This window comes from Adiantum capillus-veneris, chromosome 6 (genome assembly GCF_014529385.1).
Source record: "Adiantum capillus-veneris isolate H3 chromosome 6, ASM1452938v2, whole genome shotgun sequence".
NCBI lineage: Eukaryota > Viridiplantae > Streptophyta > Polypodiopsida > Polypodiales > Pteridaceae > Adiantum > Adiantum capillus-veneris.
Genome location: NC_140936.1, coordinates 131272108 through 131416286, shown reverse-complemented (window position 1 = coordinate 131416286; position 144179 = coordinate 131272108). Strand labels below are relative to the sequence as shown.

General features: G+C 45.0%; 4 protein-coding genes across 9 annotated transcripts; 1 reads left to right on the top strand and 3 right to left on the bottom strand.

The window, feature by feature from the left end:
* Positions 1 to 50796: 50796 nt before the first annotated feature.
* LOC147456293 (uncharacterized) lies at positions 50797 to 51413 on the bottom strand. The gene has a single exon (XM_086513833.1). It carries the CDS (start codon positions 51328 to 51330, stop codon positions 50797 to 50799), a length of 534 nt encoding a protein of 177 aa, XP_086369959.1. The 5' UTR covers positions 51331 to 51413.
* Positions 51414 to 53471: 2058 nt separating this feature from the next.
* LOC147456292 (uncharacterized) lies at positions 53472 to 59991 on the top strand. 6 transcript variants are annotated; one of them, XM_086514809.1, is made up of 11 exons: positions 53472 to 53834; positions 54024 to 54161; positions 54966 to 54998; positions 55116 to 55167; positions 55750 to 55861; positions 56007 to 56076; positions 58256 to 58621; positions 58695 to 58937; positions 59010 to 59102; positions 59178 to 59378; positions 59543 to 59991. In XM_086514809.1, exons 1-11 carry the CDS (start codon positions 53514 to 53516, stop codon positions 59756 to 59758), a joined length of 1845 nt encoding a protein of 614 aa, XP_086370935.1. In that variant the 5' UTR covers positions 53472 to 53513; the 3' UTR covers positions 59759 to 59991. The 6 variants fall into 6 exon arrangements, with proteins under 6 accessions (XP_086370935.1, XP_086370930.1, XP_086370933.1 ...); XM_086514804.1 differs by lacking the exons at positions 54966 to 54998; positions 55116 to 55167; positions 55750 to 55861; positions 56007 to 56076 and having other exon boundaries at positions 53474 to 53834; XM_086514807.1 differs by lacking the exons at positions 54966 to 54998; positions 55116 to 55167; positions 55750 to 55861; positions 56007 to 56076 and having other exon boundaries at positions 53792 to 53931.
* A 5524-nt stretch (positions 59992 to 65515) lies between these two features.
* SPPL1 (SIGNAL PEPTIDE PEPTIDASE-LIKE 1) lies at positions 65516 to 118506 on the bottom strand. The gene is made up of 3 exons (XM_086514803.1): positions 117294 to 118506; positions 116902 to 117099; positions 65516 to 65855 (listed from the first exon to the last, which is right to left on the bottom strand). The coding sequence occupies exons 1-3, from the start codon at positions 118089 to 118091 to the stop codon at positions 65739 to 65741; spliced, it is 1113 nt and encodes a 370-aa protein (XP_086370929.1). The 5' UTR covers positions 118092 to 118506; the 3' UTR covers positions 65516 to 65738.
* LOC147456291 (uncharacterized) lies at positions 65862 to 71790 on the bottom strand. The gene has a single exon (XM_086514802.1). The coding sequence runs from the start codon at positions 70887 to 70889 to the stop codon at positions 69669 to 69671; it is 1221 nt and encodes a 406-aa protein (XP_086370928.1). The 5' UTR covers positions 70890 to 71790; the 3' UTR covers positions 65862 to 69668.
* Positions 118507 to 144179: the final 25673 nt, after the last annotated feature.

Here is a 144179-nt window from a genome sequence, read left to right as displayed (position 1 = left end):
AATTTTTTTTGTTTGTTGCGATCGCATGAACCCAAGTTCGCTTGGGCGTGTCAATTCCTAATCGTGTTTTGTTGAAGAGTGACAGGAATCCCAAGAAAGAAGGGCTTGTCCACCCTCCCCTTGTGTCTCTTTTCACTCATTGAGAGCGGACCGTGCACTTAACAGCCGGCCAATCGACGTGAGGTGGGAAAAAGCAACCTTGGTGTGAGCGCAAGGCCGCCAAGGGGTACGCCCGTAGAAAAGGGTGCGCCAGTAGGAAAGGGTAGAACTCGGGTGAAGAGAATATCCTTCTCCAACACGATTTGCAAGTGAAAGAAAACCTCAAGAACCTCAAGATTCTCAAGAACCCAAGAACCAAGACCGTCAAGAACCCAAGTTCCTCGTGAGCTTAAGAACCCAAGATCATAGTGCATGGTCGTCACCCGAAGCGGAATGGATACTTCGCATACAGGTGATGAGCATAATAGAGGCAACGAAGACTCTTCCCCACCCAGAGATGATTTCTTCAATCCTCCCCCTTCGCCATCTACGCCACCAAGTGCACCAAACCCTATGGAGGCAATGGTCAAGCAGATGATGGAAATGATGGATAGACAAGAAGCAAATCGCCTTGCTCAGGACCGTGAGCGCGATGAAAGAGCCCGTGAGCGCGACGACAGAATTGCAAGAATGGCCGCAAACCAAGCAGCCAAGGACCGCGAGCGCGACGACAGAAATGCAAGATTTGCCACACAACAAGAATAAAATCGCATTGCTTTAGAACGTGAATGCGACGCAAGAAAAGAAAGAAAAGAACTACGAAAGGAGGAAGCGGCAGCACGAGCTGCGGCCCGTGACGCTCGACGAGAGCTACGCACTCAAGAATTGCTTGCCCAAGTCCTAGCCTCGAAGACTGAACCACCCAAAGATCGTGGGAGTTCGTCAAGTGACGCAAGCCACAATGCGGATTCCAACCATCCAGTCATAGAGAAGTTGACTTTCAGTAAGTATGATGGTAAGATGGATGCTACGGTTATTCATTCTTGGTTGCATAAATCTAATGCTTATTTTGCGACAACTAAGAAGACAGGAAATAGCAAAGTTTTGACAAAATCTATGTACCTTACCGGTGATGCCATTAATTGGTACCACGCATGGCAAGAGGCACAGCTAGCCGCACATCTAGAGGCAGCCGACAATTTCACGCCCCTCTCTTTTAGTTGGGCCGATTTCCAAGACAAGCTCAAGGCGCCGTTTATGCCACCTCAGTGCCTCGCACGATTGAAGGACGATTGGCGCGCTCTCAAGCAAAACAGTATGCCGGTTATGTCTTTTTCTAATCGTGTTTTGCAGCTAGGTACCCAACTACACATGTCGGATGATGAGCGCAAAGAGGCTTTTCTCTTTGGATTGGATGAGTATATCAAGTACGATGTCGAGGTACTCGATCCAATAGATCTCAACAAGTCGGTAGCGATTGCTCTCGCATAGGAGATTAAGCACAACAAGGGAAAGCCTAAGGAGAACAAGACTTCCACAAGTACCTCGCAGACTTCTCAGAACCCTCAGAAGGGTAAGAACGGTAAGAATGATAACTCTTCTAACCAATCTTCCAACAGTCTGTTAACAAATAATTCTTCCAATGAATCTAAGGGTAAGGCTAACACAATTGTTAAACCTAAGCTTACTCCAGATGAAAAGGTAGCGCAAGGGAATTGTAGGAGGATACATCACTTCGGAAGAACAAAGCACTTATTCTAAGGAAGGTCATTGTTTTCACTGTCACATTAAGAGTCACATAAAAAGAACATGTCCTAAGCTTGAATCGAATGAATCTAAAGAACCCACAGCACCCACTACATTTGTCAATGCTATCAATGATAACACGAGTGTGCTCCAAGTTTCTCAGGACCCTCCCATTGATGATTCTCTCATTAAATGTTATGGTCGTACGTTGGGGCACCATTTTGTCATATTGTTTGACCCAGGTAGTATGCATGCTGTGATCAGTTCCTCTCTTGTTGAGAGAGCCCGCCTCAAAGCTAGTTCGAGATCTCCTATCGAGGTCTCTGGCTTTCGTCCCAATGATAGCCGACTTTCGGAAATCAAAGAAAAAAAAAACTCATTTCACCCCCCCACTCTCAGTACCCCCCACCGTAGCTTATTTTTCCTCCCTCCCCCGCCGGATAAAACCGTCTCACTCTCTCTCACCCATTTTTTCCCTACATACCCCCTTCCCTAATATCTCTCTCTCCCAATTTACCCTCCCCGGCCATGCAGAAGCTCTGAAAAGAAACTCCCGACCCCTCTCTCGTGCTCCCTCTGTGTGAGCCGCATGAAACCCCCCCCCCCCCCCCCCCCCCTTTCCCGCTCTCCGTATTCTTACACTCACCCTACATTTCCCCTCACATTACCCTCTACCCTTATTCCCCACCTCCCTTTGGCCCGCTAATATTCCTTCCCCGACCCCTCCTCCCTCTTCCCCACCCGCTCACCTCACCCTCCCTCGGCCTCATTCCCCCTCTTTGGCCCGCGGATATATTCCTTCACTCCCCCCACCCATTGACTAATCCCCCGCCCTTGTCCTCAAGGTCCCATGCAAGACAATCACCCCCCCCTCCCCCCCCCCTCTCCCTCTCACCCACACATCTCCCATACCCCACAACCCCCCCCCCCCCCCCCCCCCCCTCCCTCTCCCTCACACACTCTTTCTCTCTCTTTTCCCAAATCCTCACCCCTCCCATTCCCTCACACTCTCCCTCTCACAGCTCCGCGCGGACTCTCTCTCTCTCTCTCTCTCTCTCTCTCTCTCTCTCATCCGGGCGCTTAGGCCACGCAAGCATAGGAGGTCCACTCTCTCTCTCTCTCACGCCCTTCCGGGCAGCACCGCATATGCACACACTCACACACCATACACACACACCCACAATCACCCCCCCCCCTCTCTCCAATCGCGCTGTGGCAGCAAGCCCGCCATCAAACACACACACCCCACCCATTCACTGGCGCAGCCGTCCGTAGTCCACGCACACACCCACACACACGCCCTCACGGGCAACGCAGTCCGCAATACGCCAATACACACACAAACACACACCCCACCCACACACACACACACACTCACACACCACCCACACCCCCTATTCTACCGCCCCATCCGCCTTGCGCAGAAGAGCACACCGCTGGCCATCCGCCAGAAAAAAGAAAAAAAAAACTATATATACAATATATATAATATAGCCCCCCCTTCCCACACACGTTTTCACACGCACATTCCTATACAAAACACACACACCCACCCTCATGCACGAATATATACACACACGCATATATGCACCGCACCGCAAATATGAAGAAAACGGCTACAACATAAACAAACAAAAAGAAGAAGGATCCAAAGCATGCGCCGCCAACAACAAAAAGAGAAAATGCGCCGAAGGCATGCCCCGGTCGACTCCGAAAAGAAGTACGCTCGACACCGACGCACCGGCAGCACACCATTTGCCGGCAACACGCAACCACGACGCCATCCTAGTAATTTTTAGGTTATTTTTATCATTATCTTCAGTTTTCACCCGAGCCATTGTAAATTTCCATTTTGTAAATATCCTCTCTCTAGGTGATGGTCACAAAGGCCCACCTAGAGATTCCCATCTTTTAATAACCTCCCGAAAACAAAGCAAGGGTCAACCACACCGGGCCCACCACTTGCTTTGTCTCCCCGATTAAGATTACCCTAACCCCACTGGGATTACCATAATCAAAGCAGCCAACACCTATAAATTGGCATTGAGAGGTCACTATCGGGGGGGGGGGGGGCAATTCACGAGGAACCAAGCATTTGGTAGAGTGGAGTAGGAGGGATTGACACCATCACTATCATGGGGAGGGGGCTTGTGAGTTGGGTTTGCCTTGGGAATTGCACCATGCGAAGGGAACCACATCCATATCTCGACTCCAATGGTTGATGCACACACGTATGCACGCTCTTGGTGGTGAGTATTCACAATCATTGAGTCGTCTTAGAGAACGCACCAAGTAGGTTGCACCACCTCCTCCCCCTACCTCTCTACCACCATGGCATGCCACCTTGTAAATATTGCAAAAATAATTCACCCTCACACCCCCGAGGGTTTTCATCATTTGCAAGTATTCTCTCTCTCTCTCTGTCTCTCTCTCTCTCTCTCTCTCTCTCTCTCTCTCTCTCTCTCTCTCTCTCTCTCTGTGTGTGTGTGTGTGTGTGTGTGTGTGTAGGCTTGCGGTGTTCATATCATCATGGGTTTTGCGTCCTAGCCGCTCAAAGCCAGGTGGTGCCCCCTGTTTGCTTTACCGTGGCAGGCTCAAGGCGCGCCATTCGGCCCCCGGCGTTTTAGAGGCCGTCGGGGTTCGGGGTCCGCTTTGCGTCCGTCATTTGGTGCCCCCAATGAGGAGGGCTTTCTAAGACCCTTTGGTTTACAATGCTGAAAGTGACACCCACTATCAATCATGGACGAGTGGCTGAAGGAATTTTCTATCTGGAGGACAGAAGAGGAGGAGACGAAGGAGGCACTAGCCGCCTTCATTGAGGTGCTACTGCCAGGCTGCAGTGTCATCAGCGTTCAAGAGGTAAATTCTCCATCTCGTGTCGCTCATTCTAAGTATAAATCGAAAGCATCAGGTGGGAGATTGGTGAAGTGACATCACTGTTGTCAACCAAGGCACACGGTCGCTGAGTACCAGCAACGAAGGCAACGGAAGGGCTGAAGTCATCTACATCAACATTCATCGCAAGGAGGTCATTCACGTCAAGGAAGGGAAGCAAACGGTGAGGCCTCTTTTCCCTAAAGAAACTGCAGTCAAAGATATAACCCCAAAGTGGCCTAAAGGGGCTCCTCGAGCCAAAGGCAAGGAGAAGATAGGCTAGCCTGGAAACACATGACCCCGAAGGGAGAGGCATCTGGCCAAGAAAGTGCTTCAAGCTCAGAGAGCCGGATTGTACCCACTTTGTCAAAGAAGAAGTCATCCGAAGCTAAGCGGCAGAAGGTCGCCTACCGATTTGCACGACGCATGCGAGTGCTACCAATCCACTTCGACAATCCAGAAGAAGAAGTGGTGAGAAGATTCCCATGTTCTAGAGAAGAGTGGTTCGGCTACTGCTCTCGCTGTTTTGGGAAGCGAGTGGAGGACCTTCCTCCTCTCCCTATACAACTTATCCTGAAGAAGCTCTCTACCACGGGAGAGACCCAGTGGACTGGAGATGAGCTGCCTGAATGGAGTAGAATTCATGCAACACGCCGATTACGGAATTACCTACAATTGCTGTTAGCCAAAAGGCTGGGAGTGGTCATACGCATCGCCATCACCCCGTACGTGCTAAGCAACGAAGGGAAGGTAGAGCCCATGAAAGGCGACGACCTCTTGTGGATGTGCCGACTCATCAACACTGGCACGGTAAGAGTATAAGTAAGTATTCCACCCTCTGTGCATAATGAAAAACGTGCCGACGGCATTCCCGTTCAAATTCCGGCAGTATATGCATGTGAATATCTATGTAGATAGGAAAGTCTTCTACCAACAGAAGATCGTTTACCTATTCGGTGCGGCGGTACTAGGAGAAATCCTCAATTCCCCGAACCCTATCATTCTCCCCATACTAGATTACCATCATTCCTTTAATGTCTCTATTTTTATCCTGTTTTAACCTATCCATCCACCCCTGTAAAAGCCGCTATGAGCCGCTGTTGTTGATGTAAAAAAAAAAAAGGTTTATAATCTCCCGAGTCACCACCATGGCAAGTGTTTCTTTCCCCACGTTCAGTGGAAAGAAGGGTGAGGATCTCACCATCGACTTTTTGGACGATTTCGATATTGCTTGTGTCGTCTCCAACAAAGATGACAACGCTTCACGACTTAGAATTTTTCCTCTACTGATGAAAGTAGAGGCCAAGTCCTGGTATAATGCATTGCCCCAGGCTACCAAGAATGCATGGGATGTGTTAAGGGCTGCTTTTGTAAAGAGGTTTGGTGGAGGCACAACCTCGGAGAAGCTATGGCAGCTTACTGACAGATTTAAAGCAGGGAGGCTTGCTGGAGTATGCCACCTATGAGTCAAAGTTTGTGGACTTATGGGAGAGATGGGTTGCCACACTGGAGGAAGGCGAAGGAGTGCCTAATTTCCTAAAGAAGGATCGTTTCATTACTGGTGTATGGTCGCCGCTTAGAGAGAAGGTGAAGGGAAGGTTTCCTTCAACATATGAGTTGGCAGTCGAAGTAGCCCGCCTTATAGACAAGAAGCTGTGCATGCAAGCAAGAGTAAACGAGTCAGAGGAAACAAGCTCGGCCCGACCAACCCCAGTGGGCTGCAACAGCCAATCATAGAGTCCAACCACAGGAGGCATCAGAGGAACAGCAAGACCTGCTGAGTCGCATCACCACCCAACTAGAGAGTTTATCTGTGCATCTGGTGCAACAAGGGCATGCATCTGACAAAAACCCAGAACAAGGAAGGAGACAACGAAGGCAGAACCCAGAGTACCACTGTTACAACTGCGGGGAAGACGACCATGGAATGTACTATTGTCCACACCCGAGGAGGCAGAATTTCAATAGAGGGGGGAGACAGAATCTGATCTCTCCGCCAAGAGCAAGACCACCACCGAGGCAGCCAGGACCAATCCCACCGGTCCAAATCCTGCGACCACCCATTCAACAGCAACCACCACCCCAACCTCTCATTCCGCCACTACCCCCACCACCTGCGGTGAACCAAGCGGTGAGTGTTATTAGCTTAGAGGCTAAAGAGAAGGCAAAGGTAGAGGAGTCAGCTCGAGAGAAGCACAAAGGAAAAGCGAAGGTAGAAGAAGTGGATGCTATGGGAGTGAAGCGTGCGAGGCACGAGGAGGCATCTCAAAAAGAAGAGAAGGTGAAAGGGAAGGCCGAGTCTAGCAAGCAAGCAGCTAAACCGCGGCAGAAGATAGACATCGTGGACTTCTCACTAGGTGAGGAAGCACAACCCTATGACTTAGTTCAGGATGTGTTAATGCAGGGCCCGAAGATAACTTGACCCCAATTACTCCACCTTGCACCCAGAATGAGGAGGCAATGGACGAAAATAGTAAGTACCATGAAATCAAGACCACGGATAGCTAGGGCTATCTCTGGGAGGGATCTCGACGACATCCTGCCAATCATGGACGCTCACATCAAAGGGCAGCGGATTTCAAACGTCTACATAGATGGTGGCGTGCAAATATGCGCCATGAGTGAAAAGATGATGCACCATCTAGGTCTAGAGGTAAGTAGGCCGGCACCCTGCCGAGCCAAGATGGCAAACAATGTAAGAGTAAAATGAGTAGGCATTGTAAATGCGGTCAAAGTAAAAGCATTCAATACAAAAGTGGAGGTAGACATCTTCGTCATGCCACACAAAGGGGAGGGCTATCCCATCATTCTTGGAAGGCCTTGGCTTATGGCTATGGAAGCTAAACAAGACTGGAGCATCGGGATGATCCAGATGAAGGATGCTAAAGAGAAGTCCATATTCTACGACATGAGGACTGGAAAGCAGCGCAATATGATCTTGGAGGCTTCAGAAGACGAGTCCACCAGCGACTCCTCGTCTACCTCAGGAGAAGACACAACCACCACCGACGGGAGTGACAGTAGCATCGAAGTAATGGGAGTCATTCTTAAAGACCAAAACAGATTAACACAATCTGAAGCAACGTCGGCAAACCAAGAGGGATCGTCAGGTAAGCAGTCATCGGAGGATGCAAGTAAGCTACAAAAAATGCTCTCAAATGAGTTAACCAATGAGGAAAGGAAAGAGTACGTCTCCATGTTAGGTAACTTCACTACTTTGTTAATTGATGGCTATGATAAGATTACAGGAATTACAGTAGTGCAACACCACATAAAGCTCAAGGAAGGCATTAAACCCGTAGTACAAAAGCTCAGAAGACTTGGAGTAATCCAACAAGAGGCATTGCTTAAAGAAGTAAGGAGTTTGCTACAAGCAAGTTTCATCTACCCTGTCGAAGACTCAGAATGGGTCTCCCCAGTAGTAGTCACACCAAAAAAAAATGGTAAGTGGAGAGTCTGTGTGGATTATAAACCTCTCAATGCAGCCACGAAGAGGGACCACTTTCCCCTCCCATTCCAGGATGAAATACTCAATGAAGTGGCAGGTCCCGAACGCTACACCGTATGCAATGGCTACTCAGGATACTTCCAGATTAGCATTGCGGAGGAGGATCAGAAGAAGACAACCTTCATCACACCTTGGGGATGTTTTGCCTACAGAGTAATGCCGTTTGGCCTCACTAACGCCCCAGCCACATTTCAATGCTATGTGACTTTTGTTTTCCAACCCTACTTTGGAACATCAATACGGGTTTTCATAGATGATTTTTGCATCTATAGCTCACGAGCCCTTCATCTAAGCAAAGTCTATGATGGCTTAACCAGGCTACAAACCCTGGGTGGCCAACTCAACGTGGACAAGTGTCACATTGGTGAGAGCAAAGTCACTCTCCTTGGTCATGTAATTTCAGCAAAAGGAATCAAGGCTGACCCTAGCAAGATTCAGGCTCTGGTATCTTTATCATCACCCACCACCGCCAAGCAGCTAGTTTCTTTCTTTCAGAAGGTAAGATACTTAAGCAGGTTCATTCACCTGCTATCTCAAGTGGTCCTTCCTCTACAACAACTCACCCAAAGGGATGTTTTCTCATGGAGTGAAGAGAATGAGCAGCAGTTTACTGAGGTAAAGCAAGTCCTAGCTAAGCTTCCCACTATTTCACCTCCTAAGTGGGACGAGCCATTTTATGTGAACGCTAGTGTGGGAAATGATACACTGGGAGCAGTGCTAATGCAAAAGGATCCCAAAACTTCTTTCATGCGCCCTATTTACTTCTCTAGTCGAGTCATGACCCCATCAGAAAAAGGATTCACCGAAGTAGAACACATGGTTCTGGCACTAATGTTTGCTACCACAAAATTCCGCTCCTATCTCCTGCCTAGCCCATTTGTAATCCTGACTATGGAAGAGGTTTTCCCATATGTAATGCGACACATGGATGTCTCATCTAGGATCTCAAAGTGGTTAATTAGACTACAAGAGTTTAACTACACCATGCAAGTTGAAAACTCCACCAGGGCTAGTTTAGTAGGAATTCTTACTCATCGCCATTACGAGAAGAAGCTGAAGGTCAACACGGAAGCAAAGGAAGGAACACCAGATAAAGAAAGTCCTAAGCTAGAGAGAGCTCACTCTCTTTTCTTTGACGGAGCATACAAGAGAACAATGGATCAGTCTGCAGCAGGCATGGTCATTTTCAATGAACAGCAAGAAAGAGTATTCTCCATGGGGCAGTTATTACACTCCCACTCCAACAATGAGGCAGAATATGCATCCCTAATCCTTGGGTTGGAACAATGTATTTCACAAAGAATTCAGTGCTTGAATGTGTTCGGCGACGCTTTGCTTTTGATAAGGCAGATAAATGGCACCTGGGAGTGCAAAAATCAGGTTTTACTTGGTCAACTTCGCCAAGTTAAGGACCTTCTGAAGAAGTTTGAAGCAGTAAAGCTCTTCCATGTCCCCAGAGCAGAAAATCAAGAGGCAGATGCACTAGCTAAAGAAAGAATACAAGATGTTGCCGTAGGAGCAATCAAATTAAAACTACCCCTCTTCCAAGGCAGTGATGCTATGCCTGATATCATCAACTTTCTAAATACAGGAGAATGTCCAGCAGGACACACTAAAGGCCTAAAACAATGGCTAGTAAGGAAGGCTACTAGGTACCGCCTTATAGATGACCACTTGTATTGTAAGGGCAAAGATCAAATTCTCAATCGGGTGCCAACCTCCAGTGAAATCACAGAGGTAATTTCAAGCTACCATGACGGCGTCTACGGTGGTCATTTTGTTGTAGATATCACCAGTAGAAAGATTCTATAGGCAGGATGTTTTTGGCCTAGTTTGAACAGAGATGTACACCATTGGTGTAAAACATGTAAGGCTTGTCAAGTGGCCAGTGATCGCACATTAATCTATGAGTCACAAACCCCTATCATTTCATATGGTCCTTTTGAGAAATGGGGAATAGATGCAATCGGTCCCTTACCAAGGGCCCAATCAGGTAAACTGTACATCATAGTGGGTGTAGACTACATGACGCGATGGGCAGAAGCAACGGCCACCACCCGCATTACAGCCCAAGAGGTGGCAAAGTTCATTTTTGAGCATATCGTTTGCCGTTTTGGCACTCCTCTTGAGATAATATCAGATAGAGGACCAGGATTCAGAGGTGATTTGGTGGGAGAACTAATGAAGAAGTTAGCCATCACACGTCGGCATTCCACACCATACTACCCACAATGCAATGCTCTGGTAGAGAAGGTAAATGGAATGATTTGCAAAATCATCACAAAACAGGTGAACAACCATACAGGAGACTGGGATAAACATCTCATGGCAGCTCTTTGGGCCTACAGAACAACGTTCCAAACATCACTAGGTTTCACTCCTTTCCATCTAGTTTATGGGAAGGAGGCAATTCTACCCATTGAGGTACAAATAGCCAGCTTACGAGTCTTGGCTAGCCAGACCCACCATCCAATCGTAAATCTCCGAAACCACATCCTGGATCTAGAGAGACTCCAATTGGATAGAGAAGAAGCAATCAATCACTATGCAGCACAGGTAGAACGACGCCGACTCACTTTCAATCAAGGGCTTAAAGAGAAAGGACTGGAAAAAGGCATGTTAGTACTCCGATACGACAACAGATTTGACACTAGGAAGGATAAGAAATTTCAACCCAGATGGGAAGGGCCGTTCATCATCAAGAAGCGCTACGACAACGGTAGCTATAAGCTGATGGAAGCAGATGGGAGAATTCACAAGACTAGAGTCAATGGATGGAGATTGAAGAGGTATTTTCTTAGGTTTGACCCACAATTCGTGCTAGACATTCCAGAAGAGGGAGAACCCTCTAACTCTACAGCTGAAGAAGCAGAAAAAGGGCTAGAAGCATGAATGCCTCTAGCCAAAAGAGAGAGGGCTCATGATAGCCGACTTTTGGAAATCAAAGAAAAAAAAGAAAAAAAAACTCATTTCACCCCCCCACTCTTAGTACCCCCCACTGTAGCTTATTTTTCCTCCCTCCCCCGCCCTACGGGCATCGGATAAAACCCTCTCACTCTATCTCCCATTTTTTCCCTACATACCCCCTTCCCTAATATCTCTCTCTCCCAATTTACCCTCCCCGGCCAGGCAGAAGCTCTGAAAAGAAACTCCCGACCCCTCTCTCATGCTCCCTCTGTGTGAGCCGCATGAAAACCCCCCCCCCCTTCCCGCTCTCCGTATTCTTACACTCACTCTTACACTCACCCTACATTTCCCCTCACATTACCCTCTACCCTTATTCCCCACCTCCCTTTGGCCCGCTAATATTCCTTCCCCGACCCCTCCTCCCTCTTCCCCACCCGCTCGCCTCACCCTCCCTCAGCCTCATTCCCCCTCTTTGGCCCACGGATATATTCCTTCACTCCCTCCACCCATTGACTAATCCCCCCCGCCCTTGTCCTCAAGGTCCCATGCAAGACAATCACCCCCCCCCCCCCCCCCCCCCCCCCCCCTCTCCCTCTCACCCACACATCTCCCATACCCCACAACCCCCCCCCCCCCCCCCTCCCTCTCCCTCACACACTCTCTCTCTCTCTCTTATCCCAAATCCTCACCCCTCCCATTCCCTCACACTCTCCCTCTCACAGCTCCGCGCGGACTCTCTCTCTCTCTCTCTCTCTCTCTCTCTCTCTCTCTCTCTCTCTCTCTCTCTCTCTCTCTCTCTCTCTCTCTCTCATCCGGGCGCTCAAGCCGCGCAAGCATAGGAGGTCCACTCTCTCTCTCTCTCTCTCTCTCTCTCTCTCTCTCTCTAGCCCTTCCGGGCAGCACCGCATACGCACACACTCACACACCATACACACACACCCACAATCACCCCCCCCCCCCCCCCCCCTTCTCCCCTTTCTCCCATCGCGCTGTGGCAACAAGCCCGCCATCAAACACACACACCCCACCCATTCTCTGGCGCAGCCGTCCGCAGTCCACGCACACACCCACACACACGCCCTCACGGGCAACGCAGTCCGCAATACGCCAATACACACACAAACACACACCCCACCCACACACACACACACACACACCCCCTATTCTACCCCCCCATCCGCCTTGCGCAGAAGAGCACGCCGCCGGCCATCCGCCAGAAAAAAGAAAAAAAAACTATATATACAATATATATAATATAGCCCCCCCTTCCCACACACGTTTTCACACGCACATTCCTATACAAAACACACACACCCACCCTCATGCACGAATATATACATACACGCATATATGCACCGCACCGCAAATACGAAGAAAACGGCTACAACATAAACAAACAAAAAGAAGAAGGATCCAAAGCATGCGCCGCCAACAACAAAAAGAGAAAATGCGCCGAAGGCATGCCCCGGTCGACTCCGAAAAGAAGTACGCTCGACACCGGCGCACCGGCAGCACACCATTTGCCGGCAACACGCAACCACGACGCCATCCTAGTAATTTTTAGGTTATTTTTATCATTATCTTCAGTTTTCACCCGAGCCATTGTAAATTTCCATTTTGTAAATATCCTCTCTCTAGGTGATGGTCACAAAGGCCCACCTAGAGATTCCCATCTTTTAATAACCTCCCGAAAACAAAGCAAGGGTCAACCACACCGGGCCCACCACTTGCTTTGTCTCCCCGATTAAGATTACCCTAACCCCACTGGGATTACCATAATCCAAGCAGCCAACACCTATAAATTGGCACTGAGAGGTCACTATCGGGGGGGGGGGGGGGGGGGGGCAATTCATGAGGAACCAAGCATTTGGTAGAGTGGAGTAGCAGGGATTGACACCATCACTATCACGGGGAGGGGGCTTGTGTGTTGGGTTTGCCTTGGGAATTGCACCATGCGAAGCGAACCACATCCATCTCTCGACTCCAATGGTCGATGCACACACGTATGCACGCTCTTGGTGGTGATTATTCACAATCATTGAGTCGCCTTAGAGAACGCACCAAGTAGGTTGCACCACCTCCTCCCCCTACCTCTCTACGACCACGGCATACCGCCTTGTAAATATTGCAAAAAAAATTCACCCTCACACCCCCGAGGGTTTTCATCATTTGCAAGTATTCTCTCTCTCTCTCTCTCTCTCTCTCTCTCTCTCTCTCTCTCTCTCTCTCTCTCTCTCGGTGTGTAGGCTTGCGGTGTTCATATCATCGTGGGTTTTGCGTCCTAGCCGTTCAAAGCTAGGTGGTGCCCCCTATTCGCTTTACCGTGGCAGGCTCGAGGCGCACCATTCGGCCCCCGGCGTTTTGGAGGCGGTCAGGGTTCGGGGTCCGCTTTACGTCCGTCACCGGTATGGGCGCTCTCATCACGGAGGAATGCCTTGATGCGTTGTTTGCAATTCAACAGACTGCCTTCACTAGAAGATTTGTTGTTCTCCTCTCTCAGGATGTCATATGATTTTGGGCATTCGATGGTTTCGTGAGACTAACGCCCTCATTGATTTTGAGGCTAACACTTTAACTCTCAATGCCAAGAGTGATTCTCCTACTGTCTTTCATGGAGTGAACATTACTCCTTCTCCATCTCTCATTGCTAATACACAAGACAAGGTTGAAAGGATTCAGGAGAAGGAGACTCTCTCAGTCTCTTCTTCTCCAAAGCATGATACACAGGATTTGCATGATTATGAGAAGCATGATGATTTGAAGGATAATGATTTGCATGATGATTTGATTGACAATGACAAGCATGATGATTTGCATGATCAAGATGTGATTTCTCACAAGCATGATGAGCTGCATGAAGATGATGTGATTGTTCACAAGGATGATGTGTTAGTGGATGCTTTTTCTAGCGAAGCTAACCTCGTAGATTCGAGCAGTCACACGAAGATCTGATCTTGGCTTTCGAGTCGAAGTCCAAAGAACCCCCACAGGACGATTCGGTCATTCAGGACGCACCGCTCTTGGCTCTCGAGCCTTGGTCCACAGAACCCTCATAGGAAGTATTATGTGCTCGCATGATTGATACACACGCATTGTTCGACTGTTTCATTTGTGAAGGTTTCCTATATTTAAGTCAATATCGTTATGTGATCCCTTTTCCTAGGCGTGACATATTGTACGTTGAGCACGTTTCTATCATGGATGAGCACGAATGTATGCGGATTGGTCATGAAAAGCTGAAAATTTTGTATGTAAGGGAGTCACATTCCATGTCTCCTCCTTGGCATGACACAATTTCATAAAGAGCACATGATAATATGAGCACCAAGCATGGGCATTTCCATTGTGATTTGCCACAGTTGATTGATTTCGATCAAACAGAAAAGATTCGACCTCATTGTTTGCATGTGGTTGATGAACGGTCGTCTGTATGTTCATCTACATTGCATACACAGTCTTTAGAGATGACACGATTTTTTTCCCTTCACTTTACATGGAATGGGTATGTTCATGGTTTTGTGTTGGAGGAAATTTCAGCCATGAAGATTCTTGAAGACAAAGGAAGCAGGTCTCTAGACGAAGTTGAAGCATCAAAGGAGCCACAGAAGACTTTGAGTCGCTTTCGGCGCGGCCCAAAGAAGCAAGCGTTGCAGACCTTTACAAAGTTCAAGTACTGCACGACCCACACATCACAGTGGGCCGGCGAAGAGTCCCTTCCAGGATTTCGGATGTTGTTGGCGATCTCCCTCGACCCCATACAGTTCGGTACCAGTACCTCACTTTGAAAAGGAGAGGATGTCACGTGACACATCCCAACCCTATGTGTCCGTGGACAAGCTACACCACAATAGGGTTCAGTCAGTTCAGTCAAGTCTAGATTAGCAGTGATCTGGCACTTTTGTGAGTCTATTCGTAGACCGCGCATGCCCAGTCACTTAGCATAGATGCATATCCTCCGGTTACACACAGCATGATCATCAATATTCCCTTCAAAATCCATCAGATTCAGTCAGGGAAATTTTCCAGTGCATTTTGTCTATTTTCCTATTTTTGGTTATTTTCACTTATTATTTTTAAGTGACTTTGCAACAAAAGTAGGTAAGGCAATTTTGCTAAGTTAATATATAAGCAAACCCAAGTTAGCACTTTCTGGCAGAAGAGGCAGCAGGAGCTTGCCGCTCAACAGGCAACTTCTCAGCAGTACCCCCCCCCTCAGTACCCCTAGTGTTTCCCAGCCCTAGGCCAACCGCCCCCTTCCCTTGGCGTTTTCCCAGATCCATCCATCGCCATCCAAGTCCTCCATTGCCTGGCGTTTTTACCATCTAGTGGCAGCAGTCGTAGCCTTTCACTAACGCTAGCCTTACCAACAAATCTTCAGTGATTTCAGCCCTAAGGCCCAGCGTTTTGGGATCGCAGAACCTCAACATTTTAGCGTTTTTCTAGCATGGAAATCACTGTCATTCCAGCGCTTTTTCAGCATTGATAGACCTGAAATATCAGCATTTTTAGCAGTGCAACTATTCAGCGTTTTCATCTGCAGCATGAACCCCCACAAAGCCGTTCATTTTCAGCCATAAGGACAACAATGAAACAGTCAATTTCAGCCCCGAAACAGCCATGAAATTCAGCCGATAGAAGATCACAGATTTCCGCCTAAGTCGTCGTCGTCATCGGCATAGTCCCATTGCATCAGTCCATTGCATACGCATTGTACACCTTTGTGCAATCAAAGTAGACCACTCTCGCCGACAAGAGTGGGGCCTTCGGAGGAGGGTTTTACAATCTCTCGGGTGTCGTATCTCTTTTCTCTCCTTCTCTCAGTCTCATTCACTTGTACGCACAATATCCACTCACTTTGTTCGTCATCATAGCACTCTCCATAAGACGGAAGGCTCTCTCCTTCCCTAAGAACTAAAAGAAACCTTGAGCAAATAAAGATCACTAATCTTGAGAAAATACAACATTCATTCCGCTGCACCTTACATCAACTCATGTCTAACATGCACAAAAGCTTCGCGACCAAAAATGCGTAAGTGATCATATGAAGCAGGCTTGCCAGACCAAACCTCTTCATGGCATGTCACCTTTCAAAGACATAAGAGGGGATTGATTGCATATATGCACTCAATTGGAGTTATTCGACAATGAAACCACCAATGTTTCCCATGAATCAGGTAAGGTCATAAGCAAGAAGATAGCTTTCAGCTTAGCATCAAAAGGAGGTAAACCTGAATCCTGTAACTGCGACAAAGCACCTGTAAACAATGACAAATGCTTTGCAGCGCTCTTGGACTCATGTAGTTGCATGCCAACAAGTTTTCGCATCAAATGCACTTGGTATACAGGTGTTGTATTCTCATACATCGCCTTTAACTTCTCCTACACATCAAAAGCATTTGTGAGACCTTTCAAATCAATGATTGTTTCATCGGTCATGGCCATTTTAATGTATGTAACTGCCCTCTTGTTCAGGCTAACCCATGCTTCATCCGACATATTCTGTGGCTTTACCTGTTTAAGTGCCCCTTCACAATCCGTAAGAAATAGGATTCCGTGGATCCTGTCTTTCCAAAGGTCGAAACCTGTTCCATCGAGCCTCCTAATCTCGAAGAGATTATTCACATCCGAAGAAGATGAAGCCATAGTTGCACGAATAAGAGGGCTAATACATTGGATTTTTGGGCAAAATGCACCAAAACCGCAGTATAACCTCACAGAAGTATGCACTACAGCTCTAAATGGTCACAGGAGCAATTTGGGGCAAAATGGGTCGATTTAGGCACAAAAAACAATTTCCAAAATTTATGCGCAGGAAATTTCAGCGAGTGAATTTGTGCTCAAAAACAACAATTTTAGTTGTTTTTAGCCTCACTGAACATATATAAGGCTAATGCACAGCCTTTAAAAGCATGTATGAGCAAAAGCCCCAATTTATAGCATCAAATCGCAAAAATTGAGCCACAAATAGTCATACATAGCCAAAACTTGTCAAATGTGCATAAACTGCATCGGTTTGCACTTTCCTCAATGTAGATGCATCAAAAATACACTTGCAAAAACCTGCGTAAATCTGAAATTTGCCGAAAAAACCTGTTTTAGGACCTCTTTTTCGGTAATTTCTTTGCTTTCGGGTAGCGGGGACCTAGTAAAGACGTTCCCACACCTTAATACATGATTTGCAAAACCTATATTTTTCTGTCATAACCTGTAATTTGCTGATTTTGACCTAATTTCAAGCTGTTTTAGGTCAATTTGACTTGCCGGGAGCCCTCTCGTGTCCGGGGACGAGTCCTTTGGCGATAAAATTACAAAATCTCGTGTGAAAGTTGACCTCCTTGGCTGAAAATCAGCGTTTGCAGGTTTGGAAGAAAACCCTAATTTGGCTCTGATACTAGTTGATGAGTGCGCAGCAATGTGTGCAAGTGATAGAGCACGAGGAGATGTGCAGGGCTTGTGCCTTGGAGAGGAGCGACTACCTGCAGAGAAGGGGGCGCTAGGGAACGAAGAAGGAGAGAGAGAGAATGCTACACGATTATTGAGGGGAATAAGTGAGTGAGCAAAAAAATGGGCTCACATTCCCTTTATTTAAAGTATATGACCATTTTTAAGTTAGTGGCCAAGTTCAATGTGAACTTGGCCAAAGGTTAGTAACCTTTAAAAATATACATTAAAGGGGTCATTTGGACCTTTACCCCAACATGTCAAAAGCAGAGCCCCAAAAGCAGTTAAACTCAAAAGCGAATAGTCCCTAAAGCAATTTTTTTTATAAAAAGTAACTGATCCTAAATGCCTAGAAAAAACATCAACGCAATTTTTGAAAATCTGTACATCAACCACGTAAGCATGTCAGCGCGATACACGCAGATCCGTACTGCTGTTCTTATAGTTTTTGCGAGTCAACAGCTGTCCGTACTGCCACATTAGCATTTCTACTCGTACAGTTTCTGCCCGCCGGTGATCATGCCACATCACCATTTTGTGACATACCCTCCCCTTGAAAGAATTGTAATCGTCTTCGATTACGCCTGCAAAACAGATAGAGGCCATAAACTATCTTAGTAAACACTGACTGTTAGTACTGACGCACTAGACATGACACATCTAGCACATGTACAAAGAGGACAGTCACATCACTGCACATGATATCACAAGACATCAGATGACAATCAATCATAGAAACATTCATTCCAAATCTCAGACAATGATTGCCAGCAATGTATTTAGTAACCACATCTAGATCCATTCCGGACTTTTTTGATGTCGGGTTAACTAATCCCATATTGCGATCATGTCTATATAGAGATTTTTCGGACTCAAGCATTGTCGTGTTCAAGTAGTCATTCGCCTTAAGCACTGTCGTGTGCGAGAAATCTTTCATCTCAAGCACTATCGTGTGTGAGAATTATTTCCGAGGATCCCAATCCATCACTAAGTTCATACTGAACAATTCTTAATCCTGTTATCTGTTCACAAATAGCAGGTTCCTTTACTTTCATTCAAAATTCATGATACTTATCATTGTTAGGTTCATTATGGAGCTGTCATTGCTCCGAATTCGTCATCCATTATCATCGATTTCACTTGTACCTATACACATCACATCATGTAGTCCTCTCATTCATATGGGAATCTTGATACACTGGAAATCATTCAACATGCATCATCGTTCGTTCATTCAAATTCATCATTCTTATCTCGAATCGAAAGGATATCCGATTCATTCCTGAGCTATCGTCGTTCTCGATCTTACCATCTCATCCTTGATTTCACCTGCAAAGTACACAAGGAGATGGCTCACCTTGTTGCAAAAGAGTGGATGTTCCACCCCATGCTTCCCAATCCATACAAAAGCGAGTTCCTCGCTCCTATTTCCGGTTATCTGTTACAAACAACCAGATTGTCAGTTCATCAGTATCCCTTTCAATGTCCTTTCCAGTATTTGGTTCATCTTCTGTTCAACGGTTCTATTCCAAGTCTTCCTGCGAGTAAAGCTTTCGCTTCTCTGCACTCCTCTGTCCTTTCAGCTTTCATCTCGTCCTGAAAGAGAAATCGATGGCCTCATGCCATCTTAAGTGAATCTCATCAATCGGGTAATCTTCAAGTGTTTCGCAAATCTTGGGTCTCTACAGTACTTCATCAATCTTTTCACACATGTGTCAACCTGCAGTTGACACTTGTATTCTACTCTGGCAAACTTGTCCACCAAAAAAAAAATCACCCAATTCTTTATTGTTTTCTGCAGTTGTCGTGCCGGATTTCAACTTTTCTTTTGCCTTCCCGTTGAGAGGTGTTATCTCCATCAGATTATTCACGAGAACCCATCTATAATCTAGGATTCATAATGGCTTTATGTCGTGTAAGACAGAGCGATGAAGATGGAGCATGCCCGATGCGCGATGTATGAAGGGTGCGAGTGGCTAATAGGTTAGCGCGATATACGCAGATTTGTACTACTGTCCGTACAGTTTCTGCAACATCAACACATGTTCGTATAGCCACGTCAGCATTTCTGCTCGTACAGTTCTTGTCATAATAATCAATATCTAATTCTCCTAAATGATTTTCTCATATTAAACTGATCATTTAATGTGGGGAAGTGCCAGGGGAGAAAAGGTTAGAATATTGGTTAAGCTAGCAGACTGGCCACAGTAGGGATCCAAAGGAGGGAAAATAGGGATCCAAAGGGGGGGCCATCTGCAAAAGAGCCATGTGCAACAATGGGCTAAAAAGACCCTAAGGTTCATCCCATTAAGACTTCCAAAATGCTAAGGTTCCAAAATTCAAAGGTTGTGTCCAAAGGGTTAAAGCTTAGGGGGAATTGGATGCTTTGTGTGCTCTCCAAAGTCAATGCATATCCCTACATGGGAGGGGGCGAGCCCTTCTTCTAGGGGATGAGAGAGAAAGTCACACACACACACACACACACACACACACACACACACACACACACACACACACACAGGCTCCCTTTACACAAAGGGAATGAGGGACACATGTCAGCTCCCTAGGCCAGATGCCCACAAGGTGTGCCCAGTTTCTATTGGATGACCCTTGAAGTGGACCAATGAGAATTAAGCTAGAGTAAATCTAGTTTAATTAGTTTAAAAACATTTAATAAAAGAAACCAATGAGAATTAAGTCTCCTAGAAGACTATTGGGCAGTCTCCCAAGGGGTCCAATGAGCATTCAGGAGCCCAATGGCTTGCCTGATTCCTATTGGCCAGGAGGCAAAGGGGTCCAATGAGAATTTAGTTTAATTATTTAATTACCTAAAGCTCTCACAAAAGGGGAAAGGGGGACACATGTCAAAAGGCTATCACGTATGCTGCTTAATTGTAATTGGCTTGACTTGGGGAGGGCCAATGAGGCTGGAGCAAGAGCAAATAGCAAGGGGGCTCGCCCAAGAGAGAGAGGGGGCTGATTTTTGCAAGGCATTATCACACACACACTCACACAACCTCATGTGTGAAGAAAGAGAAGACTATCTCTTCCCAAGCTTTAATGGAGAACTCATCACCTACTCCAAGCTTGTGAGATAGAAGCCTACATCAACACTCTCTTGGCATGTGGATGCAAATCCAACCAAGAGCCAAGCTTCAATGCATGCTCATCTCCTCTACCAAGCTAATTACTAATCTAAGCTATGCTAATATGAGTGATTATGTGAGGAGATGTACATCTTTCTCCTAAGATACTCCTTCTTCCTCTCAATCTACTCTCATACCCTGCTAGCTCTCACCATCTTCGAAGGTGTGTGAGGTCTTGGGTCTGAAAACGGGGATAATTCAAGTTTTGTTTGCTAAGTGTTTGCTTAGTGCATGAAGCTTTCATCTTCATTGCACTAGCTAGTCTTGAAGGAACACAAAGAATTGTATTGTACAATGTCTCTCTTGATGGGAGAAACCATAATACAAAGCCTTTTGGAGGGGGGACCGGCTCCATGCAAATCCGGTCCTCAATTGTTGTCATTAGCTTAATTTCTCTCTCTTTTGAAAGTATTGTCGATGCTATCTAACTAGGTGTTATGCTTTTTGTTGCTCTCTCCACCCAAGCACTCTTGTAATTCTCATTAGGAATCTATTCTAATGAAATGCCCACTATGTTCATGCTCATTTCCGCTACACACAAGTTATTAGGCCATTAAATGTTACAGTTCCTGCCCTTGGATGGTCATGCCACGTTACCATTTTGTGACAAAGTAGGCTGACAGTCTCATTGACACATTCAGTAAGCAGACCCACTTCATTCCGGTAAACAAAACAGTTAAGCACGATCATTTGATGAAACTCTTTGTCTCACAGATTTTCCGACTATATGGCATGCTTGAGTCCATTGCTTTGGACATAGATCCCCTTACTAGTTTGTTTTGGAGGACAATCTAGGAGAACATTGACATGCAACTGCAGTTCTCATTCCACCCGCAGACAGATCGAAAATTTGAGATAGCCAATTCAATGGTTTTGGATTTGTTGAAGTCGTATAGTTCGGATCAAAAGACTTAATGGGAAAAGTATTTGCCCTTGGTGGAGTTTTCCTACAACCACACGAGGAAGGCCATTTGAAGTATTTGAGGGTGCTAAGAAGGTTCCTCAATTTCTACGCATCAAAGACAAGATTTGTTTGAAGCAGATTTTTTAAAAAGTCTAGAAGGCATGGAAGGCCATCTAGCAATTCAGAGGAGGAGAGCTGGTCCTCTTTTGAGAGTCACTAGATCAACAAGAAAACCAAGAAGTTCAAGGAAGGGAGTCAAGCCGTCAGGTTCAAGACGTTTTCAGGCTACAAGGACACCCATCGAGCCCTTGAGTTTGTACAACAGTTTAACATCACCTTCTCGGGAGGACGGTTCACCGAACACTCCACGATGTGAAAGGAGGCATCTTATTTAAAGGGAACTAAACAGACATGGTGGTCTACTCTGCCGTTACGCAGAGAACCACCTACAAGGTGATTAAAGTTCAAGACAATTTTCACGTCAACTTGGATATCAGATGAATATGCAAGAGATGTCATCATGGCTTGGTACCACTTGAAAATGAATGAGAAAGATACATTGGATGACTATACTGCGAGAGGTTTTGGGGTACTTATTTTCCAGTGTCTTCGTTTCGGAAGATTACTTTGAAAGACCATATTGAGCGGTTTGCTAAAGGAGATTCAAGACTATTGTCTAAACCAAAAGTCTGACTTTATTCAGAGACTTATGTAACATTCTAAGGCATGATTTGGAGCGCATGCTGGCTCATTGAATTATCCTACGGACATAATAGTAATCTCCTTAACAGGGCAAGAGTCTACCAGTGAAAAGAATGAATCAGGGGAACCAAATTACAGTTCATCAAAGGATTTTGGAGAATCAAATGAGAGTCCCAACGAACTAAGGGGACTAGATGCAACTCCATCAGAAGATTCTGGAGAAAAAGGAGATATGATGATAGTGCATCTTAGGGTTCCGATGATTAAGACTGACGTGCCAATGGACAAGGGAAGCTAGCAAAGCTACTTACGGGTCCGAGGGCACAAGGAAAGAAAGGAAAAAGGGAATCAGTTGGTAGATCAGAGAATGCCCCAAATCGAGGATAAGATTTTTGAAGCAGATCAGTATGATCTAGATCTAGATACTGCTTTTGACAAATCGACAAGAATCAACGCGACTTGCAGCTGAAGGAAGATGATTGGGTGCTCTTACGGTTTGGAAAGGCACGCCTAATGAAACGAAAAGAAAAGGAGCACCATTTTCTAAGGCTAAGATTGCGATACTATGGCCCTTTCCATATTTAAGAGAGGATAAATGATATATCCTTCTGACTGAAGTTGCTAGAAACTTGAGAAGATTCACAATGCTTTTCATGTGAGTCTCTTGAAACATTTCAAGGGTGAGGTGCCCGTCGACACGGAGCCTGAGGCGTAACTTGAAATGGAAGAGAGCGAGGAGATTCTTGTTTTGGAACAGATACTGGCTGACAAGGAAAGGAAAGAAAAAGGTAAAGTGAACGGCGGAACTTAGTTAGAAACTATTTGGCATTGAATGCGAAGTGGACGGAGGAGAACCTAGTAGATACTCCTCAGAGATTTGGAACTTTACCTTGAAATTTCAGTCTAGCTTTGACTATTCCAAGAGATCCTGGAGATCAGTAGGGTTGACAGATGGGACCGCACAAGAGGCCTCCCTTCTTACAGATTACCCAGATGGAGTAAAGTTACTGATTTTCCTTTGGATTTCAAGGATTCTAATGCGCTGACAGTATTTTGTTGGATGACTTGATGAAAGATGTGCTTTGATATGGGAATTCCTAAACTTGAATTTGATTGATGTGTACTCTCTCATGTGATTCTGTTTGAGTGCAGGAATGAAAGACGAAATGATTGCAACATTTTGATCTTGAGAATCTATAAACATGATTGCAATAAAAATTAGCTAATCCGACATTAGTGAGGTCCAGGATGGATCTATATGCGATTGCTAAATACGTTGCAATGAATCATGGTCTTAGATCTGGAATCAATTTTTATGTGATTGATATGATGTGAATGTGCACTGACTGAGTCGTCTTTGTGCAAGTGCTAGATTTGTGTTTGTCTAGTGCATTGGTACTTAGAGTTAGTGTCTACTGAACTAGTTATGGTCTCTGTCTGTTTTGCATGTGTAATCGAGGACGATTATAGTTCTTTCAAGAGGGAGGTATGTCACAAAGTTATGACATGGCATGCTATTAGTTGTCCCAACTTATGGGCACTCGCCGACAGGGCCCTGAGGACAACTAGGAAAATCAAAAAAAGAGCGAAAGACTTGTTGGCTGTACAGAAATCCGTTGAAGTGTTGACATGACTGGCCATACGGATTTTTGCAAAACGCGTTGGTTGTGCCACGTGGCAGACTGTACAGAATTTTGCGATTTGCACTGTAGCATTTGGCGTCAATTTTTGGACGAGATGCTTTTGAAAATTGTAGCTTTTCGTGTGAATACTATTGGGGTTCTGCTTTTGGGAATGCTTTGTAAGAGTAAAAGAGCCCTTGGGGCCTCACTCTGCAGAGCATTTGGACGCAGAGTCTGAGAGAAGAGGTCCCTCGGGAGTTGTACTTTGCAATGATTAATGATAAAGAAATACCGAAAGGGACGCTAAACTTTGGGGCCAATCCCTTTGGGCATGGAACTACGTCGGATCTTGTCTACTCTTACTCTCTCTCTCTCTCTCTCTCTCTCTCTCTCTCTCTCTCTCTCTCTCTCTCTCTCTCTAGTAAAGTTCAATGGTTTGGAAGTTTCTATGCATGTGTTACTATTGATTTCTCGCTTGGAGTGTCCAAGCCTATTGCATAGGGGACACTACAAAATTAAAAGGCAAGGTTGCGTGGACTGCTCACATGGCCGCGTGGTACAAACCCTCATAATTTGCGGATTGCTGATGACATGGCAAAGCGTACGTATTTTTGCTAGTGGCGCCCAAAATCACGCTGACAGCTTTTGGTGTAAGAGAGAGGACTCAGATGCTTTTGGGATCCATTGCTTTTAGGACGTGAAGTTTTTCATGTACTGCTTTTGGGCCCCAGGCCTTTATAAAGATTGCCAGGGCCTCATTCTCAGATTGGCTTTGGAGCACATAGCAGAGAGAGGACCCTCGAACATTGTACTTTGCCGAGAATTAATATAAAAAGGAAATATCGAAAGGGGTGCTAGACTTTGGGACCAATACCTATGGGTACGGATGTAATGAAATTGGCCTATTTAACTTGAGAGTAGCGGAAATTAATGAGAGTACTTTTGAGAAATAACTTTGTGAGCATAATGGGTGAACATAATTGAAGATAGCAACATAATCATAGCAATTAGTTAACTTGGCATGAACAATACTTTTGCAAGAGAGAGAATTTAGAGAACATGACAACAGTTGAGGACCGGATTTATGTGGAGCCGGTCCCCCCTCCAATAGGCATTTGTATTATGATTTCTCCCATTAAGGGAGACTTGTTACAATACAGTCTTTGTGTTCCTTGTGACCTAGGTGATGCAATGAAGATGGAAAGCTTCATGCATCACAAACATAACATAAACTTGAAGAAAGCTTTAGCTATCCCAAGCCTCAGTCCCAAGACCTCAAACACCTTCGAGGTGGAGAGAGCTAGCAGGGAATGAGGGTAGGGAAGAGGAAGAAGAAACATTTCGTAGGAGAAAGAATTAGTTCCTCACTTATCATAACTCTTGTTGCTAGCATACATAATAGCATAGTAATGAAGAAGAAGGAGATGGAAAGCTTAAGCATTGAAGCATGGCTCTTGGTTGGATTTGCACTCCATAGCCAAGAGTGTTGGTGTAGGCTCTCAACCTCTACTTTCTTGGAGAGGGAGTTCTTGCACTTTGCATAGCACACAATGAGAGTGTTTGTGAGTGTGTGTGGGTGAGTATACCCCCTAAGCATCCCCCTAGCTTGCTTGGGTCGACCCCCCCTTGTAGCTCATGCTTGAAGCTCATTGGACCCCTCCAGGCCTAGCCAATCATGAGCAGGAGGCATTACAAGCAGTAGGGGTAGCCTTGAGACAAGTGTCCCCCTTTCCCCTTTGAGAGAGAGGGCTAGATAAATGCTAAATCAATTAATTAAATCTCCTAAATTACTATTGGACCCCTTGGGTGGCCAACCAATAGGCTTCAGGCATCTCATGAAGGTAACATAGGTAGGGGCCTGACATGTGTCCCTGTTGCCTCTTCAAGCTTGGGCCTTCCTTGTGTGTGTGAGTGTGTGTTCTCTCTCAATCCCCTAGGAAAAGGGCTCGCCCCCCCTCTTGTAGGGATACTTTTGACTTTTGGTGCTCAAGCACCTTAGTCATCAAGCATGACAATGCACTTGAACTAGGGGTGTTCCCACAAGCATCTCAGGCAAGCATGTCAAAGCACCTCGAGCACCTTAATCAAGTAGCAAGTCAAGCACCTCAAGCATGTAGCAGGTCAAGCACCTCAAGCACCTTAATCAAGCACCTTAAGCATGACAAGCACCTCAAGCACGACAAGCACCTCGAGCTTGGGCCGGGTTCCCACCTCAAGCTCAGCCCTAGCTTACCTAAGGTCAAAGGACTTTTACACACATTATTGGAGGTCGTCAATGAAGCTAACCCTAAGGTCTTATGCTCCATTGGTTAGCCTTGCTCTTTGATAGACCATCTCTCATTTGGGCCCCTTTACCATTGGCCCTGTGTTGAGATAGATCTATAAGCACATATCTATATCTTAACACTTGTTCCCGTTTATTCTCCCACATTAAGTGATCAATTTAATATGAGAAAATCAGTTGGGTTGGTTAGATATTAGATTTTATGACACGGAACTACGCCGGGCCGTGTTGTCTCTCTTAGTTGTGATTAAAAGTATGAAGTTGCTTTCAACTTCTCTCACGTGTTTCGTGCCAGATTCTCGACTTTGGAAGTCCAAGTCTGTTATAGTGGTATCGGAGCTCATTCAACTTTCTTTCTACGAAGAATCCGATCCCTTCTATCGTGGCACACATGGATTCAATTGACGAATCCCGCAAAGAGCAAACTAATACACCTAACAATTTAGAGGTTTGGGTGAAAATACTAAAGACTCGAATGGACGACGACCACCTTTTGTCGACTCGGAAGGGGAGTACGGACCACCTGCGCCCACAGAGTATGAACGATGGGAGATGCAACACCACCAACAGGTTGATGCCTTTGCTCGACAGATGCTCCAATATTCAAAAGATCCTCAGTATGTCACAAGATAGGTACCACGTGCCAATAGAAAAGAGCAGATTGAACAGACTTTTAGCACTTCAATAACAACTGAACTGGAAGAGAGAGACGACATGCGACACGGAGTGGCGAAATTCCACCCCAGAGAATATTGGCCTGAGACCTTGGCACCCCTTTCGGTATTTCTTTATATTGCATCATCAAAGTACAAGCCGGTACTCCAGACTCTGCACCTTCTCTAGGAAGCATGCTAGAGAATGAGCCCTAGCCTCATATTTAAAGGCCCTTGGCCTGAAAAGCAGTTACAATAAAAAGCCTTAAAAACTCAAAAGCTTTTGGTCCAAAAGCAAAGCCAAAAAGCTGTCAGCTTTTCGTAAATCACGTTCGTGTCCGTACAGCAGGCCACATGTCAGCCCGCCACATCAGCAAATCAGGGTTAGTTAGGGTTTTTGATTTTAGGGTTAGGGTTTTGGGCATAATTAGGGTTTTTGATTTTAGGTAAGGATTTCAGCAAAATTAGGGTTTTGGGCAGAATTAGGGTTTCTGATTTTAGGGCTAGGCTTTTAGTAGAATTAGGTTTCGGGCAAAATTAGGGTTTTTGATTTTAAGGTTAGGGTTTCAGCAGAATTAGGGTTTTAGGCAAAATTAGGGTTTTTGATTTTAGGGTTAGGGTTTCGACACATCAGCAGTTTGTTACATCTCCCCTTCTTGAAAGAGAGTAATCCTCCGCGATTACAGTATATTTGCAAAACAACTCAAGTTAGCTCAAAAATTTCTGAGGGACATTCCGAGGGACAATCAGTTTGCTCTTTTTATTAAGGAGTTAGCTTCTCCTTTCTGCTCTCTTGATCAAGGAGTTAGCTCCTCCTTTCGGCTGTTTTGATCAAGGAGTTAGCTTCTCCTTTCTACTCTTTTGATCGAGGAGTTAGCTTCTCCTTTCGTCCAGATCGGAACTCTTGATATTGCGGCGTAGTAAAATTAGCCATCACACCCAGACCGTACTGACCTTCCATGGGTGTCTTGATGCGCTAAAATTACATACCCATGCAATCTCATTTAATTAGGAATATTCAGTAATTTACACATCACAATGCAACATGAATGCTTACATATGCATGTTACAAGACACAACAAACAGCGCCGCTGAGCACTCCCCCGAGACAAACGGTCTGCGGTATGAAGCTACTCAATGACTACCTTGTCACTCCCCCCGCAAATAACCTAAAAAGGTCCCGGCCATGAGCTCAGAAGACTGTACAACCAAACGCTCCCCAGACCACAGTCTGCGTCGCTTGGAGGTTCAAGCATACAACCAAACGCTCCCCAGGCATCGGCCTGCGTCATTCGGAGGTTTTCTAGCATACAACAGAATGCTCCCCAGGCATCGGCCTACGTCGTTCTAAGGTTTTCAAACATACAATGAAACGCTCCCCAAGCATCGGCCTGCGTCGTTCCGAGGTTCAAACGATACCAAAACAATATTTCTCACTTCTCCACCCGGGAGTAAAATCACCAATCATTGAAACCAGTGTCAAACTAGAGTCAAACTAGAGTCAAACAATTCAAATCGGCACCAAAATAGGTTCAAAACAGATACCATCCATTTCAAACAAATTCCAAACAGGATCACCAAACAAGATCAAATAGAACTCAAACTTAAAAAGCAATCTCGACATCAATCGAGCTCGAAAAGTCGACTGACTTTCCATCCTGAAACTTGCACCAAAAATTAGGATTAGGTTTCTTCCATAAGGTCGTAGCCGAGCACAACATGGTCCATGATCTCTTGGACAAACAGTGTTTCTTTGGCGACGATGGTAGTCTCAAGAGATAGCAATCACACCAAACCTCCAAGGTCATCTGCTCAAGAAGAAACATCTACTGAAAGATGTCGAGAAATTTCAAGTTATAATCTACTAGGGTTTCCATGATGGCAAGCATTTCAGGATACCCCTTTGCCAGAAGTTGCCCTCCAAAGGAAGATGTCAGAAACCATATAACTTTGGGGAAAAATTTTCTTGAAAGCTTGCCAAGTCCTTGGAACTGTGCGGCCTGGTAGCTATAGACATCAACATCTGCATGGCACTGCTTCTGAGAAAAACATTGACTCGAAACAAATGTGGGATCCTTCTTTTGCAAGTGATCTTAATGGCTTATGCCCTATAAGACATGAGCGGTGAAGACGGGAGCACGCCCAATGCGCGATGAAGTAAGGGTGGGAGTGGCTGATGAGTCCAATAGCTTTGTCTGCTCTTTTGTAGGACCGGTATGCTTTCAGAAAATCACACGCCTGATGCTCTGATACCACTGTCACAAGACGGCCACCACGTGCCAATAGAAAAGAACAGACTGAACAGACTTTTAGCACTTCAATAACAACTGAACTGGAAGAGAGAGACGACATGCGACACGGAGTGGCAAAATTCCACCCCAGAGAGTATTGGCCCCAGACCTTGGCGCCCCTTTTGGTATTTCTTTATATTGCATCATCAAAGTACAAGCCGGTACTCCACACTCTACACCCTATCCAAGAAGCATGCCAGAGAATGAACCCTAGCCTCATATTTAAAGGCCCTTGGCCTGAAAAGAAGTTACAATAAAAAGCCTTAAAAACTCAAAATCTTTTGGTCAAAAAGCGAAGCCAAAAAGCTGTCAGCTTTTCGTAAATCGCGTTGGTGTCCGTACAGCAGGCCATGTGTCAGTCCACCATGTCAGCAAATCAGGGTTAGGGTTAGGGTTAGGGTTTTTGATTTTAGGGTTAGGCTTTTGGGCAGAATTAGGGTTTCTGATTTTAGGGTTAGGATTTCAGCAGAATTAGGGTTTTGGGTAGAATTAGGGCTTCTAATTTTAGGGTAAGGGTTTCAACAGAATTAGGGTTTTGGGCAGAATTAGGGTTTTTTATTTTAGGGTTAGGGTTTCAACAGAATTAGGGTTTCAGGCAAAATTAGGGTTTTTGATTTTAGGGTTAGGGTTTCGACACGTCAGCAGTTTGTTACATCTCCCCTTCTTGAAAGAGAGCAATCGTCCGCGATTATAGCATATCTGCAAAACAACTCAAGTTAGCTCAAAAATTTCTGAGGGTCATTTCGAGGGACATTCTGAGGGACAATCAGTTTGCTCTTTTTATTAAGGAGTTAGCTTCTCCTTTCTGCTCTTTTGATCAAGGAGTTAGCTTCTCCTTTCACCTGTTTTGATCAAGGAGTTAGCTTCTCCTTTCTGCTCTTTTGATCAAGGAGTTCGCTTCTCCTGTCGTCGAGATCGAAACTCTTGATAGTGCGGCACTGTAAAATTAGCTATCACACCCAGACCGTATTGATCTTCCATGGGTGTCTTGATACACTAAAATTACATACCTAGGCAATCTCATCGAATTAGGAATATTCAGTAATTTGCACATGACAATGCAACACGAATGCTTACATATGCATGTTACAAGACACAACAAACAGCGCCGTTGAGCACTCCCTCGAGACATCCTCAACCTCTTTTGATAGTTTCGACAGTTCTCCCTCCTCTAACTCTAGTGATGAGGACAAAAAGAATAGGAAACGAAGAAAGACTCAAAGACACAACAAGAACAAGAAGGTGGCTAAGAAGAGCACATCCCACCGAAGATCTCTGAAGTACTCAGACAGTTCGGAGGAGGACTAACTCTCTTCTGAGAGTTCGAACTCTGATTAGAAGAAATTTTACTCTAAGAGGTAGTATTTTTACAGAGCCAACCAATATGATTTTCTCGAGGATAAGGGCAAGAAGACCAAAGATTTCAAGGTGGGTGGAAAAGCCCTAAAGTTTGATACTTTTTTTGGTTTTCGGTATACTTATAAGGCCCTCTCTTTCATCCAACAGTTCAACCTAGCTTGCTCTGGAGGACGCTATTCAGAGCACTCCAAGGTGAGGAGGGCAACATCTTATCTGAAGGGAACGTGCAAACATGGTGGTCCACCCTACTGTTACAAAAGGAAGCACCAACGAAGTGTCTATAGTTCAAGCGACTTTTTACCTCTTCCTAGCTCACTCAAGAGTATGAATGAGATGTAATCACCACTAGGAATCATCTTCAGATGACCAAGGAAGATACTTTAGACATTTACTGCTAGAGATTTTGGAATACTTTTCTACCAGCCTCTTCTTTCAAAAAGATCACCTTTAAGCAACAAATTAGGCAATTTTGTTGTGGTTTATCTAAAGAGATACGGGATTAATGTTTATTGCAAAAGTCCAAGTCCATACAACAACTGATGGGACATACAAAGCAAGGGTTTGCAATGCATGCGCGTACTCTTACGTATCCCACTGATCACTTCTTAACAGCAAGGACCGGACAAAATTCGAACAACGGTAACAGAAGAAGAGGAAAACTTCAAGAAAAGAGAGACTCATGCCCTCGATTGTCAGCAGAAGAACGAGTTGAGTATCTCAAAGAGAGGAAGTATTTTGGATGTGGAGAACACTGGCATGTGTCAGCTCAGTGCCCAAATAAGGCGCCCAAAGGACAACCAAAAGACAAGCCAGAGAGCTCAAGAGCAGCTGTCACAAAGTGATGACGTGGCGGACAGCAGAAACCCTAATTTTTGCCAGAAACCCTAAAATTCCTACAAGCCCTAATTTCTGCCAAAAACCCTAATTTTCGGAAATCGTGGAAGGCTATTCAAAAAAAGATTTTTTTTTTTTTTTTTAAATGAGTGACGCGAATTTTGCTTTTTTTTTATAAAACAAAAGAGAAAAAGACTCTCTAAGAGAGAGAGAGAACTGATGCTTTTGATTTTAAAAGCTTTTGGGGCTCTGCTTTTGGGCATCCCTTGTAACTTTTAAATTAGTGGTGAGGGCCTCACTTCTCAGAGCATCTGGACGCAGAGTCTGAGAGTGAAACCCTAACCGCTCTCTTGTACTTTGATGATTGATTAATATAAAAAGAAATACCGAAAGGGGCGCCAGTCTTTGGGGCCAATATCTCTAAGCACGGAACTCCGCCGGGCCAGTGCAAATCTATTGTGATCTGTGAATTGTTTTGAAGTGGTTATTTGGTGCTGTCGCGGTTGATTCTTGACTTGGAGTGTCCAAGTCTGTTACAGTGGTATTAGAGCACGGCCAATTTCTCTTCTACGGGAAATCCGATCCCCGAAATTTTTTTCTGCGGCACCTATGGCTTCAGGCAATGATCAGTCGACTCCCTTTGCATCTGGAGATGCGGGTTGGGATCGCAACGAAGATTCAGACAGAGAGTATGGCCTGCCTCGGCCTACTCAGGCGGAGCAAAGAGAGATGGAGCGTCGTCAATTGAATGGCGATGCAACAAAGATGATGCTCAATTTTGCCAAGGACCCGAAGATGGCAAAATATATGAACCATACCTCTTTGGAAGAGGTACAGATGGAGTGGAAAAGAACCACAACACCACTCCCGAAACCCGCTCTCAAGAAACCTTCTGCCTCCAAGAAAATATACGGAGAAGGAACTGGAGAACGTGGTTGATGCACGGATTGCTCAGCTTTTTGACGCGCAAAAGAAAGCCAAAAAGCACTGCAAAAAAAGCAGAAGAAAAGCGCTGACTTCCCGGGATATTTGGGTCGTCAATCGACATCTGACAAGGCAAAGAAACAGAAGAAGCGTGTTCGATTTGAAGCAGTACCCAGTTCTTCTTCTTCTTCTTCTTCTTCTTCTGACAGTTCTTCTAGCTCTTTAGATTGGAGCGAAGAAGACAGAAAAGGTAAAAAGCGAAGCAAGAAACAAAGCTTCGGAAAGGGCAAGAAGAAGGCTACATCTCGCCCAGAGACTGACAGTTCTACTGAGGACTCGTCTACAGATAGCTCAGATTCCGATGACAGAAAGTTTTATGCGAACAAGAAGAATTTTTACAAAGCCAACCAGTATGACTTTCTCGAAGATAAAAGCTAGAACGTCCGAGAGTTTAAGGAAGGTGGCCACTCGATCAAGTTTGATACTTTCTCAGGATACTCAGATGCTTCAAAGGCTTTGTCTTTTATACAACAGTTTGACATCGCTTTCGCGGGAGGACGCTAATCAGAGCACTCCAAGATTCGGAGAGCTGCCTCTTATTTTAAGTGGAATGCTCGCACTTGGTGGTCCACGCTTCTATTAAGCAAGACTGTGCCAGTTACATGGCTGAAATTCAAGAGGCTTTTTATTTCTTCTTGGTTGACTCAAGAGTTTGAGCGAGATATACGAGCTGCTTGGAACCATCTCCGGATGACCAAGAGCGATACAGTGAATTCTTACTGTGAAAGATTCTGGAACTCTTTTCTACCCACCTCTTCATTCAAGAAGATCTCGTTCAGAGAACAGATTGACCGGTTTACCTTGGGTCTACCTACAAAGATCCGAGATCACTGCTTGGAACAGAAGTCAGCTTCTATTCAGAAGTTGATGAGTCATGCGAAGCAGGGCTTTGCCATTCACTCTGGCAGTCTGACCTACCCCACAAATGAGGCCATGACACAACGAGCCGAACAGACTTATGGGAATGAAAGTAGAAAGAAAAAGAGCAACCCAGAGAAAAAAAGATGCACGACCCAAGCTTACTCCTGAGGAGAAATCTCGCTTCATCAGAGAGGGGAAGTGCTTTGGATGCGGGGAACATGGACATATCTCCGCGAAGTGTCCTAAAAAGGCATAGAAAGAACAGAGTGATAAAGACGACGACAGGTCTGAGAGTTCGAGAGCATCTGAGGAATGTGGCAAAAAAGGCAGATAGAAAAGCAGAACTGGTACCACATGGCGTGGGACTTGCACCGAATCTAATGAATGAAAGTACAAACTTTGCCGCTTTTGGGGCAAAGTGAAGGATCGGGAAGCTCTTTTGAAGGAGCCAAGGCCAACTTCTTTTCACTTGGAATTGGCGGCTCGATTTGGAATTACGCTCGACAGACTGACGCCATAGGCAGAGGTAGTTCGACTTGCACCCGGATGGGATGTTGCCATTACACCGAGCATTGGCAAACTTTGTTTGCAATGATAGGGGTGTTCAGGGCACGCAAGTGACGTTCTACTCAGGATCCCTTGGTACCACAAGAACTACGCCGTGGTTGACTACTGGGCCGAGAAAGAGACTTTGATAAATGAAGGGCTTAGAGATTGTACTTGATGAACTTCAGTTTCTTACTCATTCTTTTGGAAGAGAACTGAACGATGGATAAAGGTTGAATATGTCTTAACCTAATCAAAAGAACGCCAAGATTTTTCTCCACACTCATGCCGATTGCTTTTCAGAGGGCCTGAAGATCAAACCATTGATCTGATACTTGGAAGCACGCCACCGAATCGGCCACCTTACCGTGTGAGCAGAGTACAGAATGAAAAGATTATGAGCCCAGTGAAAGACCTCTTGGAAAAGGGTCTTGTCCAGCCTAGTACTTCACCGTATTGCTCTCCAGTGTTGTTGGTTTTGAAGAAAGACGGATCTTGGAGAATGTGCATCGATTATAGCGCTCTCAACAAAATCACCATCAAGAACAGATTTCCAATTCCTAGGATCGATGATATACTTGACAGGTTACAGGGATCCTCGTGCTTTAGCAGGATTGACTTGAAGAGTGGATATCACCAGATCAGGATAGCGCGAAGAGATGTCTACAAGACAGCTTTTCGGACGACTTTTGGGTTATTTGAGTTTTTGGTGATGCCTTTTGGCTTAACCAATGCTCCTGCGACATTTAACCGGATAATGGACAGGATTTTTCGAGAGTACAGGCTATTTGCTGGCACTTTCTTTGACGACATCATTGTTTTCTCCAAGAATGAGGCAGAACACAGAGATCATCTGCTTCAAGTCTTTCAGGCATTACGAGATCACACGCTAGTGATTAATGCAAAGAAAAGTGAATTTTTCAGAGATACACTTTTTGGGACACATTGTGTCAGCAGCAGCAGGAGTGCAAATGGACCCGGCCAAGATAGAGACTATCCGTCATTGGCCCGATTTGAGGAATGTCCATGAAGTTAGAAGCTTCTTGGGACTGTGTTCGTACTACAGGCGGTTCATACGAAAGTTTACAAAGGTTGCTTCCCCTTTGCATACCTTGACACAAAAAGGAGTACCTTTTTCGTGGGGACCCACATAGGTGACTGCCTTTTGGACATTGAAAGAGAAATTGACTACGCGACCTATTTTGACTTTGCCGAACTTGCAGAAGTCATTTGAAGCATATTGTGATGCTTGTGGTTGTAGTCTGGGTGCGGTCTTGATGCAAGAAGGCCATGTCATAGCTTACGAGAGCCGTTTGTTCTCTAGGCCGGAGATGACAACACAGATCTATGAGAAAGAGCTTTTGGTGGTTATCCATGCTCTTGCTCAGTGGAGGCATTACCTACTCGGAGTGGATTTCAATGTCTTTACAGACCATCAGAGTTTGCGCTACTTCTTGTCACAAAAGCAACTTTCGGTAAAGCAGATGCGGTAGGCGAACATCTTGTCACAGTTCCACTTCCAGATTGTCCATGTGCAGGGACAGAAGAATGTGGTGGCAGATGCTTTGTCTCGAAAACTGTTGGTTCTGGCTATTTCCGCGATACATCATAGGAGCTTCGAGGATATGGTCGATCAGTATGCCATAGATACAGATTTTGCAGATATTTTCACACGGCTACGGGATGGGGAGACAGTAGCTGGATACTCCCTTCGGGAAGGGTACTTGATGAAAAAGACTATGTTGTGCGTTACACAACCGTTGAGGGATAAGGTTATGACTGAATGCCATTGTCCACCTTTTATGGGTCACCGTGGCATTGCTACCACCATGAAGGGGGTAAAGAGATACTTCTTTGGGCCGAGACTCAAAAAGGATGTGGAAGAGTTTGTCCGCAGTTGCTTGGTATGCCAGAAGGTCAAGTTTGACAGGCATAAGGCACAGGGATTGTTACAGCCTTTACCCATACCCACCCACCCCTAGGAAAGTATTGCAATGGATTTCATTTTTGATCTCTCGAGAACACAGAATGATCCCGATTACATGGCACGTCTGAGACGATTGTCTCCGACAGAGACCCCAGATTTATGAGTTTGTTTTGGAGGGCAATTTGGGAGAACATTGGCACGCAGTTGCAGTTCTCGTCATCGTTCCACTTGCAGACTGACGGGCAATTTGAGATTGCCAATTCAGTGATTTTAGATTTATTGAAGTCTTGTATCTCGGATCAGAAGACTCAATGGGAAAAGAACCTATCTTTGGTGGAATTTGCCTACAGTAACACGATACACTCTTCGACGGGGAAGACGCCATGTGAGATTGTTGAAAGTGCTGCGAAGGTTCCATCCTTCCTGAGCACGAAAGATTAGATATTGGAAGCAGATGAATATTCACGAGATTTGGATACGGTTTTTGCCAAGGTTCGCGAGACTTTGCAGAAGTCTCAAGAATGACAGAAAAAGGCAGCAAATCGCCATCGTCGCGACTTTAAATTGAAGGAGGATGATTGGGTGCTCTTACTTTTGAGAAGGCACGCCTACGAAAGAAAAAGGGAAAGGAGAGGCTTTTTCCAAAGCTTAGTATGCGATACTACGGACCTTTCCAAATCACTGACAAGATACATGATGTCTCCTTCTGATTGAAACTGCCGGATACTTGGAGGATTCATAATGCATTCCATGTGATTCTCTTGAACCCTGTTAAGGGTGATGTGCCTGATGATGGGGAGCCTGATGAGCAACCCGAAGTGGAAGAAACGAGGAGATCCTTGTTCCTGAACAGATTTTGGCACATAACAATACGAAGAAAGGTAAAGTCCGAAGGCGATTCTTGGTTTAGTTCAAGAACTTTCCTGCATTTGATGCGAAGTGGATGGAGGAGGACCTAGCAGATACTCCTCGGATTGTGAAACTTTACCTCGATGTTTTGGTTTAGCATAGTCTACTCCAAACGGAACCCAAAAACTCAGCTTGGCCGAAGATCTGGTGCAGTGGGATGCACAAGAGGGGAGTTACTCTGCTCCTTTGTCAACAGATGCCTCGATTTTGATACTAAAGTCACTGATGTCTCTTTGAGCTTTAGGGATACTGAGAGCTGACAGTATTCTTATGGATGACTTTATGAAATGGAATTCCTGATTATGATACTGATTTGTTCTTGACTTCTTGTGAGTGCAGGAACTGATAGATGAAATGACTGCAGCATTTTGGTCTACTTGATCTTGAATAGACATGGTTGTAATAGGGGTTAGTCAATCGGACATCGATGAGGTCCCGATTGGACCTAGATGTGATTGCTAGCTACATTGCCGATAAATCATGGTCTAAGATCCGAATGAATGTTGAATGTCATGTGATGTCCTGTGATGTCCTGTGATGTCGTGTGATGTGACTGTCGATTTTGTACATGTGCTAGATGTGTGTTCCTAGTACGTAGGTACTAACAGTCAGTGTCTGCTAAGACGGTTTATGGCTTTTGTCGGTTTTGCAGGGTCGATTACAATGCTTTCAAGAGGGGGGTATGTCACAAAGTGATGACGTGGCGGACAGCAGAAACCCTAATTTCTACCAAAAACCCTAAAATTCTTGCAAACCCTAATTTCCGAAAATCGTAGAAGGCTATAAAAAATTAAATTTAAAAAAAATGGAAAACAATGAGCGACGTGAATTTTGCTTTTTTTTTATAAAAAAGAGAAAAAGACTCTCTAAGAGAGAGAGAGAGAGAACTGATGCTTTTGATTTTAAAAGCTTTTGGGGCTCTACTTTTGGGCATCCCTTGTAACCTTTAAATTAGTGGTGAGGGCCTCACTTCTCAGAGCATCTGGACGCAGAGTCTGAGAGTGAAACCCTAACCGCTCTCTTGTACTTTGATGATTGATTAATATAAAAAGAAATACCGAAAGGGGCGCCAGTCTTTGGGGCCAATATCTCTAGGCACGGAACTCCGCCGGGCCAGTCCTTGTGATCTGTGAATTGTTTTGAAGTGGTTATTTGGTGCTGTCGCGGTTGATTCTTGACTTGGAGTGTCCAAGTCTGTTACAGCAGCCAAAGAACACGGAAGAAAAGGAAAGACAAAAGCAGGGCTGGTACCAGACTTTGTGGGGACCGACCTTGATCAGATGGACGAAAGTACTAAACTTTGCAGAGTATGGGGCAAAGCCAAGGCCAACTTTATTTCAACCAAATTGGCAGCTCGACTTCGAATTATGCCCGAGGAAATGGGGCCATCGTCCGAGGCAGTTCTAGCGGCGTCCGGACGAGATTTTGCCATTACACGTGTCATTGGCTGCAACAGACTTGGACACCCTAAGTCAAGAATCTGGCAGGATGCACGAGAAATCACTTAAATTTACTTCACACTTCAATAGATTCTACACGGCCTGGTGTAGTTCGGTGCCCAGAGGTATTGGCCCAAAAGTCTGACGTCCCTTTTGGTATTTATTTTTATATTAAGAATTGAGCAAAGTACAAATTCTGCAGGTCCTCTCTGCTCAGTGCTACCTGGAAAATCTGAGGAAGAAGAGAGACCCTAGTTACAATTTATAGGCCCATGGCCTTCTAAAATCCGTACATGAAAAGCTTCACGTCCTAAAATCATCTCAAGCCCAAAGGCTAGCGCTCTAGGCAGGAAACATAAATTATGGAAATCTATACACAATGCCACGTCACCAACCAACACGTTTTGGATGTCCACAAAGCCTTCCATGTCAGCACTCCTCCGCATTTTTTGGGCCGTCTATACAGCTATGCCACATCAACACTCTTCACGCATTTAAAAATAATGCCTTATGTCCCTAGGGCCCCATCAAACGGGAGCCCCATAAGTTGGAATAACTTATATCTGTGAGTTTCCATGTAATCTCGTCTCGATGGACATGCCACATCATCATTTTGTGATATACTCCCCTCTTGAAAGAATTATAATTGCCCTCAATTACGCCTGCAAAATTCAAGCCACATACTAGTTTAGTAGACATTGATTGACGCACTAGACGACACAAACCCAACACTTGCACAAAGAAGACAGTCACTAAACATCCACATCACATAAAGTCCATCGAGATCTTGGACCACGATCTCTCAGCAACGTGTTTAGCAATCGCATCTAAATCCACAACGGATCTCACTGATGTCGAATTCACTAATTCTCATTGCTATCATGTCCATCTCATATGGAACCTCAAGACAGAAATGCTGCAGTCATTCCGTCTTTCAAACATGCACTCAGACACGACTCACATGAGAGAGTATACGTGTCACGAGGGACGCGGCACCGCTAACCTTAGTTGTTGGTTTCTTTCGAATGATTTTTGTTGAATTTTTGAGACCCTCTTTTTGAAGTTTCAAATGGTCGGACATTGTATGGCCAATGTGAACGGTAGTTTCACCCGCAGACGGGAAGTTGGTCGGCACTGGAACTCATACAGTAAAAGGATGTCTAGGCTTAGTTCAAGATCATGTAGGTACCCCCGTCGCACTTAGCAAGTTGGTAGATACTAGGAAATGAACTCAATAAAGGCATAAAGTCAAGGTGGGATCACCAATAGAAAGTATCCGACAATTAGGCCACATTGCACTTTTGGATGTGGTCCCAATGAGGATAGATGGTCAGATTACCAGTGAGAGCCCAACGAAAGCATCTCTTAAAAATTAGGGAACTGCTATTTGGGCCGTGAAATCTGTTCACGTCATTAGCTTCAGAATGACAAGGAGAGCATTTTATTGCTCTACTGCCAAGTCAACTGACGCACCAGTTGAGGTATTTTTAGCAAAGTCGGCCAAAGTCGACTCGAGCACTTCTGCCACTTTGGGAGAGTTGGGCGAGCTGGTTATCAGCAAAGGGGGCGTCATTTTCAGATTTTCATGTGGATTGTCACAGCTTAAGAGCTATGGAATGCTTGCTTACCCTCTTATGTACAATCCGGTGCCAGGAGTGATGTCGTGCACACTACGCACTGTTCTCTCTCTCTCTCCCCTACGAGCAGTTATGTTATGCCCTCAAGTGGGTTTCTCATTGGACTAATGTACAATTGTCTGGGTTCATGCGCGATTGCTTCACATGAGAAATCTCGCTGATTCAAAGGGCAAGTCATAGAGCTAGCACATCATATGTACATATGAATTCAGTGTAATAGGTGGAAATGACAAAAGTATGAAGGTCTCATTATGTCATTTGTATCTATGTGTTACGACCTTTCTTGCGGATACATGCGATGATAAAAAAAGTGCTAACAACACAAGATCATCAGTGGCATGTATTTATGGTATGCAATCGAGGACGTTTGCGATTTCAAGAGAGGGGTATGTCACGAGGATGTGGCAACTGCTAACCTTAGTTGTTGGTTTCTTTCCAATGATTTTTGTTTAATTTTTGAAACCCTCTTCATGAAGTTGCAAATGGTCGGACATTCTATGGCCAATGTGAACGGTTTTTTTTTCCGAGAAAAAGATCCTTCTATTAGTTAATGAAAACTGCCCATAGGGCTACAACCACCTCTGCAAGAGAGGGCTACAACAAGCATGATGGGGAGACTCTCCCAATGAAAAAACAGCATATATACAATGAGGCTAGATTAAGAGATGGGAGGAGGGAAGAGCCACACAGGTGGACATTAGTGCCATCTGAGCACCCCTTGGACTATGGTGTAGAAAGGCCCAGGGCGCCAGAGTCGAAGGAAAGCCTCGCGGCACTCCCGCATGCGGTCGGAGCTGCCCTGTAGTCCCTCAAGCTGTCCTCTGAGAGTATGGATCAGCTCTAGCCAAAAGTCACGAACAGTCTCTGCTGGTGGCACACGCCGAGCCTCAAAGATGCGGAAACAGCGGGCCCGCCTGATGAACCAAAGTGTCAGGCCACTGATGAGCTCCCAACACTCCTCTCTCTCACTGCACCACTCCTGCTGGTGGAAGATAGCTCAAACTGGAGTGCCAGGCCCGTGAGGGTGGACCAAGCCGCTGCCCCCCAAGTGTACTGTCGAGCCGTGGAGAGAGCAGGCATCAGCCCAAGAACTCGTAGCCACACCTGCTGGGCCAAGGGAGAGTCCCAAAGACAGTGACGCTGACTCTCCACCAAATGGTCACAAGCTGCACATGTGGCCGAGAGACCACTATGCACTAGCCAGCTCCTTAATGCTGTGGCTCTATGTGCGACCAGCCACTGAAACAAGGTGACTCCCCTCGGCTGTATGGAGTCCCACAACCTCTCCCAAAAGTCTGCCAAGAACTCGACTGTGAGACCCTCCTCCTGCCAATGACGTGCTGCAGCGGGGAGGGCCTCTCTCTGTGCTGCTAGTATATGACGTCCCAGTCGAACAGTGTACTGAAAGAACAGGACTCCTGGGTGGTCCCTCCATAGCCACTCACCAGGATCCCACTGTACTCATGCCAATGGACAACACTCCCAAGCCCATAGCCTCCATTTTCCTGTCTCAAGAACAGCTGGGTCAGGGTCTATGACGCAGGTCCACCCACAGATGCCCACTACTCGGATCCTCTAAAAACAAAACTCTCCTACCTGTGGGGCCTCAACTGCAACTCGCCGTAGTCGTCCCCCACCCTGAAGCTCCAAGAACAGGGCTAAGATAGACTCTGAGCAGGCCCTGACTGAAATGAGAACCTCCGGTCGTGTGAAGGCTCCCATCCACTGGGGTGCTACTGGCTCGAGAGGCGTGAGCCACTCAGCTGGAACTGACTCTGAGATGTCCTGACACATGCTCTGCACCCCTCTCATGCCCTATAGCTGGAAACCCTACACCTCCTCTGACAAACCTGTGAACTCTAGCCAGTCACCTAGAGAGCACGCATGACCTGCTGCCATGGGACCCCAAGAAACATGAGGCCGACTACCAACCAAGTGGCCTCTCTGAGAGCTAACCATGGGGTTCCAGACGAGGGGCTACCGTAGGTGCTCCTCTGTGCACGTAGGCTGTCTCTGCTCTAGGCCACGCCGTAAGAGCTCCCAAGATTGAAGCAAACTCACTGCGAAGCGGTCCTCCAGTCTCCTACTCAAACCAACTCGGTGCAACTCTGTAAAGATCCATCTGATCGAAGGTTGCCAGAGGCCTCCTGACTGAGGCACCCTGGCACGAAGCCTCTACAGCAAGAACTCCTTCCAGGGCTCCTCTCCAGGAAGAAGTCCTCTGACTACGAACTTCCCAAGAAGGGCTCTGCTCTGCTGTGCTAGATCAATGATCCCAAGCCCTCCCTGAGAACAAGGAAGTGTGATGATGACCGACTAAGCCACCTTGGCTCGGGCAATCTGAGTGTCACGACCTGACTAAAGGAAGTTCCTGATCAGCCTCTCTACCTGGCTGATATAAGAACTCGAGAAGATCCAGCAAGAAGTGATGTACCACATAGTCGCCAACAACACGTGGTTGGCAAATACTACTCTACCAGCCAACGAAAGTCGTGTGGAGCTCCAATGTAGCAGCTTTCTCCTGATGGACAAGAGAAGAGGAGAAATCTGCTGCTTGGGGGACAAGTCCAAACCAACCTGACAACCCAAGTACCGAGCTGCAGTCCCTGGGGGAATCCACCTGAAACCCTGTCCTAGCATCCAATCTGGCACAGGAGCACTGCCAAACGAGAAAGCCACTGTCTTTCTCTAGTTGATCAGTGCGCTTGATGCACAAGAGAAGGTCTCCAAAGCCTGCTCACATCTGTGCAGATTGGCCTCCTGGCCCTCTAAGTACAAGGCCGAGTCATCGACAAACTTAGCGTCCAGTAGCTCATCTCCCCGAATAGGGAGTGCTAAGCCCCTCAGACCAACCTGCTGTGACACCAAAAATCTGCTCATCGCCTCCGCATAGAACAGAAAGAGAAAGGGGGCAAGAGGACAACCCTGTCTGACCGAGCGTGTGAGCATGAAGCGCTCACCTCTACCTCTTGCCAAAAGCACCTCACTGTGAGCCTGTATGTACAAAGTTGCCACCCCTCTGATCCAAGCATCTGAGAAACCCATCCTGCGTAGAGTGCCCTCTAGAAAGTCCCAGTCAACTCTATCGTATGCCTTCTCAAAATCGAGAAGAAGAATCACAAGGTCCTCCCCACGGAGCCGTGCCAGGGCAGAAGCCTCCCAGAAAGTGAAGATGTTGTCAAGGATACTGCGTTCCTTGACAAAACATGTCTGAGTCCCATGTATAAGGCTCTCCAAAAGTGGCTGAATCCTCAAACTCAGAGCCTTGGCAAGAATTTTGTAGGCTGAGTTGAGGATGATGATGGGGCGCCACTGTCGAATCTCATCCAAGGAGCCACCCTCCTTAGGAATGAGGTAAATCACGCCCTCACTCATGCTATCAGGCATCACTCCTGTGTGCAAAATGTACTGAAAGGCACTACAAATATCTAGGCCAAGCAGGTCCCAGCACTCCAAGAAAAAGCTGGGAGTCAACCCATCCTCACCTAGACAGCTACCACGAGGGAGGGCCCTAAGAGCCGTGTGCAGCTCCTCAAGCTGAAGTGGCATCTCTAGCCTCTGGCGCATCTCCTGAGTCACAAGACAAGGCATCTGTGCCCAAACCTGCTCCCTGCATGCATCCTGCCGCTCTGGCTGGGGCTCAGCCGACAGTAACTCACGGTAAAATTCAGTAGCAACTGCACGCATATCCTCGAGCTCACAAACAACTGACCCATCGGGTCTCCTCAACTGATTGACCTTGGCATGCGAGTGCCGAGGTCCCACAGTCTCAAAAAAAGCACCTGTCACTCTGTCACCCTCCTGAGTCTACTAAGATGCCTGTCGGTGAAAGGCAAACTCATGATACCTCTCCTCTGTGCTAGCAAGCTCCTGTCGAGCCTGCTGTAACTGCTCCTCCAACCATGGACTGTCTGGATGCTGCTCCTGCATCCTCTGTAGTGAAGCAATGCCTCATCTGAGACGGTTCTCCTCCTCTCGCGTTGCAGCCCGGCGAGCCAGAGACTCCTGGAAAAAAAAGTGGCTAAGCTGAGCTAGGACTAAGGCCACTCTGTCTGCAGGTAGAACCTGGCTGTCCATGCCCTCTGTCCAGAGAGCCTCTACCCTCTCTCTAAGTGCTGAGTCCAACAAGACCCGCTTTGGGATGCGAAGCATCGTGCTCCCACTCCTCTGCCTGTCTGCCACTGTGAGGATCACTGGTGCATGGTCCGAGAAGGATGTCCCTGCGAGGATGCCCACGGATCCCCCTAAGTCACTGAAGTGGTCACTAGTGTAGAAGCGATCTATCCGCGATAGATTCACTCCTCCCACTCTGCGGTCCGGCCGATCTAGAGAAGGCAAGACTGGCTAGAGGCCTCACAAAGCCAAAGTGTTGCCATGTATCCGAGACCCTCAAAGTCATACACAACCTCTCCCATCTGCTAACTCGACTCCATGCACAGTAGCATGGCTGCCTCCAATCCTGCCAGAAGGGTCCTCCAACATGTTGAAGTCCCCTCCTACACACCAATGGTCAGCCTGCGGCAAAGACTCAACAATCTGTGACCAAAACTCTGCACGAGAACTCGCCACATTGGGCGCATAGATGTTCAGGAAGCCCACAAGGCCACCATGAACCTGCATAGTAATCCACTGAGCCCTGCCTGGCACAATAATCCCTCTGCCCACAATGGCCTGCTGCAATGAATCCGCAATAGTCATACATACCCCACCCTGGATGCCTCCAGGTCCAAAAGCAGCTGACCAAAAGGTATCATATCGTCCACGCAAAATCTGACCACATCGCCGAATGCGGCTCTCACACAGATGGTGCTCCTAAAGCATAAGGAGATCAATCTCTCCTCCCACAAGGAAAGGCTGAAGCTCCTGACACAATCGGCCCCGCTGTCGCTGAAACTGGGGCCCACCTAGTCCCTGCACGTTCCACGAGACAATCCTCATGGGGAGCGAGAGAGAACAGATGCTGCTGCAGCAGCAAGACGAGCTATCTTTCGAGGCTGGCTTGGATGGGGAGTAATCCGCATCCGAGCATCCTCTAGATAAGCGAGACTCCCGGGGCGGTCACTTTTTAGAATGTGTATGCTATCACATGAGTTAACCGGAGAGGATTATTAAAAGATCAAAATGTATCAAAATGTATACATACAGAGGGGGGTGGGGGTTTTTTAAATAGGCATGTAGTGTAAAGATAGTATGTATATTGAGGTATTATTAATAACCTCTTGAACGCACGTGATATAGGAAGCTTTTGATAAGTGACCGCCCCGGGGCGAGACTACAGTGAGTGCGCAGTGAGTGCCTAGCCCAAGCCCAAGCAGAGCGAGCCATGCGTAAAGCAACCTCCTCTGTCCAGGAGTCCTCATGAATGTATAAATAGCAAGGCAAACACTACGTATCAGCAAAGAAGTACACCACAATATGCCTACATCCTGCTGAGTCTGGGGGTGTCACCGCAAACTTGGCCAGTGGCCACAAAGTCTGCAGCAAATCTGTAACTCCAAGTTCTCCCATGATGAGAGAACTCGAGAACCTGTGTATGCAACCATCCCAACACTGAGTCGAGGGACTACTCTGTCTTGGCCCTACCACATAGGGGGAAGGAGAAACCAACTGTTGAGTCCAAGGCCTCTGTCCCCCTAGCGGCGAGGAACAAAGCATGGACCCTGAAGCAGGCTGCCTCGTGGTCTGCTGCAGAATCGCCGAGAAAGCGAGTGAACCGGTAGTCGAAGAAGTCCCAACGACGTCGGAGTTCAATGATCGTCAAACCACGAGAGATAGCTGCAAGGGAGGATGTCTGAATCTGCAGAGGGGGCTCCAAGAAGGGCTGACCCTCTCTTGCTAGGCGACTCGTGGCAAAGGCGCTGCCAAGAGATCTCCTAGCCGCCGGCGAGGGACCAGTCTCCTAAGTCGACTGTGGAAATGGAGCAGGAGGGGGGGGAGAAGGAGCTGGGGGGAGCGGAGGAGAAGAGAAGCGGGATGGGGCGACAGATGTAGAGGGGCGAGGTGGAGAGGCGACGGGAGCAGAGGGCAGGGGGGAGAATGAGGAGGAGGAGGGGAACTCTGAAAGGGGAGCGGCTGTCGAGGGTGAAGCAGAGTGGAGGCTGGCGTAGGGGACTACTCCTGCTCAAGAGGACCAAAGCGGTTCCCTGTGGGAACCCACTGCTGCTGAGTAGGCACCTGAGGGCCACTCTGAGTGCCAGGCTATCGCTGTGGGCCCTGGCGTCGACGGCCACGGGCCTACTGCCACCCCTCCTCCGCTCGAGCCCCAGGCTCGGAGGGTGGCTCTAAATCTGTGCGCTGTGCCGCTGACTGTGGCTGTGGCCCAGCCTTGACAGGCTAGGGCGGAGGCTGAGGTGCAGGTCGTGGCCTCCTCCGTGGACAGGCCTTCGCTAGGTGGCCCATCTGTCGGCAAATGAAGCACTGGTTCGGGAGGCCCGAGTACTCCACACTCTGTCTAAACCAACCCCCACTCACCCGAGGTAGAAGGATGACCTTCGAGAGTGTGTGGGTATCTCTGACCAAAACTCCAACTGAGGGGATGCCAACCACCTTGGCAGCTACTGATGCTGCCGTACGAGGTGTCTCCAGGACAGTCCCGATGGCGGAGCCAATCCTGGAAAGAAGTGGTAGGTACTCCCTCCGTAAACCCGGAAAGCAGACTGAGATGGGGATGTCTGCCTCCTCTACTAGCACATCCGAAGTCGGGTCAAAACCATGTCGCTACTGTCAAAAGTGGGCGCGTGATGCTCGGATGGCCAGTGGACTCATAGCTATGACCTTGGAAGCCATCTCGGAGGTCTCGAACTCGATCTAATAGTACCCCCGTCCGAGAATCTGAACATCCAAGATCTTGCCCACCTCTGCGAGAAGGCGGGCTTGGAGAAGGTCTCGCAGCTCTCCTCTGCTAGGTCGGGTGCCGAGAATTTTGCAGATGACCGAAGTCGCCTGCAATCGTTCTACCTCAGCGGCTAGGCTCGCTTGCTCTGTCGGCGAGAGAGCAAGTCGAATGGTGCGCTCAGGGGGTCAGGCAAGGGGGCTTCATTGGAGTCCCTCTGCAGTGGAGCATGAGCCGCCATTTGTGTCTGCTCTACTGGTAAAGAAAAGGCGGAAGATCGTACGAAAAAAAGGGGGGAAGACCTGTTGGATCGAGCACGTCAACGGTGCTGGCGACGCCCGTCAAGCAAGAATGGAGAGGGAGAAGGCTAACGGTAAAAAGCAGGCGAGGGGGGCGGACAGTGGGAGGGGACGTGCTAGCGTGGTTGACTGCAGGAACAGCTTCGGGCTAGCTGGGCAGCGGGCAGCAAAGGGGGGCAGCGTGAGGGGGGGGGGGGGGGGGAGCGGCAAGGGGAGCTGACTGAGCTGGGCAGCGGGCAGCAGCAGGGGTAGCGCGAGGTGGACAAGCTAGAGAGCAGCGCGAGGGTGTGAGGGAGGGCGATGGCGCAGGGGGGGGGAGGGGGCAGGGGCGAGCAGCAGCAAGCCAAGGTAGCGAGCCGCAAATTGATCTGTATTTGTTAGGAAAATCTAATCATTACAATGGTTATACAGAACCTTACAATTAAATCCTTACAAAATCCAGCAAACACATCAATTTGTATGTGAACGGTACTTTCACGCGCAGACGGGACGTTGGTCGGCACTAGAACTTGTAAAGTAAAAGGATGTCTAGGCTCAGTTTAAGATCATGTAGGTACCCCCGTCGCACTTAGCAAGTTGGTGGATACTAGGAAGTGAATTCAATAAAGGCATAAAGTCAAGGTGGGATCACCAACAGACAGTATCCGACAGTTGGGCCAGTTTGCACTTTTGGATGAGGTCTCAATGAGGATAGATGGTCAGATGACCAGTGGGAGCCCAACGGAAGCATCTGCTAAAAATTAGGGAACTAATGTTTTCGGCCGTAAAATCTGTTCGTGTCATTAGCTTCAGAATGACAAGGGCAACATTTTATTGCTCTGCTTCCAAGTCAACTGACGCACCAGTTGAGATATTTTTAGCCAAGTCGGCCAGAGTCGGAAACTAGGCGAGGTGTCCCTCTATGAGCAATTCTGCCACTTTGGGAGAGCTGGGCGATCTGGTTATCAGCAAAGGGGGCGCCATTTTCACATTTTCCTGTGGATTGTCACGGGTTAAGAGCTATGGAATGCTTGCTTACCCTCTTATGTAGAGTGCGGTGCCAGGAGTGATGCCCTGTGCACGCTACGCATTTCTTTCTCTCTCCCCCTACGAGCAGTTATGTTATGCCCCTCAAGTGGCTTTCTCATTTGACTAATGTACAGTTGTGTGGGTTCATACGCGATTGCCGAGGCAAGAGCCTCTTGCACAGGTATTGGATTAGCTGATTGGTCGATGTGAGCTAAGCAAAAATGGGCGGCTTATCACAAAAAATCTAGCATCGGTCGTTGGCGAATCTCATCAATTCCTCCATGGTTAGTAGTCTGACTGGGCATCGTGCATGCCTGGCCAGCGTGCTCTGAATCTTTTGACGTAGCCTCCGTCGGTGCTATGTAGTCCTTCGCAGTCATGGGCACCTGGATTTCCCCAGTTCAATCGCTCGGTCGATCAATGTGCCTCTGGTGTGAGACAAGGGGGAGCTCTGTTGTGGGAGTGGCTCTTGCGCCTGTCCGTGTCTGCTCTGAAGAAGTCTATGATCCATCTTTGAGACTGGCTAGCCCTGCCATTCATCAGGCTCTCTTTGTGTCTGCGCAGCTCGAGCAAGAACAAACCTAGGCATCTCTGATCTTCGTATCCCATTACTCTTGAGAGCGGTCCAAAACCCTCTCTGAACAAGCAATGGAAGCGGCCTCGTATCTCGTAGTAGATAGGGCAACGGCATGTGTAATGCAGCTCTGTCTCAGGTTCCATGTCACAAAAGGGGCATGTCCTGGCCTCTGCTGGTACTCTGTTGTATCTCCCAGTTTCAATCCGCAGCTGGTGAGACGATGTGCGTAGTTGGCCAATAGCACATCGTATCCCATGAGACAAGTGGGTATCCGTGTATCTTGGTCTTGTCACAAAACCATCTTCCGTAAGTTGGAGAAGGTGGTCTCTGTAGAAAGCCATCTTCGTGCCCAATTCTTGTGCTGGTTGTATCCATGTCCTCCTGGTGTCTAGCTGGTCAGGTCTTGGCGGATGAGCTTGGTGATCTCCAACTGTGTAAGAATGAGAGATGGTGCATTCAATGAGTACTGGAATGGTGGCAGCCTGTCTATGTCGAACCCATGCGCCTGAAACCATGATTTCATCTCCCCATACCAGCATGTCGTATCTCCTTGTATGGCTAATTGTCGAGAGGACTTAAGTGCTATGCGAGCATATCTGTCTCTGGGAAGTTCCCATGTGCGGTTTATGAAGGAGATCAATCTGGTGAGCGCTTCCACCACTAGTGGGGGAGCCACTAGCTCTCCGTGGATAATGGCCCGTGGTACTGATGCCTTGGCTCTAATGAACCGCGAGATCATAGAGACAAGAGGTTTTTCCATGTTCCCCCATCCGTCTGTGCGACCCGGCCTCCTGTGGTGATCCAAAGAAGGTCCCCATATCTCGGCCCCATAGAGCAATGCTGAAGCCACCAAGGTGTCAAAGAGCCAGAGCTTCGTCCGGGGCTCCTGAAACTGAACCTGCGAACACATCCTCTCCAATCTACCCAGTGCTGCGTGGGCTCTAGTCAGTCTGGTCTCTGCTGCTCTTCTGAGTGAGAATGTAGGTCCGCTGAAAACCACTCCAAGGTAAGTGTAAGCGTCTGTGTACTCCACAGTCTCCTGGCTGTATGTGAATGTAGGTGTTGACCTCCTGATCCACTGTGGGGTGGTATTAAACACCATAACCTTGGTTTTACCAAGGTTGACAGACAAACCACTTTCGCAGGCAAACGTATGCAAAGTATCCAGTTGACGTTGCATTCCCTCTGGGGATTCGGAGATCAACACAATATCATCAGCATATAACAGAAGTAGAATCCATGTCCCTGCCAGCTGTGCACCTTTATCCCCATCGCTATCAATGTAGTCAGAAACCTCATCCACATACATACCGAAAAGAGTAGGAGAGAGCGAGCAGCCTTGCTTCACCCCAATAGTGGAGTGAACCGGTGTAGAAAGTCCCTCCGGGGTGCGTACATGCCCTACTACTGATCTGTACAATGCCATGATCCCCCAAATGAGCTTTGTGGTGGGTACTCCCATTTCCTGTAATCTGCGCATCAATCTAGCTTTGGGTACTGTGTCAAAAGCTTTGCGGAAGTCCACAAAGCTACAATAGATCCGTCTCCCATGAGATCTGCCTTCCTCGATGATGGCCCTGAGTGTGAAGATATGGTCAAGAGTAGAGAAGCCTCTCGTGAACCCTGCCTGCCCAGTTGCACGCATTCCTTCCCTCTCTGCCCATCTACTCAGTTGTTGCTCAAGAATGGATGCATACAATCGTGCTAGTGTGTGCCCAATCATAATAGTGCGATAATTCCCAGGCTCCATGGGGTCTCCTGCCTTGAAGATAGGTACAATCGTAGATAGGCTCCAAGTGTCCGGTAGGCCTTCACACATGGCACGGTTAAACATAACTACTAGAAGCTCTGCTAGTAGGTCTTTGGCATGCATGAAATGCTCAACAACTAAGCCATCATGATCATATGCTCTCCCAGTCCTCATCCTGTCTCAATGGCTTTCTTCACCATCTCAGCAGTGAAAAAAGCACATGTGTGTGGGCATGGGTCGGGGGGGTTGGGGAGGGGCGGTTGTCCAGGTACTGTGTACAAGGATGATGCGTACTGACCCAAGGTCTCTGTGGAGGAAATAGCAGGGGGGGGATTGCTCATGAAAGAGCCGCCATGCCTCCCGCGAGTCCTGACTCAAGAATAGCTACTATAGATCCTACTCGAGTTGAGCCAGGAAAGCTCTCTTCTTCCGCCGTACCAGGCATCGAAAGTCAATTTGTGACTGTTTGTGAGTGACATCCCCCAAAAGCACCTCCCTCTGAAGTTTGGCTCTAGTCCGGCGGCACTCTTCATCGTACCAGTTGTTCTGGGGCATGCTTCCTAATCGGCGGCTCTGCTTAGGCTGGGTGTGTGGGTATGCTTGTGCTGCTGCCTCATGCAATGTCTGTGTCAGTATAGTAGTTAGCTCCTCCAAAGGTCGCCCCGGGTCCTCAGTGCATAGGCGTCTGTAGATCCCGTCCATATATACATAATCCGTCTCCCGTGTGAATGTGTAGCGAGTAGGGGTTGCTACCCGTGGCCTGTGTGCTACACTGTACTAGAAAGAGATGGTCATCGACACCAGAGCATGATCTACTGCTACCCCGACCGGTCTAGACCCAACTGTGAGATCCTGGATACTAGAGATGAGATTCGGTTGTGCCATGACATAGTCCATTGTGCTGGCTCCATGCCTGTGTGGGAAGCATGTAAAACCTCCCGCAGCAGGAAATCTCTGTAGGCCGTTCAAGATGGCCAATCCATGTGCAGTGCCCATGTCTATCAGATGTCGCCCATACTCAGTATATTCCACATCATGTGATAATCTGGACAGGCCCGTCTCCATGACATCTAACTCTCTTAGCATCTCCTCTGAAGTATCATAAAACACTGCCTGGTGATGGGCAATCTTAGCATTGAAGTCCCCTAGTATGATAATGTCACCATCTCTAGCGAACTCCCATATGTCATCATCTAGAATAGAGAAAGGGGACTGTTCTCTGGGTGATGCATAAACTGATGTACTCGGGGGAAAGTAGCAAATAGCTAGGTAGAGATATCTGCCTGTCTCTGCTTTCAATCTCACCCACATGTACCTAGCCTGTTCATCCCTGCGGGCTATATGTATCAGTGGCTGCAGATCCTCTCTAAATAACACTGCCACTCCCCCCGAGCCCCGCCCTCTGTGCTCTGAGCGTGACTCCTGTCTGTAAGCTGTCTCCCACCTGTATCCACTGATGTGAGGCATGGTTTGCCCAAGGGCCTGGTGTGTCTCAGACTAAAAGATGATGTCTCTTCCAGTAAAGCTATCCTCAAAAGCACCTACATCAAGACGCATAGATCCATTACAGTTCTAGGCAGCCACTTTGAGTGTGGTCCCATAAGTCTCGCACCGTCATGTGGAGCGTCGTTCTAGTATTACCACTTTTCCATCTCGGTAAAAGGCAATCTTGCCTTTTCCCCTTGCCGCTCTAATTTCCGGCATTACTTCGTGCATATGGGCGATCTGTGAGAGGGTGAGATCATCCCGGAGAAAGATGCTAGTCTCTTTAAGAGTTGGTCTTTTCTTCAAGAAGGACTTCTTCGCTTCCATGGAGGGAAAACGAAGGATGAGTGCTCTTTCTTTTGAGGTTTCTCCACTGCTTCCATTTTTCTTTATGTTGCCCACTCTCCATGCCCTTGTGTGCGTCGGCTCATGCACCCCCATCAAGGCTGTGAGTTCTTTTACTTCTTCGTCCACATTGCCTTTGTCTTTAAGACCGCAAATTCTCACATGTAAAGCACGCATCCGTCTCTTTTGTTCCTCCTCTAGTGTTTGATTAATGATAGTAGGTGTGGACGTGGGCGTTATCTCCTTGCCTTTTCCTTTCTTGGCCACCTTGATCCATTTCTCGGCTTCATCCACCTTCTGTTGAGTTTTGGTAAGAACGTCCACCCAGGAAGTCGTCATTTCTTTGTGTTGTTCTTCTCCCTCTTTGATGGCCCGTACTTGCTCCTTGATTGTGTTGATTTCTTCGATTACTGAGGGTTGCAGTTCGCCCTCTTCCAGTGTGTTTCTTGATCGGGCTTCGGCGAGATCTTTCTTGAGCGACGCAATCTCTGCCTCTTGATTCGTCACTCGGTCTTCCAACGTACTTATCTTGCTCTCTTGGATCAGCACGTGTCCTTCGAGCATATTTATTGTGCCCCAGTGCTTGCGGTTCGTAGTGACCTCCGTCATTTCCTCTTTGCACTTTTGTATGGCATCCTCTAGGGGGTCGGCTTTATCTTTCAGCTTCCTCATGCTTGATCGCCGTCTGCCAAGGGGTCCCTAAGCGTACGTGTGCACCCACACTAGAAGCTGGTGCGGTAGCTGGGCGAGTGGGGTAGCGTGGAGCTGCGAGAGAGTGCAAACGAGAGATAGAGAGAGGGGGGAGGGGGGGTATCAAAAAGAAGTAAGATAAAATAAAATGAAATGATATATTAGAGTGCAGACAAGAGATAGAGAGAGGGAGGGGGGTATCAAAAATGAAATGAAATGATATATTAACGCCTTCGAAAGCCCAAATTGACCTATGAGAGCAAGCTTATACAACAATGGGAAACTGATATCGTATCCCACAAAAAAAAAAAAACGACTTCCTACGCGTAGAAGAAGGGGGGAGATATGCTACGCGTAAAAAAAGGGGGGGGGGGGGGGGGGGGGGGGGGGGGGGTACTTTACGCGGGGGAGGGGGGAGCGGGGGAGCAGCGCATGGCAGGGCTGCAGGCGGAGCGATGGGGGGGCGGGGTTGCAAATGCAACGCGAGGGGAGGCGCCGCAGAGGAAAGGGGGGCAGGGCGCGGCAGCGTGCAGAGGGCAGGACGGGGCAGACGGGGGGGGGGGGGGGGGCAGGTCGCGGGAGGGGAGCAGGGAGGGCAGAGAGAGAAGAAGAAGAAGAAGAGAGAGAGATTCTCATGCATGTCATGCAAAACTCAAGTTGTGTGTGTGTGTGTGTGTGTGTGTGTGTGTGTGTGTGAGAGAGAGAGAGAGAGAGAGAGAGAGAGAGAGAGAGAGGACTAGCCGTTCTCTCCCCTTGTGTTTTCCTATCAAATAGAAGAGAGAGAGAGAGAGAGAGAGAATCTGAGTGGATTCTACTCTCAGTTTCTTTTTCAAAATGTGTAGCACATATTTAATCAAAAGGGTAAAAAATTCTTATTTTTGTTAGCCAAAAAGGGTCCCCGTATTAAGGCTAACCAGTTTCAACCATAGATAGATGAGAATAAGTTCCACGACTTCATTGTAAAGCAGAGCTGTATGGAGCCTTCGTCAGCACACGGTCTTCGGGGTCGCCTCCCTCTGTCTGCGCGTGTCTTGGTTCTGCTTGTAACCCTAGTTGTTTCTGCTGGCGGTGCATCGGGAACGGCTCTTTTTCATCCAAGGGACATATTACCAGCTCTCCCACACCAGATTGCTTGGCCGATTCTCAACACCTTCAGCAACTCGACAGTTCTTCTTCCCCAATTCGTGGGCACCGTAAACCTTTCCTCTCCATCTGTTTCCTGGGAAGGTTCCTGCTTCGCTAATAATGAAGCTTACTTGGAGGTCTCAGAAGATGGGGGGATTCTTCATATTGAGGTCAGCCACTATGGAATGTCTCATGCTGGCAAGATAAAACGATCTTCATTGCATGTTTGGGAATGATGCTTCTTTTGTATGAGTGCCTTTTCTCAGGGTAAATTTCTTTGAATGTTTGCCGACCCTGCAAATATGTGTTTTGGACTTCTTTGTAGTTTTGATTAGTTCTCTTGTTTTAATTTTGGACAGACAAGTAATCCCCATACCTGGACATGTATGGACCTGTATATCTTTGTAACTGCATACAGTGTGACCTGGGATTATTATTTTACAGCTCGAAAACACTCACTTGACATCAACAAATGGGAAGATGGAGAGGTGGAATATGTATGTTTACTTATGCCCTTCTTTTGAGTGAGCTTGAGATCTGTAATGAATAATTCGAGAATTTCTGTTGTATTATTCTTACTTTTTGGCCAATTTACGGATATGCTCTATCAACGTAGACTAGAGTAACTGTGGTTATTTGTGTTATTCTGGCTTGACTTTTCAGATATAATATTAAATTTGGATTGTATTCTTATTTTGAATTTTTAAATTGTCACAAAGCCTATGAATGCAGTCTTTATAACTGTGTATTTCAATATTTGAGATTTTTTTGTGACATATTTCTTGAGTTTTTTTCAACACTTGAGGAACAATTCCTAGTTTTGCATCACCCATGAGAGTTTTGAAACTGCACCAAGTTCACTTTGCTAGTGCTTTGCCATCAAGAGGTGACTGAACTTTGTTGAAGTTATTTCTTTGACGTTTCACATTTTTATTCATGACGAATTGCTAGATATAGAGGCAAATTTCAGATCTTGTTTTGCTATGTCAATTAGGCAATAATTTGAGTCGTAGATCTAAGCTTCTTAGACGGTATGTGTAAGATAGCATCTCAAAAGAAAATCTTGTTAAAGCTACCTTGCGACTTTGGTTAGATCTTGAAACAGTCTAAAGAAACCATGTTCAATTTATGTGACGCGCAAAGAATTTTTTGTCAAGAGGATCTAATTTCACCATCCATTGTGTATGTGTATGGATAGAGATATGCATGGTAGCTGTAACAATAATTTAAACAAGAAATTCATAGCTTTACAGTCACCACCCACTTGGATACAGCCTCATAGTTGGTTCCTTTGTCTATAGTTTGCAGTTACTCAAAAGTGCACTCGAGGTTGCGTTTGAGGTTGCGAGAGAAGTGTATCGGCACCAAATCGTCGAGAAGTTGCGAAGGGAATTATATGTTCACTCTTAGCAAGGTCTCCTTGGTCGGATGATTGGATGTTCTTAATCTAGGGGAGTGGGCAGAATAATGTGGTTCCGTTTGCATCCAAAAGTAGACCCAAAAGTAAGTGGTCAATCTTCCTCAGCGTTTTCCTCATCACCTTCCTCTTCTGAATTCCATAGTGCTGTCTATACGTGCACGATTCAGATCATCTATGCTTTCTCTTCCGAGACCATTTCTGTTCTTCGTCATCCATAGAATCTTGGCCCTCATCCTCGAAGTGAACGGCATGTCAACAATGTTTTCTTCTAGAAACATGTGTTGCACGTCTAGAGCCATTTTCTGCCAAGTCGGAAAAAGTAGGCTTCTTGCCCAGGTAGCCTGGATATCTCCCTTGCGATTCAATGAATGCCTTAAGCTCTTGATATGTCTGCTCATTTGGTGCTATCCTCTCTAGATCTCCTCTGTTGAGATGGGAGAATGCTTGACGAGGAAAGACGTTTTTGGTTTGGTTTTCACCTTCATTGCCAACTTCAACTAAAAGTTTGCTAATTTTTGTCATTTCTCATATACCACCTACGAGACTCCTAAATATTAGATTTCTTATATCCCTTAGAAATATGTGTGTTTTATATTATATTTCGTCTGAGCATTTTCGATATGAAACATCGAAAGACTAAAGGTTTCTTGTTACACTGGTTCAAGTGTTAACAGGTTTTCAAGTTCAATTGTGTGTTTGCTATGGATTCACCACCTCCGCCAGTGGCTTGCCGGCTACAATGATGTTAGAGATTCAGCCGACTCGATATGACTTTCTGTAGCCCTCTCCATCAATTCTGACAAAGTACACAACAGAGATACGAAATCTGAAGCGAGATTCCTAGCAAGAATGAGAGGATAAAGCTTAGTAATTTGACAAAGAAGCAATTGAGTTCGACACTCGACTGATAGAACTGGTGAAGGAGGTGCTCTAGTGGTGGATCCAACTTCAGAATTAACCTGGCTGCTGCAGATTTCAAGCGCCAGTTGGAGGTACAAGTATTCATGGATTGCAACTTCTTGGTTTCACCAAAGATCCACTTTATATCCAAAATTGGCTGGTAACGGATGTACATGTATACATGGTCTTACAAGTGGTAAAATACGTTGCACATTATACACTATATGACTAATTTTGAATGTTGAAAATTAGACCCCTTTTTTTTGAACCTACACGTTTCGGCTCTGTGTTTGGAGTTTGTTTCGAAACATTTTGAGCGTTTCGTGTTTTAGTCAACAGTGTCTTATGCTGACGCATAGAGTACTTGCCCCATGCATACCAATTTTTGTTCGCTTCATTTTAGGATAGAAATTCCTTAACACACTTTCGAAGGCTGCCCAATGACGCTCTTCTCCTTGAGCGACATCCACCATTTCTAGGCCTTACCCTCTAGTGTAAGATTTGTTTTCAATGCCTTGATCTATCTGGAGTGCGTTTAAGATCGTGAATACCATCCCATTTGCTCAAGATTATATTCAGTAATCTTTGTTGCGCTCCTTTTCCTCTCCTCTAAAAATCGTATTATTTAAGAAGTCATCCACCTCTTTTAAAGAGAGAAGGTACAACCATCAGGCACGAGTGGATTGCACAAGCATATTAGACATCTTAGTGACATTCGCATTCAGTTGTGCAAAGTTAAACTCTAAAACAGTCATATATGTTTACAATGCTCTAAACTCTTGAATGTCAAGCAATTCGATGCTATTATCCGGCCTCGTTGCAGCACGGGTACCTTCCGTGAGAGTGGTCGATCGCGGGGCAGCAGCAAGCGGAATTGGGGTAGGGTTCTCAAAATCAAAGGTATACTATATGTCAATATTTGAATCCATGGTGTAACGTGTTGTGCTCACTGCTAGCAAGAGAAAAGATATACCTTGTGGTAAAAGTTACCTGGCAAAATCAAGCGATAACCGGCTCAGAGTAACCGCAAACAAAATCGATTAGCCTTGCTAAAACGAAACTGTCAATTTGTATTAATTGCCGATGTCGACCACAAATGCCAGACGTCACTGACCAATCAAATACTTTGAAGCCCGTCGGAAAAGACTTTGTCAACACTGGTGAAGAAAAAGCCTTGCTATGAATCGCCGACTTTGATTTACTTATCACGTGACTTCGTTGAGAATGAGAGGAACAAAGGCGGAAAATTTTCTTCAAATTTTTTTGAGATGGCAAAGATTTCTGCAGCGATTCTGTTGGTATCAATTACCATCCTTCACAGATCTTCGCCGGAAATTCTCCACTCCATCGTATTCACAGGCTTGCTCCCCTCAGCTGTGCACAGCCACCAAGCCCGAAAGCGCCCAATTTTGTGATGGATGCCCTCGGCTCTCCTTCCCCTCCAAGCGGCTGTTCTCGCGTTGTGTCTCGACCGAGAGAGAGCTTCTTCCCCTCCACGGCTTCACATGCAAGCTTCCTAAAATAGGACCACACCCTTGCTTTACCGAGAATAGCTCTGATACCAATGTGAGGCCAGGGAGTCTATAATCTGTCTCACCTCCAGCCTCTTGCCCCTTATATTAGGCAAACCCCCGAACTCGGTTCAGATTGGCCCGTGGCCTTTGGCCCTTGGCCTGACATTACTCCCTTACGGCACTTGTTTTTACATTGGTAAAGTCAAAGGTACATTGCCTGGGAATCACTTTGCAATTGTGCGACCATGCACTATTCTCTTGAGACTGGCCCAAAAGCAAAACACCTAAAAATATGGTGGCCCCAAAAGCTCTATAAATTAAAAATCAGCGCCCTAAAGCTCATAAAGTCAACTGCTTTCATATCTGGGCCAAAGCTGCAACGTCAGCCCGTGTTTGTAGCAGGATTCCCGTGCTGATTCTGGGCCATATAGTCTATCTCCGCTTTTCCGACCGGTTAGGGTGTTGCCACATCATTACTTTGTCAAAGTTCTTTCCCCTGGTGTATTTTCAGCTTATATGTTTTTGGCCATTGGCCCTTGTGATTGCCTAAGGACGTCTCTTGTAACAGTTTTTACTCCCCCTTGGGGTAGGCGCCGATTTGGGTGCTCCAAGGGGGGTAAAGTAAAAGAATGCCAGCTATGCTTTGATATATATATATATATATATATATATATATAGAGAGAGAGAGAGAGAGAGAGAGAGAGAGAGAGAGAGAGAGAGAGAGAGAGTTGACACTGATGCGTGATTTGCAACGCAGGTGAAAAAGCATGGAATATCTGTGTTCTTAATGCCTTCTGGAATGCTTGGGACAGTGCAGGCACTGTGGGATGTGTTGCCTTTGTTTTCGAACACAGGCTGGGGAGAAAGCTCCAACATCGCCTTTTTAGAGAAGCATATGGGTGCTAAGTTAATGAAGAGGGCAGGGCCGTCAATTTCAAATTTTTCTGTTGATGACATTCAATCGGGTGATTTCCTGGCTCTCTCAAAAATTAGGGGGCGCTGGGGAGGCTTTGAAACTCTAGAGAAGTGGGTGACAGGTGCGTATGCAGGGCATACAGCCGTATGCTTAAGGGATGATGAAAACAAGCTGTGGGTGGCTGAATCAGGCCACGAGAATGAACAGGTAAATTTTAGCTATTTCAAAATTTTCTCTTTATGGTGATGTTTCTTATGCTAATGGCTCGGGGTGTGTGAAGGGGGAGGAAATAATTGCTGTTCTTTCATGGGAAGAGTGGTGGCAGCTACAGCTGACTGATGAGGCACATTCACATGTGGCTCTCTTGCCACTACATCCTGATGTGCGTGCAAAGTTTAATAACACTGCAGCCTGGGAACATGCACGGAGGATGGATGGAAAACCTTATGGATACCATAATATGATTTTCAGCTGGATTGACACAGAAATCGACAATTTTCCGCCTCTGATCGATACGCATCTGGTATGGCTTCGAACTTTTTCAATTCACTTGCAGCTTGTTTCTCTGCTGATTCTTGTCTTAATGTCAATCCAGGTTATGTCTGTTATGACGATATGGACCCGAGTGCAGCCTGCGTATGCAACGAACATGTGGAATGAGGCATTGAACAAAAGACTGGGCACAGAGGCATGGTTCTTTTGTATTCTTCTGTTTTGCTGTGGATTATATTTTTTCCCTTGCTCATTGCTATTTTTGCTGCAGGGCTTGGACCTTCCAAGCATATTGGTAGAAAGCGACAAGAGAAACATTCCTTTTGAGCAATTGTTGGCAAGGCCGGAGAGTGATGAGTGGGTGTACAGTGACGGAAAATCCACTTCTTGTGTTGCTTTTATCCTTGCCATGTATAAAGCTGCTGGTCTGTTTGGATCACTCGCAGATTCCATACAAATTACAGAATTTACTGTAAGGAATCTCTCTCTCTCTCTCTCTCTCTCTCTCTCTCTCTCATATCTTAATGTGTGATCGCAGTAGAAGCTTCAACAGAGAATTGGGACTCTTCTTAATTGGAGTTATGGATACTCATGCACCTATGCCCATATCTTATGATTACTGTTTTGGGTTTGCAGATCAAAGATGCATACATGCTGAATTTCTTTGAAAACGACATGTCCCGGCTACCAGCATGGTGCAATGCCCAGAACACGAGTCCTCTCCCTTACTGTCAGCTCCTTGGAGAATATTTGATGGAGCTGCCTGAATACAATACAATTGCTCCTTATGCACATATGAATGAAAGGTGTCCAACGATGCCACCTGATTATGAGAGACCTGCTCAATGTTAATAGAACTGCATGTGGCTGCTATTACTTATACAGGGTGTAGCGGCTCACGATATCGCAACTTCTCGTGAGTAGCATGCCAAAAACAGCTCGACTTTATCGTAGTAGTGACAAGTGTACAGATACAAGATTCATGTTAGGGTCCTTGTAGAGAACAAAGAGGCAATTGTCTCGTCACATGAAGTTGTTGATGTACATTAATAAGACCCACAAAATTTCATATTACGTTTTCAGTATCTTGATTTTTAAGGTTCTTGTTGATAAGTAATAGCCAACAATGGCTGTGATAATGCGCGTTTTTAGGAGCGAGGTGTGCAAAGAGCGACTCCTACCTCAACACGCATTATATACAGAGTGGGGAGTACAGAAGGGGATTAAGCCCAAAGCATTGCAAAGAACTTCAAACTTGTCACAAGGCAAAGCCTTTGTGAAAAGGTTAGCAGGGTTGTCCTATGTAGGCACACAAGAGCCAAGCTGATCTCTCTTGTAAAAAGAACCAGTATTTCTGGTGCTAAGTTATCTGCTGTTTTGGCACCTAGGGGCAGTGTTTAGATATAACCTCCGTTTAATGTAATCCCACCTATGACTTTTGGAGTTAGCTTAAAATTTTCAAAGATTATGAGCGGAGTGCAAAATTGGACTGTCAATCTCTTGAACATTGATTAACTTGGAAGTTCCAAGGTTTCGGTGGAATCAAAAACCTCAAGAGAATGGCAGTTGTCACCGGTAAGTGACGTAATGTAAGAAAATGGCATATAGTGGGGACACATGGCAGAATGTCACCCTATTATGTCAAGATGAATAGGCAAAGACATGACAGGGTGGGCAATTAGATTAGGGCACGTCAATAGGATGCCACATCAATACGGCCGGCCAGTTTTTGAAGCACTAGCTTTTCTTCCTTTTGCTTGTAAGCTCTGGACACTTTTGAGAGTTCCTTCTTAGCAACTTACTGGTGTAAAGCAAAGCCAAGTGCAGGTGATTGTGTACCTATTTGAAGAAGTTTTTTATCACCATCTCCCATGGAGCAAAGAACTTTGTGCAGTTGATCATTAACTGGCAATTGCATCTGCCATACATGTTAACCCTGTCATGCCAATCAAAATAGAAAGTAGAGCCAATAGCAATGTTAAGGTTTGGTTTTCCAACAAGAAGTTTAGTGGACAAGAAATGAAAACTTCATCCCATTCAAACATTTTTTATTCACCTCAAAAGTAGCGAGAAAATTGTTGCACAATAACCCATCAAATATGTCATCAAATAGTTGTGGATTCCATAAGTTTGCAAAGACGTTGCTCGTCTAGCAATCATGTCAGTAGTAAGGTCCAAAATGCCAAGACCACCTTGAATTTTAGGTAGTGAAAGTTTATCCCAAGAAATGCTAGCAAAGTATAGGGGCAAACAATCACGAGATGACCAAAATAACTAATTTGTGGCCATTTCCGTGAGTCTAGTAAGGGTAGGTAGTAAAAAGATATGGAATATGATGGCTTGTAAATTCCAGAAGTGAACATAAGGAGGATATCTTTGTAGTCCCCCCCCCCCCCCACCACACACACACACCACCAAAACCAAAGGCATTGATGTCAACAAGAGCTGATTTATCAAGGTTGAAATGCCCGCTAGTAGAAAGAGCATACAATTGAAACACATGCACACAGTATTGAATGCTCACATTTGTTTCTTGAGAAATGTGAGTGTCATCAACAAATCCAGTCTTTGTAAGCTTGCAAGGTGCTCTAAATAGCAAAAGAGACGGTGTGTAGCAATGGCAAAATAAGGGCCTTAAAGGACATCCTTGCCTAGTGGATTGGGTAAATAGACTGTTGGAGGAAGTCAAGATTTGATAAAAATATGAATGGCTTGAGATGTAATGAAAATCAAAGGAGGATTAATATAATAACATGATATGTGTTGTTGTTCGGTAGATCAATGAGTGGCTAGTTGCAGGATGCGTTGGCAATGGCTTCAAGTATCTATCCAGATGGTGTGCACCAATTACTATCACACCACCACATTTCTATTGTAAATATAGTCGAAGGATAATTTCTAGTTGTTCTACCCAAAGCGGAATGGATCTATTTTGAACTGGAATTTTTAGGTGAACTCAAAAAGATGTTGAAAAAAGAGGTTAAATTCTGTAGAGGGACATTGTACGTAGTGCTCACATCTCTCTTCTTCTTCTTCTTCTTCTCTCTCTCTCTCTCTCTCTCTCTCTCACTCACTCACTCACACACACACACACACACACACACACACAGCACTCCATTTGCGGGATAAACCCACACCACTAAGCAATGTCGATTTGGAATGCAATCAACTCATTAAAAAATTTATTGTCTAGCTTCTACAACACCTCCTAATGGACCCCTTTTCCAATAGAAAGTGGGTTATACAAAAGTGTATGTTTAAGGTGAGACTTCTTAAGTTGCTTTTGTAAAGAACTTGCAAAAGGTAATAGAAAACAATTAGAGAAAAAGCATTAGTTTATAAAGAGACTTCGTCATTGCTTGATGATGTACACCTCTTTAGAATGAACATGTATTCCGTCTCTTCCAAAATTGATTGAATGTTATTTGCATGCAGTTGGTTCTCTCTCATGAACCCACGAGTTTTCTTGGGAACATCCGTTTATTGCTTGCTATCCCAACCACGTCCTTTTGGTTCAAAAGGTGACTATAATGAGCAAACAATGAAGATGCTAAACATTGAGTTCTTAGCTAGGTTGAAGCAAGGATCTAACACAAGATTGGAGACAAATGAGAACAAATATACCACAAAAAAAAAAAACTCAAAAATTAAACAAAAAATATCAAGTGAGCAATCCTACTTGATGGCCTATATAGCTTCTTGATACCTTTAAATCGACCTTTAGCCACGATATCGTACGCAAGATCCTCGATCTTTGCTTGACTATAAGTGAAGTTGTCTTCTTTTTAAGCTCTTGGATTGTCTCTTGATTTCCTTGAGATTTTGCACCATAGAGGTATACACTCCATAATTTTCAATACAAGCTAAATATGTCTCAAGTTGCATGATATTGTTTCGCAACGCGGCATAATATCTCTAAAGGGCTGTGGATTTTTTTTGATAGGGTGCTTGAAGTAGATGTGTTCTTAGACCCAAAGATCAGTTCTTTTCTTGCCTTGTAACCTAAGCATCTCCCTAGGGGGCTCTGCAAGTAAGGAGTCTCTTTGCTTATGTACAAGTTGCCTTTAAGGCTCCATGGAAGTTACAAATAGGATAAATTCCATCCAAATGCAAAATGAATTTGCAATATATTCACTTGGAAGAATCTTAAAAGTAGTCACATCATGCTTCCTCTTGAAGAAACAAGAGAAAGCATTCAACTCACATTAAAAAGTCATCATTAATTTAAATTTAGCTAAAATAAATATACCCTCCACATAGCCCTTCCTTAGTAAGCAAAGGAGCTCACAAAGGTCCTGTTTCAATCAATTTGCGTTGACATGACTTTCTAGAATTAAGGGAGTAAGCACTACATGTATCCCAAGATGAATCGAGGAAAAGTCAAGATTATAATGCAAGGTGCATGAAATAACCATGATCTCCATCCTGCAATGTCTCTTCTAACACACTCGGTGCCCAATAGATGTACGCTCCTACATGCGTGCACATGTGCACACACAATCAGTAGACAAATTTGCCTTTGTCGGAGTTTTTTCATGGTGCAAAGCAAGCTCAACCGTAATAAAACCTCATCAAATAAGAATTAAATAGGAAAAACCCCCCAAAAAAGAAATCACTATGAAACTGAAGATTGACTCTATCAAGTATATATTATAGTATCTTCACTAAGGAAAGCTCATCAATGCCCAATATTGGCTTTAGAACCCGCATGCTCCCCTGCCCCCACCCAACCCCCATCTTCAAAAACCAATTTTGCAATAAGCCATGAATGGGTTACTAGGGACCATTTATCATCTGCTCAAGTTTATCAAAGTACCTTTTAATAGTGGCATGATGTTTTAAAATTGGACAATTAATCTTTACAGAAATCTTCCACTTCGTTCAAGAAAATCTCATGTACAAAAACAACCATGCTATTTTCCTCTATTAACATTGTACAAGGAAACTTATATTGGGTTGAACAAACTCCTAAGATGCAAATGTTCACCATTGAGAACCGCAAACTTGATCGAAGTGCACAACCATACCAAGGATGCCGATGTTTTTCTGTTTGGACAAGCACAGTATCCACGGCTCATCAAAGGGAGATTTCAACTAGTAGAATGCTACTTTGTTAACAAAGTAAGCAGAAATTACCAACTATTCCTAAGTTTTTGTCTACCCCATACATAATCAATTTACCACCATAACTTGCACTGATGACGAAGGCAGTTCCTAGCATAAACTGAAATCCAAGCTATTCCTAATGTCCTGGCCACATGTAATGCATAAATGGAAATGCTACCATATGATGTACAATGGCAAAAAGGATCAAAGATTACAAGTAAGCTGACGTTTATAACTATCGTATATTGTCTAACCCTAACTTTGAGACATTGACAGGGGACTCTATACAATTTTAGTACATCATAAGCATGTTAAGAGATGCTATTACCTAATCCTAAGCACTTTTTACTGTAAAACATTGAAAAACAGTGCAAGTAAACTTTAGTGGTATCCGTACGCAGAAAAATCTATTATTGAGATGTGGCAAATAGGCAATGTTTGGGATTTAAATCATAACAAAACTTGCTCCATTTTCGATAGTATGGAGCAGAGAGAATCCGAAGACAATAAGCTTAATGTTTGTGATTACTGTACACAATATTCTCTCCCCTTCACCCCACTACTTTGACACAAGGCTAAGGAGCACATTGCACAGAGGCTGGTATTACACGCGTTGGCACACAAACCATCTTGAGAAGCCCATATACACATCATGTTTCCTTGACCATAATTTTCCTCACTTTCACGCTACCATAAACAAGCGTTCACATGCGTCATGATTCGATATTTTCTAGATGCCAAATTTACCGAGTACTCTCTAAGCATTTTTGGGAGAGGGGGGGGGGGGGCGAAAACTCTTTAAAAAAAAGTAATTCCAGAAAAAAAGCTCCCTAGCAAAAATTAAAGAATTATACGTTAAAAGTGCTTCAACAAAATGACTGGTTAGCTTAAACACGCAAGCTCGTTTCTATCCAACTCAGAACACCACTCACAAAGATTTAGAGTAAACAAGCCAGCCAAAATATGGATTGCTTGCTCATCGTTTCCTCGGGAACAGATGAGAATAGCAATTTCTTTCATTTTCAGGCTTGCTCATCGTTTCCTCGGGAACAGATGAGAATAGCAATTTCTTTCATTTTCAGGCTTTTCATGAAATCAATTGTATATCTCTGGTAATTGACAACCACCATTAGTTACAAAGCAGAGACATAAAAGTACATGAAGAATATTGCTACACAGACTTTGGAAAACCGAAAGAGGATGAAATGAAGAAAGTAGGTTACAATTCTGCTCCTAAGGACCATAAAAAACGACGGCACTCACCCCTTGATGGAGTAACATTAAGGGAGTAACACTTAGGTGGTCCTCACACAAGATGCAACACATAACGGACCAGAAAAAAATAATGTACATACATCAGACTACGGCATAGCTTCAATGAAGAACTTAAGTCGTGACAATACAATCAGACCTTTGTAATAAAGCAAAGTGTCATGATTAACTACAAATTCAATATCACATGCTTTGAAACCACCTCCCCACAAGAAATAGGAACACCTGACATATGGGGAAAGGAATATACACATTTGTATCAAAGTAACAAGGGTCGTCGCGTTGTCATCGTCAAAATACATTCCTGTGGCCAAGTCCAATAGTTTCGAATTTTGCAAAAATGGGGCCCCCATAATGTTCTTTTTTTGCCTGTATATGTGTTTTGCGCAGCTTCGCGCAAAGCAGCCACTTATATAATGATTCTGAATATCAAGATGACATAACATGGTGCTGGCTACACCTCCATCATTCGATTCTTCTCGTTTATAACAGGCCTTGGTCCATTCCACAATTCTTGCAGCTCATTCCGGACCCAGGCAGAGAACACAACTGGCCCCAATGTGGAGGGAACCTGTATAGCAGGGCATAGAGCATCCACATTCTTAGCAACTTCTGTTTTGTACTTATTTTCCTCTTTTTTTTGAGCCTAAATTCTTTGTTTTTTATATACAAGACCAAAATAGCCTGATGGCCTCTTAAAAAATAAGATATACTAATTTTGCCCAAGATAATTTTGGAATTATTCCCTCAAATCTATGACCACAGAAAGGTAAAATGCAAAGAACACTTAGAAAAGGAACTAGAACACAAGAAGAAAAGAAGAGAATGGAGCACTGGCATTCCTTCATGCCATATCATTTGCCTTCACAGGGACATGTCCATATCCTTTGCCTTCATAGGGCACATGTCCCTTAACTTTCTGGGTACCACAAACTCTTGGCCTTTCAGAACCTTCACGTTTTATACTTCCTATTACTTCACACACATTCAATTTCCATTGTTTAAACTGTTGAAAAGGTATTTCATTTTTCTAGAATCAGGGACACTATTTGTTTTTACATGCATGATAGTTACATACATCTACATAAACACATCCGGATGGATCTTCATATATACATATACATGTGTCTGTGTTCGAATGCACATACACCCACGAATATACTTTCATGTGCATGTGTTCTCTCTCCTGGTGCGGTGGAAGAAGAGGGATTTTTGGCTCGACTAGAGCAGGATCTATACCAGCTATTCCTGAGTCAGGACTCGAGTGAGACATAGTGACTCTTTCGTGAGCCCCAACCCCCTCCCCCCCCCGGGGGGCCATTACTTCTACAGAGGCCTAGGGCCAGTATGCATCATCTTTGTACACAATTCCTGGACAGCCGCCCCTTCCCGACCCCCCCAAACCGTGCCCACATACATGTGACGTTTTTCACCGTTGAGATGGTGAAGAAGGCCATTGATAGGATGAGGACAAGGAGAGCATATGATCATGATGGCCTAGTGGCTGAACACTTTATACATGCCACATCCTTGCTCGTAGAGCTTCTAGCAGTGATGTTCAACCCTACCATGTGTGAGGGCCTGCTTGATACTTGGAGCTTGTCTACTATTGTACCTATCTTCAAGTTGGGAGACCCTATAGAGCTTGGTGTCAAGTGCAGCGGAAGTGTTTATAGATTTAGCTCGAATCTAGTACTCCGCACAAACACAAGGGACACTTCACTTCACTTGAAAGAACTGAACTGAACTGAAAGGAAGAGAGAGACAAGAGAGAGAAAAGAGACGACAAAGGGGTTGTCGAATCCCAACCCTCAAGGCCCCCTTGCTCTGTTGCTAGAACAAGTACTTTCTTTATTCTTGCACAATGCTCATACAATGACTCGATGTAGAGATGCTGATGCTAATGGGTATTGATGTTGTGGAACTTGATGACGACGATGAGACGATGTCGTCGACAACGACGACGACGATGTCAAGGCTGAAATCTGGAAACGCTAGGTACTTCTGCTAGAGATCTGCAACTGCGGTGGTACTGTGGCGAGGATCTGCAACCGCCACTGCATGCAAAGCTGAAATGCAAAAACGCTAGCTGATTTGGCTGAATCTGCAAAGAGCTGGCTGCTTTGGGCTGAAACCAAAAATGCTAGGTTGATCTGGGTGTTGATGGTCGATGCGGCGAGGATCTACAACCAGGAAGGGTGCGGTAGGCGAGGTTCAAGGCTGATCTGGTTTTGTGGGCTGAACACGCTGGTTTTCTAATGCTAGAAACGCTGGGCTGATCCTGGAGAAAACGCTAGAGCTCTTGAGGCGCTGTCGATCGGGTGCTTGCCTCCTTGTGTCTCTGCATTCATCTCCTCTCTACTGGCGCCCCATGCTTCCTTTTATAGTTCCTTTAGCCATTTGCCCTACCTACATTCCAACAATGGTAAAGGAAAATCACTTATAAATAAATGACCTATAAGAGGTGGTTCACGCGGTAAAATGCCTGCATGATGAAGTGATGTCCTGTGCAAGAGAGGGTATGCAAGTTGACCAGCCTAGACATGCACGTCCTGCTACACGCTCACAAAGGTGCCAGGCTCAGTTCGTAGTGCAAGTGAAGTGCCCACGTTGTTAGACTTACGCCACTCTGCTCCTTTACAGGTCTAGGGCATGCATGTACGGCTAGTGTGCCTCCGGGCTGGACACCCTTTGCATATGCATTTAGACTGCACTGTCTGGCCATCCACTTCTGGGCCGCCTGCCCGCCTTGTCCGGGCGCCCTCATATTTCATTTGTTTCTTGTTGGGTCGTGGGGGAATTTTCTAGGCTTTGCCCTACCTCCCAAGAGGGTCATGGGGGGCTGATCGCCCCCTCTTCACCATATCTTGTGTTTGTGATCTATTGTCTCTCTCTCTCCTCACCTCTCTCACGCTCCACACACGCGCAATCTCACATGGTATCAGTCGCCAGCAACAGGTTCTCCTCCCAAGCTTCAACAGCCAACGTTTTCACTGTGCAGCCCTAGTGCTAGCATCTCTGTCGACTTTCATCGCGGGAAAGTTACCCAGTTGCCTAGCGTTTTTTGCAGCCATCAGCGTTTGTGGATCAAGCTGTGTTTTCTCGCCCCCTCCCTGCAAAAAAACGCACCGACTAGCATCAGATCAAACTTAGGGGTCCAATGAGAGTTTAGTTGCATTTATTAATTACCTAAAGCTCTCACAAAAGGGGAAAGGGGGACACATGTCAGAAGGCTATCACTTATGCTACTTGATTTCCATTGGTTGAGGCTGGGGAGATCCAATAGGATGTGAGCATGAGCAAATAGCAAGAGGGGTCGACCAAGAGAGAGAGGGGGCTGATTTTTCAAAGGCATTATTGACTTACACACTCACACAATCTATGTGTGAAGCAAGAAGACTCTCTCTCTCTCCTTCTCAAGCTTTAATGGAAAGCTTACCACCTACTCCAAGCTTGTGAGAAGGGAGGCCTACACCAACAACTCTTGGTTTTGTGATGCAAATCCAATTTGCCTTGCTGCTGCGTTTTCAGCAAAACGCTGAGCATTGGCATGAAAGGGAGTCTCCAGATCTTGCCTTCCACACCGGCTTGGCATCTGGTGCCTTGCTGGTCCCGTATCCTCTCCGTCTTCATCAGAGTTCAACCATTAACCCTTGTTGCTTTCTCTGTTTTCACTGTTCAGCCCATTTGGGGCAGTGACACTCATTCACCACCCTTCCCATACTCCTCTGCACCGCTTCGGACCCTGCCGGGAGCGTGCGAGCATGCTGAAAATTGCTGGACAACAGTGTTTTCATCACCTCGCACTTGCGTTTTTGGGTGGACAGCAGCCACTTGGTTTGTGTTTTTCACAGAGGATGTGTCAGAGTGAGCAACGGAAGGTGGAGAGAGAGAGAGAGAGAGAGAGATGGAAAAGGTTGGCAAGCCCCAATAACTCCAGATGGCAAAAAACTGTTTTGTACAAGATGGCAAGATGGATGGGAGAGTGCATCCCCCCCTCCTTTATACAGGAGAATAGGTAGGACAGACCAGAAGCCCCAACGACCATGCACAAAAAACCCATAAATGAGGAAAAAAATAGAAAAGGACCAGAATAGGTCCGGCCGGGCAAAGTGCTAACCAAAATGCCTCAAGATCCCTGTCTAGCAAGTGTACGGGTGGCCAACCCACAACCAAGGGCTAGTGCACGTGATGTGTGTGAAGCCTGTAGGCAGGGTGCGAAGCATCTGGAGATGAAGAATCTAACAGCCCCCCTCAACGACAGATGCGGAGTCGCTGAGGAAGAAGATGCAACACGCCTTGCAAATCTGGAGTGTGAAAAGAAGAAGCGCTAGCGTAACAAAAAACGACGAACCGTCCAACACCAACGTGATGATGACCGAAGCTAGATAAGGCTGATCAAGTCGCACAAGGAAGCTGATGGAGAGGCCAACAACAGAACAAGTCGCTGAAGAGGATATATATGAGGGAAAGATGGAAGACGAGCAAGGAGCTCATCGGTGGAGGTCAGCAGAAGAGAGAGAATGCCCCTGAAGCAGAGCACTCTGACACAAAAGGATAGAAGGCCAAGGTGGTAAACCGGTAAACTCCAAGCCAAAAAGTGATCTCGATCATAAAAGAGAAGTAGGTGGATGAAACTAGAGGGTGAAGCCATCGGCCTGTGAAGGGCTAGAGATGGCGGTGGCAAACGTCTGTCGAGAAGCCGCCCCATCCTCAGGATCTGAATCCTTCTTGCAGTCCCGCCGTCGTTTATAACATTTTGCTGCAAAATGACCTTTCTTTCCACAATAGGTACAAGTAATGTCAGGGCGAGGTGTACAACCAGGTCTAGACTGTCCAGGAGCACTCCCACCCTATTGGATGTAGAAACCAAGGCAGTAGAACCCGCAGAGGCATCTGAGGTGGCTCTGTCCTGAATGCGTGAAGCTATCTGTTGCACAGTGGGTAAGAGCTCCTCCCAAGTAATAGGAGTAGGGCGCGTGGAGGTAGTAAGTGACTGGAACAAGGAATCATAAGTGTTGGGAAGCTTGAGCAGCAACCGTGTTGCCATGCCCTCGGAAGATATCTGGTGTCCACAAGCTGCTAGCTCATCACGGAGCAGAAGCATGCGGGATATGAAGTCCTCGATAGTCGAAAATGACGAGACCTGGAAGTCCATCAAAGTCTTTTCCAGAGCGAGGATCCGGGGTGTCTTCGCCTCGTACATATTGCAAAGGAAACCCCATACCTCATGTGCAGTGGTGTGAGAGCATAAAGACGTCAACACGTTGTTTGCACAGTTGATGAGTAAGAAAGAGTAAACTCTGCGATGGTTCAGATTCCACTGATCCACCATAGCTTGTGTAACCACAGTACCTGATCCACCAAAAGCAGTACCATGAGAAGAAGTAGATGGGGAGCCAGCACGTGTAACTACAGAAGAAGTGGTAGTTGATGATGTCGATGTAGGAGCATCAGATGCAGGAGTAAGGCAGCGACACACGGCATTGGTAGGATCGGTAAGCCAGTCCCAAAGGTCAAACTGCATAAGCATCACCATGATCTTCATCTTCCAGACAACAAAGTTGGAGCCGTCAAGCTTTTCGCCGGGAGGAAAGATGGGCATGGCTGGGAGTGTTGCCCTAGATACAAACAAAAAAATCAGCAGAGAAGTCTCGTGTGTAAAGTCAGAAGCAAAGGTGAGGATAGGATCAGAAAACCACGCGGGATAGAATGCCAAAAGACCGCGAAGTAGGGGGTAAGTGACAAGAAAGGCAAGGGAAACCCGAAGGGATGCCGATGAAGCAAAGTCGAGGTGCTGTCCAAACCTGAAATTGCAGCAAAAGGGAGCTCGAAACACCGCGAGAACGTAGGGGTTCGAGCAAAAACGCCAAGTGATGAACACCGGATGCCGAGGTTGGTAGGTGAGGGCTGTAAATGCACCAAAACAGGCTGAAAGTTTGAAGGTAAGTGATCGGGAAATCGCTGGCAATAGTCACAATTGTTCAGCTTCCAAGCGAGAAGACCAAGGGGCAAGGAGCGGGGCTCCGGCTGTCCAAGATCCGCAAGCAAGAAAACCTTGAAGTAGAGGGTAAAAAATGTTGGTCGAATGGTGTCCTGGCTGCCACAAAAAACGCTAGTAATGCTGGCTGCTGTCCTGCCCAAAAAACACTAGGAGTTAGGGCTGAAAAACGCAGATCAGCAGGCTGCCTTCCTTCAAAAAGGCTAGATCCACAGACTGGCTGAAAAAAAAATGCAGATGCAAGGGAGTATCTCCTGCAAAAAACGCTAGGCCAAGGATCGGGGAAAAAAGCTGGAGCAAGGAGAGGGCAGGTGGTGGCAATGAGGCAGAGGGAGGGAGGGCGCTAGCAGAGGGTGCAGAAGTAGATGGCTGTCCACAAAACGCCAGGGCTGAAGCAGAAAACGCTGGTCCCAAAAAAAACGTTGATGGAGATGAAGCGCTTCTTCGCGATGAAAATCTCCGGAGAGTCCTCCCAGGTGTGGGCGATGGCTGATCTAAGCCTAGAGCTCTGATACCATGTCAGAGTGAGCAGTGGAAGGTGGAGAGAGAGAGAGAGAGAGAGAGAGAGAGAGAGAGAGAGAGAGAGAGAGAGAGAGAGAGAGAGACAATGGCAATGGACACACAAGAGACAAATGGAAAAGGCTGGCAAGCCCCAATAACTCCAAATGGCAAAAAACTGCTGTATACAAGATGGCAAGATGGATGGGAGAGTGCATCTGCACCCCTCCTATATATAGGAGAATAGGGAGTAGGTAGGGCAGACCAAAAGCCCCAACAACCATGCACAAAAAACCCATAAATGAGGAAAAAAATGGAAAAGAACCTGAATAGGTCCAGCCGGGCAAAGTGCTAAGCAAAACCCTAAATGTGCCTAAAGATCCCTGTCTAGCAGGTGTACGGGACCCGGGTGGCCAACCCACAACCAAGGGCCAGTGCACGTGATGTGTGTGAAGCCTGTAGGCAGGGTGCGAAGCATCTGGAGATGAAGAATCTAACACGATGAACTTACCTCCTGCCAGGACACCATCCGGTGGTGATCCGTGCGGTCTCTCAGTGACTACTGCAGTACACGGTAGTTTCTACATCGGCTTGATCATCTACGGGCGTACGATCCTTGGGAGATCCATTCATTCCAGACATCATTCGGCGGTTGTGCACTCCAGAGGGGGTGGTGACTTGTGGTTTGCTATGGACACACCTATGCACTCATCAAAGGAGTCCACACGAGATATGGCCATGCTCATGGCATATGGGATTCCGACATTCCCAGAGAAGACACCACCATCTTTGGTGGACAGACACTTACCACTTGACCTCGACACATCAGATCATTTGCTTACACAAGAGCATCTACATGGACTTAGGGAGAGGCTCTTAGATCTCTTCTTGGAAAGGTTCATTGCTTGGATCTATAGACTGGAGTGGGACTTCAGTCTTCAGTGCTTTGGACTCTCTTGGAGAGTTTACCTGCAAGATACACGAGATCAAGCATCCCGCAACTCAATCCGGAGTCACCGGGAGCTTGGCTTGGATGGCAAGCGATTGCTCTTCTACACCACGACACCACAGATCCTATCGGGTAGGACACTTGCAGGTCTATTGGCACTTTTTTTACGACAAGGAGTTGTTTTCACGCTCAGTTAGGGACCTTCACGCAGTATCTTCACCTTGTATCGGCGGAGTACAACAATTTGATACACTGCTTGTGACGGCACTTTACCATGGAGATCTCTCAGAGGTTTGAACACCCCAGATTGCTGCTACACTCGCAGATTTCACCGGAGTATTGTCCTTAAGTGGACATTGCAGCTTCATCATTTGCCTCACATCTTCAGCTTCATACGGTTTGTTCAACATTAGGTGCTAAGAGGGGGTGTTAGACTTACATGACTCTGCTACTTCACAGGTCTAGGGCATGCATGTACGACTAGTGTGCCTCCGAGCTGGCCACCCTTTGCATATGCATTTAGATTGCACTGTCCGGTTGGTCGCTCACCTTGTCCGGGCGCCCTCATATTTCATTAAGTCGTGGGGGAGTTTTCTAGGCTTTGCCCTACCTCCCCTTGTGCACCTATTTATGGGGCCAGGGGGGTACCCACTTCCATCATCTAGTCATTGTGTATTGGGTCTTTTGCTCGTGGTAGTCATGGGGGACTGATCGCCCCGTCTTCACCATATCTTACGTTTGTGGTCTACTGCCTCTCTCTCCTCTCCTCTCTCACGCTTCCGCACGCGCACTCTCACACACGTGACACTTGGGAATTATCGCACTCATGATTGGACACACATTGGCACGTTTGTACGCATCCATTCTTGAGCAAAAGCTTAGTACATGGGCAGAAAATGACAGGTAAGGTTCAGGAGAAGGTTTTCTACTCTTGACCACAACCTGACGCTCGGAGCCATTGTTGAGGAGGGCAAATCGAATGGGAGAAGGATCTATTGTAGCTTTGTGGACTTCCACAAAGCATTTGACACAGTACCCAGAGCTAGATTGATGCGCACACTACAGGAGATGGGAGTACCTACAGAGCTGATTTGGGGGATCATGGTGTTATACGGTCGGTGGTGGGGCATGTACGGACTTCAAAGGGGCTATCTACATCAATTCACTCCACTATGGAGTGAAGCAGGGCTGCCCGCTCTCTCCTACTCGGCTGATGATATTGTGTTGATCTCCGATTCTCTAGAGGGGACGCAACGCCACTTGGATGCTTTGCATAGGTTTGCCCATGAAAGTGGTTTGTCTGTCAACCTTGGTAAAACCAAGGTTATGACCACCCCACAGTGGATCAGGAGATTAGCATCCGCATACACAAACGGCCATGAGACAGTGGAGTATACAGATGCTTACACTTACCTTGGGGTGGTATTTAGCGGACCATCATTTTCATTGAGAAGAGCAGCAGAGACTAGACTGACCATAGCCTATACAACATTGGGTGGATTGGAGAGGATGTGTTCACAGGTTCACTCGGTCGAAGCTCTGGCTCTTTGACACTTTGGTGGCTTCCGCATTGCTCTATGGAGCTCATATATGGGGGCCTTCATTGGACCATCATGGGAGGTCGGGTCGCACTGATGGATGGGCGAGCATGGAGAAGCCTTTGGTCTCTATGATCTCGCGGCCTATTAGAGCCAAGGCTTCAATACCATGTGACATTATTTGAGCAGAACTAGCTGTCCCCCCCACTAGTGGTTGAGGCACTCACCAGATCAATCTCCTTTATACACCGCCTAAGGGACCTTCCCAGAGACAGATATGCCCGTCTAGCACTTGAGTCCTCTCAACAGTTAGCTATGCAAGGAGATACAACATGCTGGTATGGGGAGATGACATCATGGTTTCAGGCACATGGGTTCAGCATAGACAGATTGCCCCCCTTCCAATACTCACTGGATGCACCCTCCCTGACTCCTACACAGTCCGAGATCACCAAGCGCATCCTCCAAGACCTGACTCAACTAGACACCAGGAGGACTTGAATAAAGCCGGCCACAAGAGCTGGGCACGAAGATGGCTTTCTATAGCGAGCATCTTCTTCAACCTACGGAGGACAGCTTTGTGATGAGACCCAGATACATGGACACCCACTTGTCTCATGGGATACGATGTGCTATCGGCCAGATACGCACATCTTCACACCAGCTTCGGGTCGAGACTGGGAGATACACTGGAGTGCCAGCAGAGGCCAGGACATGCCCCTTATGCCACATGGAGCCTGAGATAAGAGTTGCACTACACATGCCATTGCCCAATCTACTATGAGATAAGAGGCCGCTTTCACTGCCTGTTCAGAGAGGGATTTGGACCACTCTCTAGAGTCACGGGGTATGAGGACCAGAGATGCCTGGATTTGTTTTTGCTCGAGCTACGCAGACACACAGAGAGCCTCATGAGAGGAGAGGCTAGACAGTCCCAAAGACGGATCACAGACTTCTTTAGAGCAAACAATGGACAACCAGAGGAGCTACTACCACAAGAAAGCCCACACTCTCCTCACACAAGAGGCACGCTAATCGACCGAGCGATCGAGCTAGGGAGATCCAGACGCACGCAACTGCGAAGGACTACACAACATCGACAGAGGCTACGTCAAAGGATTTGGATCACTTTGGCCCGACATGCACGATGCTCGGTCAGACTACTGACCATGGAGGAGATTGATGAGATCCGCCAGCAACCGATGATGGATCTCTTGTGATTTAGCCCTTTCTGAGGATACACCCACATTGTGTTGTCTTACGTGCACACTCACAGTATCAACAGCTTCAGGCTCTCCATGGGACCAGCGCTTCACCATCAGCATGAGGTTCTCCTCCCGAAGATCAAATCAGCCAGCATTTTGCAAAAGCCAAGCAAGTGATGGAACTTGGAGAGTTTTCATCGCGGAGGACCTTCTCTACCTGCGTTTTTTGTCTCCACACCTAGCGTTTTTGCTTCAGGCTGCCAGGGCTACCTTTTTGGGACTTTTCGCCGCCGGAAAACCCCTCTGCTCCATCTGCATCTTCAGCCAGATCTGTGTTTTTGGGATCTGCTGCGTTTTTGGACAGCAAGGTAGCGTTTGCTACACAGAGGGGGAGCGTTGGGCTTCCTACCCCCGATCATGCCTTTCAACACACTGGCTTGGCATCTGGTGCCTTGCCGGCCCATATCCTCTCCATTTCTGTTGGATTTCAGCCATTAACCCCTGCTGTTTTCTCTGTTTTCAGCCCACTTTCGGTTGCTACATCGATTCTCCACCCTCCCTATGCCCTCTACACCGCTCCAGAGCACGCTGAAAATTGCAGAACAGCAGCGTTTTCATCACCTCACAGTTGCGTTTTTGGGTGGACAGCAGCCACATGGTTTGTGTTTTTCACAGAGAATGAAGTTACCTCCTGCCAGGACACCATCCGATGGTGGTCCATGCAGTCTCTCAATGACTGTTGCGATACACGGTATCTTCAACATTGGCTTGATCATCTACGGGCGTACGATCCTTGAGAGATCCATTCATTCCAGCCATCATTCTACGGTTTCGCACTCCAAAGGGGGTGGTGACTTGTGGTTTGCTATGGACACACCTATGCACTCATCAGAGGAGTTCACACGAGATATGGCCATGCTCATGGCATATGGGATTCTGACATTCCCAGAGAAGACACCACCATCTTGGGTGGACAGAAACTTTCCACTTGACCTCGACATGTCAGATCACTTGCTTTCACAGGAGCATCTACATGGACTCGGGGAGAGAATCTTGGATCTCTTCCTGGACAAGTTCATTACTTGGATCTACAGATTGGAGTGGGACTTCAGTGCATTGGACTCTCTTGGAGAGTTTACCCGTGAGATGCAGGAGATCAAGAATCATTACAAGCATACATTCGGAGTCACCCAGAGCTTGGCTTGGATGGTAGTGCAGTTGCTCTTCTACACTCTTGATCATTTGGATTGCTACCTTCAGAGTTGCTTACACTCATCCTCGGTAACCCTACAGCAGACTGATCCCCCGACCTAGGCAGTAGGCCACTCCCAGCTCATTCACATTGAGAGCCACACCAAGATGCGGTTTGATGGCGTTGGCACAGATTCTGTTTTGGTTGACACCGAAGGATTGGAGGCATGAGATACATGCAAGACGACGCAGACATCTTGGTATGGTCACTTCACTTCTCAGCGCAGACTTCTCAGTCTGGATTCCCTACTTCATAAAGGATGATTACGGTGCAGACAGCTTGGTCTGATGTCACAAGGACGTGGCAACTGCTAACTTTAGTTGTTGGTTTCTTTCCAATGGGTTTTGTTTTATTTTTGAGACCCTCTTCTTGAAGTAGCAAACGGTCGGACATTGTATGGCCAATGTGAACGGTAGTTTCACCCGCAGATGGGTAGTGGTCGGCACTGGAAATCGTATGGTAAGAGGATGTCTAGGCTCAGAGCAAGATCATATAGGTCCCCTTGTCGCACTTAGCAAGTTGGTGGATACTAGGAAGTGAACTTAATAAAGGCCTAAAGTCAAGGTGTGACTACCAACAGAAAGTATCCTACAGTTGGGCCACATTGCACTTTTGGATGCGGTCCCGATGAGGATAGATGGTCAGATGACCAGTGGGAGCCCAACGGAAGCATCTCCTAAAATTTAGGGAACTGCTATTTTGGGCCGTGAAATGTGTTCGCGTCATTACCTCCGGTATGACAAGGGGAACATTTTATTACTCTGCTACAAAGTCAACTGATGCACCAGTTGAGAGATTTTTAAGTAGGAAGCCCAATGCAGGGAAATTGCATGTATGACTGCCAAGTGGCACTTTTTGGTCAATTTACCAAGTCTGGGAGAACAGAACCCGTAACTGACTTTTTGGGGCAGTTTTGGTATCAAATTGCACGAAATTGAGCCACAAATGGTCATACATAGCCAAAATTTGTCAAATGTGCGTAGATTGCATCTATTTGCACTTTCCCCAATGTAATCGCATCATAAAAACACTTGCAAAAACCTGCCTAAATCTGAAATTTGCTGAAAACACCTGTTTTGGGACCTGTTTTTCGGCAATTTCAGTGTTTTCGGGTAGCGGGGACTTAGCAAAGATGTTCCCACACCTTAATCCATCATTTGCAAAACCTGTTTTTTGCTGTTATAACCTGTAATTCGCTGATTTTGACCTAATTTCAGCCTGTTTTAGGTCAATTTGACTTGCCGGGAGCTCTCTAATGTCCGGGGACCAGTCCTTTGGCGATGAAATTGCAAAATCTCGCGTGAAAGTTGACCTCCATGGCTGAAAATCAGCATTTGCAGGTTTGGGAGCAAACCCTAATTGGGCTCTGATACCAGTTGATGAGCGTGGAGCAGTGTGTGTAAGTGATAGAGCACGCGAAGAAGTGCAGGGTGTGTACCTTGGAGAGGGGCGAGTGCAAGCAGAGAGGTGGGCGCTAGCAGAACGAAGAGGGAGAGAGAGAGGTAGCGCTAGATTTTGAAAGGGGAAGAATTAAGTGAGTAAAATGACTCACCTTCCCTTTATTATAAGTATAGGACCAATTTTAAAGTTAGTGGCCAAGTTCAATGTGAACTTGGCCAAAGGTTAATAACCTTTAAACTATACACAAAAGGGGGCCATTTGGGCCTTTAACCCAACATTCTTAAGTCCTCAGGTAAGCTAAATACGAAATCGAAAAATGAATACTACTACAAACCTACGAAGAGCAAAGATCCAAAGAGGAGGCCAGTAGGGTCGACATCAAAGCCAGTAAAGCAACCACCAGCAAGGGTGTAAGGATTCTAGTACTAGGTTTCTTTTTTATTAGTGACTACAAGCTGTAAATCTGCAAGAGAGACTTCATTGGCTTTATCTGACTCTTGGGTGAGAGTCTATAATTGGCTGGACCACTACCCAAGAGGTGCAGAACAGCTAAACAGTAATTTTCAGCTCCCTTGAGGGTGGTTGGGACCCGACATGCATTATTCTCTCTCTGCCTCTCTCTTCATTGTGTTCCGTTAGTTCTCTCTTGAAATAAAATAACCTTGTGTTTGTACGAAGTTCTAGATCTGAGCTAAATCCCTAAACCCTTCCGCTGCACCTGACATTGGTATTAGAGCTCTAGTCCCTAGACGTGCTTGGGCTCCGCGAACTCAAGGGAAGCATCAAGAACCAAGAACCCAAAGAGGTACACTTGCTTTAATTACTTGCACAAATGCTCATACAATGGCTAAATGCTGAGTTTTGAGTACTTCATGTTGATGCTTCCTGCAAAAGCACTAGGCTAATCTGTTGATACTGAAGGTGCTAGCGATGGAAACGTTGATATTGATCTTCTAATGCTCCCAATGGGGACCAAGGGGTTGCTTTTACAGGTTCTTTCGCAATTTGCCCAACCTACTTTTTATTAATGTCATGTTTAAGTCACTTATTACTAAATGACTTACGTGACTTTTCATATGCCTATATGCTTAAGTGACTTTTCTTATTCACGATTTGCCCTACCTACTTTTTATAACTTTCATGTCAAAGTCTCTTATTGATAAATGACTTGATGACTTTTCATATGCCTATATGCTTAAGTGACTATGTCACGATTCTGACTATGTTACATTATTACATCTAGTCCTAGTTGCAAATACGAGGAGTGACATGCCAAGGAGGACCCCTACACTTGGATGGTCACGACTCTTTGCTCTAGAGTCATGCCTCTTCGCCAAAAGCCACACTCCTTTGACGACTAGTCACACCCCTTCACCCAACGGTTGCAGCCCTTCGCCAAAAGGATGTGTCTTTACGTCTAAAGTCATGTCTCTTCACCATGAGACGTGTCTTTTCATTTGAGATTCTTCATCTTCTATACAAGCAGCCTATTGTACTGAATTTTGAAGCATTCAATCAATCAAACATCAATGTTCTCGTCTCTTGAGTCTCAATTTAATCTTAAGTATGAAGTTTTAGTCTGAATTCTAGGATTAGTACCACTAATCCTCACATTGGTATCAGAGCAAAAAAAAAATTCCAGGACCCAAAGGTTGTGGGCCTCTCACCCTCGCCGCTACACTCTAACCCTCTCCCAAAATTGTATGGAAGCAAAAGAAAGGTGGTACACACACACACACTTACGAGCATAAGGTAACTTGAAATTTTTGTATTCCAATATTATAAATAAAATAGGAAACACAAGTGCATGTGTACGTGTCACATGCACATCTAACCCTATGTGCATGTGAACAAGTTGTTCCTACTTCTACGGTTTAGGTAGCCTAGGAAGTGTTTTGGCAACCTTGTGAGCCTGTATGCGGGCCGTGCATGTCCAGGCACTTGGAGTAGCTGCATACCCTCTGATTGCACAACCCATAGCATTAGCATCATGACCCAGTACCAAGCATGAGCACTTTCCATCGCATGTGACCCAGTTTCGGATCGCGTGTGGGAACCACCTCTTATAAGCCATTTTGTGACATTATTATTTGCATTTCTAAATCGTGGGGCTCTCTCTGAGACTGCTCAACCCAGTTGGAAATAGCTTTATAAGCAGACCCATGGCGCCAGTTGAAGTCAGAAGAAGCACAGGGACACAAGGAGGTTTGGTCGTCTGCTGCACCTCAAGCATCCTAGCGTTTTCTCCAGAGAAGACCAGCGTTTTCAGCAAGAACAGCCCTTACCCTAGCGAGAACCCACAGCACCTGTTGTAGATCCTCGCCGTCACGACCCCAGCACCCAAATCAGCCCAATGTTTTCAGTTTTCGGCACAAACGCCAGCGTTTTGCAGATTCAGCCCAGATCAGACAGCACTTTTGCAGTCCTCAGCCTTGCAGGCCTTGGCGGTAGCAGATCAGCCCTTGCCTCGCAGCAGTAGCAGCTCCACAGCCTCGGATCTTAGCATTTTCAGATTTCATCCATTCTGAGCGTCATCGTGGGCATCGTCGTCGTCGTCGTCGACATCGTCATCGTCGTCATCAAGTACCACAGCATCTAGAAGCATTGTACCAAACTTTGTGCAATTTAAAGCAAATACCTCTCCAGCAATAGAGAGGGGGGCCCTTCGAGGGGGGTTTGGGACCCCATCTATTGTTCTCTCTCTCTCTCTCTCTCTCTCTCTCTCTCTCTCTCTCTCTCTCTCTCTCTCTCTCTCTTTGCTCTTGTTTTAATCATTGCACACTCTCGTTAAGTCAAGGAAGGCTCTCCCTTCCCGACAGTAAAAGGAACCTTGAGCACCCACCGATCACTCATCTCAAGCCATAACCATCATTCACTTTTACTACACATTATATTGGTATCAGAGCTCTTTGGTAGTGTTTGGTATAATCACTCAAGGAAAGAAGCACAAGAACCACAAGAATTTGTTTTTGCTTGTTGTGGTCGCACGTAACCCAAGACGACTTGGGTGAGTCGATCCCTAATCTATGTTTTTTAAGAGTGGCAGGTAACCCAAGAAAGAAGGACTTGTCCAACCTCCCCTTGTTCCTCTTTTCCACTCATTAAGAGCGGACCTTGCACTAAGCGGCAGGCCAATCGACGTGAGGTGGGAAAAAGCAACCCTGGTGTGAGCACAAGGCCGCCAAGGGGTGCACCCGCAAGAAGGAGTTGAGTTTTGGTATGAGAAAAGCCTCCTTAAACACACGTTGCAAGCCAAGAACCCCGAGTACTCAAGAACCCCAAGACCCCCGAGTGCTCAAGAAACCCAAGAACCTCAAGAACCCCGAGTACCCAAGAACTCAATAAATGGTCATCACCCAAAGTGGAATGGATACTTTGCAGGAAGGTGATGAGAGTGGTGTTGGAGGAGAGAAAGTTTCTACACCAGGAGGATTGTTCCCCAATCCTCCCCCATCCTTATCTACGCCACGGATTGCACCAAACCCTATGGAGGCTTTGGTCAAGACGATGATGGAGATGATGCTACAGCAAGAGATTCAACGTGCCGCCATGGATCGAGATCGCGAATAAAGAAGGACAGCTATGGAGCTCGAGCGCGAGCAAGCACGCGAGGCTCAAAACATAGCGGCCTAAGAAAAGCGCGCCGCTATGGAAATAGAGCGAGAGGCGCAGAAAGACAAACACATGCAAGAGTTAGTCCTACAAGTACTCTCCTCGAAGACCGAGCCACTCAAGGAGGTTGGCGAGTCATCACGTAGCACAGGTAGAGACGAAGATTCCAACAATCCAGGCACTGAGAAGTTGACATTTAGTAAGTATGATGGTAAGATGGATGCTTCTATGATTTATTCGTGGTTGCATCAATTTAATGCTTACTTTGTGACTAACAAGAAAACAAGCAACAGTAAAACAAAGGTAAGCCGAAGGAGAACAAATCGAGTACTTCTCGGAATCCATCAAAAGGTAAGACCATTGGTAAGCATGACGGTAATTCTTCTTCTCAATCTTCTTCTGCATCTAGAGCACAGAATTCTCACAACGATGATAAAAGGAAAGGCTAAAACTCACAAAACCCCTAAGTTGACACCTGATGAAAAATCGCTCAAGGAATTTTAGGATGTAGGTATAACTCTTGAAGAACAAGTCGAATATGCACGAGACAAAAGATGTTTCAAGTGTCACAATAAAGGTCACATTAAACGAGATTGTCCTAAGGATGCACCTAGAGAACCCACAGAATCCACATCATCTGTGAATGCACTCAATGAGAACACTATTGTGTCCGAAGTTTCTCACGATCATGTAGATGAGTCTCTCATGCAATGTTATGGTCATGTGAATAGTACACGCATTGTGATCATGTTTGATTCGGGTAGCATGCATGATGTGATTAGTGACTCTCGTGAAGAGCGCACATTCAAAAGCTCTTTCTACAGATCCCATTGTGATTTCTCGATTTTCTCTGGATTTTCTCCTAGCATGCACTCTTCTTTCACGCATGAATGTCCTAATGTCACAGTGTTACTTCAAAATGTCGATTTTCGTCGTAGATTGTGGTTTCTCCTCTAAAAGGATGTGGTTTGATTTTTTGCATTAATTGGTTTAAAGGTTAGAAAGAAAACACTCTCTCTCTCTCACACACACACAATTGAAGGAGCACCTCCCGCGGTTCTTCGCTGTGATAAGAACATTCCGTCTTTGCCACTAGTCTCTCACTCTCATGTTTCGAAAGAGGATAAAACACGTAGTATGATTGTTTCTCTCAGGTTACAGTCCCACAGTCTAGAAAAGCATGAGTCATTGCATGAAAAGAACTCTTTTGCTCTCATGTCTTCTCCGAAGCACGACACACATTTTTCGCGTGACAGAACTGTGATTGTTCGTACGGATCATCAAGTCTTCAGATTGCTCCAATCTGTACCGACTACACCTTGGGGTGACCGTCAAGCTAGATGGTTCCAGTCCTGTGAGCAATTTGGTGGTTTGGATGATGATGTTTCTAGTAAAGCTAACCCAATTGCAGATACGATCAATCACGTAGAACCGATCTTGGCTCTCGAGTCTAGGTCCAAAGAACCCATTCAGAAAGTGTTTTTTCTTCGCAGGATTAGATAGTATGCATTGTTCGAGTTTCTCATTTGTGAAAGTCTCTTGTATTTTCGTCACGGTCTTTATGTGTTCCCTTTTCACAGGCATGCCGTATTGCACGATGCACACGATTCACTCATGGATGAGCAACACGGATGTATGCAGATCATTCGAGGAACGATAAAGAGTTTGCATTCAAGGAATTCACAATGTCTCACGATTGTCCGCTGTGAAACATGCACCCACTACTCACCCACACACTCTAGTTCACTTAATGAGTGAAAATCAGCCTCCTCTTGATTTGGGTGCCCCCTCTTCACACTGGCTTGGCATGTTTGCTCAAGAGCTGCCATGTATCCACTTAGCCTCTTTTGAGTTAACTTCTAGTACCCACCGACTCATAAGTGTAGCGAGGGGGCCTAAATGACTTTGAGCTGAGCCTAGACACCCTTTTACTGCTCGGATTCCGCCCGACCAACTCGTGGCGACAAGGCCTTTCCATCTGCAGGTGAAACTCTCGGCCATCGGTTGTTTCACACTGGCCACACAATGTCCATTCATTTGCAACTTCAAAAAGAGGGTCCCAAAAATTAAATAAAAATCATTGTAAAGAAACCAACAAGTAAGGTTAGCAGTTGCCACGTCCTCGTGACATCAATTAGCAATTGCCACGTCCTCATGACATACCCCCCTCTTGAAACCGCAAACGTCCTCGATTGCATGCCATATATACATGCCATTGATGATCTTGTGTTGTTAGCACGCGTTTATCATCGCATGTACCCGCAAGAAAGGTCATAACACATAGATACAAATGACTTAATGAGACCTTCATACTTTTGTCATTTCCATCTATGATAGAAGTGAACATAATACCTGTAACACTTGAAGAGCGATGCACACTTCTATTGCATTAAATTCATAAGTACATTTGATGTGCTAGCTCGATCATTACCCTCCTTTGCACACGTTGGGTTGGGGCATACGTAGGCTATAACCCAAAGGCCTCAAGGTAAAGCTGCAATACATTTGGTGACTCTGATAGTTCATGCTCTTCCATCCACTTTGCATCCATAGGTGGATAGTTCTTGAACTTCACCAAATAGCGTCTTGCAACTTGTCTCTTAACTTTTCTTTCTTTATGTGCCAAAATTTACTCAAGTACCAAGATCTCATCAAGTTCATCGACTTCTGGTTGATCCTCCTGTGGCATATCTTCTAGCACATCACCCACAAAGGGTCTTAGAAGACTCACGTGAAACGCATTATGAATCTTCCAAGTGTCTGGCAATTTCAGCCTATAAGCAACATCGTTGATCTTATCACGCACTTGAAAAGGCCCATAGTAACACATGCTGAGCTTCAGAAACAACCTTTCCTTGCCCTTCATCTTCTTTAACCTTGCCTTTTCAAACTGTAAAAGTACCCAATCACCAACTGAGAACAACAATTCACGACGGTGACGATCAACAGCCCTTTTTTGCTTTGCCCGAGTCTTCTTCAAGGCACCTTTGATTTTCTTATACATTTCAACCATGTTCTCAACATATCGATCTGCCTCAAAGATCTTGTCCTTTGTATGCAAAATGGGAGGAACCTTTTTGCCACCTTCAACAATCTCAAAAGGTGCCTTGCCTGTGGACGAATGCACTGTATTGTTGTACGCATACTCAAGCATAGGCAAATACTGTTCTCACTTGCCCTTATTATCTGACACATAACATTTCAGCAAATCCAAGACAATAGAATTAGCCTCTTTTGACTCTCCATCAGTTTGTGGATGAAACGAAGACGAGAACTTGAGCATAGCGCCTATGTTCTCAAACAATCCTCTCCAAAACAAACTAGTCATGCGAGGATCACGATCACTGACAATCGATTGTGGCATACCATGGTACTTAAACACATTGTACATGAACGATCGTGCCATCTGGTCAAATTTTATCTTCTTCCTGACAGGAATAAAATGGGCTGCTTGCTGAACCTACAAATAATGGTCCATACACCATCATTCCATGTCGACGTTCTTGGAAGATCAAAGATAAAATCCATAGCAATGCTTTCCCATGGCTTATCCGGAATTGGCAGTGACTGTAATAATCCTAGTGCCTTTTGCCTGTCAAACTTAACCCTTTGGCAAATCAAGCATGCTCGCACAAAGGCATCCACATCTCTCCTCAAAGTAGGCCAATAAACGAATGTCTCTACCGCTTTCACTGTCGCATCAATTCCACGATGCCCTACATACGGTGGAACATGACTTTCTACCATGACCTTATGTCGCAATGGCCTAGTGACACAAAGTCTGCCATGCATCATCATAAAACCGTCTCTGACGAGGTAATGCTCACGACGTTGCCCATCTTGCAACTGTTCAAAGATCCTTGCAAAATCTTCATCTATAGCATATTGTTCCTTCATGTCATCGAGCTCATGATGGTAAGGAATTGACATAGCTGAAATTTGTGGCTTCCTTGATAACGCATCAGACACAACATTCTTCATGCCTTCCACATCATAATCTGGAGGTGGAACATAGAAAGAATGTTTGCCCATCGCATATGCTTTTCAGATAGCTTTGACTATGTCAAGAAGTATCGCAATGTCTGATAATCTGTCTTAACAACAAAATCAGCACCTAACAGGTAGTGCTTCCAACTAGAAAGCGCATGGATCACGGCCAATAACTCTTCTCTTAAATTTGCTTAGTCTTTGCTGGCCCTTGCAGGAGTTTGCTCTCATAAGCTACTACCCAACCATCTTGCAATGGCACTGCTCCGATGCTATTGCCACACGCGTCACACTGGACCACAAATGACTTCCTGAGATCTAGTAAAACGATCACGGGATCTCAAGTCTCTTTTTGGGTCCATCTAAAAGTGACCTCTTTCTTTTACAAAGCGTGACGAGATGAAGCTATCTATGCAAAAATTTTGATAAACCTTCTTTAGTATGAGCACAATCCCAAGAAGCTTCGGACATCGTGCATAGCCTTAAGTCTGGCCATGTCTTAATAGGTTCAACCTTTGCAAGGTCCATTCGCACACCATCCTTTGACACTATGTGGCCAAGAAAGTGGATCTCTTCCAAGAAGAATTCACTTTTCTTAGGATCGACAAGTAACCTGTGACTGCGCAGCTCTACGAACACAATGGTCAAGTGACGCCTATGCTCCTCTTCATTCTTCGAATAGACTATCATGTCATCAAAGAATGTGCCAACAAACTTTTGATGCGAGCGGAAAATCCGGTCCATTATCCTATTGAACGTAGGAGAAGCATTTGTAAGAGCAAATGGCATCACTAAAAACTCATAAAGACCAAATGTCGTCCTAAAAGCAGTCTTGTGCACATCCATTGGCCTTATACGAATCTGATGGTACCCACTCTTAAGGTTTATCCTGCTGAAAATTGCAGCACCCTCTAAACGGTCAAGAATATCATCAATCCTTAGGATAGGAAACATATTCTTGATGGTATTCTTATTCAACGCACAGTAGACAATACACATGCGCCAAGAGCCATCCTTCTTCTGCACTAGGAGCATTGGGGAGCAAAAACGTGAAGAACTAGGCTAAATCAATCCCTTCTCTAAAAGCTCCTCAACCTGGCCCATAATCTCTTTTTGTTGAGCCGCACTAACCCTATAGGGAGGTTTGTTTGGTGGGCTACACCCTGACACCAAATCTATCGTATGGTCCTCGGGTCTCTCCGGCAACAATTGTGACAGTAATGAATCAAAAAGACAATCATTAAACTCTCGCAAAAATGCTGACCTTTCTTAATCTAACACAGATAAATTTGACTGACAACTATCTGAAACATCACGTGCAATAAAAAAACGCAAAAAGACGATGTTTAATTATAGAATAAATAGCCGAAGCAGATACAATAGGGACAGACTCCCCTTTGAGCTTTATGAGTTTTGCCCCTATGTTGAAGGGTGATCGTTTTGCTGAAGACATCCAACACGCCATGTATCCTGAACATCCACGGAATTCCCAGTAGCGCATCACACCCTTCCAATGGCATGATATAAAACTCTTTTGTGTCCACATACGATTGAATATGCAGACATGGCTTCCCAATGATAGGAGTAACACACTCTGAGTGGCCAGGACATGCCAACCTTGCCTCTCTCATGTACCCCATCTCTTCAGCTCTTATGCCCAGCTTCATAGCTAACTCTGGTGAGATAAAGTTCGCTTTGGCACCCGGATCAAAGAAAATAAGTGCCGTCTGGTCTCTAACTTTACCCCATGCTCTACATAACTCGCTGGCATCCGTGCTTTGTCTGTCACCCACCATGTCTGGCACTAAGCCTGTTGTGGGTTTATGCTTCTTTCCTTTCTTGTCCTCTTTATCATCTGAATCAGCTGGTCTTTTCCTTTGTGAACAATCTGTAGCAAAGTGACCAAGCTGCTCGCATATAAAGCATTTATTCTCAGCCATCAAGACCTTCTTTATCTCAAGCGACTTACGCACAAAAGGCTTCCTTTTCTGTTTCTTTGTCTGCGCTCCAGAAGTCTCGGCCGAGTCCTTATCCTTGTTGACCTTTTCTGACCCCTGTGACGCTTCAGAAGCCGTTTTCACAAGGGCTTCTTTGCTGAATGTTTCTTTTGTTGCCCCCCTTTCACGTTGCTTGGAAACCCACTGTCCTCTCCCTTCAACAAGGTAAGACCAGTGTTGGCAACTTCCATAAGCTAAGTGAGGGTAGCCACTCTGTTCTTCGTATAGTTATCTCGAAGCCCTTTAGGCAGCCCACAACAATACTTCTCAATCTGCTCTATCAATGGCACAAACCTGTAGGAGGTTACTGAGAGCAACGCTTTACAAAATCTCCAATTGTACTCCTATAGGCTCTTGCAAGTAGCTGCAGTGAGTTGGTGCCAATCTATCATGACATCAGCTTCAAATGCATTTGACAGCCACGCAAATGCAAACATTGGCTTGAAATATACCCATGTGGCGGGTGCCAATCCTTGCACCAACAATGTCGTCCACCATGTAAGCGCATTGTCTTTCAAGAAAGTGGCAGCTTTCCTGACCTTAGAGGCCTCTATAAAATTCCCTCCTGCATAAGCTGTATCAAACTGCTGGAGGAAAGTAAGAGTCTTTGCCTTATTCTCAAAGCCGCTGAAAGTGCGAAACTTTACAGCTGCACCACCTTCTTTGTAAGCTTTTGGCTTTTCCAGTGCCCCCAAATTGTCATAAGGGGCACTGTAGTAGGGATCATCGGCATTCCTCAGCCATTGACATTTTGCGTCGTAAGTGCCATATCTCGCTGCTGTCCAAAAAAACCAGCCATGCCAAAATTGCCCTGTGGCACCCCAAACTGGCCCTGATTGCTCTGAAAACCTTGTTGCATGCCCATAATACCATACATGGGGTTTGGCATCATGCCTTGCATACCCCCAAACACTATCCCTGACATATACTGTTGGTTTCCAAGCGCATAACCAGCCATATTTTGGAACACAAATCCACCCCCGAAATACCCAGGATGTACCGTGGGTGGTGGAAAAACCTGATGCATTGCTTAAAAATTGGTTCCTTGTCCATTTAATGCAACATGTGGACTCTAAAAGGTGGCGGGCTGAACTGGCAAAAGTCGTGGAATTGGCGTCCTAACCACCTGTTCATGGACGGAAGGAACCTGTCTTGGAGCCCCTGACTCCGCAACGTGCAAGTGTTCCCTATCCTGCCAGGACGCATGAAGTACCTGGGCTTGAGCCTCATCGGGCTCTACAAGCTGTGTGAGTTGCCTCGTCTGTTGTGGCACTGGTGGCGCTTGCAAAAACTCCATAAACCTTGGGTTTTGCAATCGAGAAAACACATTCACAACGGCAACCAACCGAGTCTTGAATGCATCATCTTCAAGTTGCCCAGTCATAAAGCCCTGCACTGGTGGAGCATTCAAATCAACAAGAGGTATAGACAAACGTGGCCGTGAACTCCGCCAACCTCAAACACTGTAGGAATTGCCTGCTTGTCCTGTGAAGAGGAGCCCTCTTCCATGATGCCTTTCCCTTTGTCGGCCATAGTGTAAACCCATGTTCTTGTACCTTGTGTCTTCGCCGCAAACCAACCGAGGCTCACTTCTTGAGGAAAAAGTCATTTTGTCCCCACGACGGAACCATGAAACCGGCCCGTAGGGCGGCTCTTTTGTCCGCTCTCCCGCTCTTGAATGTGACAGAGATCCTACAAGGTAAAAGAAATTTGAAAATCATTATGAATTGTTTTTGAGAAGCTCATTCGATGGCTTTGGGGAAGGAAGACCGAGTTTGCGTGCAAGTGGATGGATGTTGATGCTGAAGCAAATACGTATTTGTGAGCATAATGGGGCTCAAATGTATGCGAAACTTTACTTTAGACTTTAGGACACAGAGAAACTTTGCAAATAAAGACCTGTAACCGGAATTGACACTTCAAACACAACCAACTTGGAAGCTAGAGCGCTACCAAGCAGACGCCGACACCTGTTGGCCCCAAAGACTGGCGCCCCTTTCGGTATTTCTTTTTTGTATTCAAAGAGGGATAAAAACCTGTGATTTCCTACGAGCTGCCCCGCATAATCTGGGCTGAAAATGACCTGTTCTTGCCCGATTTCGACAACATAATTGTAATAGGATGCTTCACACACAGTATCCCCACGCAAAAAGTGAATTTTCCGACACATACAAACACTTTGCAAAACCTGGCGAGAATCTGCAGCATGCTGAATTCACTGTTTTCTGCCCTATAAATGCGCCAGATCACCCGCAGAGCGGTCCCCTCACATCCCCGGACAGCCTGGGGATATTAGGGACCGTTTAGGATTGAAACCCTAAACTTGCAAAAATACATAGCATGCTATATTTCCTTGTTTTGCGCTCCGTTTCGCGAGCTGAGCGCATCCGTAGCAAGTCCTCGAGCTCCCGCACCTGTAGGGCTACTTGCCCTTTGAATCAGACGAGATTTCTCGCGTGAAATCTCTCTGAATTCACCTGTACCTGCAAGGGACTAGCAACTAGCTAATCCAATACCTGAGCAAGAGGCTCTTGCCTTGGTAATCGCGCATGAACCCATACAACTGTACATACAGATGAAAAGCCCTTGAGCGAGGCATCACGTTTCTGTATTCAAAAGGGGAGAGAGGTGCGCGAGAGCCGAATCATCGCGCTACATAAAGCAAGGGAGAAGGCAAGCTTTAATGGGGGAGAAGGCAAGCTTTAATGGGGGAGAAGGCAAGCTTTCCATTAAAGCTGTGTAACCTACACCCACTACTCACCTCACACTGTAGTTCACTTAATGAGTGAAAATCAGCCTCCTCTCTTTATTTGGGCGCCCCCTCTTCATGCTGGCTTGGCATGTTTGCTCAGGAGCCGCCATAGCCTCTTTTGAGTTAATTCCTAGTACCCACCAACTTATAAGTGTAGCGAGGGGGCCTAAATGACTTTGAACTGAGCCTAGACACCCTTTTACTGCTCGGATTCCAGTGCCGGTCGGCCCGACCAACTCATGGCGACAAGGCCTTCCCATCTGCGGGTGAAACACTCGGCCATCGGCCGTTTCACACTAGCCCCATAATGTCCACCCATATGCAACTTCAAAAAGAGGGTCCCAAAAATTAAATAAAAATCATTGGAAAGAAACCAACAACTAAGGTTAGCAGTTGCCACGTCCTCATGACAATAATTAGCAGTTGCCACGTCCTCGTGACAAAATATATCAAAAGAACCTTACATTACAAAAAAAAAGGAGCTTGTTGCTGCTCTCAACCTGTCTCCTTCAATGTCGGCTCTCTTCTTCCCCTTTGCGCGCCGTCAGAACCACCACCATGGCCGATGATCACACTTAAGTACCTCTTCCGTATTACACGAAATTCCAGAAATTTTACCCCGAAACTTTACTTTAAGCTGTAACACACAGAGAAACCTTGTAGAAGGAACCTGTAACGGGAATTAACACTTCAAAGCACACACGGCTCACAAGCTAGAATGCTCCGAACAGACGCCGACAGCCTGTAAACCCCAAAAATTGGCGCCCCTTTCGGTATTTCTTTATTCCTTTAGAGAGTAAAGTTACAAAACTAGAGTTTTGGGAATCTTCACATGTATCCATATAGATCACACATGTTCTGGTAAAATTTCGGCAACATAACAGCCCCAAAACTCGTCCTGAACAATTCCCCCTGCTGGAATTCGCTTCCAATGACATAAACCCCCTGTTTTCAGCCCAAAAACAGCAATTCCAGCTCGCTGTATTTACTGGTTTTTACCCTGTTTTCAAGCCTAAACAGTCCCGGAACTGTCCTCTAACAGTGGAGCATTGTTCCTAATGCTTCTGGCATCCATACGGTTGCAAAACAATCCAAAAACAGCGCATGACCAGCGCTGAGAATGCACCTGTAAGGTGAGGTTATCACCCTCACCGGTGTCTGCTTTTGGCGCAGCAGTTAGCTACTCTTGTTCCTGTTCAAAGAGGCTCTTGCCTCGGCACAGAAGCATACGACCACACAATTGTACATAGGTCAAATGAAGAGCCCTCATGTGGGGCATCACATTACTGCACGTAAGGAAGAGAGAGAGCAATGAAAGATGTGCAAGGCTTCAGTTCTTGCACTTCACTGTATATAGAGGGGAAAGCTTGCACACAATAGCTCTCAACTTGTGAGAGAAAACTCAATAATGCGCCCCCTGCCGATTTCTACTCGCCCCCTCTTCACATTTTTGATAACTTGGCCAAAAAAAGTGCCACTTGGCACTCATGCATACAATTTCCCCGCATTGGGCTTCCCGCTTGAAAATCTCTCAACCGGTGTATCAGTTGACTTTGCGACAGAGTAAAAAAATGTTCCCCTTGTCATTCTCAAGCTAATGACGTGAACATATCTCATGGCCCAAAATAGCAGTTTCCTAAATTTTAGAAGATGCTTCCATTGGACTCTCACTCGTCATATAACCATCTTTCACCACTGGAACCACATCCAAAAATGAAATGTAGCCCAGTTCTCGGGTGATTTTCTCTTGGTGACCCCACCTAGGTCCTGTGCCTCATTTGAGTTAGTTTCCTAGTATCCACCAACTTATTAAGCGTGGCGAGGAGACCTGAATGACTTTTAACTGAGCCTAGACACCCTTTTACTACTCGAATTCCAGTGCCGACCAACTTTCAATCTGCGGGTGAAACTATTGTTTCACACTGGCCATACAATGTCCGGCCACTTGCAACTTCAAAAAGAGCGTCTCAAAAATTAAATAAAAATCATTGAAAAGAAACCAACAACTAAGGTTAGCAGTTGCCACATCCTCATGACATTTATCGACAAATTCTCCTACACATAAGGACTGGCACCCGTTCCAGAGGGAGTTCTTGATCTCAAAGTACACGCTCCAAAGACTATTCCAGACACAGAACCTTACTGATTCACCTGTTTGAGTTCCTATTTTTTCTTTGAAAAGTAACCATCATGCCATCCCAGGACGGAGAACACCAATCAAAGGACGCCTTAGCTCTTATCAAGGAGCAGATGGCCGCACTTTCCACAAGCCTCGCATCACTTCACACTCGCTTGGATCAAATGCAGACGCAAAAACACTTCTAGGAGTTGTTCTACAACTTCTCGGACGACTAATGCCATTTCTCCACCACCTTCTTCCGAAGCTTCAGTGGACAAACACGAAGAGCCATATCCAACTGATGAGGTAGAGAATCGTGAACTTCAATTACTTCATAGAATTTTTAATGTTGCTCAATAGAAGAAACTAGATAATAAACTGCATGAGCCCTGTAATGATCGCCGCGACAAGCACATGCTAGACCAATGGTTATTCAAATTGGAGGTCTACTTGTCCAACACAGAATAAGTAGAGAGCAAAAAAGTTGCACTTGCTAGTTCTCAATTAAAAGATACAGCATCTCTTTGGTGGCAATGATGGGTTGTTGATGACAAACACACACCTTCTTGGGATAAGTTCCAACACGCTATTCGCAAGGCATTCGAACCTGCCAATGCGGATTTTCATGTCCGGTCCTCTCTTCGCCGCATGAGCCAGACTGGTTCCTTGGCCGCGTATATCATAGAGTTTCATAAATTAACTCTAGAAATAGAGAATCTCAGCCCCTCTGATAAACTACACAGTTTCATTGACGGGCTTGAACCAACCTGTAAGATGCAACGGAATGAATGTTGTTCTTTCTCAAGATGAGTGCTCCATAATGTGCTCAAGGTTCCTTTTTGTTCTTATGGAAGGGAGAGTCTTCCGTTCTTAATGAGAGAGTGCAATGATCATAACAAAGTGAATGGACACTGTGCGTGCAAGTGTATGAGACTGAGAGATAGAGAGAGAAGAGAAATACGACACCAGAGACGTTGTAAAACCCTCCTCCGAAGGCCCCACTCTCGTCGGCGAGAGTGGTCTACTATTGATTGCACAAAATGGTACAATGGGAATGCATGTGACTGATGCAAGTCTAGGCTATGTCGGTGTCGACGACATGGATGGTGAGACCGACGCTATGGCTGAAATCTGCTTTCCTTCTACTGCTGTCCAAAACGCTAATGGCTGAATTCTGCTGCGGCTGAAAACGCTATGGAAAACGCTGCCCTTGCTGGTCTTTAGGATGGTCTTTAGGGCTGAAAATGCAGGTCTTTGTCTGCTGAATACGGCGGGTCTCATCTGCTGAAAACGCCGTGCCAAAAATGGGCGATGATGGAGATCTGGAAACGCCAATGCGGGGGGTGTGTGGCGATGATCACCTTGATGAAAAACGCCAAGGGGCTGATGTTCTATGGCGATGAGGCTAGGATGAGAAAACGCTAGTGCTGTGGATGTCTGCTTGAGGGAAATCGCCCCCAAGGGGTTCTTGCTTGAGAAGTTGCCTGTTGAGCGGTGGAGCTCCTGCTGCCTCTTCTGCCAATTAGTGCTAGTCTAGGTTTGCTTATATACAAACTTACTCCAGTTGCCCTACCTACTTTCCAACAAAAGTCACTTAAAAATAATAAGTGAAAAATGTCAAAAATATGGAAAATAGGCTAAATGCACTGGATATTTCCCCTTAAGGATTCTGATGGGAATGCTTATGATCATGCTATGTGCAACCAGAGGATATGCATCTACACTAAGTGACTGGGCATGCACGGTCTACGAATAGACTCACAAAAGTGCCAGATCACTTCTAATCTAGACTGACTGGACTGACTGAACCCTTGTTGTGTTGTAGCTTGTCCAGGGACACATAGGGTTGGATGTGTCACGTGACACAACCCTGAAGGACGAAGTGTACAAGTACAACCCTGCCACCTTAGGTGTTGCAATCGCCTATGTGGAACGCCTTGACAATAATCGACGCCCTGCACGGAACTTTTTCCGTGGTGACCGATCTTCAAACATCGCTTGCTTTTCACAGCGAGATCGTAGAGAACCCTATAATCAAAGTCAAGCAACAACAATCTCAGTTCACACAGAGCGCAACGAAGCCTTATTCAACTTCAAGGTTCTATTCTCAAGATCGACAATCTCAAAGCAGATCTCCTTCAAATGTTTCAGTTGATCGTGGTAAGGGACGTGATTTTTCTCAAGATCGGCATTTCGAACTCAGCAAGGCTCTTTGTCAAATGCTTCTTTGACTTCAAAGAAGGATGGATTATATACAATTTGCGGTGGTGATCATAGATGGTATGAGTGTCCAAAGAAACCAAATCCGCCTAATTTGAGAAGAAATACCAGCGCAGAAACATCATCGAATTCTTGAAAACCAACTTTTGCTAAAGATAAAGAAAAATTTGTGGTCAATACAATTTGTCTCAACGTATACGACTATTCTTATGAAGAATGCTGAATGTGGTTCTTTGCTCAAAAGCTAATTGCTGGATCGTACTGGAATAACCAATGCGGACCAATAATCATGTCGTAATAAGATAAAGGGATGACTTCGAAATCCAGTTGATCTGCATAGTTTTGAATATCAAACTGCAACTATCAAATTGTCTCATCGCAAGTTAAAATTGATCCATCTGCTACTTCCACATCATATAAGTGAGATGTCTTCTGAGTTGGCAAGTCAAGCTGTCGAACTATCTGATTGCTCACGAAGTTATTAGAACATCCGCTGTCCACCAAAACATTGATGGACCGACCACTGAGAGTTCCAAGAAGACTTACAACATGCTTTGAGAGAGGCTCCAAAACTACCTACTATCAATTTGTTCAAAGATAGACGTGAACTGATTTTACACGAGCTTTACCATGGGCAACAAGTACTCACATGTACAAGTAAAACGGCATGATACAGTGGATTATGAAACGAATATGATTTTCGATGTAGATGCAAAAATTATTATTGATGAATTTTTGAATTCATTAACTTTTCTTCAATCAATTAATGAAGACAAAGATAATTTCAAGTAAGAAGTTTTTCCAAGTGCTACTTCATTACTAAACAAAGATAAGGATACAGTTGCAGATTCTGAGTTAGAAGGCGATTATGCTTTCTTTGATTCTTTGTTGGATGATGATTATGCCAAATGCAAGTCATTAAGTGACACTTTCTGAAGCCGATTCTGAAGAATTTTGGGATTCAGTCAAAAATCATCTCCAATGATTAGTAAAGTTAAGGTTATCCCCTCCAAGGAATGCCTTAAGAGAATTTCCTCTTCGCCAAATGTCTTGCACTTGTTGGAAGATTTTGAACCAAAAGTATTACATCACATGAAGAAGTTTGAAAATCAATCTTTTGTTGCAGGCAACCTGATTGATCCTCTAAAAAGTCTTTGAACGATGTAATGACATGGGATTCAGCATTTAAAGCAAAAAAGGTTTCACAAGAAGCAAAAGTTCAAGACAAAGGTTCCAGATAACTCAAAGACTGATGATTTTTGGAGATTCAATGCTTTTCCAGAGTTCTATCAACATTAGAAGTCATTTCTTTAACCGAAGCTCTCATTTTAAATGGGAGTGAATGTCACGATTATGACTATGTTACATTATCACAACTAGTCCTAGTTGTAGATACGAGAAGTGACATGCCAAGGAGGACCCCTACACTTGAATAATCACGACTCTTCGCTCTAGAGACATGCCTCTTCGCCAAAAGCCACACTCCTTCAACGCCTGGTCACACCCCTTCACCCAATGGTTGCAGCTCTTCGCCAAAAGGATGTGTCTTTGCAGCTAAAGTCACCATGAGACCTGTCTTTTCATTTGTGACTCTTTGTGACTTTGTCTCCTATATGAGGAGCCTATTGTACTCAGTTTTGAAGCATTCAATCAATCAAACATCAGTCTTCTCGTCTTCTGAGTCTCAGTTTAATCTTAAGTATAAAGTTTTAGTCTTAGTTCTAGAATTAGCACCACTAATCCTCACAGACTATATTGTGCAAGTGAGGGTATGCAACTATGACCTGCCTGATCATGCACATCCTTCTAGAGGCTCACAAAGTGCAAGGCTAGATCCTAAGCTAAATAAGACCGACGCTAAATGTCACAAATTGTTGACGTGTCAGCCATTGAACTTTGAAGACCGGAGCCACTGTGTAGATCCCAACTGAGGGGCCTAATGTTAGGTGCAACGGAATGAATGTTGTATTTTCTCAAGATTAGTGATCTTTATTGCTCAAGCTTCCTTTTAGTTCTTAGGGAAGGAGAGAGCCTTCCGACTTAAGGAGAGTGCTATGATCACGAACAAAGTGAGTGGATTGTGCGTGCAAGTGAATGAGACTGAGAGAAGGAGAGAGAAGAGATACGACACCGAGAGGTTGTAAAACCCTCCTCCGAAGGCCCCACTCTCGTCGGCGAGAGTGGTCTATTCTTTGATTGCACAAAGGTGTACAATGCGTATGCAATGGACTATGCAACTTGGTCGATGACGATGACGATGACGACGACGACGACGATGGCTGAAATCTGAGATCTTCTAATCGCTGAATTTCGGGACTGTTTCGGTGGCTGAAAATGACTGTTTTGGCTGTGTTTTCTTGGCTGAAAAATGAGGTTTCTTAGGGCTGAAAACTGATGGTCTTTACGGGCTGAATCTGCTACACTTTAGGTGAATAATGCCGGTCTTAATTTGCTGCTGAAATCCAAAAACGCCAGGGGCTGAAATTGGTCCTTCTGTCGCCGGGGTTCTGCAAATGCAAAAACGCTAGGCTGATCTGCTGTGTCATGATGACGCCGGGGCTGATCTGCTGTGCACAAATCGCCAAGGCTGATCTGATGCAAAAACGCTAGGTCTTCTGTGGAGAAAACGCCACAGTAGTCGCGGGGGTTGGTCTTGCTAAGAAGTTGCCTGTTGAGCAAGGTGCTCCTGCTACCTCTTCTGCCATTTAGTGCTAACTTGGGTTTGCTTATATAGAAACTTAGCAAAATTGCCCTACCTACTTTTGTAGGAAAGTCACTTAAAAATAATAAGTGAAAATCCCAATAAATAGGAAAATAGGCTAAATGCACTGGAAAATTCCCCTAACTGATGCGAATGGATTCTGATGGGAATTCCGATGATCATGCTGTGTGCAACCGGAGGATATGCATCTATGGTAAGTGACTGGGCATGCACGGTCTACGAATAGACTCACAAAAGTGCCAGATCACTGCTAAATCTAAACTGACTGAACTGATTGAACCCTGCTGTGGTGTAGCTTGTCCACGGACACATAGGGTTGGGATGTGTCACGTGACATCCCCTCCTTTTCAAAGTGAGGTACTCGTACCGAACTGTATGGAGTCGAGGGAGATCGCCACCAGCATGCGGAATCCTGGAAGGGACTCTTCGTCGGCCCACTCTGATGTGTGGGTCGTGCGGTACTTGAACTTCATAAAGGTCTGCAACGCTTGCTTCTTTGGGCCGCGCCGAAAGCGACTCAAAGTCTTCTGTGGCTCCTTCGATGCTTCAACTTCGTCTACAGTCCTGCTTCTTTCGTCTTCAAGAATCTCCATGGCTGAAAATTCCTGAAATCATCTCCAACACAAAACCATGAACATACCTATTCCATGTAAAGTGAAGGCAAAAAATCGTGTCTTCCTCAAAGACTGTGTATGCAATGTAGATGAACATAGAGACGGAGTGACAACCCATTCATCAAACACATGCAAACAATGAGGTCGAATCTTTTCTGTATGATCGAAATCAATCAACTGTGGCAAATCACAATGGAAATGCCCATGCTTGGTGCTCATACTATCATGTGCTCTTTCGGAAACTATGTCATGCCACGGAAGAGACATGGAATGTGACTTCCTGACATACAAATTTTTCAACTTTTCATGAACAATCCGCATACATTCGTGCTCATCCATGAGAGAAACGTGCTCAACATACAATATCTCATGCCTAGAAAAAGGGATCACATAACGATGCTGACTAAAATACAGGAAACCGTCACGAATGAAACACTCGAACAATGCGTGCGTATCAATCATGCGAACACATAATACTTCCTGTAACGGCTCTTTGGACCAAGGCTCGAGACCCAAGATCGGTTCGTCCTGAATGATCGAATTGTCCTGTGGGGGTTCTTTGGACCTCGACTCGAAAGCCAAGATCGGATCTTCGTGATTGATCGAATCTGCAAGGTTAGTTTCGCTAGGAAAAGCATCCACTAAGACATCATCCTTGTGAACAATCACATCATCTTCATGCAACTCATCATACTTGTGAGAAATCACATCTTGATCATGCAAATCATCATGCTTGTCATTGGCATCCAAATCATCATGCTTAGCAATATCATTCAAATCATCATGCTTATCTTTGTCATCCAAATCATCATGCAAATCCTGTGTATCATGCTTTGGAGAAGAAGATACTGAGAGAGTCTCCTTTTCCCGATTCTGTTGCATCTGTGCCTGAGCTTGAGAAAAGAGTCGCAATAACTCTTGCATTTGTGCTTTGTTCTCGCGATAAAATTCTGCTTCTATGGCTGCCCTTCTTTCTTGATACTTACGCTCGATGGCTGCCATATCTTCTTCGTAGGCTTTTCTTTCTGCTTCTCTTTCTTGGTCCAACTCCTCCATAGGAGTTAGTGCAATCTTTGTCTTAGATGGGGAAGGGTCGAAAAAACCTCCTGGTGGGGAAAATTCTTGTTCGCCTCTCTCATGCTCATCACTTCCAAGCAAAGTATCCATTCCGCTTCGAGTGATGATCATTCTGAAGTCGTGGGTTCTTGGGGGTCTTGGGTTCTTAAGTTCACATGAACTTGGGTGCTTGAGGGTCCTGGGTTCTGAAGTTCACGAGGAACTTGGGTTCTTGGGGGTCTTGGGTTCTTGAGGTTCTTGAGGTGTTCTTTCGCTTGCAAATCGCGTTGGAGAAGGATCTTCTCTTCACCCGAGTTCTACCCTTTTCTGCAGTGCACCCCTTGGCGGCCTTGCGCTCACACCAAGGTTGCTTTTTCCCACCTCAAGTCGATTGGCCGGCCGCTAAGTGCACGGTCCGCTCTCAATGAGTGAAAAGAGACACAAGGGGAGGCTTGACAAGCCCTTCTTTCTTGGGATTCCTATCACTCTTCAACAAAACACGAGTAGGAATCGCCACGCCCAAGTAAACTTGGGTTCGTGCGATCGCAACAAGCAAAAAAAATTCTTGTGGTTCTTGTGGTTCTTTCCTTGAGTAATGCAGAACACTTCCAAAGCTCTGATACCAATGTTAGGTGCAACGGAATGAATGTTGTATTTTCTCAAGATTAGTGATCTTTATTGCTCAAGGTTCCTTTTAGTTCTTAGGAAAGGAGAGAGCCTTCCGACTTAAGGAGAGTGCTATGATCATGAACAAAGTGAGTGGATTGTGCGTGCAAGTGAATGAGACTGAGAGAAGGAGAGAGAAGAGATACGACACCGAGAGGTTGTAAAACCCTCCTCCGAAGGCCCCACTCTCGTCGGCGAGAGTGGTCTATTCTTTGATTGCACAAAGGTGTACAATGCGTATGCAATGGACTATGCAACTTGGTCTATGCCGATGACGACGACAGTGACGAGGACGACGATGACGATGACGATGGCTGAAATCTGAGATCTTCTAATCGCTGAATTTCGGGACTATTTCGGTGGCTGAAAATGACTGTTTTGGCTGCGTTTTCTTGGCTGAAAAATGAGGTTTCTTAGGGCTGAAAACTGATGGTCTTTACGGGCTGAATCTGCTACACTTTAGGTGAATAATGCCGGTCTTAATTTGCTGCTGAAATCCAAAAACGCCAGGTGCTGAAATTGGTCCTTCTGTCGCCGGGGTTCTGCAAATGCAAAAACGCTAGGCTGATCTACTGTGTCGTGATGACGCTGGGGCTGATCTGTTGTGCACAAATCGCCAAGGCTGATCTGATGCAAAAACGCTAGGTCTTCTATGGAGAAAACGCCACAGTAGTCGCGGGGGTTGGTCTTGCTGAGAAGTTGCCTGTTGAGCAAGGTGCTCCTGCTACCTGTTCTGCCATTTAGTGCTAACTTGGGTTTGCTTATATAGAAACTTAGCAAAATTGCCCTACCTACTTTTGTAGGAAAGTCACTTAAAAATAAGTGAAAATCCCAATAAATAGGAAAATAGGCTAAATGCACTGGAAAATTCCCCTAACTGATGCGAATGGATTCTGATGGGAATTCCGATGTTCATGCTGTGTGCAACCGGAGGATATGCATCTATGCTAAGTGACTGGGCATGCACGGTCTACGAATAGACTCACAAAAGTGCCAGATCACTGCTAAATCTATACTGACTGAACTGACTCAACCCTGCTGTGGTGTAGCTTGTCCACGGACACATAGGGTTGGGATGTGTCACGTGACACCTAAACCCTAAGAATAAGCAGACGAAGAAGAAGTTCCTACCAACTCATGGGACCCCGTTCCATGGGGCACAAGTGAAACAAGAGAATAAAATAAAGGAGGACCCACACACACACACATGGAGCTGATGACGTGGCAGAACTGTACAGATTTTCAGATTTTGCGTTGTTAACGTTGCAGACTATACGGATTTCCGCAGATTGCGTTGGCTGTGCTGAGGTGGCAGTTGTACGGATTTTCGTAAATCACGCTGACTCCTTTTTGGGCCAGATATGTTTGTACCAGATGCTTTTGAGAGGCTTTTCATGTAAACTACTTTTGGGCCTAGGGCTTTTGAATTTGAGGCTAGGGCTCATTCTCTAACACATTTCTAGAAGAAGGTGCAGAGCGTGGAGTACCGGCTTGTATTGTGTTGATGCAATATAAAGAAATATCGAAAGGGGCAAGCTTTGGGGCCAATACCTCTGAGGTGGAATTCCGCCACTCCGTATTGCGTATGCTCTCTCTCTCTTTCAGTTTCAGTTGTTATTGAAGTGCTAAAAAATTGTTCAGTTTGTTCTTTTCTATTGGCAAGCGGTGCCTGTCTTGTGACAGTGGTATCAGAGCATCAGGCGTACGCTTTTTTGAAAGCATACCGGTCCTACAAAAGAGCAAACATAGCAAACCAGCGCTTCCAAAGTCTATTGGAATCTTATTTGAAGTATCTTCGGGTCCCGACCCTGGACTTATTAGCAACTCCCACCCTTACTTCGTCGCGCAGCGGGCGCACTCGCGTCTCTTCACCGCTCTATCTTACAGGGCATAAGCCATAAAGAACCCAAGACATGGCGTTCATGGATTCAGAAGATTCTTTTCAATGAGCTTCACGACATTCTTTCACGGCATCCTCAGCAAAATCTTCCAATGCTGCAAAGTTTTCAACAATTTTTGAATTACATGTTACCCCCTTTAATGCCTCAGGTGGTACCTCCTCCTCCAACACCAGAAAGTACGAGAGCTTCCAACCGGCAACCTTCCCAACCGTCTTTTCCGATCGGGAAGTTTTCATATGGAGCAACCATCTGACCCTAATCCAGTGCAATCGTTGTTGCCCCCCACCACCACCGCCACCAGGCTACAATGGTTGGAGTCCATATGGATACTCTTATTATCCGTACCCGGGATACGCGCCTAACCAACCCAACATTTCAAGGATTGCGACACAACAGTCAAATATTTTCACTTTTTCCGAGGTGAAAGATCGGAAGAAAACAATGCAGTTCCTACAGCAATTCGACAACATCTATGCTTTGGGGAATTATAACGAAGAATCCAAGATTTCTCGAGGAGCGGGATTTCTTACAAGGCATAAGCCATAAAGAACCCAAGACATGGAGTTCATAGATTCAGCAGAATATTTGCAGTTTCTTCTCGACGAGCTTCACGACATTCTTTCGCGGCATCCTCAGCAAAATCTTCCGATGCTGCAAAGTTTTCAACAATTTTTGAATTACATGTTACCCCCTCTGATGCCTCGGGTGGTACCTCCTCCTCCGACACCAGAAAGTACGAGAGCTTCCAACCGGCAACCTTCCCAGCCGTCTGTTCCGATCGGGGAAGTTTTCATATGGTGCAGCCATCTGACCCTGATCTAATGCAACCGTTGTTGCCCCCACCACCACCGCCACCGGGCTACAATGGTTGGAGCCCATATGGATACCCTTATTATCCGTACCCGGGATACACGCCTAACCAACCCAAACATTTCAAGGATGGCGACACGGCAGTCAAATTTCACTTTTTCAGAGGTGAAAGATCGGAAGAAAGCAATGCAGTTCCTACAGCAATTCGACAATATCTATGCTTTGGGGAACTATACAAAAGATTCCACGATTTCTCGAGCAACTGGATTTCTTAAAGATAATGCTATACAATAGTGGTGGAGTTCAATCGCGACACAATCGCATGCTCCAAGGACCTCGCAAGCTTTCAAGACAGTCTTTGCAAGCAGTTATATGATTTCCCTCTTCGAAGTCCAAATTGGGTCAGAATGGGGCAACGTGAAAATGCTTGCCACAGAGACCATGGAGGACTATAACCAAAGGTTTCTTGACGTCTTACCTTCCGGTGTCCTCCTTTAAGTTCATTCCCTTGGAGGACCAGTGCGAGCGCTACACCATTGGACTGCCATCACCATTGCAAGAATATTGTTTGTCCAAGTAAGTTTCAACCATGCAAGAACTTATGGACCATGCCGCAGTAGGCTATAAAATGATGAAAGGAAAATTGGAGTTTACCACGGAAGCAACTTCGGTCACTAACCAGAACTCCCGGCAACAACAAACAAATTCTCCGGAATCCCGTGAGAACCAGCCTCGTCTGACACACCGTCAACGAGACACCTTCTTACAAGAAGGCCGATGCTTCGAATGTCTCGAAACAAGGCATAAGTTCAATATATATCCTAAGAGAGCCTCAACATCCTCATAGCACTTATGTTCCCACGTAAGACAGATCCCCAGGGCCACCTCCAGCTAAGAGGGCTAGACCCACCATTGGACTAGTCTCTGATATCTATGGCATACGGCTTGAAAGTACAAATGAATTGTGTTAAGCATATGGCAAAGTCAACAGCTTGAAAGCCCTTATTTTCTTTGACCCCGGAGCTACAGAGAACTTCATCCATCCAGAATTCTTGAAGCAAATGCACTTTAATTATGATGCCGAGGGTGGATAAATTGAAGTTGAGCTGGCCACGAGGCAAACTCAGAAAGTGATACCGCTCATTGGTGCTTTTCCAGTGACTATCCAAGATTATCATGGAAAAGCCGATTTCCACATTATGAAGTTGGGCAATTGCAACGTTCTCTTGGGCATGCCCTGGCACGACAAGAATGATGCGACTCTCCAGGATTGGAAACGAACCATCACTGTGATGCAGAAGGGCAAGCCAATCGTCCTCAAAGTTCGGTTGTCCGAACAAAACCCTGAATGAACTCTCTAGTTGTTTTATAGTTAGATACTTTTAAACAGTGTTTGAGAAAGTATTACTTGAAATTTGTTTGGAATGGATGTTATCTGTTTTAAACCTGTCTTGGTGCCAATTTGAACTGTTTGACTATGGTTTTAATATTGGTTTCATTGATTGGTGATTTTACTCCCGGGTGAAGAAGTGAGAAATGATGTTTTGGTATTATATGAACCTCGAAACGACGCAGGCCGATGTCTAGGGAGCGTTTCGTTGTATGTTCAAAAACCTCGGAACGACGTAGACCGATGTCTGGGGAGCGTTCCGTTGTATGCTAGAAAACCTCCGAACGACGCAGACCGATGTCTGGGGAGCATTTGGTTGTATGCTTGAGCCTCCAAGCGACGCAGGCTGCAGTCTGGGGAGCGTTTGGTTGTACTAGTCCTCTGAACTCATGGCCCGGACCTTTTTAGGTTATTTGCGGGGGGAGCGACAAGGTAGTCGTTGAGTAGCTTCATAACCGCAGACCGTTTGTCCGGGGAAGTGCTTAGCAACGCTGTTCGTTGTTTCTTGTAACATGCATATGTGAGCATTTGTGTGCATTGTGATGTGCTAACCACTGAATATTCCAAATTGGATGAGATTGCATGGGTATGTATGTAACAGACTTGGACACTCCAAGTCAAGAATCAACCGCGACAGCACCAAATAACCACTTCAAAACAATTCACAGATCACAATAGATTTGCACTGGCCCGGCTGAGTTCCGTGCCTAGAGATATTGGCCCCAAAGACTGGCGCCCCTTTCGGTATTTCTTTTTATATTAATCATTCATCAAAGTACAAGAGAGCGGTTAGGGTTTCACTCTCAGACTCTGCGTCCAGATGCCCTGAGAAGTGAGGCCCCCACCACTAATTTAAAGGTTACAAGGGATGCCCAAAAGCAGAGCCCCAAAAGCTTTTAAAATCAAAAGCATCAGTTCTCTCTCTCTCTTAGAGAGTCTTTTCTCTTTTTTATCAAAAAAAGCAAAAGCAAAATTCGCGTCGCTCATCATTTTGCAAAAAAAAAAAAAATTAATAATCCGCCTCCGCGATTTCCGGAATTTAGGGTTTTGACAAAAATTAGGGTTTGCAGGAATTTTAGGGTTTTTGGCAGAATTTTAGGGTTTCTGCTGTCCGCCACGTCATCACTTTGTGACATACCCCCCTCTTGAAAGCATTGTAATCGACCGCGATTACGCCTGCAAAACCGACAAAAGCCATAAACCGTCTTAGCAGACACTGACTGTTAGTACCTACGTACTAGGAACACACATCTAGCACATGTACAAAATCGACAGTCACATCACACGACATCACAGGACATCACATGACATTCAACATTCATTCGAATCTTAGACCATGATTTATCGGCAATGTAGCTAGCAATCACATCTAGGTCCAATCGGGACCTCATCGATGTCCGATTGACTAACCCCTATTGCAACCATGTCTATTCGAGATCAAGTAGACCAAAATGCTGCAGTCATTTCGGCTATCAGTTCCTGCACTCACAAGAAGTCAAGAACAAATCAGTGTCATAATCAGGAATTCCATTTCATAAAGTCATCCGGCAGAATACTGTCAGCTCTCAGTATCCCTGAAGCTCAAAGAGACATCAGTGACTTTAGTATCAAAATCGAGGCATCTGTTGACAAAGGAGCGGAGTAACTCCCCTCTTGTGCATCCCACTGCACCAGATCTTCGGCCAAGCTGAGTTTCTGGGTTCCGTTTGGAGTAGACTATGCTAAACCAAAACATCGAGGTAAAGTTTCACAATCTGAGGAGTATCTGCTAGGTCCTCCTCCTCCATCCACTTCGCATCAAGTGCAGGATAATTCTTGAACTTAACCAAGAACCGCCTTCGGACTTTACCCTTCTTCGTATCATTATGTGCCAAAATCTGTTCAGGAACAAGGATCTCCTCGTTTTCTTCCACTTCGGGTTGCTCATCAGGCTCCCCATCATCAGGCACATCACCCTTAACAGGTTTCAAGAGACTCACATGCAATGCATTATGAATCCTCCAAGTATCTGGCAGTTCCAATCGGAAGGAGACATCATTTATCTTGTCAGTAATCTGGAAAGGTCCGTAGTATCACATACTAAGCTTTGGAAAAAGCCTCTCCTTTCCCTATTTCTTTCTTAGGCGTGCCTTCTCAAAAGTAAAGAGCACCCAATCATCCTCCTTCACTTTCCAGTCGCGACGATGGCGATCCGCTGCCTTTTTCTGTCGTTCTTGAGACTCCTGCAAAGTCTCGCGAACCTTGGCAAAAGCCGTATCCAAATCTCGCGAATATTCATCCGCTTCAAATTTCTAATCTTTCGTGCTCAGGAAGGATGGAACCTTCGCAGCAGTTTCAACAATCTCACATGGCATCTTCCCCGTCGAAGAGTGTATCGTGTTATTGTAGGCAAATTCCACCAAAGGTAAGTTCTTTTCCCATTGAGTCTTCTGATGCGAGATACAAGACTTCAATAAATCTAAAATCACTGAATTGGCAATCTCAGATTGCCCGTCAATCTGCAAGTGGAACGATGACGAGAACTGCAACCGCGTGCCAATGTTCTCCCAAATTGCCTTCCAAAACAAACTCATAAATCTGGGGTCTCTGTCGGAGACAATCGTCTCAGGCGTGCCATATAATCTGAAAATCATCGTGATCATTCTGTATTCTCGGGAGATCAAAAAAAATGAAATCCATTTCAATATTTTCCCAGGGGCGGGTGGGTATGGGTAAAGGCTGTAACAATTCCTGTGCCTTATGCCTGTCAAACTTGACCTTCTGGCATACCAAGCAACTGCGCACAAACTCTTCCACATCCTTCTTCAATCTCTGCCAAAAGAAATCTCTCTCTACCCCTTTCATGGTGGTAGCAATGCCGCGGTGACCCGTAAAAGGTGGACAGTGGCAATCAGTCATAACCTTTTTCCTCAACGGCTGTGTAACTCACAACATAGTCTTTTTCATCAAGTAGCCTTCCCGAAGGGAGTATCCAGCTACTATCTCCCCATCCCGTATCCGTGTGAAAATATCTGCAAAATCTGTATCTGTGGCATACTGATCGACCATATCCTCGAAGCTCCTATGATGTATCGCGGAAATAGCCAGAACCAATGGTTTTCGAGACAAAGCATCTGCCACCACATTCTTCTGTCCCTGCACATGGACAATCTCGAAGTGGAACTGTGACAAGATGTTCACCCACCGCATCTGCTTTTCCGAAAGCTGCTTCTGTGACAAGAAGTAGCGCAAACTCTGATGGTCTGTAAAGACAATAAAATCCGCTCCGAGTAGGTAATGCCGCCACTGAGTAAGAGCATGGATAACCGCCAAAAGCTCTTTCTCATAGATCTGTGCTGTCATCTCCAGCCTAGAGAACAAACGGCTCTCGTAAGCTATGACATGGCCTTCTTGCATCAAGACCGCACCCAAACTACGACCACAAGCATCACAATATACTTCAAATGACTTCTGCAAGTCCGGCAAAGTCAAAATAGGTCTCGTAGTCAATTTCTCTTTCAATGTCCGAAAGGCAGTCACCTCTGTGGGTCCCCACGAAAAGGTACTCCTTTCTGTGTCAAGGTATGCAAAGGGGAAGCAACCTCTGCAAACTTTCGTATGAACCGCCTGTAGTACGAACACAGTCCCAAGAAGCTTCTGACTTCATGGACATTCCTCAAATCGGGCCAATCACGGATAGTCTCTATCTTGGCCGGGTCCATTCGCACTCCTGCTACTAACACAATGTGTCCCAAAAAGTGTATCTCTAGTAGGAAAAATTCACTTTTCTTTGCATTAATCACTAACGTGTGATCTCGTAATGCCTGAAAGACTTGAAGCAGATGATCTCTGTGTTCTGCCTCATTCTTGGAGAAAACAATGATATCGTCAAAGAAAGTGCCAACAAATAGCCTGTACTCTCGAAAAATCCTGTTCATCATCCGGTTAAATGTCGCAGGAGCATTGGTTAAGCCAAAAGGCATCACCAAAAACTCAAATAACCCAAAAGTCGTCCGAAAAGCTGTCTTGTAGACATCTCCTGGTGCTATCCTGATCTGATGATATCCACTCTTCAAGTCAATCCTGCTAAAGCACGAGGATCCCTGTAACCTGTCGAGTATATCATCGATCCTAGGAATCGGAAATCTGTTCTTGATGGTGATTTCGTTGAGAGTGCTATAATCGATCCACATTCTCCAAGATCCGTCTTTCTTCAAAACCAACAACATTGGAGAGCAATACGGTGAAGTACTAGGCTGGACAAGACCCTTTTCCAAGAGGTCTTTCACTGGGTTCATAATCTTTTCATTCTGTACTCGGCTCACACGATAAGGTGGCCGATTCGGTGGCGTGCTTCCAGATATCAGATCAATGGTATGATCTTCAGGCCCTCTCAAAAGCAATCGGCATGAGCGTGGAGAAAAAAATCTTGGCGTTCTTTTCTTCAGGTCAAAACATATTCAACCTTTATCCATCGTTCAGTTCTCCCAAAAGAATGAGTAAGAAAACTGAAGTTCATCAAGTACAATCTCTAAGCCCTTCATTTATCAAAGTCGCTTTCTCGGCCCGGTAGTCAACCACGGCGTAGTTCTTGTGGTACCAAGGGATCCCGAGTAGAACGTCACTCACGTGCCCTGAACACCCCTGTCATTGCAAATGAAGTTTGCCAATGCTCGGTGTAATGGCGACATCCCATCCGGGTGCCAGTCGAACTACCTTCGCCTGTGGCGTCAGTCTATCGGGCGTAGTTCCAAATCGAGCCGCCAATTCCAAGTGAAAAGAAGTTGGCCTTGGCTCCTTCAAAAGAGCTTCTTGATCCTTCGCTTTGCCCGGAAAGCGGCAAAGTTTGTACTTTCATTCATTAGATTCGGTGCAGGTCCCACGCCATGTGGTACCAGTTCTGCTTTTCTATCTGCCTTTTCTGCCACATTCCTCAGCTGCTCTCGAACTCTCAGACCTGTCGTCGTCTTTATCATTCTGTTCTTTTTGTGCCTTATCAGGGCACTTCGCGGAAATATGTCCATGTTCCCCGCATCCAAAGCACTTCCCCTCTCTGATGAAGCGAGCTCTCTCCTAAGGAGTAAGCTTGGGTCGTGCATCCTTTTTTTTTCTCTTGGTTGCTCTTTTTCATTCTACTTTCATTCCCAGAAGTCTGTTCGGCTCGTTGTGTCATGGCCTCATCTATGGGGTAGGTCAGACTGCCAAAGTGAATGGCAAAGCCCCGCTTCGCATGACTCATCAACTCCTGAATAGAAGCTGACTTCTATTCCAAGCAGTGATCTCGGATCTCTGTAGGTAGACCCAAGGTAAACCGCTCAATCTGAACGACGCAGACCGATGTCTGGGGAGCATTTGGTTGTATGCTTGAACCTCCAAGCGACGCAGGCTGCAGTCTGGGGAGCGTTTGGTTGTACTAGTCCTCTGAACTCATGGCCCGGACCTTTTTAGGTTATTTGCGGGGGGAGCGACAAGGTAGGTCAGACTGCCAAAGTGAATGGCAAAGCCCCGCTTCGCATGACTCATCAACTCCTGAATAGAAGCTGACTTCTATTCCAAGCAGTGATCTCGGATCTCTGTAGGTAGACCCAAGGTAAACCGCTCAATCTGAACGACGCAGACCGATGTCTGGGGAGCATTTGGTTGTATGCTTGAACCTCCAAGCGACGCAGGCTGCAGTCTGGGGAGCGTTTGGTTGTACTAGTCCTCTGAACTCATGGCCCGGACCTTTTTAGGTTATTTGCGGGGGGAGCGACAAGGTAGTCGTTGAGTAGCTTCATAACCGCAGACCGTTTGTCCGGGGAAGTGCTTAGCAACGTTGTTCGTTGTTTCTTGTAACATGCATATGTGAGCATTTGTGTGCATTGTGATGTGCTAACCACTGAATATTCCAAATTGGATGAGATTGCATGGGTATGTATGTAACAGACTTGGACACTCCAAGTCAAGAATCAACCGCGACAGCACCAAATAACCACTTCAAAACAATTCACAGATCACAATAGATTTGCACTGGCCAGCGGAGTTCCGTGCCTAGAGATATTGGCCCCAAAGACTGGCGCCCCTTTCGGTATTTCTTTTTATATTAATCATTCATCAAAGTACAAGAGAGCGGTTAGGGTTTCACTCTCAGACTCTGCGTCCAGATGCCCTGAGAAGTGAGGCCCCCACCACTAATTTAAAGGTTACAAGGGATGCCCAAAAGCAGAGCCCCAAAAGCTTTTAAAATCAAAAGCATCAGTTCTCTCTCTCTCTTAGAGAGTCTTTTCTCTTTTTTTATCAAAAAAAGCAAAAGCAAAATTCGCGTCGCTCATCATTTTGCAAAAAAAAAAAAATTAATAATCCGCCTCCGCGATTTCCGGAATTTAGGGTTTTGGCAAAAATTAGGGTTTGCAGGAATTTTAGGGTTTCTGGCAGAATTTTAGGGTTTCTGCTGTCCGCCACGTCATCACTTTGTGACAATGTAATTTTAGTGCATCAAGACACCCTTGGAAGATCAATGCAGTCTGTGAAGGGGATCGGGGAGCACCACAGACAGAGAGTGCGAGAGAGAGGAGACACACACACGATGTGGGTGGGGAGACTGTGAAGTGGCAGCTCCCCCTATACAGTATACTCACTATCAGTATAGGGTAACAGTGGGCGGGCGCCCATGACCTAGGCGACCGGTCAAGGCACATAGGCCTTAACCCCAACAACCTCCCACTTAAAGGCCAATGTGCCTTTAAGCAAGATCTACTAGTGTACAACGAATAGAAGGTGAGATATTCTCTCAACCTATGCCCACTGACTCTCGATGAGCTAGTGCATCCGGCTCTACTGATAGACAAACATTGCGGAAGCCACACAGAGCTAGCTCCAAGCTCTGCAAAGAGTCTACAAGAGCTCATGCACTCCTACAAGTATCGGTCCAATACCTGCAAACCTCCCCTATGCTCTATGTCGAGATCAAACATCGAACAACTAATCAATCCTACTGCAAATGCTCCCACTGCAGCTGCTATGTCGAGCCTTGAGATCAGCATCTCGTACATGAGGACACCGAACGTTGATGCAACCCTGGCAACCTCTGCCACCTCCAACTCAGAACTCAACTCATAGCAATCCTGTCCCCTATCATAGAGACCATGGCACTCTGACTCCGAGCTCTGGAGTGACTCCTCGTGTCCACCACATATCACATGTGTACCAAGAGTATCCATCTGTCTTGAATCTGAATCAAGCTCTGGCATAAGCATATCAAGAAATGACTCCACAATAGCCGACATCTCAGCATCCATGTGAGTCATCTCTGTCATCACCTCTGATGACTCATCCTGCTGTGACTCACTAGAGATGTCCCGCTCTACCTGTGCATCCGTAGACGCAACCTGCACAACAAGGTCACTGCTCTGCACTCCATGCAAAGCATCCTGCAACCCACAAGCAAAAGAGACTCGCCTACTCTCTCGCTCTCTACCTTGTTGCATGATCACAGAGACAACACCGTCTCTCCCGTGATCCACATGCAATGGGTAACCTGTACCACTCCTGGCACCTCTCGCAATCACTAGCGAACCCAAATGCATCACAAAATCTCGCTCTCGTAGCGATATCTGACATCCATAATCTCTAAGCTGACCAATCGAGATCAAACTCACTGTCAAATCTGGTACATAGCGCACATGTCGTAACAAGTAAGATGCACCACTCGGTAATGACAGTCTCACATCTCCTGCACCTGCTATCGCATGCACCGATCCATCGGTCAAACGTATACTGCCAAGCATCCCGCTAGAATAGCTACAAAACCATTCACGATGCAGCGTGACATGAAACATAACATCTGCGTCTAGCAACCACTGAGAAGGGAGTGCACTATCCACATGTATAGCATCTCGTGCATAGCTCGAGGTAAAAGTGACATCCCCGTCACTAGTATACTCCGACACTACATCTGCCTCAACTATCAAAGCAACTGAGTCCATGGCATCACTACATACATCTCTGAGACTGCCATGTCTCCTACGATGTCACATACGACGAAAACAGCGCCGTCTAACGTGTCCAGAATGACCACAATACCAACATATCACCTGTCGACGTACTCGTGAATGTACATGTCTCACACAAGTCCTTGATGACTCACATCTATCATACATATCATGTAATCTGCGCCAAAGTGCTCTCGAAGTGTCTTATACATAACAAGTGCATATACAGATTCTGCAAGGTGCAAAGAGAGTGTAGATAGTGCCATCTCCTCTAGCTCCTGCCACTGATCGTCAGACATGTTTAAAGGTCTATCTGCATCACCACTCAATGGTCGATGCAACCCTCGCTATGTCAATGAATCAAGCATACACTCTTTCCATGCTGCAAAGTCTGACCCATCAAACATGCACATTTCAGAGAGATCATAATCTCAGCGATCACCTGTCTCTGCCATGAGCACAATGTAGCAAACTAGAAAGCAAAACCACCTCACCAACAACACCTCGAAACTGTCTACAAATATGGCCAGAAACACAATGTAAAACCTGTGAGACACACTCCAAAATAGAGCTCCCGCAATGTCAATACAAGCCTCGCCTGCTCTAGTATCACACTGCAATCTGTGAGCTAATCACCAAGCCCACACTGTGCGGTATCGATGCATACACGCGCACAAATCTCCCACCTACAGAGAACACCGCACGCAAATACTGAGTGCAACCCACAATCTCTACCTAGATCGCATAAATGATACGCATAAAACTCCTGGGAAAATTTCGCCAGAGTTTCGACGCACAATGGCTATCAACACAAAATAACCTTTGTCCTGCAAGCTCAATACAATGAGCAATCAATGTGCATCAAACTACACTCAATATACATGCATAAGCTCTGCAAAACTATGGCAAACAATGCTCGAGATCACAAGACTCTCCCACCCGAGACAAAACCACTGTCTCAAGCAAAGAAAGATACACAACTCCTCACTCTTGCGAGAGTGGATACAAAAACACAAAACTGTGTCCTAACTAACAAAACCTGTCAAAGTGAGAGTAAACACTCGATCACAAACTATGGCGAGAATCTGGGAAAAATCCGACAGAATTTCCCATGAAAACTGAGCAAAAAACTCAAGTACAATGTCTACCATAAACCATAACACTACTCAATGCCAATGAGTAGAAATGCCAAAATGGCTCCACATTTTCACATACAATGGCAATCCGCACTCAACGTACATCAACGGAGTGACAGCGCATAAGCAAGCGCCAAAAGATTTGCAATCGGGAAACTTGATCAATGCGAAAACAATGCTCTCAAGAGAGCTCACCGGCACTTGAAAGTGCTCGCCAAAATGCATGTATAATGGGCATCAACCATGCGCCATAACCATATGCAAACCATCCGCAAAGACCATGAATCCAAGCACAAAATCACTGCCAAAGTATCTTGTGAAAACCAGTGAAAGAAGCTCCACCTGTGTGCTCCAAAAAACTGCGTCTCTCTCAAGAGGCTGCCTCGGTGGTGTGTAAACGCCTCCGTACTTCGTTACCCAAGTCTACCAAAAAACCCTCAAACCACAAGCTTAACACAAGTTGCAATTGCATCTTCAGCTCAGAATTTATGCACTCAACTTCAAGCATCTCCCGTGCTTCCAAAAGTGCATCAAACTCGCACACAATGCGACAACAGAAAATCTGGAATTTCTGTATACAGTCAGTCTGAGCTGAATATCAGCAAAACGGTGAGGAATTTGCAAAAAGTTTCTTCTGCAAAGTTGTAGACCACGTCAAAACGGATGGACGTAACGGACAGAATTCTCAGATCTGCATTCTACAAGGAGAAAAACGAATCTGAAAACAGTGCTGCTGCGCACACAATTTGTAGGGCAGCACCTTCACTTACACACAGTCTTCCACACTCCTTTCTGAGCTTCCACAAGAGCATACATCACTCCCAACTGAGCTCACAAGCTCCCATTGCATTCTCACAGCAAGTCTTCTGCTTTCTTAATCTCTCTACCGTCGAGAGCGAGCGAGCTATCGCCTCAAAGCTCTCAAAGCCGTCTTGCTCTCCGCGGTCACAATAGCTTTGATACCAATTGAAGGGGATCGGGGAGCACCACAGACGGAGTGCGAGAGAGAGAAGGAGACACACACGATGTGGGTGGGGAGACTCAAAGAGTAAGCAGCCCCCTATACACTTATGCTATGTATAAGGTATACAAGTCAGTGGACGCCCAGACTCTGGGCGGCCGGGCAAGGCACATAGGCCTTAACCCCAACAGTCTGGGTGTGATGGCTAAGTTTACTACGCCGGAATATCAAGAGGGTTCGATCTGGACGAAAGGAGAATCTAACTCCTTGATCAAAAGAGCCGAAACGAGAAGCCAACTACTTAACAAAAAAGAGCAAACTGATTGTCCCTCGGAAAAAAAAAAAGCTAACTTGAGTTGTTTTGCAGGTATAAGGTAATCGCGGACGATTACTTTCTTTTAAGAAGGGGGGATATCACAAAGTGCTACTTGTCAAGCCACTGAAGACCAAAGCCACTGTGCAGATCTTGGTTGAGGGGCCTAAACCCTAAGAATAAGCACACGAAGAAGAAGAAGTTCCTACCAACTTATGGGACCCCGTCTGATGGGGCCCAAGTGACACAAGAATAAAATAAAGCAAGACCCACACACACACGCGCGGAGCTGATGACGTGGCAGAATTGTACAAATTTATGCAGATTGCATTGGCTGTGCTGACGTGGCAGTTGTACGGATTTTCGTAAATCACACCGACTGCTTTTTGGGCCAGATGTTTTTGTACCAGATGCTTTTGAGTTTAAGGCTTTGCATGTAAACTGCTTTTGGGCCTAGGGCTTTTAAATATGAGAATAGGGCTCATTCTCTGACACACTTTTGGAAGAAGGTGCAGAGTGTGGAGTATCGGCTTGTACAGTGTTGATGCAATATAAAGAAATACCAAAAGGGGCGCCAAGGTTTGGGGCCAATACTCTCTGGGGTGGATTCCGCCACTCCGTGTCGCGTGTGCTCTCTCTCTTTCAATTTCAGTTCTTATTGAAGTGCTAAAAAACTGTTCAGTCTGTTCTTTTCTATTGGCACGTGGCGCCCATCCTGTGACACTAAACTTTAGTAGTTACTAGTGGCTTGTCCATGTGGCTCCAGTGCAATGCGCACGTGACATTAGTCTAGGGGCCCTAGGCTTGAATAGTCAACATGAGAGTACCTGTCTCGAATGTTGAAGAGCCTTTCAAAAGTGAGTAGCCATTGTGAGCATGGTCAATAAGTTGATGTACAATAGAAGACCTCTGCTTTAGGCACGACTCTGAAGCTCATCCAATAAACCAAAACAAGAGCGCTCAAATATGCTCTACGAAAGAGATCTTATGAGAAGCTAATGGTAGAAAAGCATCCCAAAATCTCTGATTGTAGAAGAAGGTGTATCTTCTCGATCATTCGAAGAAGGTTCCATGCCGTAATCTTTGGTGTAAACCCCCACAATTGCGAGGTGCAATAAAAGAGTTGACCACCAAATCTGTGCATTCCCCTTGAGATGAAAAGCCGCCTTTCTCAATATGGAAGCTTCAGTCTTCAACGAAGTTGCTTCCAGCAAAAGTCATGTCCAACTGTTGGATAAAATATAGCGCCTTGTTTGTATATGTAAACCTGAATAAAGTATCAAACTTGACACTTTGACAGCCATCGTTGAATTCTTTCTTGGCCATTATAGGCTCTAAATCATACACTATCGACCAAAATACGTGGCACCCAAATCTTCTATGCTTTCTTTGCCAAGACCACTTCTGTTCTTCTACGTCCATAGAGTCTATTTTGTCATCCTCAAAAGTGAGCAGCACATCGTCGGTGCTAGAAACAAGTGCTTCACCTTTAGACCTCCTTTCTACTAGGTCGGGGGGAAAAGTAGGCTTCATACTTAAGCAACCTGGAAAAGACTTGGACCTATGTCCCTTGCAAAAAGTTGGATCGGACTCCCCGTAGAAGAAGAGTCTATTGGAATTGTGATACCACTATAACCAGCAAGTCACTCACCAAGGGGTAAATCCACAGCAAACACACGCATTCTCATGATTGTATGGCCACAATGGTCCTGCATATGCATTTTAGTCCATTTTGCCCATTTATTAGCTTGTCATACTCACATGTATATTTTAGCTATTGTGGCACATCTAGCACTTTTTGCCTAGGTCATTAGTAATAACTATGTGGCATAATATTGAGATGAGTTAGCCCTAAACTAGGCGCTTCCCTTTTCTCCAAAGTTCTAGATTGCATTTCCAATATATGTGTGACCACCTGCCTCTCATTCTTAGTTAACCATTGAATAAGCACTCTCTTGAGTTATTGAGATAATGCTTTGGGTCATTCTCTCCATCTCACATTGTATTTGTCTCCTCTCTTCATCCTTCTACAGCTATATTGATTTTACCCCTAAAAAAGAGCTATAGCGTAACTCTAAGTGACCTCCCTCGCCGCATGAGCATATTCTCTCCCTAGATATTCTCTCCCTAGAGTATGCTGATTGTCTCTTTGAAAACTCTATCTCTGAACCTAGTTTCTCTTCCTTAACATAGTCTCTGCGGCTGCATTGTCACCCTAGCCAGATTTTAACTCTCTAATGCAAAGTGGACTTTCTGACTCTAAATCAGATAGTTGATTGTCTCTAGAGTGATGTTCCTCTCTTGCTTTTACTTGCTTTTCTAGTCCCGTGTTTTGTTTTTAATCTAACAACCAACCAAAATTCCTTCCAAGCTTCATCCTAAGCCTCATACAAAAATAATCAAACCCAGGAAAGCACAACATGACTATCTATCTTCAAGCTTTATAGAATGAAATGTCTCAATTGCAATTTCTTCCCCTAATACTCCTATCTAATTTAAAAAATAAACTACACAAAAACGTTACACCACACTTGACATATTACAAAACAAGATCACAATTTATCTTACCAAATAAAGCAATGCTGGTTGTGGAGCACGCATAAGAACTCCTGCCGCAAGAGCAGCAACAAGACCTACAGCATAACCCCATAGAGCATACCAAAGATATGTCTGACCTTTGTAAGGAGGGCTTATCTCAGAACCACAATCCTTGCTCACTCTGTTGTCAAAACAAAGCACAAGTGCCAAAAGCATGCCAGGTATTGCCTGCATTATACGAAGAGTAACCTTCTCAGACACCAAAGCATACATCTGATGTGACTTGAAAAACTCGTTACCAATAATACCACAAATTGACTGGTAAAGATCAGGAAGACCAGAAAAAGGTTGTAAATGCAGCATCGCCGGGGCATAGCAATAATCAATGCGAAAAAGAAAACAACAAGCCCTGAAAATCTTACCATGTCACCTAAACCAAGCATCATGAACTCTGTGCCAGTGCTTGATGGCACAGCTCCACCCAACAAATTTCTTGGAAATACAAGCTTTACAGGCAATTCCAGCTTCTTTGTGATTGCTTGAAAGCCAGGAAGTTTCAGACTATTTGCCACTGTGTGAACAGGATTCGAGGCCTGCTGCATAGCCACAGACACCATCACATTTGCCCCGAAGAAGCGTTCAGAGAAAAAGACCCAGAAGATGTCGTAAACAAACAGGCATACGAGCAGCAATGCGCAGATTTTGATATTGGGCAAGCGCACATGGCTCACAAACGCGATGCAAATAGAGATGCCAAGAATGTTGTTGAGAAGCCAATGTCCTGAAATGAGCCATGTCCATACAACACCTGCACTTGCTAATGCAAGTGAAACCTGGCTACGTGAAAGCTGCCACCAGCAGCACCTCATTACTGTTGGATCTGTAAAACCAAAATGCGTGTTGATGGACGCTGCATATGGAGCCAAGCAGAAGGCAAATGAAGAGGCTGATGCTATCGCTGTGAATGCCATGATGATCTGCGACATGGATGCGAAAAGGTAAAACATCAGCAACAAACTGCAGGAGCTTGCCACAGGGATCATAAGCGCTTGTGAACTGTCCAGAGTAATTGCAGTATCTACTAAATCTCGGTGTCGCTCCATTTCTCTCTCATAATTAAGGGCTCTTTGTGCCGAAGAGTAGACGACCATCACTGCAGTGAAGATCAAGACTAAGGAGGCTGGCTCAAGAAGGTAAGTGAGTTCCCAAAGGGGTTCCATGCTTGTTTCTGCAAGACCCTCACTCAGATTGAATCTGTCTTTCACAACCCAATCGATGCGTCTTAGCGAGAATGCCTCAGAAAAAATGCATCAACATCTTCATTTAAAAGGATTTTTTGACCGTCCCTGCATACATGATCGTTTCGCTGCAAGATGGAAGAAGCAGGGAATGCCGCTGACATTGTGCAGCGGAGGAGACGATTGGGCAGAGATGACCGCAGCAAGAGAAAACAAAAACACGTAACCTGCTCACTAAGTGGATCGAGTATATGGCAAGGGGTCCAAGGGCGAGTGTCGTGGACGGCGAACACGCTGCAATAAAGCAGAATCAGGCCGACCCACCAGGCCTATCCCACGGTGAGCGGTGGGATCTATGTGGATGCGTGCGATGTAGCCTCTAGGCTAGGGCATCCATATTGAATTTCTGGCTTCGAGTGAGTGAGTGAGAGAGAGCATGCCATTCAAAGTTGATCATTGGAAAGCAATGGAGATTGCAATATAGACTCAAGAGAGTGCCATGGTTGAGTTGCATAGATTGCAAAACTCTTCCAATATGTTATGGATGGAATCTATCATATTCTTGAAAGAATAACCTTTAAAAAAAACGTTTTAGTGGCTACCTCTTACAAAAAGTGTATTGTGATTTATTTCAAAAAACCTTATGAGTGGGTTACACAATGGACTAAGTAAAAGGAACTAAATAACTGCAGTGATCTATATACTATAGGTTTTGCTATCTTGTCTACCCTTCCAAAAGGAGTCGAACAAAATAAGACATCACCTAGGCTATAGCCTTTATAGCTGATTTGGCCAGGTCCGGACTACCTTTTGTTAGCATATCCTTAAGAATGGCCTTTGGAATTCGTGCTTGATGGATATGCATGTCGTTGTTGACATCTTGTCCAAGTACAATCAAGTACACAAAATAAAGATGCTTGCAAGCAAGAAAGGAAGCCTTCTTTGTCAATCTGCCTTGAGAATCAATGCACGAACAGATGGGACATTCTGAATTATAACTTCTATGCATGATGTAGGGGCTCTATTGTGACCTATCAGTAGTTCTATGGTAAAAATCTCTTTCTCTCCTTCCACTTCTACATGGCTTCCATTCAATTTTGCTGGCATTTCTAATGCTGCATTAATTTGAGCATAGGCAGCCTTCGTTACCCCTGTTCGATAGGGATAATTTTTATCTTCATTGTTGTTGGCATAGCGCTCTCTCTGATGCGCTTCTTTGAGGATCAATGATTCCGCTGACACTCCAATCTCAAATCTTGCCTTCACAGGTGCACAAGCTTCTTGGATATTGAGTTTGGTGCCCTTCGCAATAGGCCAGACATGTGGAGTGCACTATGGTGGGTGTATGATGCTTGTGTGACCATTCTCCATGTATGCCTCACATCTGTGTTGCAAAAGTAGCAAAACTTCTGCTTTCGCCAAGAAGATAATTGGCAATCACTCCAAAAACGCGGAGCTGGGTCTTTCGGTCTCTGCCTCAACCCACACTTCTTACCAGCTATCCAATGGTTACACTCCACTCTACTTGATGTTGCTATCCTACGAATAGCCCACTTTGTGTCATGGACATTTTGCTCTAGAGCTTGCAACAATCCACTGCATGGTTGCTTATGTGTTGCATTTGACATCTTATCCTGAGTGACATAATTTTACTTAGGCATGTGGCTACAAATGCTTGTATCCATATCCATTAATGGTCACTTGGCATGCATTGTCCTCTTCTCACCCTTTTGAAATCAACTCTATTATTGAACCTTGGAGTACCCATGGAACCATCATCCACTGCCCTAGAGGTGGCTGCAGGTGATGGACTAGTCTGCATCCTTGACATGGCTCTGTCAACTAGAATTTCCAATGTCGGCCCCCCTCCAATATATTTACCATCCAAGAAGGCTAGACGACGGGCACACTGAAGATAGGCATTAATTAGATCAGTGACACATGCATCATAAAGACTAATTTTTTTCTTGTACCCCTCTCCAGCCAACCAATTTGCATGTTTGCTCTTAGAGAGATCGGTCCTTGGAATCAATGCATTCATTATGGGCTCCCCATCCTTGACCATCATATATCCCCAATGGCTAACCCTGAAATGCCACCAACTCAACCAACTATCTAGCTTTGGTATGTTTTTATATGTTGTCTTGTCTGTTGCCCACTAGCTTTTAATCCTACGAAATTGTTGGAGTGTCGCATCTGTTGTCTCAGACAATATCCACTTCTCACACATCTCTTTATGCTTTGATTGGTACTGGGAGTGGATATACCTCTGTGTGTGCACCCTCAAATTATCCTCCCAGTGCTAGAGACAAGACCTTTCCCTACCCACCATTTCCTTCTTGTCCCCAAACACATATCTCATTGCATTCCAATTTGCTCCTGCCTCATCTGACATGGATCCTTGGAAATTGATTGGCCTACCTATGTGCCCAATCATAACCTGGTTCATAGATTCTCAAAACATTATTTGTGCTTCCTCGTCCTCTTCTCTGAACTCACACGTTGCAATTGTTAGAAGCTCTCCAATCCTTATAACATTACAAAGCCATGAGCCAAGGTATACAATAGTTTACATAATTAGTATCTGCATCCACTTATTTATATCCTTATACTTATTTGTTACTTACGTGTGATCATAAACATGTGCTCCCATTGTGTGCCAACCTCCTTCTATTCGACAGACATGGTAAAAACAAACCCATGATAGTCGGAGGTCTCCATGTCCATCTCTATCCATCCTTTTGATTACATCTGCTCCTGAACCTGGGCAGTAGTAGTAGACATCTTGAATATAAAGGACCGCTCTTGTGATGTTGACGCTTGCAATGGAAATTGAGAGCCATGGAAGAACTGAAGGTGGCACTTTCTCTTTAGTTCAAGAATTGCATCGTATCCATCACCCATTGGTCTAGTGGTCCTTCTACACTACATCACCATTTGCTTTACCCTACAACGTACATAATTATGGGTGAACCAGTTTTTCTAGGAAACAAGTGTTTTGGTGCTTATGAGCTGAAAACTTACTTCATCATGTTAACAAGGGTAAGAAATCCTTAAGACATCTCATGGACCTCATTCTCACTTATAGACTCCCTGTTAGGAAATATGATGTAGCTAAATAGATATTTGATTACTTAATGGAGAGAAATAGATTTCACACACAAGAGATTATAGAGCAGAGAGAGAGAGAAAGTACACACGATATATGTGGTTCACCCAATGTGGGCTACGTCCACGGGAAAGCAGCCACTCAATGGCTTTAGTACTTCAAAACAAGAAGTAGTTTACAAAGGGATTATACCCTTAATAGAGCTCTCGCCTTGCTTCACTCCCACCACCTCACACCCACCTTGTTGCATCAACTTCACACTCTGAAATGTGTGTAGAAATGGCCTCCATTTATAAGCCAAAAGGGATGCCCTCTCTCATGAGAGGCAACCATGTGTAGCCGCCCTTGTGTAGATAAGTCCAAATTGGACCCTCCAATCCGCCCATGTGTGTCCGCCATTGAGAAGACAAGTCCGCTTTTGAATTCGGCCACCGGCCATTGACTTTTGACCGCTGGGCACCACTGGCCATTGACTACCAGCCACCACCGGCCATTCGTTTTTCAACCACTTTTTGACCGCCATCTGGCCATAATATCCTGACGAAAAGGAATATTCCGACGAAACCATCCTAGCTTCTTATCCTTGAACGCCGATTGAAGATGAGCAAAAGCTCAACTTCTCCTTGTTGACCACCTTTGTAGACATGTTTGCAGGATTTTCACTTGTATGCACCTTTCCTAGCTTTAGTTGTCCTTCTTCCAAAAGAGTGCGTATCAAGTGATATCTCACCTCAATGTGCTTTGTCCTTGAATGAAAGGTTGGATAGTGCTTTGGCTATCACTATACAAGACACAATTATCTTGTTTGAATCCAAGCTCTTCTAAGAATCTGTGAAGCCACATAATTTCTTTGCTTGCCTCCGTCATTGCGACATACTCTGCCTCTTTGGTAGAAAGTGAGACCATTTTCTGCAGCTTTGAAGCCCAGCTTATTGCTGTGCCTCCAATCATGAAGACATAGCCAGTAGCGCTCCTTCGAGTATCTTTGTCACCTGCCATATCTGCATCAACGTTACCTTGAAGAAAAATATCAGTTCCTCCAAAATACAAAGCATTTGTTGTTGTCCCTTTTAGATACCTAAGTATCCACTTCATAGCTTGCCAATTCTCTTTACCTGGGTTGTCCATGAACCTACTCACAACTCCCACTGCATGTGCAATATTTGGCCTTGTCCAGACCATAGCATACATTAGAGGACCTACCGCTGCAGCATATGGAACTTTAGACATATAGGCTATCTCCTCTTGTGTCTTTGGACACATATCCTTGGTTAGTTTAAAGTGACCAGCCAAAGGTGTAGAAACCATTTTTGCATTTTGCATTGCAAACCTTTCTAGTACCTTCTTCATGTAATCCTCTTGAGATAGCTTTATTGTCTTCTTCGTCCTGTCCCTTGATATTTTCATACCAAGTATCCTCTTTGCAGCACCTAAATCTTTCACTGAAAAAAATTTAGACAGCTCCTCTTTTAGGTCTTTGATGTCCTGCATGTTAGCACTTGCAATTAGCATGTCATCAACATACAACATTAAGATGATGAACTTCCCATCTCCCAAATTCTTTGTGTAGACGCAGTGATCTGAGTTGCATCTTGTGAATCCATGATCCAACATCCATCGATCAAACTTCAAGTACCATTGTCTTGATGCTTGCTTTAAACCATACAAGCTCTTCTTTAATCTGCAAACCATTTTCTCCTTACCTTTTACTTCATACCCCTTTGGTTGAAGCATGTAAATTTCCTCCTCTAAGTCATCGTGAGGGAATGTCGCATTTACATCCATTTGCCAAAGATTACGATCATGAGTAGCCACAAGGCTTAAGACAAGCCTAATTGAGTTCATCTTTACAACAAGAGAAAATATTTCATTGAAGTTAATACCTTTCTTTTGAGGAAACCCTTTTACCACAAGCCTACACTTGTACCTTTTCTTCCCACCTTCTTCTTCCTTCAGCTTGTACACCCATTTATTTTGAAGTGCCCGCTTACCTTTAGGCAACTCAACCAACTCCCATGTTTGGTTGCGATGTAGTGAGTCCATCTCCACTTGCATGCTCTTCGTCCATTCTTCTTTGGATTCGTGTTGCATAGCTTCTTCGTATGATTCCGGCTCTCCAGAATCTGAGATCAAGAGATGGTTGAAGGAAGGAACAAACCTTTCTGGAGGTCTACTTGCTCTTGTAGATCTTCGGGGAATAGGTTGAGGCTCCTCATTTGTTTGACGTTGTTGCACATTGTCACCGTTTGCAGTCCTTGAGTCTTCACCGTCCTCAAGCTCCATGTACTCATCACATGTTTCTTTTGTTTGTTTTCTTTCCAAGTAATGTACATATTTTGTTCGTTAAATTACATCCCTACTCCTAAAGATTTAACCATCTTCAGGATTCCATAGGCGATACCCAAAGTCACCTTCTCCATAGCCAATGAAGAAACACTTTTTGGACTTTGCATCTAGCTTTGATCTTAGAGTTCTATCTATGTGCATGAAATCCTCGCACCCAAACACTTTTGAGAAATGAATAGTTCATCGGTTTACCTGTCCATGCCTCCTCTGGAACTCCCCTATCCAATGTCGTTGAGGGTGACCTATTAATTAAGTGCACAGACGTACTTACTGCTTTCGCCCAAAGCTCAAGAGGTAGGCCTGCATGTAGCCGCATGCTTCATGCTCTCTCCATGATTTTCATGTTCATCCTTTCCGAAATCTCATTTTGTTGAGGTGTTCTTGGGGTTGTCCTTTGCCTCCGAATACCATTGCTAGCACAAAAGCTTGGCTGCAATATTTGCCTCCATTGTCGGATCTGAGGCACTTAACCTTGGTACCTGTTTCATTCTCCACAAAGGCTTTCCACCTTTGAAATATGGAAAATACATCAAACTTATTCTTCATGACATAAACCCATGTTTTTCTAGTCGCATCGTCTATGAATGCTACATAGTACAATGAGCTACCAAGTGATGGTGTACTTGCAGGACCCCAAACATCAGAATGAACCAACTCAAGTTTTTTATTTTTTCTTTCATTTCCAGATTTTTGAAATTTACCCTCTTTTGTTTATCATAAACACAATCTTCACAGAACTCTAAGTCCACTTCTTTCAAACCTGGTAGAAGCTTCTTTGTTTGAAGGATTTGCATTCCTTTGGCACTCATATGCCCCAGCCCCGGTAGTGCCACACTGCACTGTCAACTTTTGTAGTTGTTACACAAGTTGAAGGTTGCGTGCTAACAATACACAAGTAAAGTTTACCAACCTTTTCTCCCTTGGCAACCACCAAAGATCCCTTTGAGATCTTCCACCGTTTGCTTCCGAATGAAATGTTGTGACCTTCATCGTCCAATTGTCCTGTAGAGATCAAATTTTTGCGAAGAGAAGGAACATGCCTAACATCTTTAAGCTTCCATTCATTTTTGTTAGCAGTTTTGACACAAATTGTACCTTTGCCGACAATTTCACAAGCTTCATCATTTCCAAGTATACATACCCAAAATTACCTTTGTCGCATGGAATGAAGCTCCGGAATGTACTATCCATGAATTACACACATTGTCTAATGAGAGAATTAAAGCATCTTGCTCTACTTTACCTGCCACATTGGCCTCCGATGTTGGCTTGTTGTCTTGAGACTCAGTCTCCTTCTTCTTCTTGGACCAGCAACCCTTCTTGCCGCAGTTCCAACATTCAAGAACTGACTTTGTGCGTGACTTGCTCCGTCTTGAGTGATCACAACCATTTTGGTTTTTGAACATCTCCTTAGGCCTTCCTCTTGTTTCCACTGACAATGCAACACTTGATGATTCTCTTGTGCTTCTCCTTCGTATTTCCTTGCTTAGGAGAACACCCACAACATCATCAAACTTAAGAGTATTTGTGCCAGAAATAGAATTACTTACAGCCATCACAAGGCTGTCCAAACTATCCGGTGGAGATGATAGTATAAGGAGAGGTCACACTTCGTCATTGAAATTGATTTTCACCGATCGAAGTTGACTTATATTTGTGTTAAAGTCATTTAGGTGTTCTGCAACTAAACCATTCTCTGCCATCTTTGGATTGAACAAGCGCTTCATGAGAAATACCTTATGCCGATGGTTTCTCGTAGAAGTCGTCAAGTGACTTCATTAAGTCCTCCGTGGTCTTCATCTCCAAAACATTGAAGGCCACTGTTGACGCCAAGCTTAACCGGATTGTTCCCAGTGCCTTTCGATCAAGGACAATCCATGCTTCATTTTCCATTGTTGCGGGCTTCTTCGCAAGACCGCCTAGTGGCAAATAGAGGTCCTTCTGGTAGAGATAGTTTTCAATTTGCATCTTCCAATGTTGGTAGTTTTTGTCGTTGAACTTCTCAATCTTGAGCTTCCCGTTCCTCTGCCATAACTCCCACTCAATTCAAGGAATCCTTTCCTTGAGATAATTTAGCTACGAGCAAACCTTGCTCTGATACCAGTTGTTAGTAAATATGACGTAGCTAAATAGATATTTGAGTAGATTACTTAATGGAGAGAGATAGATTTTTCACACAAGAGATTATAGAGTAGAGAGAGAGAGAGAGAGAGAGAGAGAGAGAGAGAGAGAGAGAGAAAGTACACACGATATACATGGTTCACCCAATGTGGGCTACGTCCAGGGAAAGCAGCCACTCAATGGCTTTAGTACTTCAAAACAAGAAGTAGTTCACAAAGGGATTATACCCTTAATAGAGCTCCCGCCTTGCTTCACTCTCACCACCTCATACCCACCTTGTTGCATCAACTTCACACTCTGAAATGTGTGTAGAAATGGCCTCCTTTTATAGGCCAAAAGGGTTGTCCTCTCTCATGAGAGGCACCCATGTGTAGCCGCCCTTGTGTAGATAAGTCCAAATCGGACCCTCCAATCCGCCCATGTGTGGCCGCCCTTGAGAAGACAAGTCCAATTTTGAATTCGGCCACCGGCCACCGGCCATCGACTTTCAATCGTCGGCCACCACTGGCATTGACTACCGGCCACCGGTGAATCGGCCAACCGACTGGTCGTTTTTCGACCACTTTTCGACCGCCGTCCGGCCATAATATTCCGACAAAAAGGAATATTCCGTGGGTGTTAAAATTTTGGTTTCCGACGAGTGATTTTATTTTCCGGCGAGTTATTTTTCTTCACGCACGATGGCTTCTCCTCATAATGGGGGCCTTACAAATGTGCGTTTTTAACACAGAAAATTACAAGGGGTAAATCAAGCTCCATACTTAACACTCCCCACTTGTAATATTGTCATCTATGAAGGCCTTGAGAACCATCTCTCTAGCCAATATCATTTGTACGTTCCTAGGGCTTGCTCTATTGTCCATTGTCACTGCCTTAGCTACTAATGCTTTTGTGTTCTGAATTGATGCTCTAGACATTCCCTTAGGGACGATGTGTTTGTGCTTGCCATGGTGCATAAATAGCCTACTATGGCAAGAATCCCTAGGCATAATGTCATGCCAAGGGCAATGCCCGGTGGTGAAGGACCAGGCCCAAGGGGCCATCTGCAAGTGTGGATAGGGAATGAGGCCCAAGCGGCTATTTAATGGGAGGTTGGGAGGTTCATTCTCAGGCAGTCCCACCAGGGGCCTTTCACTGGTATCAGAGCTTTAGTCTATTCTAGGCAAGTGGGTCGTGGACCTCCACCTTTTAGTATGCTCATGCAGCCTAAGGGCGAGTTCTGCTGAGAGTTGGAGGCAGGCATGGCCGCTTAGTCGAGGTCGAAGACGAAGCAAAGCTAACCCATGTGCAGGGGGGCTTGGGAAGGAGAAGCTCGCGGGTCGAGGTACAGAAAAGCCGATGAGGGCGGGCTCAACAAGAGCACAAAGGCAGTGGGAGGGTTTCTCGACTCAGGCGCGGAGATCGGTTTGCAGCACACCGCTCGGCCTCGCCCTGTCTGTCCTCGTGCGCTACCTGCACGGCCGCCATGGTTTCTGTGAAGCTTTGGATTCACATCAAAACGCCTAAGGCCAAGGGTCTTAGGACTTAATTTCATTTAAGGGCAAGTGCCCACAGGTCTAAGGACCAACGTACTCGACGGAGCTTATTCGGGGAGTTTGGCAAGGTGCCACAAGCATTGGCAAGGTGCCGCAAGCAAGCGGAAAGTGTCCACCACCACAGGTCTTCGGACCAGCATACTCGACGGAGTTGATTTGGGGAAAGTGCCACAAGCATTGGCAAGGTGCCGCAAGCAAGCAGAAAGTGCCCACCACCAGGACTAGCATACTCGACGGAGTTGATTCGGGGGTTTGACAAGGTGCCACAAGCACGCTGTTTGCTACTCCTGGGAACATTGTCAACAAGCCGGATTTTTCTACATTTATCTTTTCAAAGTCTTCAAACCTTGCTACTTCGCAAGGGTTCTACGATAAGCTTTTCGGAATACAATCCTATTGTAACCATTGGCTAGCGGGACAACCATGGATCCAAGGGATTTGGGTTCAAAATTTTCCCAGTTCAAGCACGACTTGACTTTGAAGGCACTTTTCTACTTTTTCATTACGATTACGAACCTAATTAGCACGGCTAGTTATTGGCGACACCGATATATCATACAGCTACGAGATTTCTCCTTATTTGCTTGCAACACACACAGTCGTCATGGATACCACGTTCGATTTTTTGGATACAGAACTTTATGAGAATCACCTTTTTGATTTTGAACTTCCTTCAACCGCATCTACTCCTCCTCCTCAAAGTGTGCTTGAAATTTTGGAGGATACTAGCAATCTCATCGATGAAAAAGAGTACGTTACACGACGTGAATTTCAAATATTTGAAGAACGGTTTGGTAAATTGGCGGTTCGCATCCAATTGTTTGCTACACAGGTGGATCACCTTACGGAGCTGGTCATCTCGTGCATCCCACAGGCTACCGTATCTACACCTGTGATGACAGTAGTCTCCGCCAAGGTGGAAAAAGGGAGACTTTCCACAGTAGACTTTCAGAAAGACAAATTGTAGAAGTTATGTTTCAATTCTATGGGATAGCATCAACGGAAACATTGTCCCCAGGTACTGGATTCCTAGCTGTTTTGATGGATTTTGCGGCTAAGTAGTCAATCAATTTCTTTCATACTCTTTAGAGGTTATCTTCCCTTCAGATAAACCTTTTTGGTTAGTTGTATATGATACAATACCTTGCTTATTATATCATATTCAGTCAAGATATAATACATAATGCTTTCTTTCTTTAAGCAATTCCGACATGGTCATTTAGTTGAAAGTGTTCGGCAAGGTCGATTCGCTTTTGCCAAGATATTTGTAGGTTACCAACCGCATCTGTTTCACTATGAGCATCGACGTACTTATGTGAAACACGGCTTCCATAAGTGACAAATTTTGTTTTGAGACTTCCCACGTTTGGCATATGCTATGAGCATACCAACTTGGAAGGGATTTGACAGTATGCTTGCATGCTTTATCATTATATACCAGAGGGGAGTGAATGCCATATGAGAGTGTATATGATACATGTGACGAAAACCGGGTTAGACTATGTTAAGATTTGCTTGATTTTTCATGCTTATGCATTTCCATTGAAAAGGATTGTCAGTTATGCAAAGCAAAGAGCTTTACCAGTTACACGTGAAGCAAGGCTTCTAACTCGTGCTAAGATATTGCCTCTTGATTGAACATCAAGGTAATTGACACACAAGTTTGGGGCACTGGCAAAGATTGGGATATCACCTCACAAGCATTCCTACCAGTACCGATTGTGCAAGGAAATTATGATTTTACCAATTGTGCATGGCACTTATGATTTTGGCTTGTATGTTTGAGCTCACTGTGGCTAAGGGCTTACAATTTTGCATGCAAGACATGCTACCCTATGGATTATGCTTCCGCTATAACACCGGAAACTCTATCAAGGACAAGATAGTTTCTAGATTGTTTCACATGATTTTTGGTTGCTGTTACCGCACAACACCACTAGAACGAACCTACAACTAGGACTTGATTCACAGGCAAATTGCCATATTCAAGTCATCCTCGTGCAATCACGACCCCTGCAAGGTAGGTGGGTCAGGAGGTGTTTGTGTTTTTCTATTAACTCTCTCGATGAATTGTGGTATGCTAATAAGATGAGCTGCAAGCCAGGCATAAGATGCATAAGAGCACACATATTGGGTACACACTCTAGAAACTTAAGGAAAGTTCCTCAGCCCAGCATGCTCTCCTTCTCTCTCTTTCTTATTTCTCTTGAAGAATAATGAAAACTTTCTAAGAAGATTTTGATACATGTTTTGCTCGTGAGTCAGCCTGAGCCAAGGTGCTCTAACTCTCACCTAGAAAGTGGCCAAGACACCACCCAAATTAATCTTCTTCGATTCGTCAATTGCACACTAATTTGTTATTGGCATAAGGGCTATGAGCCACAAGGCTAAGAGCCAGTGTCAGACCTAGGGTAAGCCCCAACTGTTGGCATTCCTTGGGTGATTGTTCTCAAGATTGAACAAATCTATCCAGAGGAGTATCCATTGCTATTAATGGCCAAGCAAGAGTCTTGCCATTAAGGATGTTTTGGGTGTCATTTTTGCACTACATGTTTTTAGTGTGATGCTCGAGTTGAGTTTATGATAATTTCAAACTCACATTAATTGATCTATCTCATGGGGTTTAGATGCAGAAAACAGTTAGGACAACAGGGTTGTCCATAGGAGCTAGACATTTCACTTGTGTGTATCTCCTACTCTCACTATAGCACTACAAGTGTCTATGGAAGCACAATTTTAGGGTAAGACCCAGTGGGTGATTACTAATTCACTCAATCAACTTCCAGGATCACATTTTGATCTATCACAGTTTTACTTTCAAGGAAAGACGTTCGCAATCTACCATGGGGTAGTGGACAACTCCAATCATTTTTGTACACGGTCGACTATGTTAGTTACCGTTAACTGCTACTTGCACAGTTTCTCTCACGGGACATGCCAATGGGTTTAACTACAGAGATTCTAACAAACAGGTTTGGATTGCCAAGGCAACACCCAGGGTTTCCATTGCAATGTTGCTTGTTTTTCATTTCTCCATTAGTGCTCGTGTGTATTTGAATACGGGTAAGTGAACTTTAAGTTCAATCCCTAGGTACGCATCTATTGATTGAATGTTTCAGAGACATGCCAAGGGTACGTCAGAACAAAGTATTTTGGGCCATAGTGTCTAACATACATTGTTTGTATTATGCAGTTATAGACCCACTTGTAGGGTTTATTTGGCACATGTTGTCACATGAAATACAACATGGTCTAGGGACTCAAGGAGTTTGATTTAGCTAGTGTGGAGCAAAGCTAATGAGGGTCCCTCTGACTCCCGTCGTAGAGTGTTTGCAATTACCTCCACACACAAGTACATCTTGTCCTTCAAGGATGTTCTTTTTTAGACATCCTTACATGAGACATATTCCACATGTGGAGAATATGAGTCTCTGGACTAACACTGGCGCCCACTATTTCAAGTATGTATCACGACAAAGTCCCTAGGTGTTGGTCATATATGTTTTCTAGACCATTTTCAACACAATGTATCAGGAGCAATTTCGGTGGCCAGAAATTGTCGGATACTTAGAATGACTTGTTACGATACAAGTGCAGCTAAACAAAATTACAAATGGTTGTTTATGCACGTAGCAAGGCTATGAGTTGTTAATGAAAAGATTTCATTGTTTGTACCTAAAAGTGATTATTGTTTCAACTTCTATTATGGTTCAAACATTTCAGCAAGGCTTGCAAATAATTGCAGTTGAAAGTATTTGGTTTCTTTTTAGAACTATTTACATTCCTTTTTAATGTGTGCTAGTAGCATCCCATTCACCAAAAGTATTGGCAAGGATAATCATGGACATACAGGTTTGGATCTATTTTTAGCTAAATGCATGCACACTAGGTGTTATGGGCCCTAGTGTTTAGCAAAGGCTGATTTGGAGCGGCATGCATATTCATCACATTAGTTGCTTATGAAGCATTTTGCACTCTATGTGCAGTATCTCTCTGAGCTTACTTTCGGATCTACCAAACACCAATAGAGATCATGGCTCGGTTTGGGTGATTGTGGATTTTTCACGTTAGCCAAGATGGTTCTTCATCAGGACATTGTTGTTTGCTCAGCAATGTTGTATGATATTGTGATCCCCGTTTACGAGTCATCTGGGAAGCCTGTCTATAAAATGTGGGGAAAAACACCTCAGTATTGTCAGTTATCCAAGGGGATAGGCAGATTACAAAGTGTAATCTTGTGCTAAAGGATATGCAAAGTGCGGATGTTAGCACCAAGCGATCCAAGTAGTAAGCATTTATTGCTCTACGTGGATTTTGCTTACCATAAGTTATAACATGTTTGCGACTAGGTGTAGTCTCTTCATGTATAAATCAGGTTCTCAACCTTGAACACTAGTTATGGTGGGGTTGTTTACAGTTGAAATTCAAAAACAAGTCAAGGACTTAAACTCGGCTGATGAGTTATGTTAGCAAGTTACTTTCATGGAAAGTGAAAAGAGGTACTCTTTTGGGTACATCTTTGTGTGATCACTCGTTTAGCATACTCATGTGTGTTCTAAATGGAGTCTACACACTATGATTGAATAGGAATCGGCAACACAAAATGGTTGCAAATGGACAACAATGTGGAAAATCAAGATGTTACTCTTGGTTTCATTGAACCTCCTGCTAAACCGTGTTTCGGTCAACCAAACAGCTGGATCCATGAAGGATTCCACTATGGAAAACATTAGTGTATCATCACTCTTGTTTTCAAGGATGAAAACGCTTCTCCAAGGGGGGAGTAATGTCATGACAATGGCAATGCCCTGTGGTCAAGGACCAGGCCCGAGGGGCCGGCTACAAGTGTGTATAGGGAATGAGGCCCAAGGGGCTATTTAATGGGAGGTTGGGAGGTTCATTCTCAGGCGGTCCCACCAGGAGCCTTTCACATAAAGTAGTAAATTGTTCCTAGACAATCTTTCACACGCATGGGACCATGCTTGCAAAAAAAGCACTCCAAATTTCCATAGCTCCCCATGGCTAGGCAACCATTTTTTGGGAGCTTGGACAACTGACCATTCCTATGTTGCTTGTTAGTTTGATTAGTCATGCTCCTAAATGAGAATCACTCATTCGTACATTGGAAAACCCCTCCACAAAAACTCTTCCTAAGGACAAAAGATCTGTTAGTTCTTGTCTGAGTTTGTGGTTTTGTCCACAAATTTCCCTCATACTTTTGCTCCATACCCTCCATTGCCTTCCCCTCAATCATTTCATAGATGCAAAATTCCTGGTAGCTTTTTGGTAGATCTTTGACCTTGCCCTTGTATTCACACTCTTGTATAACAGTGTGAAGCACATCATTGGGAGGGAGTGAACGGATAATTTGGAATGCAAAAACTGCTGCCTCAAAATTTAGAGTTTCTTCATCTAGCTTATCAAATTCAGCATGATCTTCATTGTCCTCGTCATCATCAATTTGTCTGCAAGAGAACAACAACAAAAATATTGAAGAATTGTTCAAACCTTCATGAATGATCTTGGACTTACATGCACTTACATTGGTGCAGGTGATGGACCGATTGGAGATGACTCAGGGATCGAAAAGATGTCTTATAGTCTTGCAGTGTGATTTTCAGATAATGATTCCTCCAAGATGAAGTATGCCTCCATATCAACCCCTGCATAGGTGGGAAGAGGTACCAAAACCTTAAGCTCTTGCGTCCCATGAACACGAGCCTCTACAATGACCCTAGTTGTGCCACACAACTTCTCTTGTAGGAGCTTGAGGGGAAGGAGGCATTTTCCATGGATGAATGGAATGCTGATGGACTATCCGGACACAGAATGCAAGAAAATTTCAGCTTCCCTGCATAAAAGAGAACTTTCAATCAAATCAACACCATATCCATAGTTAATAATTTTGAGTAAATTGAACACGCGGCAAGTCAATCTGTACCAACAACTCTGTAAAAGTTAATAATTTCACAGGCAATACTTGTGTCAGTGTGTTCAAAGGCATTCAAAGACACTACTGCCAATCCATTCAAAGACACACTATGAATCCAAGTTTTCACGAATTTAAAAAAATTGATAATCTGGAGAAATTTAAAAAAATGTTAATCTTGAGAAATATTTTAAAAAACATTAATTTGGAGAAATGGTTGAAGAAAAGTTAGTTTTGTATTAGAGATAGAGTGGGGGCCCTACTTGAAAGGAAAGATGGTCCATGTCCTACATGGCAACAATCGTCTACATGCATGGATGGAATGCATTAGACAAGGTATTCGTTAACTTAATCTCCTTCAAGAACTTTATTTGTACTGCAATCTTCTGTTGATTGCACTATTTTAATATAATTATACAATTATGCAATACAGGGTTTGAGAATGACCTGTCTAGACATTGCTCTATGGTCTGCCACTTTTTGCAGTTTGCAAAGACTGATGTAGGGGAACTAATGTTCTCCTTGGCAAGATTGAACAAGTAAGAATGATGTTGGGCATCTACTATTCTCCTTGAAAATTTTAATTGTTGTTTTTCAATTATTGATATTCTTTTTTGTGTTAATGCTATAGGATGAATGATTATGCATATGTGCCAACCACATTTGGAGATAGGTTGTTCCAATTGAGAAGGCTAGGAGAGGCAGACAAGACTACTCGCTTGGATGGTTTGGCTATTGAAGACAAAGCATGGGTGGAGAAAGAAATGCACATTGTCTCATCTCGAGGAAAAAGGAGTTGGTTTACACTCCATGTGCAAATAATGACATGGTTGCTCTTTAAGGATGAGATGGAACAGAAAATTGAAGAGTTGGCTAAGGGAATGGATGAAGCTGGTAGGGCCAAGGTGATAAAGAAGATGGAGATAACCTATAGGGGAAATACCTCCAAGTATTCATGGATTGCAGATCCTGCAAATGGAGAGAAGTTTTGGTGTGATACTCTGTCCTTGCCTTGGCATGAACCGAGTGCGCATATTGCAACTGGAGAGAAACTCAACATGACTGGAAATGCTTGCATAACAGATATGGATAAGGCACACATTGTGAAATTGCTAGATAGCTCACAAGTATCAATTCGATCCTTGGAGTGCCTTCCCAATGACAAAGCAAAAGTTAGGGACTGGCTCCACATGTATTGCTTTTGGTTGCAAGTCAATCAATATGGTCTAGGTCTAATACTGGACATTCAAAATGCTAATCGAGTAAGGCTTCCATTGGAACATCACTTTAGAAACTTTGTCATGCTTTGTCAAAGACTGTACTTCAATAGTGCATTTGTGTTGTGGAAGGTGGCATTAAGTCGACCAAGGCCATGAATGAGCAACCCGAATTACACAATTCAGCACGTCGAGTTGTTTACAGGTTTGTTAATTTGTATGGTTCAATTTTTTAGTCGTCACTAAACTAGTACTTAATAATTGGTGTGTGTTTAGATGGCTACTCAAGGAGATTGCACAACATATGCTCGATGAGATGTCCCCCCTTGGCAAGTGTGTAGACATATGCAGATAACCCAACGTTCATGTATTTCGATGTGAAGCTTGGAAGGGTAAGTGTTGACAGGTCAACCTTTCAGCAACTCTTCCACAAAGATTCCATAAAGATTCCTCAAAGATTCTCTAAAGATTCCAAATAAAGATGCTGATGAAGTGATGAAGACGAAGATGGATGCTGTAATGTGAAGATACAAGCTCATGGACATCATCGAATATCCCGTTATTATTATTTTGAGCCATTACGGCCACTTTTGTAATGTTTACGGGAACTTCATATTTTAAGTAGACAATTGTATTTTGGCCAGAGATGCTTGTTGGATGAGCAAAGCCAGCTCACAGTGTTGTAATTAAGCTTTATAGAAGCCTAGGGACAAATCAGGTCATTTTGGTCGGACATTAGGTTTTCTAAGGTTTAATATATAAACCAAAACCTAAAGCTTTGTAAAGAGACTTCTAATAATCTGATCTTCTGTGTTGTTGGGAGACTGCGAGAGAGTGAGAGGGTGTGTGTGTGTGTGTGCTACAGGAGCTACGGTGGTCGGAATCGCAAACGGAGAGCAACAGTGTGTTGTCCACGAGGAGAGCTACGCGTTGATGCTTACATCACGCGCGTTCGTCTGTGTTTTGGCAGATTCACCCGCGAGCTACTTTTGGAGTTTCGATGAGTAACTGTTGTCCGTTTTTGTATTTCAGCATATCCACGCGATCAGAGCGAGTAGAGATACACATTAGGCACTTTAGTTTTCGGAAACATCGACCTGCAAAAACCGGCCAGACATCCTACGCGTTTTCTGCACGGAGGGTATTGGGTAGGTGTTTTTGGTCACGGACCTTAGGGAGAGTGGCCTATTGGTGTTGATAGGATATCCCTCAAGTTTCGTAACGTTTCGAGAACGTCTAATGGGCTTTTGGCTTGCGGTAGCATCATAGGAGACTCTCACATTCACAGAACCGATGGCATGTAGATTTGATATCGCTGTAGGAAGTAGTCATTAGTCGCTCGAGTAGAGGTTGACACCCTTTGCTTGCTTCCACGCGCCTGCGGGTCGAGCTTCGTCCTTAACTGACATTATATGTTAGGTGAGTTCTCGCTGTGTTGACGTCCGTCGCGGCGTATCCGTCCAACATTGGCGCCGTTGCCGGGGACGAGGGCCCTAAGTAGGTGACCGAGATTAGTCCTTGAGGATAGAGGTCCCTCTGGCTTGCCAGAGTACTATTTTACATTTAGATAGGATCACAGGGTGGTGGACTCTCTAGGTCTTAGGAGGAGTCTAGGGAGCATGTGTCTAGCTTGGATCTTCCGTCTTAGGTAGTATTAGGTAGTAGTAGGTTGTGGTGTAGAGAGTAGGATTTGGAGTGGTAGATGTGGTGGTAGGTTGACTTGAGAGTCCATGTGAGGCCAGGAAGCAACCAAGACATCAAAATCACCATCTCACATGATGAGTAGGAGTAGGGTAAGTAGGATATCTTGATTGTTGATCTAGAGTACTTTATGCAGGTCTTATTTGCTGTTAGGCTCATTAGAGAAGTGGAAAACGCTAAGTAGGAAAGACGGTAATTTGTGTTTGGAAGCTGATTTGAAGTCCAAAAGTTTCTGTGATTATTGCTGAGAGCTCTACAGAGCATAGAGAGTACTACTGCCAGAAAAAAATTGCATTTTAAGACAGTAGACATCCTACGCGTAGGATGTCTCCATGGCACTTTTTGGCAGGGAATTTGGGGAAACTGAGGTTACCGGTGGGTTCAAAGGGTAAGTTTTACCCTAGTAACATATTGACTTGAGTGTTTGTCCCTATTTTTGTTGACCAAAAGCCAAAAGGCGGAGTCAAAAAACGTAAAATTTTAGAAAAGGCTTAAATTGAGTGATTTTTGCATGTGTTTGCAATTGTGAAGCATACTTGCACTTGCTGAGAGCATAAGGAAGCATCAGGGACACTTCAGTTTGAAAAAATCGGCAGTAGACATCCTACGCGTAGGATGTCTACAGGGTGATCTGGGCACTTTTTTGAAAATCTGAGGTTACTAGTGTGTTTAGAGGGTAGGTTTTACCCTATTTTCACCTGGAAAGTGGAAATTTGACCAAATTTTGACAGATTTAAGCCAAAAGACGAGAATTGCCAGACATCCTACCCAAATTGTGTCCAAGGCCTAATTTTGAGACCAAACCATAGGATGAATCCATAGGCATGTTCTAAATGTTGTATTGAGTGCATGTGATAAATTTCATCTCATTTGGGTCAGTGAAAGTGAAGCTTGAACAAACTTTAGCATTTTTGGACAGACAAAAGGCAAGAATAGCTAGTTTTGGGGTCTTTTGACATCCAAACTCAAATCTAAGCATACCAGTGGGTTGCTGAAGACTAGGGGAATCTTTGGTCCAAGTTTGGGTTCATTCTGAGCAAAAAGACATCCTACGCGTAGGTTGTCTACTCATTCTGAAACCAAAATTCTACTGTGACCATACCATGCTATCATAAAGCCTTAGATAAGCCTCCTAGGCAAATTTGGTCCAATTTGGAGTTGATTTGACTTGGGAATTCATTAGAACAAACATTAGGCTTTTGGAACAGATTCTTGATCATTTGACCAACCTATAGGTGTCAGAATCAAAAAGTAAAAATAGTTGTGAGTTTAGCACATCAAGGGGAAGCTATAGTGCAAGTTTGAGCTGAAACAGAGCAAAAAGACATCCTACACGTAGGATGTCTCCAGGGTCATAAAGTGGTCAAAATTCTATTGTGGCCATATAGGGAGGTTCCTAGTGTCTCAAGGATTCCAAAACTTTTTTCAAAAGTGAATTTGGACCTTGTTTGGCCTATTTACCAAAGCAAAGACGAGAATTGTCAGACATCCTACTCTTGGAGTGCACTAGAAGCTTATGCAGCCCAAACCTTGACCTATTGACATCCAAATTCAATTCTAAGCATACCATTGGGTTGCTGAGCCCTAGGAGAATCTTGGGATCAAGTTTGGACAAAATCTGAGCAGTTAGACATACTACACGTAGTATGTCTCCAGCTTGATTTAGGACTCCAAACCAACCTATGAGCACACCACTGTGATCAACACATCAAGGAGAAGCTGGGGTGAAAATTTCAAGTCATTCTGAGTAAAAAGACATCCTACGCGTAGGATGTCACAAGGCCATTTTTAGGTCCAAATGAAATTATGATCCTACCATTGTGTTGCTAGACTTAAGGGGAGTCTCTGGACCAAATTTTGTTAAATTCTGAGCATATAGACATCCTACGCATAGGATGTCTCTAGGCCAGTTTTAGGGTCCAATTGTAATTTTGACCATACAAGAGTGTTCACAGTGTCACTGAGATCCCAAATCTTCTTTTAAAATTGAATTTGGACTCATTTTGACCATTCTAAACCGCATTTCACTATTTTGGCCATAACTTTCACAAACGGTATCGGATCGGAAAAGTTTTTATATCAAAACGTAGCTTGAGAGCGACACTACAGATCTTAGAGCAGAACTTGAACTAAATGCATGCCCATGGCAACCATTTAGTTCAACTTTGCAAAAAACGTCGTTTAAGGCCTCAAAATGCATTCAGAAGTCAGAGTGTCTAAAACCGACAGTTCGAAAGAATTGTGAGAAAACGGCCACGGTTTTGAAGACTGCTAAGTTAGCAGAGTGAAATTATCTTTTGGAAAACCATTGGTCACCCACGGGAAGGTGTAAAAGTTAACTACGGCCTAGTGTAAAATTTGAGCGTCCATACACAATCTGGTAGTAGTAAGACCATACACAAGGACTCTTGATTTTGCAACAACAGTCGCAAGTTTGCCAGCTAAATAGAATTTTGCAGATTGTGTGCTAAAGTGAACACAGGTTAGCTCGACTCAAGAATCGCTACAAAGGGAGCAGTCGTTGCAGTATAGTGGTAAGTTGCATAACTTATCACAGTGCTTCCACTAGATCGAGTCCTGCTAAAAAGCTCTAGGAAAAGCAAGCAGCCAGACAAGATAGTATCAACCCTGGCAAGCAAGGGAGCTAAGAAGTTCAAGAAGTTCAAGCAAAGCCCAGTTCAGAAAACTCAGAGATTAAGACATCCACAAAAGCTGAAGGATCTCAAGCGAAAAAAACCTACACAAGGGTGCTAATAGTTTTTATAAGCATTGAGGCAAGCAATTAGAGCTATCACTGAACAAGGAAAACAAGGGAGTCAAGACAAAAGCAATGGCATCTCAAAGTAATCAGACCAGTCAGGAAGAAGCTTCAAGTACATCCACAGAAATTACAAGAGAGCAAATTTGGATCTATCTGATTGGATACTACAAAGGACTGCCATGCTATGAGGATGACAATCGAAATTTGTACATCAAAACAAAGAAAGATACAGAGGAAACTCAGACATCTCTATATGTGGAAGTTGAAACAGCGAAAAATGTACTACACCCACATCCAGATTTCATGGAAACTATCTGGGATCAATTTACATGAGGCATGGAAAATACATCGACAATGAGATAGAAATGTTGTACAAGGATCAACTTACAGAACTCTATGCATATCCTCCAAGTATTTTTCTGTACAAAGCACAAGATGGAAAACGGAAAATTGGTACCCTCTATGGAGACGAAGACGGTCGATACTACAGGGCTATCACAAGCCAGGAAGTTCCTGTAGAAAACAATCATTACTTTATAGCAGAAGCGTTTGGCTCAAGAGGAGAAGACTAAGGTGGTAATGTATACCATCTCATCATGGGTTTACCTCTAACTACGCACTTGGAAGAGTTAACAACGACAGTTGTCAATGCAGAAATGAGTGACACACCACATGACACACAACAAGGCACAACACAAGACACAACATGGAAAGACACAACACAAGTCTCGTGCACCGCACCAACACAAGAAGTACGAGCTATGAAGATAGCCCAACTTCAAAAAGAACTAGCTCGGTCTCCAGAGCTACTTAACAGAGCACAAGAAGTCATATCATCAGGCATTAAACAGATGTCAACATCAGATATGGAACCCTCGCGGATGGGGGGAGTTCTAACTCAACAAAGAGACCCTATCTCTTCAAGAGTGGGATTAAGAAGTCTAGTTTTACAAGAAGCAGTGTCCTTTTCAGGAGCCCAAGTGGAAATTCAAGAAGCCTTGGAAGATGCCGAGTCGGAGGAGAGACCACTGGAAATTCACAATGCCCAATGTAAAAGGTCAGGTCAAGATGTCATTGTGGTCGACAAATACGATAGGCACTATGAAATAGCCGATGTGAAAAATATGGATGAGTTTAGCAATTGTGGGCAACCTGTAAGTCACATACTTGGACCCCATCCAAAAGCACCATCAAGGGAAACGAAAAACAAAGATTCTGTTCGATCTTCACCCTCGGTGAAAACCTCGCCAAAATCAACTCGGAAACATAGCCCTAAGGCTATGCAGGAGCCCTACGTCAAAGATCATATACTGATGGAAGAATTAGCATTACAACTGCTAGAAAGCATGGATAGTGATTTGATTTTGTATGCAAGCAATAATGGAAGCTATTTTCAGCTTCTCAAGGACAAGACGATGAAGGATAAAGAGACAAAGCCAGTGGATACACCTAAGTCAGTCGTAATCTACACGTTCATGCATGCAAAGAAGAGGTCATATCTGTATCTAGATACCACAGGAAACCATTATCAGCAGTATTATGGAGAGCTGCCTTGTCCAAAGGGTGCACATGTTGAGATAACAACATATTGCGACCAATGTGCCATTGGTCATTTAGTGAAGGACTGCCCAGCAAAGCTCTACATGGAAAAGAAGAAGCAACAAGCCAAAAGCAAAGTTCAGACAGTGACAACAAGGGAACGAAAGAAAGAATCCCCAACAAGATCTCCAGAAAAGAAACAGATATTGTCGCAGAGCACAAAAGATAGGCTCAAGACACAGTTGCTTGAAGTCAAGGGTGTCAACGACATTATCATAGAGAATCAGGCTTTCAAAAAAGATCAATTGAATCAGCTGATTCAAGATCGTTTAAGGAACCTCAGTGAGGACAAGTCAAAGCATCCACAAGGTGATGAAGATGAAGCTCGTAGTTCAAGGTTCGAGAGCAAAAGAAGCCAAGATTCTGACGATAGTGAGCCAACACAAGAAGAGGTGGCAGAGGTAACAAAAAATCTTAGTGCCACATCACAAGTGGAAGACATGCAGATAGAATCAATGGATGAAGCTGAACGTCTACCAAATAAATTCTCTACTGTGGACTCTTCATTGGTGATTGAACAAATCAAAGAGTATGAGAAGCTAAAAGAAGATGTAACTGAAGACATAGAATGCACAGAAGAACAGGAAATGACTGAGTCCAAGATTGACTACCAAGGACAAGCAATACAGGATATGAATGAATATTTTCGAGAAGAGACTCTACAAAAACCCATGGAACAATGGAAACCAAAGGCCACGGCGACCATTGCATCAGAAGAAGAGAGTCAACCTCAACATCATGCTACACAAGATTCAGAACATTTCCAAGAAGAAAAGTCACCATTGAATGACCTTCAAGTGCTAGAAGAAGTAAATAGTGACAGAGAGCTTCTGAAATCAAGAATCAAGGCGTCACAGTCAAAAACTAGCAATGAACACCAACAAGCAGCAGAAGATAGTAAGCACTTGGAACATGCTACAACCAGTCAAATGACAAAGAAGTTCAACATACAAGAGGATGACAAAGCTTCCAAGGCACAAAAGTCCAAGACAAGTACCAAAAGCAAAGAGGACATCGGCTACTTGATAGCCAACAAGAAGATTAAATTATCGTTGGAAGTGCATGAGAAATTGAAATTCAATTTTACAGCAGAGATAGATTGCACTGCCACGACTAATGTCATGTCTTATGGGATGTGGTTACTTCTAGGTAAGCCAGAACTGTATGAAATTCAGGTACAGGTTCCTATATCACATGGAATAGTTGTCACAAGTTTAGGGATTGCAGAAGCTACCCTTAAACTACGGTCAAAGGTAATCAAAGACAAATTCCTAGTGGTGGATTCCTCCAAAATGAGTACACATTTGATTTTGTCCAAGCACTGGGCAAAAACATTGGCAGAAGAACCTGAATTTTCAACAATGGTCATCACGACTAGCTGTCAAGAAATCCAGCCTACTACTGCTCCAAGATTATTGGCTTCTCACAAAGGCAAAGCCAAAATGAGCCCACAAATGTCCTACCAACAGAAGCAGCCCCTTAAATCAGAGTCTTCAATCCAGCCCCGAAAAGTTCAAGACAGAGCTTCAACATCAACTGACCACATGCTTCCACATGAAAGACGGACTCCAAAGAAAGTCTTTCAACCGAAATATCCTACACTGCGAGATCACCGTTAACAAAGGTCTTCAAAGGTCTACATTAAAGCTGGAGAAATAAAGGTCAAGGACTCAATATGGGTAAATGATCCTAGCCAATTGACGAAAGGTAAACACATGGGATGGATAGCCTCCCACTACAGCTTAGCAGAACAAGGCTATTATGAGGGTCAAAAGAAACTTTGGTTACCAAAACCACAGACATCGGCTTTTGCGGTGGATAAAGGTTTCAAAAAGCGTCCCCAAAAGCAACAAAGCTCATATTTATATCACCAAAGGAGACCAATCAACAAGGCTCGCCAAAGGTACGCAGGAAATTTTAAATTTAGCTGGCCATCATACCAACATAGGACTTCATCGGTAAATAATCCCAAAAATGGCACTCTTGTACATCTCAATACGACATCAAAAATATCATGGGAAGTGCCATCTACAATTCTTCAAGCACAAGGTTACTATTAAGGAAATCGGAGAATCTGGCTACCAAAGATGCCAGGTAAACATTCTTCAATCAGACGACTTCAGCTTGAAGATAATCGCAATTTCAAGGAAGGCAAAATCAAGGACAATGTCATAGTCCAGGCAAAGGATATCTGCAAAGACACGCTAATCACACGATGCAGATACAAATGGGTGCCAAAAGAACAACACATAACGAAGAAGATTGAAGTCATCTCTAGCTCTCAAGAAATGTCAAGACATGATAGACAAAGTGTTACAGAGAATGGAGTGAGCCAATCTTCTCAACCAAGGGACCAACAACAACAAAAAGAAATTTTGACAACCAAGGTCACCCAGGTATGGCAAAAGAAACCAATATTGCCAGTATGGTCCTTTACAAATCCTCTCTTCGAGGATGGGAGTTTTGAATTTCAAAACCTATTCTTGGTCGAAAGCTCCCGAGCGTAAGTCAAGGCGCCATAAAAATGATGGCATAAGAGTCAAGAGTCGGGTAGCTGAGCCACTAAATGAGCAAGCGTCAGACCCAAACTTCATGTCTTAATATTTTTTGTGGTCTATGAGTCTAGATATTTAGATTATAGCTCAAGCTGGAAGAGTTGAGCATATTGTAAAATTGAATCGCTCATGCTGGATAGGTGAGCATAAGAGTCGAAGTCTACTATTTTAAATGGTGGAGTGGCAGAGTAGTCCAGAAAACACTCTCGCACATGAACACAGTGAGGAGAGTGGAAAAAACCTTGTCGACAAAAACCCTTCTTGTGAGTAACCGTAGCTCTTGAAGTCAAATATATTTTTGCTTCTCTAGCTACGTTCACTCTTGGAGGCACCCATTCAAACTCCTCTCACACCGCATATTGTTTCCCATGCATCTATATGTGCAAGCATATATAATGTCCCATCATTGGACATTTGCATTTGACACGATTTGTGTTCCACCCATGCACTTACACAACAAAATGACGATGACGAAGCAGTAACATGTTTCATAAGCATTTGCTCAACAACAACGACTCTGACTTCAAGCTACTAACACTTATCCAATGTATATCAAGTCAATAATAGTAGCCATACGGCCATAAGTACTTTAACTCAACAAAACTCGGTTACATCAAACATAAGTACATATAGCCTCACATTTAATGGTGACTAAAGGCATTTTTTTTCCACTGGGTTTTTCCCTTTAGTCCTATCCAGGTATCCAAGACCTTCATTTTGTAATATACGCCACATTTTATTTTTACTATTTTATTTTTCTTATAAAAAATGCTCTTCCACATTTGAGGATATAGCTCCTATTTTTGTGAGCCATGCAAGTCTGGGGTTGGTCTTGATTCTCTCGACTATACAATTTTGGGCTACCAACTCTTCTTCTGTGCTCTCTAATTGCACTTTTGCATTTGCTCACTTGTTTTTCAATGTGTTTGAGTGCTCAATAATATCTTTGATCACTGATTCTACATTAATAATTACACTTTTATGTAGGTTGACTAACCTTTGTGCTTTTGCTAGAGCATCTTAGGCTCTTGTCAATTCCTAATGTTGAGGGATCATCTGGCTTTTGAGACCTTCTACTTCTTGCAAATTTATCTGAGCTTCCACCATGGCGTCTTCGTGCTTGTTTCTTGTTACCATATACATGTGGTAGTGATGTGTGTGAACGCACTAGGACCGCCGGGGCATTTTTTCCCTCTT

What these genes read in the sequence shown, in the direction of transcription:
- LOC147456291 (XM_086514802.1), bottom strand. Translation starts at nt 70,889, where the DNA reads ATGCCCATCTTTCCTCCCGGCGAAAAGCTTGACGGCTCCAACTTTGTT.
- LOC147456292 (XM_086514809.1), top strand. Translation starts at nt 53,514, where the DNA reads ATGGAGCCTTCGTCAGCACACGGTCTTCGGGGTCGCCTCCCTCTGTCT. An exon ending in GGGGGATTCTTCATATTGAG is followed by an intron (nt 53,835 to 54,023) that starts GTCAGCCACTAT and finishes AATTTTGGACAG; the next exon opens with ACAAGTAATCCCCATACCTG. An exon ending in AAGATGGAGAGGTGGAATAT is followed by an intron (nt 54,162 to 54,965) that starts GTATGTTTACTT and finishes CTTTGTCTATAG; the next exon opens with TTTGCAGTTACTCAAAAGTG.
- SPPL1 (XM_086514803.1), bottom strand. Translation starts at nt 118,091, where the DNA reads ATGGAACCCCTTTGGGAACTCACTTACCTTCTTGAGCCAGCCTCCTTA. An exon ending in TGCTTGGTTTAGGTGACATG is followed by an intron (nt 117,100 to 117,293) that starts GTAAGATTTTCA and finishes CGTATAATGCAG; the next exon opens with GCAATACCTGGCATGCTTTT. An exon ending in AACCAGCATTGCTTTATTTG is followed by an intron (nt 65,856 to 116,901) that starts GTAAGATAAATT and finishes CCTGCTATACAG; the next exon opens with GTTCCCTCCACATTGGGGCC.
- LOC147456293 (XM_086513833.1), bottom strand. Translation starts at nt 51,330, where the DNA reads ATGTGGGTGAGATTGAAAGCAGAGACAGGCAGATATCTCTACCTAGCT.